Genomic DNA, 144179 nt, shown 5'->3' with positions numbered 1-144179 from the left:
AAATTACATGAAAAAGGTTTCCCTCTTAGTTTGCATACATGTTGTATATGGTATCATGGGCTAATCTACAGAGAATTCACTAATAGAACAGGTTGCCCATAAAGTTTACATCTAGTTCTCGCTCTGACTGATCACCTCATACTATGAGAGTCAACTGCAGGGGGTCGCAAGAATGCATCATGCTGTGACACTGGGCTGTAGGGGGCAAATGGCCCGGGTCAATAAGAATGCAAAGTACAGTGTGGTAAACAGTATGTGTCGTTGTCTTAGTTTGCAAGTAAACAAATGAACATATATGATGTTCACTAGAATGCACCATGTTGTGTGGGAAAGAGACAACGTCTTACTTCACAAGTAAACAGAATCAATCTGTTACTAACCGTAGGGTGGATGTAAACTAAGTGTGAAGAGCAAATGGGTTGAAATTACAGAAAAGTCTACATTCTGAAGAGATACTTACCCACGAAGAATAGGCCTAGGCAAACGCAGCAGCTACAGCTTGCATATAGGTTGTAATAATGTTGAGGGACAAATGTTAGTTAAACTAATGAGTCAAGAGCCAGTGGGTCTGGTAGCTAAAGGATCCGCGTTCCATCCTCCTCTTGCAAACTATAGTCCTCAATCAGACAGAGCTGGCAGCACAGAGGGTGGTGCTACACAATAAAAAACAATTGTGTCATGTAATAGTTTGTATTTTACATCCTCGTAAGAACATAAACTGCAGATATTTAAGACGTTTATGGAGCTTTTGATTAATGCTTTTTGTTACTTTTTCAAAACACACAACCACCCTAGAAACTGAGTATAAAGTGTAAATGGATAATGCGGAAGGTCTGCTGCGTATAATTCAGGATGTGAAGAAGTGAAGCGTTTTCCATCTATTTTTAAGAGGGCAGGTTGGTATGTTGTAGAGAGATTTTGAATTAGTGTGGGAGCTCTTGGGATCCATCACATGACATACTCTGCTGGTTTTAAAAGCTTCTTGCAGGGATGTCAGGCCACAAGTTAATCTCTTGACGTGTATCGCTGCTGTCGGACAGAAGCCACATATCTGTAGAAAGGACCTTTTACAGGAAGGAAGCAAGGAATGCTTTTCCTACAGGTTTCATGGACCCAGAGGTCATGAAACTCACTCAACACATAACTGACTTTGTAAAACTTCAGCTTGAGTAAGAGGGTTTCCCTTTGTGACTGATATAGAGTTTGCTTTTTAGCTTGTTACTTGCTGTTCTGGATCAGGACATGTACACTCTCGGTATCTTACACAGACTCACCCTTCAAGGGAGAAACAGCAGGCATTTCGAGATCATTGATACACCAAGTTGTTGTACTTTCTGCATACACAATGTAAACTTTGTCATGTTAGGAGAAGCACTTCAACTTTGTTAGATTTAGACTTTCATCCAAGACACTACTAGTTTTCAGTAGCTGTATGTTTATGGGGTTTTTTTCATCCACTTATTCATGATGAACATAGGTTCCCTTGTGTGATGTGGCTGGCTTTCTATTTGTTAGAGACTAGAACTGGTGATACGGGTCTGAGCCCTCCAGGCAGTGAAGAAAAGGGACAGCCTGACCATATCTATGAGACTGATAAGATGAACATGCTTCTGTACAGTTCATATTTAGAAAAACACAATCAATGTCACGATGAACCTGGGAGGGGGACACATCTTATTGTGCTATTGCACATGGATGAAACATGTCTTCCTAGACTCTAATGCAGTTTCAAAGAATTGCATCTGTGATGTCCACAGCTGTTCTTATACAGTAGTCTATATCCCCACAGTGGACTGCAACTGAGATACTTACCAAAGTACTTACCAAAGACATGTACTTACATGCTGAGCTACAGCAACAAGTCTTGTTTACTTACATCCACACCTTAACAGGTGCAGCCAACTAGATTAATAACATGCTGAAGCCACTGCACCACTCTTCAACTGCGACTGCAAATCCAGAGAAGCTAAATAATCTAAAAATGCAGTCAGAGATAATTCATCTTCAGCTTAGACTACTCTTATCTCGCTGGTTTTTACATTTATCATAGAGGAAATAGTCCTTTTCTCGAATAGGTGTTGTTGACGTTACTTGCAGGGCTTGCTGGTGAGCTAAACTATCAGTCACAATTCCCCAATAATAACTTGGTTAAGACCTTAATACTACATCCTCAATCAGAATATTACATCCTACCAGAGTTTTCTTGTATCTTGTGATACCGCTTTACAACTCATGCTCTGGGCAACAGGTTTGCAAGTCCACTTGTTTTTAAAGAACAGCCTTGCTTGTTACGCCCAAGCACCACAGGTGGTACAAAGGTTAACTGGATTTTTGAGTTTGTTTTCAATAATTTGGGTTGTTTGTTTCTGTTACTTTACCTGGCAACAGTGGCTCAAGTGGAGTTCAGTGCTGAATGATAAAGCTGCAGTACTCTGTAATCTGCTCATTACTCCCCTTTGGCATATCTGTCTTGAGATTGGGCATTATCTATGGCACAATATGAAAGAAATATGTGATGTGAGCATACATATTACTTCTTAAAACTCTATTGCATGGTCGAAGTATGTAATGAATTAAAATTACGGGCTGGAACCATGGAAACTGACAAGCATATCGCCCATTGCTTTAAGCCTGATAAAAAGGTTATTTCACTTCTTTCTGTTTAGCCTCAGATGACAGTGTGGGTTTATTAATCAAGAAAGTTTCCCAAGTATGATTAGGTTACTCAAACCACACATTTTCCTATTGTGGTAACAGAGGCTATCTAGTGCATAAATTCTAAAAATATATATATGTTACTTAAATCTGATGAAACAGTGATTGAAAGCAGTGTTAAAATTAAAATAAAAGGCTCTTTCAAGATGCATGCTGTAGTTAGCTTTTATGATTTGTGTACAATGTCTGAAGTATCTACAGTATCTCAACACTTGGGTTAGCTTTGGTTAGTAGCTAAAGCAGAAAGTTCTCCAAATGGCTAAAAACGGTTGCTGCCTGGATTTGCAGCTGTTTTGCCTTGTTCTCTGTCCTGTTGAAGTTATTTGAAACTTTAATATGTAAATTCACAATCAGATCTATAAGTCTTTCCATGAGATACATTTTCTTTTTTAGCTGATGTCAAACCACACCATGAAAATATGATCTATTACTCAGGGATAATAGTTACATTTCTCTGCACAGAAATTAAATATATCACTGTAATTAAAATGTGCACCTCAAAGATCTTAATGTTTCTGATATAAATGGATTAATTCAAATGAAACAGTGAAATTCTTTGAGAAACACAACATCAAGTATAATCATAAATGTCTCAAGTCTTTCAACATAAAATGTTGTAACATCATTGAAAAGCTAAAGTAGCAAAAATATAATTTTGGTCATTTTCTACAGAGATCAAAATAGGGGATCAGTACTGTTCAAATAAAAACAAAATCCGAGCCACTTAAGTTTCCTTTCTTAGTTTTAAGTGTTGCTGATTCTTCAACTCTGCAGCAGGAATAAAATGATTTAGCAATTATGTGATCCAGAATGTTTACGCTTTGAACCTAGAGAGACTGGAATAAGCTGCAAAATAAAACTCACAGAAAGACGTCGGCTCCTCTGAAGTCAAACTCTACTTTTAGTGTATTCTACCCACATTTTTTGATTACTAAAGTAGTGTTTGATGTTCTCAACAGCTCGGTGTGTGTTGTTTTGTGCTGTGGTTCCTTACATCAGAGATGGTTTACGGGACAGAAGTGTGAAAGATGGAGGAAGTCACTGATGAGGAAAAAACAAATGTTGGAAAGACACAAACCGAAGACAAATGAGAAGGACATGGAAGGAAGAGAAAGAAAAGTAAGCAATAAGAAAGAGAGAGAAATAATGGGGAACAATTTTGTTTTATGAGAGGAAGGACAATATTGAATAATGGCAAAGAAAGATACCATGCGTGTCCTATGGATGTAGCTGACTTTTGTTTCAGTTGCTGCTTCAGGAATTGCCACCCAACAAACTGTTGTAGCGGAGCATCATCAGGAAGAAAGTTCTTCAACAGATCGATTTAATGTTCCGGGTCCGGTGTTTGTTAGACATTTTAAATCAGGTAATCTTACTGACATTAAGACTGATTTAGTGAAAAATACCAGTACTCAAAAAGGGTAATCCATCACTGAAGCCAATGTCTCCACCGATTGTCATGTTGGCGGTCAAACACGACTAAAAAAAAATACATCATAAACGTTTAAAAAAAAAAAAAATTCTTGATTGTTTCTAGAATTTCAGTCTAACTTACTGAATACACCTGTAATTTCAGATTTTTTGCACAGAATCTATAAAATAAATGTAACAAATACTTGATGGCTGTCATTTACTTTGCTGTACACACTTGCTGTCTTTCCCAAAGATAAAAGCTGGATTTTCAACTCAAACTCACCTTTGACACATTTAAACTCTCTCAAACTAGTTGTTTGACATGTACTTGAACAGGTCTGAATAATTGTCGAAATAATCATAAAACTGTCTGACAGACAGCATTTGTGGCCGGCTGGAGTGTTGGAAGGTAACTTATTTCAATGAGAAGAGTGACGTTTGGCTCGTTGTGAAGTCGTACTGGTCTTTGCAATCTTGCAGGGACAATACACTGAACGTTTTTCTTTTCTGTAAAATGTTATTCATGTTGAAACACATTTTAGCTTGCAGGGACAATACACTGAACGTTACTTCAGATCTGAGGATCACGCTGCCCACATCGTTAAGAAAACTATAGCACAAGATAATTATTTTACTTGTTTCACATGGTGCTCACGGTAGAAGTTAATAATGTTATGCTTCTATTTCATTAATTTATTAATCTATTTGTACCAGTATTGTAAATTATGGTATCAACTTCTATGAAAGAAATATCAAAGGACAAAGATGATAGGGGTTAAATGAAAACCCAGACTGCCTGTTCAGCTTTATCTTAGCACAGAATCAAGAACAAAATCTAAACGATCAAACATTAATTTTCTGTTATATTGAGCAGAGCTATCAATAACACATTTTGTAAAAATGTAGAAACTGGTGGAGGCAGACCCGTGAATGTGAGGAAAAATACAGTTTTCCCTAACATTTCCTTAAGTGTGATTCAGCCAAACATGAGGAAATATTTTGAAACATTTCAACTTTACTACTTGAACCTCATCTGGATAAAGTGGGTAAAGTTACTAATTTCTTGGAAAAATATCAACCCTTTAAAAGAATTTTCTCGTGGGTGGTGAAGGATCCAAAGACTACTGATACAGGAATTAAACTCTTGAAAAAAAGGGCTGACAATTTTGTTGGGGTTGATGGATGGAGGGATAGAGTGGCTAAACCAGGCCGAGACAGGAAGTAAATGGAGAAAGTCAAAAGAGACGATGAAAGAAGATAAGAGACCATAAGCAAGTGGTTAAGAAAGAGTAAATGAAGGGAAATGGCGATCCAATTCAAGTAAAAAAAAAAAAAAAAAAAAAAGATGGAGTAAGGAGTGAGAGAAGGAACAGAAGAGTAGGAGGTGTAAAAGAGACTGAGAGGCAAAAGTAACACGCTGAAAATATTGAGTGATATGAACAGAAGAAATTCATGAGAGAATAAAATGAAAAAAAGCAAGATATGGCTTGAGAGCCTGAAAGTATTTACCTAAATGAGTAAGGTAAACAAAAATGAAGAGAGTGTAACTAGTCCACCGTGCTCCTACATGAATACGCACTGAAGGATGTTGCCAAATTAAACACTGACAGCTCTGCCTTAGCACCACTACCCAATCTGCAGCTGATCTCTACTGCACAACCTAAAAGAACGGAAAAAAACCCAAAACAGTGACTTCAAAAGTCGTCAGACAGAACGCTGGGCATCAACTTGACAGGTGTTGGGTTGTTTTGACTCTTTGTCAGTAATTCTCGAGAGAAATACAGAAATGTAAGAATAAAACTGCTTTTGAGAAGTGATGGAGAGTCGGAAATTTGAACGTTTGCCTCTGTGAAAAGGTTCTTTCTGGTGGAATTCCACGAGGAAAACTCACAAAATATGTTTCACTTAGGGTGAAAAGTAAGATTTAGGCTGCACTAAATATTAACGTTCGGATAAAAGGAACAGATGTGAATCAAAAAAGATGGTTACATTGACAAAAGCTAGAGAAGCACCCAGGGAGAGCAGTGCCAACAAATGCCAATGTCCTCACACTGTTTGAGACAGTAAACTGGATCTGCAGCTAAATTCAATAAGTCTAGTCTAGTCTTTTCATGAATCACGGAGGAACGAAAAAGATAGCATCACCAAGAACTGCTTGTATCATATTCTAACATTAATGCTCATAAAGAAACTTGATGCATGTCAGCTGAATCTGCTTGATAAAGACCAGTCAGACAAGTTGGGGGTTAAGTCTGGTGAAAAATCTTGTAATGTGTGACCCCTTCTGCAGATCAGTCGCGTAATGTGAATCCACGAGAACCTCATAAATCCCGATCACAAGACAAGCATACTGTGTGGTGTGAACAATGCGACACGCCTACAAATCCTGCAGTATGAACTACGCAAACGGTGATATGCCACATTTAAGGGTTTCAATTTGCTCAACATTCTTAAAGAATCCAATAAAATTCCACATTAATACTGGTTTAAAACGTAATGTTTGATGCCAAAGCACTAACTGGCATTGCGAAAATTACAGGTGTATTCAGTAGGTTAGACTGAAATTCTAGAAACAATCAAGAATTTTTTTTTTTTTTAAACGTTTATGATGTATTTTTTTTTTAGTCGTGTTTGACCGCCAGCATGACAATCGGTGGAGACATTGGCTTCAGTGATGGATTACCCTTTTTGAGTACTGGTATTTTTCACTAAATCAGTCTTAATGTCAGTAAGATTACCTGATTTAAAATGTCTAACAAACACCGGACCCGGAACATTAAATCGATCTGTTGAAGAACTTTCTTCCTGATGATGCTCCGCTACAACAGTTTGTTGGGTGGCAATTCCTGAAGCAGCAACTGAAACAAAAGTCAGCTACATCCATAGGACACGCATGGTATCTTTCTTTGCCATTATTCAATATTGTCCTTCCTCTCATAAAACAAAATTGTTCCCCATTATTTCTCTCTCTTTCTTATTGCTTACTTTTCTTTCTCTTCCTTCCATGTCCTTCTCATTTGTCTTCGGTTTGTGTCTTTCCAACATTTGTTTTTTCCTCATCAGTGACTTCCTCCATCTTTCACACTTCTGTCCCGTAAACCATCTCTGATGTAAGGAACCACAGCACAAAACAACACACACCGAGCTGTTGAGAACATCAAACACTACTTTAGTAATCAAAAAAATGTGGGTAGAATACACTAAAAGTAGAGTTTGACTTCAGAGGAGCCGACGTCTTTCTGTGAGTTTTATTTTGCAGCTTATTCCAGTCTCTCTAGGTTCAAAGCGTAAACATTCTGGATCACATAATTGCTAAATCATTTTATTCCTGCTGCAGAGTTGAAGAATCAGCAACACTTAAAACTAAGAAAGGAAACTTAAGTGGCTCGGATTTTGTTTTTATTTGAACAGTACTGATCCCCTATTTTGATCTCTGTAGAAAATGACCAAAATTATATTTTTGCTACTTTAGCTTTTCAATGATGTTACAACATTTTATGTTGAAAGACTTGAGACATTTATGATTATACTTGATGTTGTGTTTCTCAAAGAATTTCACTGTTTCATTTGAATTAATCCATTTATATCAGAAACATTAAGATCTTTGAGGTGCACATTTTAATTACAGTGATATATTTAATTTCTGTGCAGAGAAATGTAACTATTATCCCTGAGTAATAGATCATATTTTCATGGTGTGGTTTGACATCAGCTAAAAAAGAAAATGTATCTCGTGGAAAGACTTATAGATCTGATTGTGAATTTACATATTAAAGTTTCAAATAACTTCAACAGGACAGAGAACAAGGCAAAACAGCTGCAAATCCAGGCAGCAACCGTTTTTAGCCATTTGGAGAACTTTCTGCTTTAGCTACTAACCAAAGCTAACCCAAGTGTTGAGATACTGTAGATACTTCAGACATTGTACACAAATCATAAAAGCTAACTACAGCATGCATCTTGAAAGAGCCTTTTATTTTAATTTTAACACTGCTTTCAATCACTGTTTCATCAGATTTAAGTAACATATATATATTTTTAGAATTTATGCACTAGATAGCCTCTGTTACCACAATAGGAAAATGTGTGGTTTGAGTAACCTAATCATACTTGGGAAACTTTCTTGATTAATAAACCCACACTGTCATCTGAGGCTAAACAGAAATAAGTGAAATAACCTTTTTATCAGGCTTAAAGCAATGGGCGATATGCTTGTCAGTTTCCATGGTTCCAGCCCGTAATTTTAATTCATTACATACTTCGACCATGCAATAGAGTTTTAAGAAGTAATATGTATGCTCACATCACATATTTCTTTCATATTGTGCCATAGATAATGCCCAATCTCAAGACAGATATGCCAAAGGGGAGTAATGAGCAGATTACAGAGTACTGCAGCTTTATCATTCAGCACTGAACTCCACTTGAGCCACTGTTGCCAGGTAAAGTAACAGAAACAAACAACCCAAATTATTGAAAACAAACTCAAAAATCCAGTTAACCTTTGTACCACCTGTGGTGCTTGGGCGTAACAAGCAAGGCTGTTCTTTAAAAACAAGTGGACTTGCAAACCTGTTGCCCAGAGCATGAGTTGTAAAGCGGTATCACAAGATACAAGAAAACTCTGGTAGGATGTAATATTCTGATTGAGGATGTAGTATTAAGGTCTTAACCAAGTTATTATTGGGGAATTGTGACTGATAGTTTAGCTCACCAGCAAGCCCTGCAAGTAACGTCAACAACACCTATTCGAGAAAAGGACTATTTCCTCTATGATAAATGTAAAAACCAGCGAGATAAGAGTAGTCTAAGCTGAAGATGAATTATCTCTGACTGCATTTTTAGATTATTTAGCTTCTCTGGATTTGCAGTCGCAGTTGAAGAGTGGTGCAGTGGCTTCAGCATGTTATTAATCTAGTTGGCTGCACCTGTTAAGGTGTGGATGTAAGTAAACAAGACTTGTTGTAAGTACTTTGGTAAGTATCTCAGTTGCAGTCCACTGTGGGGATATAGACTACTGTATAAGAACAGCTGTGGACATCACAGATGCAATTCTTTGAAACTGCATTAGAGTCTAGGAAGACATGTTTCATCCATGTGCAATAGCACAATAAGATGTGTCCCCCTCCCAGGTTCATCGTGACATTGATTGTGTTTTTCTAAATATGAACTGTACAGAAGCATGTTCATCTTATCAGTCTCATAGATATGGTCAGGCTGTCCCTTTTCTTCACTGCCTGGAGGGCTCAGACCCGTATCACCAGTTCTAGTCTCTAACAAATAGAAAGCCAGCCACATCACACAAGGGAACCTATGTTCATCATGAATAAGTGGATGAAAAAAACCCCATAAACATACAGCTACTGAAAACTAGTAGTGTCTTGAATGAAAGTCTAAATCTAACAAAGTTGAAGTGCTTCTCCTAACATGACAAAGTTTACATTGTGTATGCAGAAAGTACAACAACTTGGTGTATCAATGATCTCGAAATGCCTGCTGTTTCTCCCTTGAAGGGTGAGTCTGTGTAAGATACCGAGAGTGTACATGTCCTGATCCAGAACAGCAAGTAACAAGCTAAAAAGCAAACTCTATATCAGTCACAAAGGGAAACCCTCTTACTCAAGCTGAAGTTTTACAAAGTCAGTTATGTGTTGAGTGAGTTTCATGACCTCTGGGTCCATGAAACCTGTAGGAAAAGCATTCCTTGCTTCCTTCCTGTAAAAGGTCCTTTCTACAGATATGTGGCTTCTGTCCGACAGCAGCGATACACGCCAAGAGATTAACTTGTGGCCTGACATCCCTGCAAGAAGCTTGTAAAACCAGCAGAGTATGTCATGTGATGGATCCCAAGAGCTCCCACACTAATTCAAAATCTCTCTACAACATACCAACCTGCCCTCTTAAAAATAGATGGAAAACGCTTCACTTCTTCACATCCTGAATTATACGCAGCAGACCTTCCGCATTATCCATTTACACTTTATACTCAGTTTCTAGGGTGGTTGTGTGTTTTGAAAAAGTAACAAAAAGCATTAATCAAAAGCTCCATAAACGTCTTAAATATCTGCAGTTTATGTTCTTACGAGGATGTAAAATACAAACTATTACATGACACAATTGTTTTTTATTGTGTAGCACCACCCTCTGTGCTGCCAGCTCTGTCTGATTGAGGACTATAGTTTGCAAGAGGAGGATGGAACGCGGATCCTTTAGCTACCAGACCCACTGGCTCTTGACTCATTAGTTTAACTAACATTTGTCCCTCAACATTATTACAACCTATATGCAAGCTGTAGCTGCTGCGTTTGCCTAGGCCTATTCTTCGTGGGTAAGTATCTCTTCAGAATGTAGACTTTTCTGTAATTTCAACCCATTTGCTCTTCACACTTAGTTTACATCCACCCTACGGTTAGTAACAGATTGATTCTGTTTACTTGTGAAGTAAGACGTTGTCTCTTTCCCACACAACATGGTGCATTCTAGTGAACATCATATATGTTCATTTGTTTACTTGCAAACTAAGACAACGACACATACTGTTTACCACACTGTACTTTGCATTCTTATTGACCCGGGCCATTTGCCCCCTACAGCCCAGTGTCACAGCATGATGCATTCTTGCGACCCCCTGCAGTTGACTCTCATAGTATGAGGTGATCAGTCAGAGCGAGAACTAGATGTAAACTTTATGGGCAACCTGTTCTATTAGTGAATTCTCTGTAGATTAGCCCATGATACCATATACAACATGTATGCAAACTAAGAGGGAAACCTTTTTCATGTAATTTAAACCTACCTCTATTTGCTATAAACAACCCATCCTCCGTTCAGTGTCACAGTATGATGCAGCCAGAGACAACCAGATGTCTGTTAACACCCCCCCCCCCCCCACCCCCCACCCCACCCCACCCCTCCCAAATCCATGCAGTGCTAGCAACACCTGGTAAAAGGAGGACTTTCCGGCACCCTGAGCCTTGCTCGTACGAGACTTAAAATGTTATCTCATTCCCACACAGCATGGTGCATCCTAGTGAACATCATATATGTTCATTTGTTTACTTGCGAACTAAGACAACGACACATACTGTTTACCACACTGTACTTTGCATTCTTAATGAACCCATTTGTTCCTACTGTTCAGTGCCACAGCATGATGCATTCTTACGACCCCCTGCAGTTGGCTCTCATAGTATCAGTCAGAGCGAGAACTACATGTAAACTTTATGGGCAACCTGTTCTATTAGTGAATTCTCTGTAGATTAGCCCATGATACCATATACAACATGTATGCAAACTAAGAGGGAAACCTTTTTCATGTAATTTAAACCTACCTCTATTTGCTATAAACAACCCATCCTCCGTTCAGTGTCACAGTATGGTGCAGCCAGAGACAACCAGATGTCTGTTAACAGACCCCACCCCACACATCTAATTATTTTCCCATCTTTACCTTACAGGGACCGGTCTTTGACGCTGTTAAAATGCTGACCGCTTCTACAACTTAACCTTTTCTATTAACCCTAACCCTTTCTCTTATTTAAACATTCAACTAATATATTTCTCACAACCTCCTGACTTTAGCTGTAATCATTCTTAACCCTAGCCATAAACTCCCCCTTCCTTCCTTAGATCTCTTCAACAGATGGCTAATCTATGTCAAACAAAGGTCACACGTCAAAATAGCTTGATCGATCGATAAGAGGTCAAAAGTCATATCCCCAGATGTCAGCAAACGGATGTCAAACAAAGGTCACCTGTCATATTAATTTGATTGATCGATAAGAGGTCAGAGGTCACCTGTCAAAATGAGTTTGATCGAAGGTGTCCTTTTATTTCTCTTATATTCATGTGGTGTTTATCCTAACTTCCAGTTTCCCTAAAGGAAGCGTACATACCAAGTTGTACAATCAGGTTGGTTAAAGGGGTTTGATATGTAAGACCAAATCAAACATAGAAACTGTTGTGTTATTTTCTGTCACTATTATTTCTACAGAGACTCTACAGACAGCTGATCTCACTGAAGAGACCACACACACAGGCCTTCAGCAGTCCATTGAGGGTCTTTACCTCAGTGTGAAGCAGCGGAAGCAAACCCTTTACCGTCAGAATGGTGTGACTATATTATATAACGGGGATGAAATCTAATCGCTGTATTTAAGAATTCTGTTAACACTTCACCAAGAAATACAGTATGTACGTAAACTAGTTGCTGATCAGCTAAGTAAAGGAAGTAAATTATTATTATTGTTAAATCCTGTTCTATAATTGACCGACTGTGTACAGTGCACTTTTGTTGTTGTTGAACAGTTCTGTCACAAACCTTCTTTTCATGTCTTTCTAGACAGCAGCAAACTTCACCATCGCCTTCGAAGGAAGCTGCCCTTTTTCTGGAGATCCAGAAATACAACTTTCTTGTGCAAGCCTCTGCCACAAATATTGATGCAGCCATGGTGGAGCATTCCCTGACTGGAGAGAGCACTGTGTCCCCCATATGGCCATGGGAGGTTCATGGCAGCGCTATGTCAGTTTTAAATGCTTCATACCAATTTAACAACATTGAATAATACTATTTGTAATGCTGCTATACAAGACTGTCCAATGTATGCATGTAACTGTTTTTTATTTTTAGCAAACATCACAATCAAGAAGCAGCTGCATGACCAAGTGATGCTGACAGTGCGACTGCAAGAGGAACGAAACATTTTGGTGTTGGAGATGGCACAACACTGCACATGGTTGCAGAACCTTGCAGTGGTTCTCAAGAACAAAGTGGCTGAGGAGGGTAAGTAGAAAAACTGCCTTGTGCATAACAAGATGGCAATGATAGGTACTTACTGGAGAGATACTCGGTTCAATTAAATTTTAATTATATAGTGCCAAATGGTAACAGACGTTATCTCAGGACACTTTTCATACAGAGCAGGTCAGACACTGGCTGCCTCATTTGTCCTTGCAGTAAAACCTCTCACTGTCATAGTAACCTCTCGCTGTAGATTTGAATGGGGCCTTTCTGCTACTATCCTATGATGTCGTATGTCTGTAATGTAATCTCTTGTGTATTTTCAAATGTAGACACAGGAAGTGAAGGACTTTGCTGTCTCTTACAAAGGAGACTTTCAGAGGTGTTGGACAGGTTTCAAGAGGTCCTCCAACAGTACAAGATTGCTTTAGGTCCTGAAGCCTCTGTCCTTCCACATGTTGAAGAGGAAGAACAAAGTGACCTGAGCAGTCCAGACACCAGTGAAGATGAAGAGGACAACACAATGTAGGTAATGTATTTATGTTTGTTTATTTTCGGTCATTCACAAACCCAGACCTGTTACTGTTAGTATTGAGGGATTTTTTTTTTTTTTACCTCTTCTTTTTATGTATATAGTAATGCTTTACACACCTTGATTTTAAAACAGTTCAACTTCTGATGTAAAATTCCTGCTTTTTTGTTTTTCTGTATTTCCACAGATTCTGGACATAGAGAATTGTGGCTAAGGAAATGCACTTCGAGTGGTTAGATGACTACTCGCTTTTACGTTTCACACATTCATAAACGGCATTGGCTGCAATGCAAGGTGTCTGAAACAGCTGTTAACCGATCGCCATACAAACCTGCCTTCTTTTACATCAGGGAGAGGATGTTTTTTTTAATACTTGATTACATGGTTTTTTTGTCAGTGCTTTTGAAGTTAGCCTAGCCTCAAAGTCCAGTGTTATGAATAAATGCAGCCTCTTGGCTTATTTGACAAATATGTGTTTGGTGTATCTTTACTTGTGTATTCATGAAAGATAAATAAAATATTGCCAAAGATGAGTATTTTGTTCTCATATTATTCCTTCACTGAATGTATATGATCTTTTGTTTGTTAGTTAATAGGAATAGGTTTCTATCGTTGCTATGGCGGTTACTATGGACTCTGCTTACAAATAAAACCTGTCTTTATTTTATTTGTTTATATATTAGATGTCCGTGAAAACATTATCCTGTAAATATAATCATTCCGGCTCTCTCCATTCGCCTCGGCGCTCTGATTCGATGCAGAAGATGTCAGTGGGCAGGGATCTTTCAGGGTGTGCTGTTGTTCATCCAAAACAAACTTATTTCTCTGTTGCCTGCGTGTATTTCCTTTGTAGCGTGTTTCAGCAGCGAAGCCGGAACAAAAGCATTTTAACTTTGAATGATGTCTATGTGATGCCGTATGGCTGAGTTATAAGGCCTCCAAAAGGAGGCAGTTTTAGGCTCGTTCAGCCGGTCGGACCATCGCTGCGGGAGGAGTAGCGAGCCGAAATTTAGGGCGGAAACAGAAAAATAACAACAAGTATGCAAAAGAGTAATATGTGTGTATTAATGCCTTTCGCATTGGCACCCCTAATTAAAACAAACAAACAAAAAAAGTAGCCTATGGTGATTAACGTGACGTTTACGGAAGCTACAGCGATAGTAGCGTCCTTAGTAACCACCATAGCAACGTTCGAAATAAAAATAAACTTTACAGGTTAATAACTAACACACTAAAGCTTGCATACATTCCCTGAAGGAAGATTGTAAATTTTCGCTTTCAACAATGTATTATAATGTGTTGGTTAAGGAGCCGATCCCAGCGGTCATCGGGCGAAAGGTGGGGTACACCCTGGACAGGTCGCCAGTCCATCACAGGGCCACACAGAGACAAACAACCACACACAAACTCACACTCACTCCTAAGAACAATTTTAGAGACACCAATTAACCTAACATGCATGTTGTGGGAGGAAGAGTACCCGGAGAGAACCCACGCACACACGGGGAAACTTAAAAACGTGTTGTTGAGGAACTTCTGAAAAGGAGGTAACTCTATGTATCAACCTGAATGTAGGGTTTCTCACCTTATCTCTACAAGAGAGAGGTTGAGACATGACCTCAAATGCAGAATAAATAAGAAATATGCAGAAACAAAAATGGAGTTCAAATCATACATTTTATTTTTCATTGTTATTTTGGAGAGAATCCTTTGGCTGCCAGGAATGGGGCCACTGCTCGCCACTGAAAACAGAAGGAACGGTTTCTGTTACTGAGTCTTTCCAATAGATTTAAAGGTAATATGCATCAAGCAAAACAACATTTTATGAATGTGTCTTTTATAACTGTTAAGAATAAATGTTAATTATGTTTTTATTTTCCATCTATAACGGACCACCACCATTTTGAATAATGCATATATTTCAGAGTTGTTTTAACTGTAGCACAGGTGAAAGAAATGACACAAGTGGTAGGATAGCCTCTGAAGTTGTATCTGTTGACAGTTGCAACGCATCTGTATTTCATGTGGTTGTTCTCCCTTGTGGGACTACAGGTAATGAAGCAGAAAAACAGTTGAATATATACACCATACTGGACATGGCTCCCAGTCAACCAACATTTCTTCTTTGCCCTGTGAATAGAATAAGAAAAACAAAGACATTGATTTTATTCTTAGGATGAGTATATTTTTTAAAGTTATAGTCACTGGGTTTCATTGATATAATAGGTCATTTTTTATATTTACAGTATCGGATCATGACATTTTAAGTACAAACTGCTTTTTAATCTGTAATTCATAAAGACCTTACACATAAAGTATCTAGCTGACAAATATGGTACATATTGCAAATACACAAGGAAGTTTAGAAATCCTATGGTCTATATGCATTTCTTACATGCCTAACAAACCTTTGTCACTCTTTCTTTTATTATGCTCCTGATGGGGAAAGCCTGTAGGTGAGTGTGGTAGGAGCAATCTGTAAACACCAAAAACACATTTCACATATTTTTAGATTAGGATCCAAATAAATACAGCTATGAAGAAGTAAGCAGTGACCAAACTTGCAAGGATGGAAAGTGATGATAACATTTATCACTGATGAATAGTTAGACCAAGTCGAACTTGTACCATGGAGCTGCTCTCAGTTCCAATGTGGTACTCTTGCTGGAATGGCCATAAAACTGCTGAGCCACAGCTGACAAGAGGAGGGTAACACATCTAAGCCAACACCCCATTCTCTTGCCCAACTGGCAATAGTTCGATTTGTTTTATGCATGTAAAGGCATAAAATGATCTGTCTGTGACCCAGGTTAAAAACAGGAATAACTTCACTTACTCTTTCGTGGCTTTTTCGTCTGAGACAGATGCCTTGGTGTCTCTGTAGGATGTAAAATTACAGACTGGTGATATAGTATGTCCACTCAAAAAACAGAACGAGAAAAAATAGCAATGGCAACAGATGGAGTTATCAGGATACCAATACAATTAATTAAAAATATATTTTCAATTACCATACACGTTTACATACCTGACTTTTTCTTTTTGCAGCTCAGAGCTATGCCCCTGAATGACCCTCTAGAGACAGCTGTGGGTTTGGCGAAGAAAAAATAATCATATACCACATCATGATTTATCTTATTATTTTAAATAATGTAAGATCATAATGTCACGCAAATGCTGCAGTACATGTAGTAAGACTGAACTGATGTTGATCCAATAAATCCGGGTGATTTTTCTAGTTTATGTGCTGTACTGTATGTAAAAATCCCAATTTCTTGATAGCATGTGGTCATCAAAATCTATTGCAATCCAATAGACTAATACATACTGTGATGGTAAATTTTATGTCTCAGGACTGACAGACTCTCCAATCCACATTAACCATTTGTATCACCCAGACACGCTAATTGTTTTAAACTATTTACCTCTTAATTAACACTCAGACAAGATAATTGTTTTAATCTCCTGTTTCTTAATTATCATCAAGACTGCATCCTGCCCCCCACTGGAGATGTTGTTACACATCTAAAGAACGAGAAAATGGCACTCTGAAATCAAAATCAATTTTGGCAGACCTCCATCTCTGGGAGTAAAACCTGTAACCAGGCCACTTCCCTCCACTGGCCTATGTGAGGATATATGCTACAATATTGCAAAAACTTTTTCTCTCCCTCTCTCTCTCTGCAGACTTCCAACCTGGGTGGTGAGAAACGACTTCAGAAAGGAGCACTGGAATTCCAAACGGTGACGAGATCCATTCTGACAACGCATACCATTGTGAAGATAGCCGAGAGGGCAACGTGGGTGCACGCCAGCCACTGCAGGAAGATCCCCTAGCAAACTGAGGAGCCCAGCTGCCAACCTGATCGACGCGAGGACGGACGGACGACACGAGGACGGACGGTGACGGACGACACGAGGACGAGCAGAGGCCAAAGACGACGGACGGTGCAAGGACGCACAGACGCCAAAGAGGACGACCCGTGGAATTGGCCCTGTGGATTCAACAAACACCAACTAGACGTGTTCCACCAAACTCCACCATGCATCACCTGATTCTGATGCTGTCATGTTTGGCACAGCTGATGGAGGCTTACAGCTACAAACCTGCCAGGACTGTCACTTTGACAGAAGGTCAAAGTGCAACATTCACCTGCCTCGTTTACCCTGAAATTTGGCGATCAGGACGGGTTCAGGCATATTATGCCAAGTATGACAAATACCTATGCAGAGACCCCTGCGGCCCACACGATTGGCACTTGATCGTTTCCACCACTGACAAAACCATTGCTCCAAACAGAAATCCCCGCTTCACAATAACAAAACTTCCAAATTCCAACGGAGCCCAGATCACCATCCCTGATGTCAAACCCACTGATGCAGGCACGTATTGGTGTGGAATTGAATATCCAAGCTCGGATATGTACAGACAACTCACAGTCATAGTCAATGGGCCACCAGACCCACATGACGCCCTACTTAACATGCTGTCAGATGTTAACACAGTCATGTTGACCTCTGGAATTGAAGACAACCACTCCGACTAATATGAGAACATTACCAACATTATCAAACACATGAAAGATGCCATTCAACTCCCTCCTGTAATAGATGACTCATGGTTCCCTTGGCTGAAATCTTTGGGCCAAGGATGGCCAGCATGGTTTTTAACAATAATCCCATATGTAATGATTTTCCTTTTGCTCTGCACCTTAATTCCATGTATATTGAAATGCCTGTCTAACGTGCTCATGAAAGAGATGCCTCATTCCTCCACATATGTTCAGGTGAACGCCAATAATGCTGATCAAAATTCAACCTCTCCTTAGTATTTTCTCTGCTCTAATCAACTACCACGATGATACATTTTAACATTTTGTAAAATTTTATTTCATTTTGTTTTTTTGGATTGTTTTTGTTTGCTTTGTTTTGTCTCTTGCATTTAGTTTTCATCCATTTTATTTTTCTTAAGTTTGTTTTCTGTTAGTGATTAATTAATAATCAAAAGGGAGAATTGTGATGGTAAATTTTATGTCTCAGGACTGACAGACTCTCCAATCCACATTAACCATTTGTATCACCCAGACACGCTAATTGTTTTAAACTATTTACCTCTTAATTAACACTCAGACAAGATAATTGTTTTAACCTCCTGTTTCTTAATTATCATCAAGACTGCATCCTGCCCCCCCTCTGGAGATGTTGTTACACATCTAAAGAACAAAGCCCCCACCCCAGGTATAAATGCTCTGTATTTCTTTTGTTTGTATCTTTTCATACCATTGCCGCTGAATGGTGTGGACTGATCTTTTTCCTTGCAACTTAGAATAAAAACTTAGCCGGCCGGCAGAAAAAGTAAGTTTCTCTATTTCATTGCTCATCAGAGGTATTAGGAAGGAAGCGATTGAAAACTTCCATAACAATACAGTGCCTTCAACTAAAGTGTTCATAGACTTGGACACTGCCATCCATTGACTCCACAAGGATATACACACACCATGATGTTTAACACCTTCTGTCACTGAAGTTTTGTGGCATTTGTCTTTCTGTTTATTCATGCTCTGTCAGCTCCTCTGTCATTGTGCCTCAAATGGAGTTTGCTTCACAGGTTAAAAAAAATATATATATACACATACAGTAGTGTATAATGCTAATAAAGTCTAATAATGCTTAGTGTAAGGAATCTACATACAACTATGGGAAAAAAAAACATTGGAAGCTGAGCAACGTAACCCATGGGTCAAACATGGTCCTGATTACCTTTCCTTTTTGTGGTGCTATGCTGCTCCAAACGGCTGTAGCTCAGGAGGAAGAGCAGTCACCCACCAATTGGAAGATCGGTGGTTCGACTCTGGCTTCCCCGGGCTACATGTCGAAGTGTCCTTGGGCAAGACACTGAACCCCACGTTGCCCCCCCCCCCCAGTGTATCATTGGGGGTATGAATGTGTGTATGAATGATTAGAAAAGCACGTAGTTATGAATCTTAAGACGTGCTGTATGAATGTGTGTGAGTGGGGTGAATGCGGCATGTAGTGAAGCGCTTTGAGTGGTCAGCTAGACTAGAAAAGCGCTATACAAGTCCATTTACCATTTACCACCTGCCCCTCAGTAGTACTCTCCTCCTGCTCCACCTGGCCCTCAGTGGTACTATCCTCTTGCTCCACCTGGCCCTCAGTGGTACTATCCTCTTGCCCCACCTGCCCCTTGATGGTGCTCTCCTTCAGCTCCTCTATGGTCTTCGCCCTTTCCCCATTGCTTCTGTCCTCCGATTGGTCACACGGTGTGAGGTGCAGTGTAATATGATTTTCACTGGCATCCTGGGTCCAACCTGTTAAACAGAGTGTTGTGTTTTTCTTACTTAAAACAATGAGACTGACCATGGGTTACCTGAAGTGTTCATCTCTGACAATAGTCCAATTCTTCCTGAACAGATTTGTGGTTACTTTAGATTACAGAAGAACTACTGCCATAGTAATTATCATTGTTTCTACATTTAAAGGTGCATGACTGTGACAATTAGAATATATCGTTTTGAGAGTGAAAGCATACTCATAATATCTATTCAAAGAATGACACCAAGCCTAATGTTTGTTTACAGATTGGGCCAAACTGTTTAGTTCACACTGTGTGTACTAAAAACTTACACTTACACTTAAATTCATCACTGTGACTTACCAAACTCCTCTTGAGGATTTAGTTGTGCTGAGGGTTCAGTACATGGAACCACACTGGCTGACAGGAAGCACCCAGCTGGGCATGTGAATGTAAAACAGTGCATAGAAGAACAAGAAGAGGTTAGATTATCATTGCATTCATATTTCTTTCAACCTAAATATTGATTAATTTATTGATAAATCTTATCCATAAAAACAGATATAATATGTTAAGTACTTGCTAATGTAATGTGACTGTAATGCCACTGCACAATTTTATTCTAATTTCAATATGTATTCTTATAGATGGGAATATTTCAAACTCTCAACAATAAGTTCCGATTTGATCTAGTCTATTTAATTAATACAATTCAAAATGAATACAAATCCCTATATCAACCTGAGGCTGAGGCACGGCGTCGCCCTCCACGCCTCCCCCTGGGCTTGCCTCGTCATGCACAGTCCCTTTTAGAGGTCTGTGGAGGGCCTGTTTCAGAGCGTGCTCGTTTTCGCTCCTCAGATGCTCTTTGTGTGTTGAAATGAAAAATTGTGTAAGACTGATGTTAAAGATACTGAAACCAACAGAGAGGTGACACATGAAAGGAAACCCAAACATAGTGTGTCACTTCGAAATTGAATAGGTTCAATGCAAAATGGCTTTGACTGTAACATTCTATAAAAAGATATTCCCTCATTTTGTGTTTTAATGATCGTGATGGACAGGGTGTTTATATGGGGTGATTGTGAAGGTCATAGTATATTATTCACATCATTCACGATCAAACCATTCAATGAGCCCTCGTGCCCCACTTTGTCACCCATCTGTTCAACTACACAATGAATGAGAAATATAAAATACTTACCTGGGCTTCAGCTAAAGTGTGGTCAAAATCAATTTCCACAGCCATAAGTCTCCCCTCTTTGTAGTGGGGATTATTTGGGTCAGAGGTATGTCTGTAGGCCATTGCAACACAGACAGATACCGACAGAGAGACAGACGAGTAATACAAATGTACAAACAGACAGACTGATTCTGGAAAGAAGACAGAGACAGACAAGGCGAGATAGACAAACAGGTTGAGAGATAGACAGAGGTAAAGATAAAGAGATGGTTGAAAATATACACAGAGAAACAGGTAGAGATTGGCTCTTAAAAGTGCCGTTGGTTTCGTAGTGTGGGTGTAGTATAAATTGTGTGTTGTCGTGTATCGTGTGTTGAATGTAGCTGCAGAGAGAACAGAGAAAGTTAATGTAGTTACAAAATAAATAAATACATATAATTCAAAATAAATACATTTTTTCTCTTACCAGGACCACTGCTGAGTGGAGAAAAAAAAAGATGTTATCAAATATGTAACGCTGATTCTAGTTACTGCTCTTTTGTAATCTGATAATGTAATTCTGATTAACCTAGACGCAATCATTTACTACACAGTCGTGTCTATATTAATAGTGAAAGGTTTGAAATGTTTATCCGAATGAAGGAATTTAAATTTTCCGTTGCGTCTTCAGTAATTACAGTAAAACACAGGAAGTTCAGGGTTGTCCACTTCCTGTAACACTGTTAAAAGCGCGTAATAGCGTTGAGGGTTTCCTCACTGAGATTTAAATGGCCTGCACAGCAGGCTGGACAGGCCAAATCAATATTGTCATTACAGGTACATTCATGCAGGCTGGGAGCAGAGTACCGTATTTTCACGGCCAATACGGCGCACCGTACTAAAAGGCGCAGTCTCAGTTATGTGTGCCGTTACTGTGTTTTTAACACACATAAGGCGCACCTAATTATAGGGCGCGAGTTTTATATACAATCCACACAAGCATACAAGTTTTTGTATTTAAAAATAGATCGGGAGCAAAACTGAGTTTGTTTGTGCTTTATTTAAAACACACGGTTGAACAAGCAAGTGTGCGTCATAACTCAAACCCATCGAAGTCTTCATCTTCTGTTTCTGCATTGAACAGCTGTGCTAAATCTCCATCAAACATGCCAGGTTCACTGTTTTCACTGTAAAAGCCGTGTGGCTCCTCGGAAATGATGCCGGCTTTTGCGAAAGCTCGAACAACAGTGCTAGCAGACACGTTGGCCCAAGCATCTACAATCCACTCACAAGCTGTGGCGTAACTTGCCCGGCGTTGCCTTCCAACCTTAGTGAAACTATGGTCTCCATCAGTCATCCATTGCTCCCACGCCGCTCGCAGTCTGACTTTGAACGGCCGATTCACACCGATGTCCAGCGGTTGGAGTTCCTTTGTCAGGCCTCCCGGAATGATAGCAAGCTCAGAGTTCGTTTGCTTAACTTGTGTTTTCACATCGGCTGTGAGATGGGCACGCATAGAGTCACAGATCAACAGCGATGGCGATGCGTGGAAAAAACCACTTGGTCTTCTTACATACACCTCCCGCAGCCACTCTTTCATCATTTCTTCATCCATCCAGCCCTTTTCATTTGCCTTAATGATAACTCCAGCTGGAAACTTCTCTTTAGGCAAAGTCTTTCTCTTAAAAATCACCATAGGCGGCAGTTTCTGTCCATTAGCAAGGCAGCCTAGCACAACAGTAAAAGAAGACTTCTCGTACCCCGTTGTGCGTATCGCTATCGTGCTGGTCCCCGTCTTCTCCACAGTGTGACTCACCGGGATGTTGAAAGTGAGCGGCACCTCATCCATATTAGTGATGTGGCTGGGCTGGATGTGAGAGAGAGAGACGAGTAATACAAATATACAAACAGACAGACTGATTCTGGAAAGAAGACAGAGACAGACAAGGCTAGATAGACAAACAGGTTGAGAGATAGACAGAGGTAAAGAGAAAGAGATGGTATAAAATATACACAGAGAAATAGGTCGAGATTGGCTCTTAAAAGTGCTGTTGGTTTCGTATTTCGTAGAGTATGTGAACGGAGCTGAGCAGGAAAAAATCCGCTCCTCTTCGCTCGGCTCAGTTCCGTTCTCCGCTCACCGAAAATAAAAACTATTTGCTCCGGTGAAATCGCTCCACGGTCGCTCAAATTTTAAAGAAAGAGCAATTCATCCAGGGACATGCAATCACATTCCAGACTTTAAAAAGGTTGATGCTTTTTATCGATGCTACCTTTCACCTGATGGAAATGAAGCATTGCGCTAGCTTATGTTGAACGCTAGCTAGCCAGCAAGCCTAATTTCACCAGAAAAAAAACTGTCATATTTATGTTGCTGACAAAGTCCAAACTACTAGTCTTTGAATCATTGGCCAAATGTATAAACTATGCGTGTCATGGAAAAAAACGGCATCATTAATGACATTTCAGTCACACAGGCAGCAGAACATTATGAGCACACAACCTACCTGGGTAGTAGTCTGATCGCAATGGGTTTCCCCGCGGGAAACTGCTGAAACCGCGCGCAAAGTAAAATAATCAGGAGTATATTTGTATTTTATTTTGACCCGAAAGAACCTTGAAAATGCTCTTTACAGCTTCTCCTAAATATAAAAACTTTAATTTCTACCTGTGCTGGCTTTAAAAGCTGCAAATAAAATGTACAAATTATAATCACCATAGCAACCGCCGCTGAGACTTTATGGGAACTGTAGTGTAAATTGACGAAACAAACCAATGAAATTACGATTTTTCTTGGAAAAGAAGCAAAAATATTTCTTAGCAATGGCCACTACACGTCTCTACAGTACTGTTAATAATCAGGAGTATATTTGTATTTTATTTTGACCCGAAAGAACTGTGAAAACGCTCTTATTTTCTGTCATATGTGCCGCCGACGCATGAAAACATTGCGCTTCCAGGACCTATTAATTATCTAATAATTACAGAAAGACAAGATTGAATTTTAAACGCCAATCAAGATTAAAATTAAAAACACGATAATGCAATCATCCGAACCACCACCACACAGCTGTAAAATATGTGGTGCCAACACGAAAGATGCTTGCTATTGAAATGCATTCATTTTCAAGTCGTGCTGAGTAGCACGAAAACCTATAGTTAAATCGTGGCAGGGAGCACGAATTTGAAAGTTTAATTTCGTGACAGTTTCACGAACAGCCCATTCTCACGGCTGTTCGTGAAACTCACGAAATTAAACTTTCAAATTCTGGGTTGCCCAACTGCATGGGAGCCTATCAGCTTATGCTAAACCATCCCAAACACAATGACAGCCAATCAATGTCCACTTCAGGGTGTGACTGACCATTGATTTAAAAAAAAGGCAACTGGCATTCAGAAAGAGTAGAGATTAAAAATTAGATTAACACGATTAAAAAATATAACGAATTAAAAATGACTAATTAATTAATCTCCATTAACGCGATAATTTGACAACCCTAATTTTAGACCCAATACCAACCAGACTGTTTTTCCCTGAATTGACACTTCCATATTGGATTTGATCAATTTGTCTTTGTTGACAGGATATGTACCTCAGAGTTTTAAGGTCACTGTAATTAAACCTTTACTTAAAAAAACCTACTCTTGATTCAGAAGTGTTGGCTAATTATTGATTTATATCCAATCTCCCTTTTTTGTTCTTTGTTCAAGTTCTTGAAAAAATAGTTGCAGCTCAACTTTGTGATCATTTACATAGAAATAATCGGTTTGAAGAGTTTCAGTCAGGATTCAGAGTGCATCATAGCACAGAAACAGCACTGGTGAAAGTTACCAATGATCTCCTCTTACACTCTGATAGTGGACTTGTGCCTGTGCTTGTCCTGTTGGATCTCTATGTACTGCATTTGATACAGTCGATCAGAGAATTTTGTTACAGAGACTTGAACATGTTATTGGGATTAAAAGGAACTGCATTAGGCTGGTTTAAGTCATATTTATCTGATAGATTCCAATTTGTTCTTGTAAATGAAGAATCTTCCTGACACACTAGAGTAAGTCATGGAGTTCCTCAGGGTTCTGTGCTTGGGACCATCCTTTTCACTTTATACATGCTTCCATTAGGTAACATTATTAAACAACATGGCATAAATTTCCATTGCTATGCTAATGATACTCAGCTGTACTCATCTATGAAACCAGATGAAACCAATAGGTTGGTCAGACTACAAGCCTGTCTTAAAGACATAAAGACCTGGATAACTCAGAACTGTCTGCTTCTAAATTCAGACAAAACTGACGTCATTATCTTTGGACCTGAGCGCTTCAGGGAGAAATTGTCTAGTTATATAGTTACTCTAGATGGTATTTCCTTGGCTCCTAGTTCTACAGTGAGGAACCGTGGAGTTATTTTTGACCAGAATTTATCATTTCACGCACATATAAAACTGGTTTCTAGGACTGCCTTCCTTCACCTTCATAATATTGCCAAAATCAGGAACATCCTGCCTCGGGGTGATGCAGAGAAACTAGTCCATGCATTTGTTACTTACTATTATTGGGCTGTCCCACATATTCTCTAAAAAAACCTCCAGCTGATCCAAAATGAGTTCTGATGAGAACTAACAGGAGAGATCATGTTTCTCCAGTTTTAGCTTCTCTTCATTGGCTCCCTGTTAAATTCAGAATAGAATTTAAGATTCTTCTCCTCACATATGAAGCTCTTAATGACCGAGCTCCATCATATCTTAAAGATGTCATTGTAAGGTATTTTCCTAACAGAGCACTTCGCTCCCAAACTGCAGGTTTACTTGTTGTTCCCAGAGTTTCTAAAAGCAGAATGGGAGGCAGGGCCTTCAGTTATCAAGCCCCTCTCTTGTGGAATAAGCTGCCAGTAAATGTCAGGGAAGCAGACACCCTTTCCACTTCTAAGACTAGGCTTAAAACTTTCCTTATGATAAATCTTATAGTTAGGGATGGCTCAGGTGATCCTGAAACATCTCATAGTTAAGCTGCTATAGGCTTAGACTGCTGGGGGACCTCATCTGTCACACCTTTCCTCACTTTGCTCTCTTTCCCCCCCCCCCGTTTAACTTCTCAAATGATATTATGTACATGTGACATTATTGTGGTCATTAACTTGTGTTTCCCTATTCCAACAGGTATCCTTTGAATGGTGGTATGGTATTTTTCCCCCTCTTTTCTGTCTTCTCAAACCCCAGCTGGTGGAGGCGGATGGCCACCCTTCCTGGTTCTGGTTCTGCCAGAGGTTTCTTCCTGTTAAAAGGGAGTCGTTCCTTTCCACAGTCGCCACAGGCATGCTCATGACGGGAGATTGGACTGAAGAGAAGTTTCGTTGCAATCTATTGGTTTACTTAGCTAAGATATTGTTTTTGAAGTGGCTCTATATGAATGAATTGGATTATTTTGAAATTAATTAATTGGATTTTATATGATTATGATTACAATGAATTGAATTCCAATTGGCTTGAATTGGACTATATTATTGAAGTGCCTTGAGATGACATTTGTTGTAATTTGGGGCTATATAAATAAATTAATTGAATTGAGAAAGTCAGATTTGACCTGAGGAAGTGGAGACTACTTCACCTATCCTTAGCAGGGAAAGTGAATTGTATCAAGATGAATGTGCTCCCCAAGTTTCTTTACCTGTTCCAATGTATCCCACTTTATCTTCCTAAATTTATCTATTGGTAGGACTTTCATATATATATATGGGATGGGAAGAAGCCTAGAAAACAGTTAGAACTGTTACAAAGGCCTAAAAACCAAGGTGGTTTAGCTCTTATGAACTTTTGTCATTATTATTGAGCCTCAAATGTCCAAAAAAAAATCCTGTACCGGCTCCATACTCCTGACGCAAACTGGTGCCTTTTTGAAGCGGCATCTTGCATCTCCACCTCTCTTAGAGCCCTGGTTACCTCCAGCCTTCCCCTGTCTTTCTCACAACACACTAATAATCCTATAGTCATAAACACCCTTAAAATATGGGTTCAAATTAGACGGAACTTTGGGTTTAAAAACCTTCTCCATCTAAGTCCCATTCAGAATAATCACCTTTTCCCCCCCAAGCCAGGTTAGACTCTGAACTTACTCTCTGGAAGAGATGAGGCATTCATAATTTTAAGGATATGTACATGGACTCTAATCATCAATAAATCATCAAAGCTTGCAAAGCACAAATTTAACCTTCCTTGGTCTAGCCTATTTCGATATTTCCAAGTCCGCCACTCCCTTCAACATCACGATCCCAACTTTCCATACATAACACCATTATCTGGTTTAGATGGTCTGTTGAAATCCCCATTTAATTCTAAAGGACTTATCTCGAGAATTAGTGCTTGTATAACCTCTTTTAAAAACACAACACTGGCAAAGATCAGAGCAGACTGAATGGATGAGCTGGGGGAAGACTTTGGAGATGAGATGTGGGAGAGCATCCTTCTTAGAGTAAATGACAGCACTTCATGTGCTAAACTAAGCATTATACAGTTCAAGAACCTACATTGTATCTACTACTCCAAAGCGAGCCTCTCTAAAATTTTTCCAAACACGGATGCAGGCTGCAACAGATGTCGAAACACTCCTGCTCACTTAACACATGTGTTTTGGTCATATCCAGCTCTGGCAAACTATTGGTCTTCTATCTTCAAAAATTTCCATGAACACACTCCTAAACCTTGTGGAAAGCTTGCCCAGGAGAGTTGAAGCTGTTATAGCTGCAGAGGGTGGGACAACTTCAAATTAAACCCTATGGATTAAGAATGGGATGTCACTTCAAAGTAAACACCAGAAACTTGTGCTAAAAAAAAATGGACCAGTGAATAATTCCCTACAATCCCTATATAGACCAGTGAGTAGTGCTGATCAACATGTCATTGGGGTCATCAGGTGGGAACAAATCATTAGTGTTTCTTCTAGTTGGGCCCACAACACCTCCCGGAGGCTAGACAGTGATCACTGAATCACACCCCTAACACAACAACAACCACCATTTTTTTCCCACAAGCAGCATTATTATCAGCTCCCCAACCTCACCAACTGCACACCAGTCATAGCAGGATGGGGATACAAACCCTGGTTCGGGTAGGGGGTAGATATACAACAGGTAAAGATAAGTAGGAATGGGATTCAAACCTTGGTTCGGGTAGGGGGTAATGAAAGTATAGAGGGTGTCAGAGGTGGAGTACAAGACACACAAGCAGAACTCACCTAAACAGTCCTACAGTCACTAAACATGCCACCAAAAACAAGGACATACAGACCAACTCACCTGAAATGGCCACCTGGTTTCAAAAGGCTCATATGGCTTCTTCTTCTTCTTCATTGACTTTTAATGGCAACTGGCATCCTTGGTGTTGCATATGCCGCCATCTACTGGACTAAATTAATTTTTTTCTATTTCTTCTTTTCTATATTCTTTTAATTATTCCAGTAGTTACCAGGAATCTTATTGTTATTCTCCTCCCTTCTTTAGACTTAGCAGATTCTACTATATTTTTCAAAATACATTCTGTTATTCCTGCCCTCTGCAGCCCTATCTTCATTATTTCCCTCTCCCTTCCATATCTGGGACATGCTATCATCACATGTTCCACTGTCTCCCTCTCCCCACAGCTACACTGCCCAGTTGGATGTTTCCCCATTATCTTAAGTGTATTATTCAGTTTACAATATCCTATTCTTATCCTGCTAATAATGACTTGTTCTGTTCTGTCCACAACACCCTGCCTCTCCTGCTACACTTTGTAATTTATATAAATGTCTTCCTTTTTCCTGATTCTTCCAATATTGATTCCAGTGATTGTTTATTTCTTTCCATACGAAACCTTTCCCTTCTGTTTTTGATAATGTTACTTTCATTTCCACCACCTCTTTCTTTACTGCATCCTTAGCAGCTTTGTCTGCTTTTTCATTTCCTTTTATTCCTACATGAGCTGGTACCCACATGAACACTATTTCCCTCCCCTGTTGCATTAACCTGGATGTTTTTAACTGTATTTCATATAGATGTGTTTTTGCTGTTCCATTTTTAATACTTAAGAGTGATGAAAATGAATCGCTACATATAACTATTCTCCTATCCCTCACATCTTCCATCCATTCTATTGCTAGCAATGTTGCACATAATTCCACTGCATATATACTTAAATGATCTGATGTTCTTCTTGAAATTGTTCTATTATACATGGGAACCACCATTGCTGCTGCTGTTACTCCTGTTGCCTGTTCTTTGGACCCATCTGTATATATATATATATATATATATATATATATATATATATATATATATATATATATATATATATATATATATATATATATATATATATATATATATACACATATTCTCCATATTTTTCCTCCACATAGTTATAAAATTCCTGCACTAGATCTGCTGTTTTATTTCTTTCCTTGATGTTCCACATGTTTAAGTCTACATTTGTTTCTTGTAACATCTATTTTGGTATCGTTGTCCAAAGAACTGTTGGGCTGAATTCCATAAGGGCGGCTGTAGCTCAGGAGGAAGAGCAGTTTCCCACCAATCAGAAGGTCGGCGGTTCGACTCAAGCTTCCCCGGGCTACATGTCGAAGTGTCCTTGGGCAAGACACTTGACGTGCTATATGAGTGTGAGTGGGTGAATGTGGCATGTAGTGTTAGAAGCGCTTTGAGTGGTCAGTTTGACTAGAAAAGTGCTATACAAGTCCAATTACCGTATGTTGTATTATTAGTTGTTCAAGCACATCTCCAGAACTCTCTTTGCTGGATGTTCATCTTTGTGTCCTTTTAAATGTACCCAGTAGTTATAGTTATAGTTACCAGCTATTAGCTGTTTTCTTCTGAGCCATAGTGGCATTTCTCCTGCTTCAACCTGTAGTGAATATATTGGTGCTGTTTTTATTGCTCCGAGACAAGTTCTTAATGCTCTGGTTTGGATTATATCTAATTGCGAGAGTACTGATTTTGCTGCCGATCCATATCCCACACTGCCGTAATCTATTCTAGACCTTATTAATGCTATGTATATATATTTTCATGATGTAAAATCAGCACCCCACTCTAACCCAGCCACACACCTCATAATATTCAATACTCTCTTACTTCTCTCTACAATTCCCTTCACATGCTCCTTCCATGTTAATCTAGAATCCATTATCATTCCTAAGAATCGAAAGCTGTTTACTCTCTCTAAGTTCTTTCTATACAAGTTTAAAAGGCTCATATGGGCCACACCCTTGACTTAAATATATCCTTGAATTCTTCCTTGCTTCTTCCAAGAGTCTGTTTACCCTAAGTGCTCCCCCTGCTGGGCCCCCAGCTACTATTGCTTCTTCTAATCCAAATCCACTTACTGGACCTTACTGCCTCATCTGACATTTCCTTCACTATTTTCCTCACACTCTGTCCACTTACACCCAACTCCCTCAACAATGAGACAACAGACTTTTCAACAAATCCTCTATATCCTACTTCCACTGGACAGATCCTAACTTTCCATCCTCGCTGCTCTGCTTCTTCCCCTAACTCTACATACCTAAGCTTTTTTCTTTCATATGCTTCTACTACTAAGTCGTCCCAAGGAACAGTCAGCTCTATGAAATAGACTCTCATTCTACTCGTAGATCACAAGACTATATCAGGCCTTAGATTTCTAGAGGCTATTTCCTGGGGAACAACAAGCTTCCCTCCTAAATCTACCTGCATCTCCCAATCACAAGCATCCTCTAAGCTGTCTTGCCTCCTTATTGTCTAATTAACTTTCTCCCCCTCTTGAACAAACTGAATTGCCACTCTCTTCACCTTAGACCTTCCTAAATTTACCTGCCTTCGTTTATCTTCAATACATGCAGCTAAGCTTCTTAATACTTGGTTATGTTGCTACGTATACTGGCCTACTGACAGACTAACCTTACAGCCTGACAAAATATGCCTCAGAGATGCAGTACCTGAACATAACGAACATAGTGGGTATCCATTAACCCAGAGTTTTAGGTTCTGGGGAGTTGGCAATACATCATATGTTGCCCCTATCAAAAATCTAATACTCCTTTCCTCCATACTCAACAGCTCTTTTCAACTAAGCTTTTTCTTCTCTACAACTTCACAATTCAACCACTGTCCCTGCTTAGCCTGAGCCACTGCCTTTGTACCCCTTAACATTTCCTCCTGTCTACGAACCTGTTCAACAACTAGCTTTCTCTTCTCTTTGGGACCTGCTTTACTCCACACCGGTTTGCCTGGGCCAAGCCCCAAGCCTACCGGGCTTATTTGAACATTAACCACAATCTCTGTATGTCTAAGAGCCTCCTAGGCTGTCCTTCTTGGATTCCATTTCCTCCCCTTGGTTGGGTTTGGAACCACCTTACTAACTACCACATCTTTACTCCCAGCTAACAGGAGCTCTGTCCTAACTTTAGTACATTTAAACTCCTCTACTAGACTAGATACTGGGAGCTGGAGTATGCCTTTCCCATACAGTGCCACAGTACTTAAGCATCTAGGACATTAAGCACTTAGCACTTAAGTTCATATGTGTGTAAAGGCAGATGAGCGAATACTTTTGGCAATATAGTTTATATATAAGTGCAGGCTCATAGAATCCTCAGGGCTAGCCAACCTTGTATTTATATTTTAAGCAACACGGACACAAATGGCTTGATAACTGGCTCAGAAATCAGATACGTTCACATCCCTACATTTATCTGCTAACCATTAGAGCCATTTAAAATCACACTGTGAGAAGTAAAGGAAAATGTTTTTAGTAGCCAATATAGCCTTCTATATTTGATCGAGTTTAACAATGCATTTGAAAACAGACATTTTTGCAAGTTAATATAAAACAACTTACAACTTTGCCTTCACAAGTCAAATTCATTATACGATTTTTTTTATAGCAGGAATTCTGCTTCTCCCAAGATAGACAAATCATTTATGTGTCTAAATTATCATAAACTACTGAGTTCAAATCAGTTTTCATTCATCATACTTCAAATAAAATTTTATTTTTAAGTTGTTGCCAGGATACAAAAACAACTCCCCAATCCAGTTTTTGTTCTATTTAACTTTTATTTTATTCTATTTTTTTTATCAATAACTATATTTTTTTCTGCAGAAATATAATATCCCTTCAGGAATGAATAAAGTAATATTAAACTGAAAGTTTTCTAATGTCAGGCAGCATTAGAAGGGACTACACTTTTAAGTTGAACATATTAAATACCTGGTGGTGCTTGTGATGACATTTAATAGACACCAAGGAGGTCTAAATAGATTCCAGGTGGCAATTTGAATGGTTGATGAAGTTTGCAAATTATTACCCAGTTGGCTTTCCATACACCAGGAAAGAAACACTTGAACTAAGAGCCAGGTGTAATAGGTGGAGAGACTGGAGTACCAGCGAGTGCCACCATGACAAGAACACAGAGAGTTATCAGCCCTTATCACAATTTTATTTGCCATTTTATCTTTACAGACTTAGCAGAACTGATGGGTAGAGATGTGGGTAGGGCAACATTAGCATATTCACAAATCCTCATTTACTGAGCGTGGAGGAAAGTGCAGTCATGCCCCATGCCATGTTCAAGACATGAGGGTTTTTTTTGTCCAAGGCAAAACTTTCAAATTATAAAATTATATGGAATACATATGCTTTTGAGGGTACTTTTACTTTTTTTAATAACTGCCAGACTGGGACTTCAAAAGACATGGCATGTGTTTGGTAAATTAAATTATCGTTTTGGTTGATTCGAAAAAGGATGGAAACACCTGTGTTTACATCAAGTCTGACATAGCACACTTTCACCCCAACTCCTTCTGATGTTTGTGGGTCACTCACAAGACAACAAACATGGCAACAAACATGGAAGCGAGTTAGTAGTTGTCACCAAAGTCCATACTTTTGATGGAAACACATGATTTAAATTTCTTTTAATGCAAATTTCCAAATGATGCGAATCACTTTTTGATGGAAACATGACTAGTGATACTATAAATGATGTGTTTTTAAACAAAAAACAATTTTGATATAGTTATTAACTATTGTGATCATTATATATGGTTGGTAATAGATCCTAAACAAATGTTGTTGTATTGCCCAAAGTAGCGTTCAGGCTCCTGCAGATTCTGTCAAGAAACATTGGAACAAAATAATATGAAACAGTAACTTGCTTGAGAAAAGATGTAATTTCTTAAATGTTTCTGAACACCTTATTCATTGATAGACCTGGTCAGGTTTGTTTTGACCATTTGTTCCTTTTTTTGCCCCCTCAGACATGCCAAGTAGATCTGAGGTCTTGGCACATTACTCCCACAGTCTCTCTTGACCTGACAGGCAGCATTCTTTGAAAAAAACGTCTGAGTGCTATTTTGCCGTCTCATTTGGCTCAGATCAGTCTGCACAGAATGTGTGACTTTGGTCTGAAGATCAGCCTAAGATTAAGGAACACAAAAGTGTTAGTTAACCAAAAACAGACATTGCATATTACAAACCTATATATATATACACACATATAAATACATACACCTTCCAACCTATCCTTCCACACTTTTTTGTTTACTACATAACTCCATGTGTGTTAATTCATAGTTTTGATGCCTTTAGTGAGAATCTACAATATAAATAGAGAAAAACCATTAAATAAGAAGGTGTGTCCAACACATTTGACTGGTAGTGTACATACACACGTATATATATATACATACATACATACATAGTGACACTTTACATGACAAAAACAAAGTCAAATTGGAATTAATTTGGCTCACTTGTTTCAGAGCTTTTCTTCGAAGCTCCCACTCATTCCACTCATATGTCTTGTTGATGTTTGTCTCCATAGGATGGGTGACAGTTTGAGTGCCATTGTCACACTTGGTGACAGGCTCCTCCCATGTTTTTCCCTTTTGATTTATCTACAAAACCACATGGAAAAAAAATCTATTTTCTACTGTTATATCATCAGTAAAGTACAATGAAGTTTCTGAAAGGTTGTTGGTGCATTTACTATAATCTGGCTGTTTGAATTAGTTTTATTTTTGATATCACCATCACATTCTGTGAAGGTATCACAGATGTTTTACATCCTACAAACTGCTAGTTACATCAAATTTATTCTGAATTTCTTAGCAAGTTGCACCTGGGAATCTTTAGAAAATACAGAGCATGGAATGATGTTGACCAAAGGATGATGCTAACCTCAGAAGATGGACTGACACAGGAAAATTGTTGATTTTGTTGAAGAAGCTGAATGAGTTCAGGAAAGTATTTAGTTTTTTCTTCCACTTCAGCAACAAAGTAATCTGGACAGGATAAAAATTTCAATGCAGCTTCTTTGGAGCTAAAAGCGTAGAGCTTGTCCTTGTGTTTCAGGACTCCAATATCTGGATTACCTACAAAAGACAAATTATGTCAAATGTTCAAAACATGACAAAACATTATTTTTGATAAACACATGGCTTGCCCATTGCAGGTGAGCAATAATTCCATTTCACCCAGGCATAAAGATGCCTTGTGGTATCTGGCAACAAGATATTGGCACAATATCCTTTCAGTCCTGCAAGTTATAAGTAGAAACATTATTGGTCAGATTTACTAAAGCACATTCTCCAATACCCCATTACTGACTCATTGTTTGTTTCTTCTCGCATTCTCGGCAAGTTCAGGTGATTTTTGTAACGATTGGTGTGTATAAACATCGTATACACATCGGTTGTCTTTTGGTAAGACGCTATTTCATTCCAATTCTTGTGGTCACAGTTCAATTTGAAATTCTTATATAATAATTTAAAAAATAATGAAAATTCCTCTTAACTCTACAAATTCTTATTGACACAAGATGAACATAGGCACGTTCTGTCAATGTGCCCCGTTGTCGGCCCCATAGCGCAGGAAATCAATAAGGGATGTAGCCTAATCTTGTGGATGGCAAACTAAAATGGATAAAGATACTCATATGCCATATGGGTAAAAACCATCACTTATATGACACAAGAATAACATTCATCACTAAACAAGAATTAAATATCTATTAGCTATTTATGATATTGCATTGGTTTTCCATGTGAGTACTACCTGGAAGCAGAAGGCCATCTCTTTTCACAAGCATGTAACTACAGAATCCATTGTACTGTAATGGCAACTCATTAAAGCTAGCTGCTGTTTCAGGCATGAGCCATTCCTGTGTGTTCCACAGAGTTTGATCAATCTGCTCATCTGAAAGCAGAGTGAAGAACAGCAACACAATTTTGCTCAGTACTCTCAAATAAACAATCTCTCACTGCAGTTTTGTTAGGCTTGTTAAAAAACTGAAACTTTACATACAATACTGTAGTGTATTTCTGGGTGACATCAGCCATACCTGAGGACTCTGACATTCTCTGTTCATCTGTCTTTACTTTTGTTGTCTCCAACAGGCTGTGCAGATATGCCTCAGAAAAAAACTTTTCCTGAGAGGCAAGGAAAGGCTGAAGATTGAGTTTGACATTACCAAGGATATTAAGCAGTTCAGCCTCATCCTGGAGTCCAGACCACAATTTTGACAGGACCTTAAATAGAGGCTGAAAGAAAATTGAGGGGTGAAAGGGAGGGGGAAAAAAAATTAAAATAAAATTTGTAATTACCTTATTTCGAGTAAAATTAGTCTTCAATGTTGATCTGATAAGTGTGTTTACTACAGAATTTCAATGAAGCATGTGTTATGTTACCCTACATTAAAGATTCAAGAGGAGTCCCTTATCAGTGAAAATCAAGACTTACCAACTCTTAGTTCTAGTATCTACAGTACAACCCTGTTAAAGTATTATTCAAAATTTCCTATTTCTTCCGGCTGGGGCCTTTCTGTGAGGGGTTTATAAGTTGTCCCCATGTATGTGTGGTTCTCTATGGGTACTCCGGTTTTTCCTCCCACCAACTGTCAGGTGACTTGGTTAGTCTAAATTGTCCTTAGGAATGATTGCGAGTGTTCATAGTTGTGTGTCTCGTTTGTCTCTGTGTGGCCCTGTGATGGACTGGTGACCCGTCCAGAGTGTACACCGCCTCTTGCCCAATGACTGCTGGGATAGGCTACAGCCCCCCGACGACCCTAAATTAGATAAGCAGGTATATATAAACAATGGATGGCTAGAAAACAAAATAACATAGGAGGGACAATCATTTATAAAGTAGAGGTGTAGTGAGGGGAGTGGTAGATGTCTGCAAAGATCACCATCAATGGGTTAGGGTGTTGTTTTTGTAACTTGCCAACAACTTAAATGATGATGTCAAACACATTGTTGACGGGCAAGAAACGTGAAATCAATGGACAGACATGGACAGAAACTCACAGCCAGCAGTTCAACAACTGAGGTGCAGAAATGCTCCTCTACATTGACATGTCCAAGATTACACCATCTGTTGTTAACAAGATGTAATCCCTCCTCCTTCACTGTTACCTCTGTCTGCAGTCTGTCTGACCATATGGTCTTGAAGATTAATGCAGGAGCGTTCGAGTTCTGCAGTCAAATCTTGGTGAAAAAATATTATTGTCTTTTTGAAACTCCTGCTCCATCTTCATCAAGGCCATCCATTTTATCTTCAATTCAATTCAATTCAACTCAATCATACTTTAATAAATCCCCAAAGGGAAATTATATTGCTTCAGTGTTCATTTTTATTACATATACGCTATTGTTATAGGTAGATAACAAAATATATTACATATAAATTAGCTGACAAATATTTAGAAAGTTGAAGTGTAGCAAAAAGAGGTGTGGCAGAAATCTTCAGAGGTTGCCATCAACTTAGCACACAGTGTCAGCATCAGCAGGTAACACAGGTTAACTCCCAGTGTGTCATAACAGATGGGAAAAAAATGCCAATTACCAGTAGAAGTCCTTCCACCAGCACAACATAAAAAACCAACAAAGAAAAATTCCCCAAGAATCATGCAAAAGTCTGATAATCAACAAGTTGCAAAAATGAGACAGTATGTCCAGAGCTACTGGAGCTAGCTGCCTGCCTCTAGGGTGGCACGGTTTTCAAATTTTCCATAAAACTATTCCTTTAAAAGCAACAAGACATGACAAGTTGAAATATTGAGTCCATGATCAACACACTTACATAGACTGTTGTAGTTGGTGCAGCTGTCTGTGGCTTTATAGTTTCTTTAAGCATCTTCAACTGAGATGAGAGCTCAGTTTGTAGGATTTCAACATGCTTGACACATAAACATGCATCAGTCTGGAGGATAAGAAAAAAACATATTTAGCCTTTGTTCAACATTTTATTAAATAACATAATACATTAATTAGCCTGCCTTCTTTCATTTGATAGGCTGTAAATAGATAGATTGGGGTGCAAGGTTTGTGGAAGGCAACATATTTTCTGACTGTAGCTTTAACCACAAAAAAAGCAAGTCATTAATTTTAAACTAAACGTGGCTGTGAAATCTTCTCCAAACAGAAAATAATCACGAGAAGCAGAGTGAATGTTGTGAGGAAAGAAAACTTTTTATTTGGAATTAAATTTAATTTAGATATCCAATTCTGATGAAAATAATAATAATAAATCATTATAATAATAACAAACATTCTTTATCAATAAAATTGTTTATATCAGAGAGAAGATTAATGGAATCATTCCCACTATTATCACTGATGTATCATCAAGTAGAGCAGCTTTAGAAGTATCTTTAGAACCTGATTTGTATTTAGACTGCTTCTGCCCAATTAATCTCTCTGAGCTAACAACAGCAATAGTCTCTTCTAAACCATCAACTTGTATGTTAGACCCAATCCCAACCAGACTGTTCAAGGAGGTTTTCCCCTTAATTGACACTTCCATATTGGATTTGATCAATCGGTCTTTGTTGACAGGATATGTACCTCAGAGTTTTAAGGTTGCTGTAATTAAACCTTTACTTAAAAAACCTACTCTTGATTCAGAAGTGTTGGCTAATTATCAACCTATATCCAATCTACCTTTTTTGTCTAAAGTTCTTGAAAAAATAGTTGCAGCTCAACTTTGTGATCATTTACATAGAAATAATCTGTTTGAAGAGTTTCAGTCAGGATTCAGAGTGCATCATAGCACAGAAACAGCACTGGTGAAAGTTACCAATGATCTCCTCTTAGCCTCTGATAGCGGACTTGTTTCTGTGCCTGTCCTGTTGGATCTCAGTGCTGCATTTGATACGATCGATCACAACATTCTGTTACAGAGACTTGAACATGTTATTGGGATTAAAGGAACTGCATTAGGCTGGTTTAAGTCATATCTATCTGATAGATTCCAGTTTGTTCTTGTAAATGAAGAATCTTCCTCACACATTGGAGTAAGTCATGGAGTTCCTCAGGGTTCTGTGCTTGGACCAAGTCTTTTTACTTTGTACATGCTTCCATTAGGTAACATTATTAGACAGCATGGCATAAATTTCCATTGCAATGCTGATGATACTCAGCTGTACTTATCTATGAAACCAGATGAAACCAATAGGTTGGTCAGACCACAAGCCTGTCTTAAAGACATAAAGACCTGGATGACTCAGAACTGTCTGCTTTTAAATTCAGACAAAACTGAAGTTGTTCTCTTTGGACCTGAGCGCTTTAGGGAGAAATTGTCTAGTTATATAGTTACTCTAGATGGTAATTCCTTGGCTTCTAGTTCTATAGTGAGGAACCTTGGAGTTATTTTTGACCAGAATGTATCATTTGATGCACATATAAAACAGGTTTCTAGGACTGCCTTCTTTCACATTCGTAACATTGCTAAAATCAGGAGCATCCTGTCTCAGGGTGATGCAGAGAAACTAGTTCATGCATTTGTTACTTCAAGATTGGACTACTGTAATTCCTTATTATTGGGCTGTCGCACATATTCTCTGAAAAGCCTCCAGCTGATCCAAAATGCTGCAGCCAGAGTTCTGATGAGAACTAACAGGAGAGATCATGTTTCTCCAGTTTCAGCTTCTCTTCATTGGCTCCCTGGTAAATTCAGAATAAAATTTAAGATTTTTCTCCTCACATATGAAGCTCTTAATGACCGAGCTCCATCATATCTTAAAGATCTCATTGTAAGATATTTTCCTAACAGAGCACTTCGCTCCCAAACTGCAGGTTTACTTGTTGTTCCCAGCGTTTCTAAAAGTAGAATGGGAGGTAGAGCCTTCAGTTATCAGGCCCCTCTCTTGTGGAATAAGCTGCCAGTAACTGTCCGGGAAGCAGACACCCTTTCCACTTTTAAGATTAGGCTTAAAACTTTCCTTTTGATAAATTTATAGTTAGGGATGGCTTAAGTAATCCTGAAGCATCCAATAGTTAAGCTGCTATAGGCTTAGACTGCTGGGGGACCTCATCTGTCACACCTTTCCTCACTTTGCTCTCTTTTACCCCCCCCCCCCCCCCCCCCGTTTAATTTCTCAAATTATATTATGTACATGTGACATTATTGTGGTCATAAACTTGTGTTTCCCTGTTCCAACAGGTATCCTCTATATGGATGAATTGGATTATAATTACAGTGAATTGAATTCCAATTGGCTTGAATTGAACTATATTATTTAAGTGCCTTGAGATGACAATTGTTGTAATTTGGCGCTATATAAATTAAAATTGAATTGAATTGAATTCAAGAATTTGGCCTCACTCAAATTTGCAAAGTTAAGCCTCTGGTGTTTCGTTAGATGGCAACTTGTTTTTTGAGCAGCACACTATGAAATAAGTCCAGTTTTGCTTGTGTCATCCTAGAAATATTTCAGAAATATGCATTAATTTATGTTTCTTCATGGCTTGATTTCTGCAATAAACTTTGGTCTTTTCTTAGTCAAATCTATTGATGACATGTGCAAAACTCAGTTGCAACATTTATGGTCATAATCAAGAGGAAAAAGCACATTGTTCCTAATCTAGATACTTCATGCTGACTCAAAGTGTGTTTAAAAATTTACTTTACAATCTTCTCTAACCACATTGGCCAGTGAGTAACTTATGGTCTTTAGCTTAAATCAGAAATACTATCATTGAAGGGCCTATTAGGATTTTATATATCTACACTATCTGGTTATTAAACAATGCTGGGTTACTCTCTGTAATACCTATGTCTTTGTTAAGGCTTTTGACTTGCTTTTGAAAAGCATCCATCCAGCCATCCATTGTCTTCCGCTTATACAAGCTTAGGTCGCGGAGGCAACAGGTTTAAGAGAGAAACTCAGACATTCCTCTCCCCAGTGACACTCTCCAGCTCCTGCTGGGGTATCTTGAAGCATTCCCTGGCCAGAAGGGATATATAATCTCTCCAGCAAGCCCTGAGTCTGCCCCAGTAGGACGTGCACAGAAAACCTCCAAAGGGAGGCGACCAGATGTCATTCTATCCAAAACCACGTCAGCTGGCTCTTTTTGATATGGAGGAACAATGGCTCTACTCTGAAATCCCTTCGGATGGCCGAGCTCCTCACTCTATCTCTAAGGCTAAGCCCAGTCATTCTCCAAAGGAAACCCATTTAATCTGCTTATATCCACAATCTTGTTCTTGGGGTCACTACCCAGATCTCGTGACCATAGGTTGTTCCAACAAAGCTGTAGAATCGGTTTGAATATCGCCATGATCCTGAGAGCTGTGTTGTCAGGTCGGGTAGGGGTCTCCCATGTCAAGTTGGTCTCAGGGGAGGGGTCAGACCAAGAGCAATTCAAAGACCGTAACAGAGCAGTACCAGACAACAAGAGCCCGGTTTCCCCTGTCTGGACAAGGCACCACTCTGCAGCCAGGCCGGGAGCGGGGGGTGGGGGGTATGATATCGAGGTCAGGTGCAGTGTGAACTGGGCAGTAGGCAAAAACTAGAATTCTGAGCTGGTCTGTGAGGTGAAGCGGTACCAACTAGGTATATTTGGGCTTACCTCCACACACAACGTTGGCTCTGAAACCAAACTCCTGGAAAGGGTATGGACTCAAGCCCCTGTCTGAGCACCTCTGTGTTCTCCCCGGTGAACGAGAAGGTCGCCTCACTGCGGCTACAAGTCGCAGGAGGGAATGTTCTGACTGTTGTTTGTTTGTATGCGCCAAACATGCGCCAAACCCTTGCAGGGTTACTGAGGGGATCATGGCAATTTGACCATTCAGTAGACATTGAAGACTTGGACAAGGCTTACAACCGTGTTCCCTTTGGGATTATGTGGGGGGTGCTGAGGGAGTATGGCTATCCGGTCCCTGTATAACCAAAGCAAGAGCCGTGTCCACATTCTGGGCATTAGGTCGAATTTGTTTATAATATTTTGGAATCCCCAAGGGCTGCCCCACCGATCCTGTGATTTTTCAAGGACAGGATCTCAAAGTATAGTCATGGAGAGGAGGTCATTTGGGTTGGAAACCTCAGGGCTGAGGAGGTGTTGAGGTGTGGATGTATGGGACGTGAAAGTGTGTGTGGTGATGATTGGGCCTGGGTCTGGGACTTGCTGTCGCCTGGCCTGCCTGTGCTTCTCCCGATGGGGGGGCGGCGTTGCCTCTCCCCGCTGCTCGCGACTTCACCCACCTGTGGGCACGTCTTGACTCCCAGGGCACTTGGCCAGGGGCGCTGGGGCAGGCGCTGACCCACTGTTTGGCTGTCTGGGGCGCTTGGCCCTCCCGGGTATTGGGTGGGGCCTCTGCCGGGGGGTTTGGGGGCGCTCGAGCTCTTGGGGCCCGGGTCCGGTGCACGGCCCATGTCTGGGCGGCTGGGGCCTGGCGGGGTCTGTGGGCTGTTGCCCCTGGCTCCCGGGAAGCCTCTGCCCTATGCTTATGGGGGCTCTGTCCGGGGGCTTCCTATGCAGTCTTCTGGGTGGATGCGTGGTTGCCCCTGCGGTGGGCTTCCTGGGTTCTGTGCTCCGTGGGGGCTGCTGGTGGCCTGGGTCTTGTGGCCCTCTCTGCCTGCTTCTGATTGCTTGGGGGGGGCTGTGGATTGTGGCCCTGTACACTTATACACTCATAACTAAGCACGGATATCATGTAGGTCCTGTGCCATGGGTGTTGCATGTTCTCACACACAACACACATTCATTAGTCCAGTAGCATGCACACTAAGCAGTTGATGTATTATCATGTCGTCTCAGGTCATCTATATCCACAGTTGTGTTGTATGCGATTGCTGCTACTTGTGCTTGTTTTTGTTTGTTGGTGTGTTTGTTTTTTCTCTGCTTTCAGGTGCTCCTGGTGGCGCTAAGGCTGGATTCGCAACAGAGACCATGGATTGTTGTCTGTTTTGTTTTTTACAGGTGTAGCAGCTGGTTGTCTGGTTTTTGTTTCTATTTTTGTTCTGTTTCCTCTTCTTTCCTCTTCTTCTTTCCTTGTCCCCCGGTCCGGTTCAGTTCTATTACATGTTATATATTGTAAACAGAAATAAATAAATGGGCATCAAGGGGAGCTTTACATTTATAAAGCTTCCCTTGGCAAAGCAAATCTGTTTGGCATAAAAGGTATTCAGACTACAATTCTGCTGCCATAATGCTGAACAGGACAATGGGGGAAAAAAAGAAAAGAAAAAAAAAAAAAAAAAAAAAAAAGGAAACCTCAGGGTTGTATCTGTGCTTTTTGCGAATCATGTGGTTCTATTGGCTTCTTGTGTGTGAAGCAGCCAGGATGAGCATCAGCTCTTCCAAAACCAAGGCAATGTCTCTCAGTTGGAAAAAGGTGGAATTTTCTCTCCTAGTTGGGGATGAGTCCCTGCCTCAGGCGGAGGAGTTTAAGTATCTGGGTATCTTGCTCACAAGTGATGGCAGGTTGGACAGAGATTGACAGACGGATTGGGGCTTAGTCAGCTGAAAAGAGGGCGCTGCTCCAGTCCGTCATGATAAAGAGGAAGCTGGACCGGAAGGCAATGCTTTGAGTTTTGAAAAGCAATTTTTTTTTATTATTATTATCATTATCATCACAGTTATATTGGTTTGCAACAGTGCAAGAAAAAATTACAGTTTATTGTGGGGATGCACCGATCCGATATTTGGATTGGATATCGGTGCTGATATTGACAAAATATATGGATCGGTTATCGGAAAGTACAGCCGATCCATTTTTCAATTTTAATTCTTTTTTTTTTGTTAACGCTTCTCAACAAGTACATAAAAAAAAAATCACAGAGGAATCACACAGGTTATGTGAGAGACTGCTCTAACTACTGCGGGTCCCCACCCCCCTTAAAAAAAGGGAAAATCTAGCATGCTTGTTGTCTGTTTTTCTGCACACTGTCGGATGCTGTTTACATTTTAGGCTTTTCAATCAAATAAGTTAACGTAGCTTCCACAGATGTTTATTTTCATATATGAGACCTACATTCATCTTCCAAAATGAAGCTATCCAGCCCGCGTTTAATCTCTAAAAAGCTGCAGGTGAATTAATCAGCTTGTGTTCTTCTACCTATCTGGCCACAATATGCCATTGAGCTCAGTCCAGCCCAAGCAGGTCCTGCCCTTCCCAGCCCCTAAACTGTCCTGTCCAGCTCAGCCACGCACAGCCCAGCCCTTCAGTGAGTGTTTCTGTTTTTTATTGTTATTCTGTTGTGTTTAAATTAAATTGTTCAATTCATTACTTATTCCTATTTATTCTGTTTCAGTGTTCTGTTTTATTTATCTAAATTTATTTCATATTATTTTCAGCTGGTTCACCGTTTCACATATTTTATTTAAAAAAAAAAACAATGGTTCATTCCTTATATTTATATCTATTATTTTGTTTAATTTTAGGATAAGTTTAGTTATATTTAAGTCAAACCTGAAGCCTGAAGTTTGTAAATCCAACAACGGTATCAGATCGGTATCGGGTAATGACCGATATGCAAAATCCAGATATCGGAATCGGTATTGGAATCAAAATAGCTGGATCGCTGCATCCCTAGTTTATTGTCATAATTACTAGCTACTGCTAACTCACCAGTAAGATTTTGAGGAAAACTTCATGCTGTCTGACGTTGTAGAGAGCCTCTTTGAACAAGGTGATGCACTCATAAGGTCCTGGCTGATTGTCAGAGTCCATTAGATTCTCCAGCACAGCTGTGTATTTCCATGCCAAACTCTGTGTAACACTCATTTCGTTTTTGATGCTTTTACTGGTGACTGGAAGCACTTCTGTAAGTAATGAAGGCACTGCCAAGAGAATGTGAAATGGAGTAAAAAGTATTTATCATAAGTGAAGAAGGAGAATAAAGGATGATAGTGTTTACTTTACACTTGGTGTAGCATAAACATAACTAACTGACTGAACTGTCAAATTATAAAGACCCATAATCTGAACTCAAAAGAATCCTTAATGTCTGAATACTAATGCTTAAATACATCTTGTTCCTGAACTCCAGTCCTAAAAAGTTAGCCCAGCCCTGCAAGTTTCAGCAATAATTCCTTAGGCTTGCTAGGTATGGAACTGTGATTTTGAGAAAATGCACAGCTAGTAATTTTACGAAAACATAGTTGCTCCATTTTTTTCTGTTGACCAAACCATCAAGTAACTGTTAAATTGTATATGTTAAAATTACTAGAAACAGGTGACATGAAAACAATCCTTCCTCCCACAGACAAGTAATTGCTGACTAATTTGTAGAAATCTATGGAGCTTTCAAGCAAGTCTTTCAAAATATTTTCAAATATTGTAGACACCACATGTGACACTTTTTAAATATATTTTTTTTTAAAGAAAAGCAACTGATTAGTTTAATCTTTTTTTCCAGGTAATTTAAGAAACTTTTAACTGAATGTTTTCAAGCTGGCTGATCAATGTACACCTGCTCACTTAGCAGTAGTAAACAACCTTTCCTCAACTACTATTTCAACATAAAATAGAGAAAAGCTTTACTTAATTCTTTTTTTGCTTTATTGAAGAGTCGGATCCCCGTGACAATCATAGTGAGCTCACTAAGCTGCAGTTCCTTATCTTTCTTTACCAGTACCATGAAGGCTCCAAGTTCAGTCTGGGGGAAGATGCTCTGGAGAGCAGCTGGGACAAGAGAAGGTTCAGATAGTTTACCATTATCATAATGACAACATGTAATTGCGTATCATTGTTATTACTATGCTACAACGCATCTCTTCCATAATCATATTGACTAAGCTGCCAATATAATAACCTGCACTTTCCTTAAAATACCAGATATTTAAACCAAGTTAAATTTTGCTCAGATTTAGATACTGATCTTTATGAATGGGTCTCAAGATCAGTTGCTAATGTTAGCTCCTATGTGTTCCAGTTCATTTCAAATGTAATTTAGTTTACAAATTGACTTATTTCCTTTAGAAGAATCTTAAAGATATGGTAGAAATCTTGCCTGAAACACTGGAATATAATTTCTGATTTCTTAAATGGATGATGCAGAATTCTGGCAATTCAATCACTTGCACTTTGGCCATAACCATACGGACTCAAAATATTGAAAGTGAAAGTGAAACCTGTAGCTTCCTGCACAGTGTTGACATCAGAAGGTGAACCCATAGAAGATCGCAGCAGAATATAGGTGACAATTTTATGGTATAGAACGTCTAAGTCACTCCTGATTTTCAGTCTATTGTCTGTAATCTCTCGGCTCAACGGGCTCAGCTTGGCCTCAAGCATACGATGGATTTCCTCGACATACTCACCTGCAAAAACATTGACAAAATGGTCATGAGAGTTGAATAATAAGAGAAATGTTCTTCTATAAAATAAACTTAGAACTATGCAGTACTAGATTTGTTTTTGGGGGGGGGGGGGGGGGGGGTTTGCATTTTGTTTATGTCCATGCAGAGATTTAACTGACACAGCAATGTGATTGACTCAGTCCTACCAGCGGTGTCACACTGTTCTACAGGTATACATATATCAGATGTATATACATAGGTGTGGATCAGTGTTTCTCAATCCTGGTCCTCATGCAAAATATGTAGGGCGGTGTGCCTTGAGGACCAGGATTGAGAAACACTGGTGTAGATACAAATATAGTTTATTGTCTAAACAACACTAGATTTAAAATCAGTTCAACTTTTTCAATGCATGTTTGGAAATCCATGTTTGGTGGAAGACAAGAATTTTTTCTAAATAAATTAACACAATTTTATACAAAATCTTGTACAGAAACCAGTGCTCCAGTAAGCTTAATATGGCCACATGATGAGCATCAAGGCAGCTATTCAAAAAGACTTTTAGCCAGTACTACTCAGTCTCAAAGGGCTACAACAATAAGCGCATGCTCTGCACTAAAAATCTGGAGCAGACAAAACCCAGGAATGAATTAGTTTGATGTAAAAAAAACTAAAGTGTTCTCTAAATTACTTACGTCGAGAGGTATAATTCATCTCAAAATACTCTTGCATTTTGATTGTGTCTAGTGATGGGCTGGACTTCTCCATTAGTTTACTAAGACAGAGCTGTAAGACAGGTGGCAGAGAAAGACAAGAAACAGACCTGATATCACTGAACTCTGAGCTTTATCAGCCATAATGAACAGTCTACATTCTCTAATAACACCTGTTTTGGTGTTACTGCATCTTATCCTGTTTCAAAATGCTGCATAAGAAATAAGAAAGTTGAAAACAAGATGTCAGATGTTGAAAATGACCTCATTTAAGTTTTTATGCTTATTTTGAAATCATTGCCAGAAACTGTTTTTGGAAAAAGTTCGGGCAAAGACATATTTTCCACCATTACTGCATCGTCTCTACTTTTGGTGACACTTTTTCTGGAAATTTAAGAAAACAATTCTAGTTTTGAAGTAAAAATGTTGGAATGTCATGGAACATTTATGCGGGTGCACCCGCATAAACCGAGGGACTTTGAGCCGGACTGCCACAGGATTGATGACCTTCTCGATAGCGAAGGGCCCAACAAACTTGGGAGCCAGCTTGTTGGATTCCACACGCAGAGGAAGGTCACGGGTGGAGAGCCAAACCTTCTGGCCCACCTGATATTGTGGAGCTTGAGAGCGATGACGGTTGGCTGCTGAGGAGTATCGGTCTGCCGCCTTCAGGAGGGAGGCCCTAGCATGGCTCCAGGTCCGACGACAGCGACGGATGAAGGCTTGAACTGAAGGGCAAGAGGCCTCCCCTTCCAGGGCTGGGAAGAGAGGAGGCTGGTAACCGTAGACACACTGGAAAGGAGACAAACCGGTGGCAGAGCTGGTAAGGGTGTTGTGGGCATATTCCACCCACAACAGATGCTGGGACCAAGAGGATGGGTTCTGTGACACCATACACCGGAGGGCCGTCTCCATTTCTTGGTTCTTTCTCTCAGTCTGGCCATTAGATTGCGGGTGGTACCTGGATGACAAACTGGCCATGGCTCCCAAGAGGCTGCAGAACTCCCGCCAGAACACTGGTGAAAACTGGGGCCCTCTGTCCGAGACCACATCAACAGGAATCCCATGAAGGCGAAAGACGTGGTTGAGGAGCAGCTGGGCTGTCTCTTTAGCTGACGGGAGCTTAGGCAAGGACACAAAGTGTGCCATCTTACAGAAGCGGTCCACAATGGTAAGAATAGCCGTCTTCTCATTCGATGGTGGCAGGCCTGTCACAAAGTCCACTGAAATGTGGGACCAGGGGCGATGTGGCACTGGGAGAGGCTGCAGGCCGGATGGTGCTTGACGCGATGTTTTGTTCTGATTGCAGGCTTTGAAATACTCCCGGGTGTCCTCCTGTAACGTGGCCCACCAGAAACGTTGTAGAAGGACCTCCCGGGTTCTCTGGATCCCAGGTTGGCAGGTCAACTTAGAACCATGGGCCCACTGGAGTACATCCGACCTCAGAGCTGCAGGCACGAATAAACAACCAGTAGGGCAGGCACTTGGACCAGGCTGACCCTCTGTGGCAGCTCTCACTTTCTCCTCAATTTCCCAAGTCAGGGATGCCACAACACACGGGGACAGAGGATGGTGTCAGGAGCACTGGTGCCATCATCCTTCCTCTGGAACTGACGTGACAGAGCGTCCGGTTTGACGTTGCGGGAGCCGGGTCTGTAGGAGAGGGTGAAATTGAACCTAGTGAAGAAGAGGGCCCATCGTGCCTGTCGAGAATTGAGTCTCTTTGTGGTTCGAATGTACTCCAGGTTCTTGTGGTCCGTCCAAACCAGCTGGTTCCCTCCAGCCAGTGCCGCCACTCCTCCAGGGCCAGTTTAACAGCGAGGAGTTCCCGGTTACCAATGTCATAATTTCAATCGGCTGGGGAAAGACGCCGAGAGAAAAATAGCACATGGGTGGATCTTCTGGTCACTGGCTGCTCGCTGGGACAACACAGCCCCTACACCCATGTCAGATGCATCCATCTCTATGATGAACTGCCGTTCGGCGTCAGGAACTTGGAGGATGGGTGCAGAACTGAAGCGGTCCCTCAGGGTCTGAAAGGCTGTATCTGCAGAATGGGACCATCGGAAGGAAGTCTTGGAGGATGTCAGGGCTGTGAGAGGGGCAGCGATGGAGCTATAGATCCGGATGAAGCGCCTGTAAAAATTGGCAAAGCCCAGGAACTGCTGCAGCTTCTTACGGGTTTCAGGGACTGGCCAGCACCTAACTGCGTCCACTTTGGCAGGATCCATCTCCAGGTGACCCTAAGTCACAATGTAACCCAGGAAGGACACAGTCTGTGAGGGAAACTCACACTTTTCGGCCTTCACGAAAAGGGAGTTCTCCAGCAAGCGTTGGAGGACCGTCTGGACATGGTGGATATGTTCTTCGCGGGACTTGGAAAAAATGAGGATGTCGTCCAAATAGACGAAAACATATTTGCCGATCATGTCTCTGAGGAGGTCGTTGACCAAGGCCTGGAAAACTGCCGGGGCATTGGTGAGGCCGAATGGCATCACCAAATATTCATAATGTCCGGTGGGCATGTTAAAAGCAGTCTTCAATTCATCCCCCTCTCGGATGCGGACAAGGTGGTAGGCGTTACGGAGGTCGAACTTGGTGAAGATTATGGCTCCTTGAAGTAACTCAAAGGCTGAGGAAATGAGGGGAAGAGGGTACCGGTTCTTTATAGTAATGTCATTAAGTCCCCTGTAATCAATGCAGGGGCGCAGGGTCTTGTCCTTCTTCTCTACAAAGAAAAATCCTGCCCCAGCAGGAGACGACGAGGGTCGGACAATACCGGCAGCCAGGGAGTCATTGATGTAAGACTCCATGAACTCCCGTTCAGGAACAGACAGGGAGTACAAACGCCCCTTGGGAGGTGAAGTGCCAGGCATCAGGTCAATGGAACAGTCATAAGGCCGATGAGGGGGCCATGAAGTCGCCTTAGTCTTACTGAACACCTCCCGGAAGTCATGGTAGTCGGCAGGAACTCTGGACAAGTCAGGGCAGGAACTAGAGTGCGTTGTCTGCTGGGGTACAGAGGCCTCTTTAAGGCAGACCTGGTGGCAGGAGTTCTTCCAACCGAGGATGCCCCCTGTGGCCCAGTCGATGTGGGGGCTGTGTCGACGTAGCCAAGGGTAGCCTAAGATCAGTGGAATGTTGGAAGATGACAAGAGGTGAAACTGGATGGTCTCATGGTGGTTACCGGAAAATAGCATGTGGACAGGAGAAGTCTGGTGAGTGACAGTCTCCAGAAGATGGCCATCAAGGGCTTTGGCAGGAATTGGGGTGTCAAGTGGAATCTTCTTAAGTCAGAGTTGTATGGCTAAGCTCTCGGCTATAATGTTGGCATCTGCACCAGAGTCTATAAAAGTGGGCAGGGTGTGTGCACCACCAGGAAGGAGGAGCTTGACTTGGAACAGAGGACGTAAGCTTGAGGAGGAAGACTTTGCTGCCATGTGACTCACGAGGACTTCCTCACTCACTGGTGAAGCCCTGTCTTTTAATGGGCAGCGGGAGATAAAATGTCCAGTTTGTCCACAGTACATACACAGATTCCCCTTATGGCGGCGCTCTCGCTCTTCGGATGCAAGCTTGGTGCGGCCCACCTGCATGGGCTCAGACTCTACACCATTATCCATAACGGGTAAAGAGGAACCGGAAGCAGATGAGTAACCTGGCCAGCGGGCTGGGTCGAGACGACCAGGAGTGTTCTGTCTCCTCTCCCTTCTCCGGGCCTGTATGCGGAGGTCCAGCCGAACAGTAAGTTCAATGAGACTGTCCAGTGTGGAAGGTAGAGGATAGGAAACCAGTTCATCCTTGATGTAGTCTGCCAAATTATGCAGAAAAGCATCACGCAGAGCCGCAGTGTTCCAGTCGCTTCGACGGGTCCTGGTCCGGAAGTCGATGGAGAAGTCAGCCACTGACTGGTTCCCTTGGCGCAGGGAGAGCAGATCACGGGCGGCATCAGGTCCGGAAGCACCCAACCCGAACACCTTGCGTAGTTCTTCAGAGAAGGCCTGGAATGATGCACAGACAGAAGTCCGCCTCTCCCACTCTGCTGTTCCCCAGAGGAGAGCTCTGCCGGTCAGGTTGCGAACTACGTATGCCACCCTGGCCTCCTCAGTGGCGAACGTGTATGGCTGCAGGCCGAAGAGTAAGGAGCAGGAGGTCAGGAATGAACCGCAGAGTTCAGGGTTTCCATCATATCGCTCAGGGGTTCCCACTCTGGGCTCGGAGATCATTCTGGGCTGTGGCAGAGCTGGAGCAGGAGTTTCCGGTGTGGGGACTGGAACTGCAGAAGGGCGAGTGGACATCAGCTGTTGCAAGTGGGCGGAGAGGGCTGCAAAGGTATTGGTGTTGGCCTCTGCAGCTTGTCTGGCGTATGCATCAGCCTCCTCCATTCTCTGCTGTTGCTCCATGAGCGCAGTCTCAATCCTCTCAAACCGATCCTGTGGTGAGGGTGGTCCTGCTGGGTCCATGTCTGGCCAGATTGTACTGTAACGGGTGGTGTATGGACCCAATTGTAGTACAAAGGAGTCAGAAGACAGTGGTAAAAAGTTCAAGGCTTTACTGAGACTATGGCAGACAGACAAACGGTTTAGAAACCGGCAAACAGGAATCAAGAGAGGAGAGGCAAAGTTCTTGGTCAGGGACAGAAGGCTGGGTTGAATTACCAGGAGGAAGACGAAGCACGGAATCAGGGACAGGCGAGGTCGGTACCGGTAAAGCTGGCATGAGAAAGCTGGAAAGACATGCATGGCAAAGAACAATCTGGCAAAGGATAGAGTGTGGAGCTGGTGACTATATGCTGGGCTGATTGCATGTGATGAGAGGCAGCTGTGTGCACAGGTGAGTGGAGTGAACTGATGAGGTGTGTGTGGCTGACAGGCTGAGTGGGGCAGAAGCAGGATCAATGGAAAATTACTGATGGTTGGATGACTAAACTGTGACAATGTTCCAAGTATTTTCACAGGTCTGGAATAGTAGTAGCCCATGTAGTCTTTACAATCGAGTCATTCTGTTTTAATATGTGTACAGCCTGCATATATTACAGCAGGCTTCCCTATAAAATATGCAATATTCCAAAAAATCTGTATATACCATTCAACATTAACAGGGCCTGCACAGAAGAGCAAGTTATATGTGCAATGTGCCATAATACACCTCCACCTATCTGAAATGAGCTCTGGATCAAAGAAGGCAGCACTGATTTAGGTCATGTTTGTTTTCATATGTTTTATGGTTGAATTTTGCATTTGACAAAGTTGTGATGATCTAAAATCAGTTCAACTCTATTTTACTTATAAAGTGCCAAATGTCATCTCAAGGCACTTCAAAGGTACAGTTCAGTTCAAGGGAATTATAATCCTATTCATTGTAGTCCAATTATGATGAGACGGTAAAAACAAACAAAACAACAGATAAAAAAAAAAAACTTTGCTGACCTGCAAATCTTCAAATCAGTCCGTTTCTGCTTCATTTTTCCCTCAGGGATGAATATTATGGCCAATCAGTAATTGTTTTGGTCTTGTCCGATGTGTACAGACTTTTTTCTTTAATTTTTAAACCACTTTTTCACAGAGCTACAACTCACTAAAAGAGTTTGTCCCTCCACAATTAGGAGTTTGTCAGCCTTTCTCAGATTCTTTATTTATACTTTATAGATATATATATTTCACCATGCCTTTTATTTAATGTATGGACAACTTTTTTGCTATTGTCCCATCTTTTTTTGTTTTAAAAATACAACTAATTCAAAACATATTTTTTTACCAACAGAGATTAAAGTATTTCTCTGTCAGATTTTTTCCCCATTTAGTTTGTACTTGGCAGTTATAAGGAGTACATATTAAGTACTTAAGAACTTCCATCCATTTTCTATACCCGCTTAATCCAACTCAGGGTCACGGGGGGGCTGGAACCTTTTCCAGCTGCCATTGGGTGAGAGGTGGTACACCCTGGACGGGTCGCCAGTCCATCACAGGGCCACACAGACACAAACAACCATGCACGCACACACTCACTCCTCGTGACAGTTTAGAGACACCAGTTAACCTAACATGCATGTTTTTGGATGGTGGGAGGAAGCTGGAGTACCCGCAGTGAACCCACGCATACACGGGGAGAACATGCGAACTCCACACAGAAAGGCCTCAGCCAGGATTTGAACCATGAACCCTCTTGCTCTGATCCACGGTGTCAACCACGCCCTACTTAACTTGTATATGGAAAGTAAAACATTGTTAATAAAACAAATTCCTCATATTTCTATATTCTAAAAAAATGTTGAAATCTATATACACAACTACAATAATTGAGAATATCATTTCATAGACTGTAACGTTAAAATGCACAGCTATTAAAACTACATTAAAGTAACTAACCTCTTCAAGTTTATGGACATCTTGTTTGGTTAGAGTGCGATCAACATTAAAGCCATTTCTTGGATCCAACACCACAGCTTTCACCTAAGGAGGGGAAAAAATTATTCAATCTTAGATAAAGCGCTGCTTTCAAAATCTAGAAAGGAGTCTAGTGTTCGAGACGAACTGAATAGCCAGAAGAAATATATATTTTACACATTTGTTTAATTGAAATAGAACTTGTTAAGAATCAGTAAGAAAGACGTACAGTGACCATTTGTGGACTAAACTTATATGATTAAACTACTGTATAGCTGCCCATTAACTAGCTCGCGTAAACTTGGCGATCACCTGGTTACTTGGGTTTACCGACCATAAAAGCTGCCAGAGTGTCCGACGCAGCATGTCCCTTCTCAGCACACGCCTGCACTATTTCCCGAATGATGTTTTTAATCACGCTTTCTGCGTGAATCCGAGACATACTGACAAGAGAGTGCAGTGCTCGATAATAATGCCGAAAAGGTATCCTGTTGATACGCGGTTGCCACGGTAACGACTGACCCCCAACAAGAATGCGTTACATCACGTCTCTTCTGGAGTGCGCAGTCGTTAAACACTGAGGGTTACGGTTAGGCTGTTACATCCTGGATTCTTTTTTTTATAAGTGATTAGATTCTACAAATAATAAACGAAATGTTTCCAGAATAGCCATGGAACAAACCCAAAGATAAGTGGTCAATTAGAATCAGAAATACGATCATTCATAAGTAAACTTGTTGGCGATCGCACATTTAACATATTCACAATATTTAGTAATATCTGCGTGATTTTAAGAGAACATTTGAGGGGTTTTTTTGCAGCAGCTTGCCATAATCTTTTTTTCTCGACTGAAAATAATTTAGTCGATAAAGTTTTATTCATAGGCTACATCAAAACGTGACTCAAGACGCTTTACAGTCGCTTTGAAGTTCACATTCCAATTCAGTTATTGGACTTGTTGAAATTACTCAGAGTTCCATACCTCTTTGTATAACCGAGGTTACTCATGAAATTTGAGAGTTCTGGCACTTAATTAAAACCCAACAAATCAACTTTATATTTTCTGCCAATATCATTATTTCCATGCATTCCTGTTTAAAATTGGGCACTCAATTCTCAGTAGTCAGCTTTTTCCTTTAAAGCCACCTGTGCTCATCTTACTACACGTTTGCTGTAGTGATTTAGTTCTGAGACTTAAATGTTCGCCAGTGAGAACAGTTTGAGCCACAGTCTGCTATGTGCAACATGAGACACTACATACACAGCACAGCTAGCTTCTGCAACTGAAAATACTTGAGCATAGGTTCACATTACATTGAAAAAAAAAATTACTCTTAAACCTTAGGTCAAAAAGAGAATGATCAAAATATTTATTTGAAAAAACAAACAACTATGGCATGATTTTGATAAATAATTTCATCCATACACAACCCAAATGACAAATTAGCCAGTGACAAAAAAGCAGATTAAGCAGTTCACAACATAAAAGGTTCACACTGCAGTTCAAACCGTACAGTCAAATTTCCATAAAAGAGCTAAGCTTTACATCACATGACAAACCTGTGCTTTCAGAGAGGCAGTTCAACACTTACAATAGAATACATGTAAAGGATGCAATTTTTTTTTTTTTTTTTTTTTTTATAAAAAACAGACAAACATATCATGCCATTTAAAGGGGAAAATGGAGGGGAACAATCGATACAAAGGCTCGACGGGGCTTTTCAGGGTTAGAGGGAGTGCAGCAATTCGGCACTACTGGAACACCACTCACAAAACGCTGAAGAGCACACGAGTGTGGAAAACAGTTTCTCACATCAAAAGTTTGAAAGAAAAACAATAAATTCAGTGACAAGTCACAGCACACACACACAATATTAAATCTCCAGTTTACATGCAGCAGTAGTGTTTTACATAATCGATTATTCAACACTACAAGACCAAAACCTGCACTCCAGCAACCGGCTGAATACAAACCTCAAAGAGCCAAAGCAGCCGGGTGGAGAATTAGCACCAACACTTTTCTGTTCTTCAGTTCAGCAAACAGCCCCTGACTGGGATGTCTGGTTTTGATTTTGGAAATCCATTTGGGAATTTGACAATGAAGAGAGATTTGATCAACACTTTATATCCATAAAAAGAAAAGAAAAAAAATTGTTCATGTGGCAAAAACTTATTTTGCATTAAAAAAAAAAAAAAAAAAAAAAACACTTTTTAAGGAAGATATCTGAACAAACACCTAGATCCTTTAATATTTATAACTTCAATTCAAGTTCCTTGACCACAAACAATAAAAATATTTAAGTTTAAGTTTTGGGGTAGATTAATTTCCAAAAATTAAATTTAAGAGATTCTATAACCATAACAATAAAAAGAATCTTATGATGAACACAATTACCTCACAGCCATCTTCGCATAAATCTCTGGCCGGCAGGAGACCTGCAGGCATCAGGTAGGAGCCAACAAGATCCACTGATTACCAGAGATAAACAGACTCCACAGAAAAACAATATAGATAAATATTTAGGAGGGTTCGTAATGGCTCAGAACAATCCAAGGCACTGAAAGGGCTGTGCATTTTGCATTGGTAATAACATGCAGGACGCCGTCGTCCAGCTCAGAAACACTTGCTGAAGACACTCTGTGGTCCATGCTCTTCATATTCATGCCGACTAATCCATGCAGAGCTGATGGTGGGTAAGTTGACCAGCACTGCACACCAGGAAGTCTCTGTCTTTGGGGCTTGTGACACAAACCTTCACCCCCATGTTTGCAGGCACCAGTCTTTCGATTTCAGCCTGGAGCCGCTCAGGCAGTAGTGTGTTCCCACCTTTAGTCAGATAACAAAAACACTCTGTAAAAGGCAGAAAATCAACCAAAGCAGGACAAGAGATTAAAACATTGAGCTTTTTCATATTTCAGTATTGCTGTGCAACACCAGCACAAACCAGATGTTACATGACAGCACAATGTTTTCCAGGAAGCAACGCCGCAGGTCAATGTCTGAGCTGAGGATTGACTTGAAGATGCTCTTGTGCATCCCATAATGGTCACGTCCAATCAGCTGTGGTTTAAACAGAATCTCAGGAGCCCTGGATGAACGGTGAAAATGGTACATTCATCTCAGTGTGCCATTATACACGTAAAGATGCAGTTCGACCATCTCATATGTTGCATCAGCTTGACAAATCGCAAACAGGCATCTAATATCAGTCGTCAGGACGACAGTCAGGCAGACCATAAATATCAAACCTAAGCCTCACTGTGGCTGACCAAGCTCTCTGTAGTGTAAACATTTGTGGTTGATTAATAATCAGCTTACAAGATTTTATTATGAATAAACAGATGTTAAAACATAATACAGAACATCTGGCCCATTTAAAAGTTTCCAGCCATGCCAGAATTTCTGCTGGGCACTAAGGAAAAGCAGTAGTTTGAGCCTAGACCAACCCTCGCCAGACTTACAGGCTCACGTTGATTAGTTCCACATGTCGTTTTTGCTGGCAGACTTAGAATGTCATTTAGAAATTAATGTGTCATGTTATGTATTAAAATGTAAATGTTCATTGGAAAGATGAACATTTAGTGTTTTTACACGGTGTCTGTTTGCTGTGTAAAGTGGTGGAGCAGCATTTAGAGGACTGAGACAGAGCAGGACATGCTGTTACCTGAACCTTTCTGTGAGAAGTGTAACAATCTGTCCATGTGGCATGCTGTAATGAATCTCTCTGCAGCACGACCCCCCCTGCCTCAGATTAGCTTCATAGTTGGGAGCAATGCAGCAGCACCTCTCCTTCATCTCCCTCACTATCTCTTCCTCTGCTGTGGTGCGCATGAACACACCCTGTTCCTGTAAGAGCTGGAAGCACAGTTGGAGAAAATTATCAACTTTGACAAAGCAACCCAACACTGATATTTTGGGTTTTGTATAACTGAGACACTTACAGAGATCCAAACATTTCAGGAACAACAATATTAATCTGCACCAACAAGCACAAACAGGGGATCTTTGCCCCCATTTTACAGCTGTGCTCCAGGATTCCATGCAAGCTGCCCATTGATGTTATTCATAGCTTGCTGCTTATAAACTGTAAATCTCAACATAAGTCATGCATACCTTTTGAAGGTACTTTGTAACATCTGCACCTGCTAGAGGGAAGCGTTGCACTGCATGAGTTAGGCAGTATCCCTCAAACACAGGCACACTGTGGCTCACACCATCCCCAGAGTCAAACACCACACCTGAAAGAAAAATCCCATTAAGACAAAAAGGCAGTGCATTTCAGGTTTGATTGTCATTAAATGATAAAGAAACTTTTCTTTTTAGAATTCAAGCATACTCGAAAGTGCTAACAAATCTTTCCACATGTCAATCCAAAACTGTAGGTTAAAATTGATAAAGACAAATGTTCACAGTACCAATGGTTCTCCCTGCTGCGTACAGCGCCAGCACTGCCTGCATGGCCGCATAGGTGAAAGGAACATTGAAACACTCAAACATGATCTCCACCATGCGCTGCCGGTTCTTCAGGGGGTTCATGGCTGCCTCAGTCAGTAAAACAAGGTGGTTCTCAGGATCAACAAGCAGCTGCTGGAACGTGTGATGCCAGATCTGAAAGCAGTGTCATGAACACGACCATCACTAAGCCAACAGACAACCATGCACGCTCCCACCAACTCATACTGTGAGAACTGGGACCCCTCCTGCTGTGAGGCAACAGTGCGAACCATCACGCCTCCACGCAGGCCAGGCTCGCGCTCATGTCCTTTGTTATCCATCTACAAGTCACGCATGCCTTTCTGCTTGCTTGTCAGGAGCGTCACTTTCTTTTACTTTGGCAAATGCCTCAAGTATATTTTAACTAACAAATTAGATTTAGAACATATCAAAATGTAATGTCTCCCACTCAAGTTACCCATAGTAAAAAAAAAAAGAATTAACCATGCCCCCTTTCTACTAATGGATAATGATATTGTAAATCCAATAAAACTACAACGATGACATAATGCAACTTTGTTGTGGGCCTTCGCAGGTAGAATGCTGGAATTGTGATTTACTATTCTGCTCTCACCACACCCTTCAGGAACAGCTGGTTAATAGTTGCATTATTTCATATAACCAGGAACATCAAAAATATTTCCAAGGTGTTCCGTAATCCCGTCACACATTTTGGAGGATTCATGTGATTCTACCTAGTTATCACTGAGCATTGTAATAATCTGAAACCAAATCTTTACCGCCGATACGCTGAAACTAATCTATTAATTCTGATTGTATAAAGCAGAATTGTAACCCATTCCTCTCATCATCTAGTTCTAGTTGCAAATAACAATGAAAAGGCTCTGAACAAACTGCAAGCTTTACCATTTACCTTTTCCATTTCATCCCAGTTACAAATGATCCCATTCCTTATGGGATGCTTTAGAGCCAGAACCCCTCTTATATGTTGAGCATCATGACCAATATAGGTTTTCTTTACCAGGTTACCATGAATCACTTCCTGCACAGACAAAAACAAAGGAAGTGCTCATACTTGGATGAATAAGCATCATTTACACATTTAATAAACATTTCAAGTGCAGTAATATAGCTGTTGTCTGAAGTGTTGTTAAATGCATTTCCACAAGTCGGAGGAGTTCAGACATGACATCTGTATCAGAGTCTAACACGGTAGGAAAACGTGCATCCAATTAGAAAGAAATCAGTAAATTGCCTGCTGTGGGGAAGATTGCATGTATGGTTGATGCAAGGTGCTATGCAACCAAGACAGAAACTTTGATTTCTTAAAAAAAAATAAATCTAAAACTTTTTCAAGGACAAATGTTTCATCCAAAACAACAGGATCTGTATTTCCATAAACAGGACCAAAGCACAGATATAAGTAAAGATTTATAATATAACATCCAAGCTTTGTTTGTCCATTTCACAAAATAATATGAAACCGTTGTGCTATTATAAGTTGAGACTTTTGTTGGCTCGCAGCTGAGCTACAGCGCAGTGACGCAGAAAACAAATTGTGGCATTGGTTCTTCTATTTGTGGTCCAGAACACAGCTGCTCTGCACACACAGGAGCCCTAAAATGTTCTAAAGATGCTCCAGAGCGGTGGCTTGTGTGAATGCAAATGTTTGCTCTGAACTTCTTTTCCATCCCTGCACCCAAGTAAAATATGTGGAACAGTGGATCAGATAATGAGCATTGAGGCAGCTGTGCTATTGAGCATGTGTGTGTGTGTGTGTGTGTGTGTGCTGGGATTATGTCCTTTCTGCTAACATGCATTCTGCTTTTTGGCTCACTCTCCACTCTTGTGGACACATGCATGCAGCACTCAAACAGAACAAGGAGCCTCATATTCTATTCTCAACATCTTGGAAAGAACAGGCAGCTTGAGAACTGCAGAAAAAGACTTGATCAAATCGTCCACGCAATCTCCTCAACAGCATTCATGTGGAAAAACAGCCAAAGTGACGATTCTGTTTCACTGCTTGTTCAGTCATTCCAGACCATGTTATTTCTCCCCTGCTGGTTGAGCAGGACAGGTTCCTGACTTTGAAAGTTTAATGATAATCATTACATGGTCAATCTCTGTTAAAGATAGAAACATATAATTAAGGAAAGCAGAAATAGAAATAAGGCAGAATGAGCTAAACGCGAATGTTCTGCACTGAAAGCCTCCATATAACTAACCGGGCTCTCAAAGTATTCCATCCCAACCAAGACTGTTTTGGAGGGGGCATGTTTAATCAGGTAAATACATTTAGAACATCATACAACTACATTAGTGTTATGAACCATTAAATATCTGTATCATTTTAAATCTTAATGAAACAAAAGAAACGCTTATTCATGAAAATCCCTACCTCATATTTTGGGATTCCAATTATGGTCGGGAATATAATGTTTGGGTGCTCTTGATCTGCAAATCCTGCTTTCATAAGACCAGATCCCGTATCTAGTACTATGCGGGTCTTGAAATCTGCAACCTGCAATCACAGCAAGTGAGAAAACTATTTCATTGAATTTGAAACTATGCTTAGGATAAGTTTTATTAATCTGGTTCACTCCATTTTAAGGATAACTAGTGTCATTTCTCAGAGTCGTGTTTGCAGTTCAAGCCTATGTTACACAATGACCACCTTCAGTTTACCAGGAGCTAAACTTCACCTGGAGCAGTTTCTGTCGTTCCCAATCACTTCCACCTTGTTATAATACCACTGACAGCTGACTGGAATATTTAGAAGCGAGGAAATTTGATGACTGAACTTGTTGCACAGGTGGCATCCTGTCACAGTACCACGCTGGAATTCACTGAGCTGCTGAGATCGACTCATTCTTTCACTAATGTTTGTAGAAGCAGTCTGCATGCTGAGGTGCTTGAATTCATACACCTGTGGTCATGGAAGTGACTGGAACGCCTGAATTTAATTATGTGGATGGGTGAGTGAATACTTTTGGCAATATAGTGTATATAGCATCTTAGTTTAGTCTTTAAAGTGATGGTCAGGTTTGATCTATTAAGATCTGTTAATCCATTTCCAAGCTGCTACCGTAACATCAGTATGGATTCCCTTTCAACACTTCATGAAAATCATGATACCATGAAAAGATTAGATCCTTTCACCCTTTAAAATTTGGGTCTCAAGCCAAATCATAACATAACCAATCAAGCTCTTAAAAGATGAAAAGGACTAAAAAGTTGAAGAAATGTACCTCTCCAATATTGCCATAAAGCTGGGTCCGCATCCCTTGTGACCCACTGTGGGATATTCTCATAGCCTCATAACTCAGAACCCTATCACGCAAATCCTCTCCACCTGGGTCAAACTCCAGAGGCTGATCAGGACGCATCTGGGGTAGCAACTGTAGAAGTTTCTCTGTTGGCTGCACATCCACCTGCAGCGAACATGTAGGTGCTACTGATGCGTCGTCTTCATCTTTACTGGTAATTTCAGACAAGTTTTTGAATGATGCCTTGCTTTTTTTGGGGAGCACATGGTTATTGTTGTTGTTATTACTGTGCTTTACATTTAGATCGGAAACAATGCAGTCACTGTGGTCTGGATTAATATTCTCTGGTGCAGCACCAAGTGCCTTTTCTAGTGAATCAAGCTGCACATAAGGATCTTGAGCAACAAAGGATGGACCTTGATCCCACACTTCAGTGGAATGAGAAATGTCTAGTTGAGCAGGACTACTGTTCATAGGATGTGAAGACTTGCTTGCTTTAAGTACAGGCAGACAGGGGGGTTTCACACCTGGATCAGACGCGCCACCTGGCCTCAATTCAGAGGTTAATGACGAGACTTCAATGTATGCATTAGCTTCATCTCCACATCCATTCAGTTCTTTCACATGGATACATTGTTTGGATTGGATAACCATCTCAGATAGTTCCTTCACATCAGATATATCGTTTTTGGTTTCATTAGCATCATTACTCCGTAAAAATGGAAGGTGTTCTTTGGCAAATTCAGAACTTGACGATGTTTCTAAGTTTTCAGTCTGGCAAACTGTATCCTGAGCCTGAGAATTGTTCTGGACCAACAATGTGAGGTGTCCACTCTTTGATCTTTTGCAACTGTCTGGTAAAGGCTTGTTACAGGATGATGAGTCCTCCCAATTCCCCATTATAGAGCTTGCTGTTACCCCTCTACTTTCATGCCCGTTCTTTTTAAGATAACAGTCTCTGTCCAAACTCTTCTCATGCTTCTCCACCTCCCTTTCTTCCTTTTTGAATAGCAAGCAGTAAGCCTCCTTCTCCTCCTTTACAGCCGATAGCTGCTGCTTATACAAAGGTGTGCTCCCTGAGGGCTCATTGCCATGGCTTTCTTTGCAGTGCCAGAGCTTGTGGATCTTCAGGTTTTCGTCGGTAATCAGCTGATCCAGGATGTGGCCATTCCTTAGCTCAGTCAGCAGATCTGGACTGTTGTGAAGTGAGCCTTCATCTGCCCCCATCGCAGTCTCAGTGCAGGGCTCGTCTGCACAGGCTGTATTCTCGCCTGCAGAATCAGCTGATCCAGGTTCACAGAGGCAGTCTGATTTTCCAGGAGACGGGCATTCCTCAAGGCCAAGAACACCATCATCAGCCAACTCACTAGAGGACATCTTCAAAAAATAAAAATAAAATAAAAAGAATATACACACACCATATATACATTTCAATTCAAACAAACAATCTGTGTTGCATGTCTGCACAATTTATCATATTTTGATTAAGAGTGGTAATTCTAGCAATAAAAGCAGACAAAATGCTCACAACATTTTGTCTATTAGTAGTTCAGAGGTTATTTTCAATTCTGGAATGTATATATAAAAATAAAAAAACTGATTTTTTTTCCCCTTAAAAAAAAAAAATCAGCACTATAATAGAAGAAAGAATTAACTAATTTTTTTAGTAAATGTGCCCATTAAAAACAAGGAACAAGCTAAATAAATGTCTTACAGCTTTGCAGAGTACAACTGAACTCAATCTGTAAATCATATGTATGGAAGAAAAAAAAGTATGAAAATGTGCCGGCACAGACTCCAGCATCTGACAACAGAAGAAAGCATAGCCCCTCAGTGCCTGCTTGGGAAGTTCTGGATACCCATGCTTCATAGATACTGAAACATGTTCAGAATATTTAAGTCTTTGGGACAAAGTGTTTTCCTGTTTTGGATTGCTTTGAAGTGACAGCAGATGTTGCTAATGATGGAAAAGCATCAGGCTTTCCACCTTCATTAACACTGTATTTGACTTTGGCCAAAATCTCCAGTCACATCAGTCTGAAGAATTAGCCAGTTGCACAAGTTTAGAGCCTCATCCTCTTAGACTATGTGCATTACAATATGATTAAAAGTTATGGAATTTTTTTTTGCCAAAGATAGAGATCAACCAACATAGGATACATTTTTTAAAAAGGCTAATCTTCAGTTTCAGTTAAGCAACTGTTGATTCCTAATTTGATGCGTGTTCAACATACAACAGCAAGATGGTCCTCACTGCCCCACAGTGGCCAGATATCCCTCCTGTCCTCTGACCTCAGCAAGTCATCCAGCACAGCTTCTTGAGCCAAAACATTTTCCTCCTCCTGCAAAGCAAAAGATTTCACTGGTGATCAGATCTACTGGCAGATCAAGACATGTTTAACTCAAATTCTATTTTACATTTCAACTTAGAAGCCAACAGTGGATTACTTACTGCAAGGATTTCATCAGCCCTGCTGAGGATTTTCTCCACCTCCCAAAGACCCTCCTGCTCCTTCACATCCCAGTCCTTTAGTGAGACAGCCATTAGACTGGAGACAGAAAAGTGATTTAAAAACAAAACAAAAAAAACTCTTAGACGTTTTTTTATGACGCATATATTGGAGTACTTGCTTTGGCAAGTACTCCAATATATGCGTCATAAAAATTCTACAACCCCATGTTAGAAATTCCCATATACCCACAGAATGACTGTTAAACACCCCCCCCCAAACAGAATTACCAACTGAGCCATCAATATTTCCAAAGCCATTAGTTTTTAAAATAAAAGGGAAAACTGAAATTTTCCCCAGATCTAAGATGTAGGAGCTCTTTAACAGTAGTACTTTAATAACCTTTGCTTTAAATTATTAACCATCCGTTGCCAAGGCATTACCCATCAACCCGAACTGCCTGAATAAGGGGAAACTGGACTTTGTTTCTTGGTACTCGAAGACATTTTACCTCTCATCCAAAAGGCTTCTTTAAGAGGTTGTTCAAGGCGTTGTCACCTGTGAGTTTAAGTGGACCGTTTATATTTCAAGAATAAAAAACACTTTAGGATGGTGATGTCAGACATCTACCAAACACTTGGATGTTGTGTCCAAAGCCTATTTGATCAGACTCATAAACAACTTACAGGTATGACCTAAATGGTTCACATAAAGGTCAGATGAGAGTGATACATGTCAACTCAAAGTTCTTTTAATAATTTATATAGGATATGTACCTACAAGCTCTATCTATGGCTGCCACTGCTAGTTGTGGGGATGCAATAAGTGAAAATAATCCTGAATCAAATATTGTTAGTCTTCACAACCTTCCAAAATATTAAGCCATCACATCAATCCTCTATCAACCACCCCCGTCTAAACCCTTCAACTTATAACATTCGAATTGTAAACCCGGTGATCAGAATTAAAGTTTGGAGTGCGCTTTATCCTCCCATCAGAATGACAATAATAAACTTAATCTGACACTGTTTGGAGGAAAATTAAATTAGCAGATTATACCCATTAATGTTACTGAAAACTTTTCAGTCTAGCAGACATTTAACCCTTGTCCATATGTGGACACATGATCAACATCATATTGCAGTTACGCAGATTTCAAATGTGAAAGCAAAACAGCCCTGCAACAGGTGTTAAAATGGGGACTCCCACAATAATGACCTTCCCTAAAAAGTAAACATAGGCGACACATAGCACTTACTACAGACTCACTTCGTTTGAGCTACCCAATTCAGCACAGCAATCCATTTGGCTCTCTGCACTTCACTTTTTACTTCACTTTCAGAATCTGTCGATACAGTTGACTGAACGACAGCTTTTCCCCCCCATTTTAGATTTGTAACCTGAGTAAGGTTAGCACTGTCGCCTCACAGCGGAGGGTTCCCGGTTCTGGCTGGGGCCTTTCTGTGTGGAGTTTGCATGTTCTCCACGTGTATGCATGGGTTCTCTCCGGGTACTCCGGCTTCCTCCCACCGTCCAAAAACATGCATGTTAGGTTAATTTGTGTCTCTGAAATTGTCCTTAGGAGTGAGTGTCAGCAAGTGTGTGGTTGTTTGTCTCGTTTGTCTCTGTGTGGCCCTGTGATGAACTGGCGACGTGTCCAGGGTGAACCCTGCATCTCACCCGACAACCGCTGGGATAGGCTCCAGCCTGCCCCCACTGCGACCCGACTGACGGATTAAGCGGAATAGAAAATGGATGGATGGATGTTTTGCGTAAGTCAAACAGTAAGCTGTCATCATTCAGCCAACCACAGGGGCATAATCAAGTATGGTCAGACTACTGTGTGCATATGCACTATAAGCCTAAATCTCATTGCCAGTTGGTTAGAGGTGAAAAAGCCTTTTGGATTAGAGGTTAAATTGAAGTACTAAGACAAAGTCTAGTTGACTTTTTTGTCAATCATGACCTGGATGACTTCACCAACATTACCCAACAACAGAATCTGGCTTCTCGTCATGGAGGTCATACGAATCCCAGAGAAGAGTAGGAATCCCCTCAGTGGTACAGATGGGCATGCCGTCCATTCCATCTGTAATTGTGCTGGAGAGAATGTTGCAAATGGGGCTTAGTTCAGGCTCGCCGAAACCACTTTGAGAATTTAGTGTCCAGTCCATACTCTGTGGCCATCTGGGCTCTATGCTGCTTAATAGGTCTGTCTGTGTGGGCTGATCTTGACACCTATTGGACTGACTGACTTGGGGTTCTGAGGCATTAAGGAAGACAAGGTCTCTCTTTTCGGGCAATGAGTTCTGTGTAATGGTGACCGTATACAAGTCTTCCAAATGATCTACAGGCAAGCTCAGCCAGGGATTAGAGGGTACCGCAGCCAAGCGCTTCACTGTGATCTCAAGGTTGAGGGAATCCACTTCTACTCTAGGCATGATCTGGATGCTCGCCCTGGAAGAGCTTCCTACAGACTCCAAGTCACAATCCTTTTTGTGATCCTTACAATCCGATATACAGGAAATATCATGGATTTGAAGGTGCCTCAGGTTATGCCTCATAGAGTTCTTGTTCCTAATTATTCTAGATGGACCCTCCGCGCCATCTCTCTCTCCAGATGCCTCCAGCTGGGTGCTCTGAGTTCCACTGAAACCAGAGTCAAATGAGCTCAAGCAAGATGGTTTACACTCAGCATGGAAATTTCCAGAAATTGCAGGTAAGTGAGGTGTTGCAAGAAGATGAGCTGCTTCTCGTCTACAGTCACATTTGGTGTGGTTCAGCTCTGAATGGCTGTGGGTAACATCTTTATCCGCTTCAATGACAGCATTTTGAGAGGACCGATTTAGATTATTGTTCTGTAAATATTCATTCTGCCACTGCAAAGACAATTGAAGCTGTTCGGCAGACACTGGCCCAGAGGACATTAGGACCTTCCTCAGGGCTATACACCTGATAAATGAAAAATAATTACATTGAAAAACATCTTTGGAAAAATGATAAGGCAAAAAAACCAAACTTATCAATAATGTCAACACTTGGTGCAAACATTAACTCGGCTCCCACTTAAAAAAAATAATAAAATGATCATATGGCTTTTTTTTCCCTGGTAACATCAGAACACAAACACATTCTAGCACAGTCTGTCATGTTTGTTGCACTCTTATGATTACATCCTTTGAAAAAAAAAAAAAAAAAGTCTGAATGTCCTACCTCTGAGAAATCTGCTTGCCCATCTCCTGAAGCTCATCATCTGGGATGGCTCTGGACAGATGAGCAAGATGAAGCAGCTCCTCCATGTCTGGAGGTGGATGTTTCTGCAGGAAAGTGGAAAGCCTCCATCTCCATGCAGGGGTCATCCCCCAGTTGTTCCTTTGCAGAGTGTCTCTTTGAGCACATGACAGGAGCTCTTGTAGGAAGTTCTCACAGAGGACTACTCTGTACCAGCTGTGTGCCTAAATATGGAAAGAGAAGTTTAACATGTAAACAACCTATATTCTAAATGGCATATATTCAGAAATGGGTACTGTAGCAAACTCAAGTGTGGAATTTAATACAAACTTAAGATTTTAAATGACTGCAACATTCTTTTGTGGGGATGGTCAGTGTGGAAATACCAGATGGGAGATTCTACATCAAAGAAGAGAAATTTACAACCACCTTTGCCCACAAAAGCATTTTGGGGGAGTTTTCTCAGCCCCTCTTTCCACAGACCTGTGCCATAAATTTAGATAAATGCATTAATAGCTTAGTGCTAACTAAGCTGAACAAACAAAGGACCCTCTCAGGAGAGTATTGGGGCAAACCAGAACAGGACCCTCCGACCATATATGATTCAAAGTAAACAATGGTGACAGTTTGCCCTGACTCTGATTCAAGCCAGAGACAGCCGCTGCATGGAGCTCTCAAAAGGATCTCACCCAGAATCACTTTTTAACTGAATCTTGAAACTGTATTAAATGTGCTTTGTATCTTTGTACAAGTTCTTTCATGTTCTCAGTGATATCACAAGCTGCATTTTAATACCTTTTTCATGATCGTACGTGGAACGATACGGAAGATATTATTATTTTGGAAAATTACTAATCAGCTTATGGAGCCACATTGCCCCCGAGTGGTCCGTAGAACTGAATAGTTCAATCCAAAACTAAGTCAACAACTTGCATATGACATTTATATGAAATAATGCAACTATTAACCAATTCTTCACCTGTTTCTTATTGTATTCTGTGTTTAACACAGGAAAATAGCATTGCTTGGTTCGTTATTCATACGTCATAACTTTACAGATATCCATCTGAATTTTGAGACTCATAACCATCATGTTATGTTATGTTGTTTTTGATGTCTTTATATCCTAAGTTTATGCTATATCTTTACCCTTTATATCTTAACAAGTTATGGTGTTTTTATCCTCTGAACAAATGTTTATGAGACGGAGGAATGCAGGAGTCGAAATCCTTTGACGCAAACCTCCTTGCAGGTCGCCTTAGAAAATACGCCCAGGCAGACGTCACAACAGTTTCAGGCATACCATTGGCTGAAAGTGTAGCATAGGCCTACGTTATGCCCCGCCTCCGCCGATCAAACTCCGGAACCCGCGAGGAAAAGTTAGTTATTGTCCGGTTATGGCATAAGAGTTATTGCCCAGTTCGCATAGGTTCTTAAATAGAACATGGATGGAATATTGAAAGAGTATATTGAAGGTCCAGATCAGTAAAGAAGATGAAGAGCAGAGAGCGCTAATTGATGGAATGAGAGTCTGGCGGAGAGTCTTTGGAAATGGCAGGAGAGAAAGATGAGATGGAAGAAGAAGGTCCGAACAAAGACATAAAGAGAAGAATGTATTAGAAAGATACATTTTGCGTTTTTGTTCATCCGTCATCCTGTCTCCTCTCTATAGCACGTTTTAAACTCTGCAGCTGCAGCCTCCTCATCTTTAAGTTCACCTCATCAGAGTTGGTCAGCAACCAAAACCGACTCGACCCTTGGACAGTTTTATCATTATTTGTGGTGAATTCAGACACCCCACCCGCTCGTCTTCAAGCTATCAGAAGAAAGGCTTCTTCTCCAGCGCAGGAAAGCGACCGGTCCAGTCCCTGAAAGTCAACCACAACGAAGGCCGCGAGACGCGGAACCGAGAGAGAGACCCAGTGGGACCCGCTGGCGATCACCTGTGGTTCGGACCTGACCTGACCGTAAGATCTGCCCTGTTCTTACATTTCAGACGGTATGCGGTGGGTGTCGAGAGAATTCGCTGTTAAAATGATAAACTAACCCAAGTTGATAGCCTTTAAATTCAAATAGTAACAAAGCTCGACTATTTGAATGATTCCGGTATCCATCCATCCCCTTAGTTCTTTTCAATTCACTAAGTGTTTCTTATATAATCATCCATGTTCAAAGCATTTCTCCTGTTGTCTTAAGGTTCATGTCTTTGGTCATATCATTGTAATAAATGGTTCATATATATACAAATAAAATCAACCGGCTTTTGTGTATGTGTTCTTTACGTATGTGTGAGTCCAACAAAACGAGAATTCACGAGTAGCGACAATATGAGACTGGAATTAATTAGTTATTAATTAATCATTGATTATTAATTTAACATACCAGAATCATAAGGATTCTGTCTTTTTCCTGGTGCCCTAAAACGAGGTTAAATAAGGCTGATTCAGATAGTGAGAACTTTCGGATAAATCCTTATATCTTATCACATCACGCTACGTGTGTCCGCTATAAATATATATTGTTGGTGCCTTGTGTGCCGGCGATATATAATTTGGCTACAGTACTAAATAGGCATAAAGCGATAAAAGTTCTGAAATATAATTTCAGCTTTGCGCTGCCTATTGCCTTTTTTAAAATTTTTTTATACTTCCAATGATTATCAAATTCCATTTGATATCACACCAACCAATTTTACTCTTTGTTGAATTTTAGCCTGTGAAATTTGACATTTCAAATTGTTAATTGGCTTGATCTGCAGACAACTGTTTTTAGACAGCGGTGACATCTGACAAGACAGTTCTACACCTACATGGCTGAGGGCAGTTTAGCTTACACTCAAATAACGCTTGCATCCACTTCCGTTTCATGAGCTCAAGAAGTACTTAAAACAACTATGTTAAGCCCTGTTCACAAATGCTCTGTTTTCCATTAATGTGACGGCAACTGAACGCGTTTGTAATGTAGGTTTCCCATCTGAACATCCCTTTGAGATGGTAGGAGTACAATTAAACCCTAACAAGTATAGCATTGTTCAACAAGTGTAAATGTGGAAAAATTCATTAAAGTATAATTCTTAACACAGAAATAAAGGAAAATAAATGTGGAATTTTCATCATCAAACTCTTTAAAACCATTTCCAGACATTTCCTTATTTTTCAGACATTGCTTTTTTCCATTTATTTTTCAGTAGCTTTTGCTTTAACGTTTCCTCTTTTGCTTTTACTATTTCAATTACATCTGCTTTTTCTTCATTGCTTTTGTTTTTCCTCAATAGCTTTTACTATTACCATTGCTTCTTTGCTTTTCTCATTACTTTAACCTTAGTTATTTTTTCATTTTTGCTTTTTTTCCCCCCTTCTTAAATTGTGATTTCTCCCCCCCGACATACGACATACTGTACCTACCAGGACCACCAGAGATCAATAAGGCATATCATGTATATCAGAGCTGCAGTGACCTTAGAGATGCTTGAGATAAGACAAACACCACAAAGAGCAGCAAGGAGCAGTTTTACAACATGGACGCTTCTGTCAGACATTATAGCAGGTAAGATGAGTAGGCACATGGCTCAGTACATGAGCCAGAGCTGAAGGGAAGTTGGAAGTGACACCAAACACAAGCTACTGATCGACAGAGCTGTCACTCAAGACCGTAAGATCAAATCTTCTCCTGGGCTGATTACAAGAAAGTCTGCGACTCAATATGACACACATGGATATCAGAATGCTTGGAACTCTACAGCGTTAACAGTATATCGAGATCCTTCATCACCAACTCAATAGGACTGTGAAAGACAACCTTGGAAGCTGATTCCAAGCCAACTGGACAAGTTACCATCGACTGAGGTATCTACCAAGGAGATGCTCTGTTCTTGTTGCTGATCTGCATAGGCGGGAAACACCTGAGCCACATCAGAGAGAGTGGCTATGAATACCAGTTAAGAAGTCGAGCAACCACCAGCCACCTTCTTTACAAGAACATCAAGCTGTATGCAAGAACTAAGTAAGACATTAACTCACTAATGTTAACTCACTGTTGATCTCTCAAAGATTAACAACAAGCACATTGGAATGTCATTGGAACTAGAAAAATGCGGCAAAATTACACCTAAGAGATGCATGGTGATTTTAACTGAAGGGGCTGAACTTCCAAAAGGCAATTTAGCAGAGATTTTGGACAGCTACAAATACTGGGGTCCCACAGGCAAATGGCAGCCATAAATAGGCTGCAAGGAAATCAGCCACATCCAACCTAACCTACAAAGAGGAGGGTAGCTCCTGAGGAATCAGATGAATAAGAAGAACAAAGTCCATAATGAACATAATTTATAATAACAGAAAAGTTTGCTTATTATCATTATATAAAAGTCACAGCCAGAGAGGCCATTTTATATATCAAAACATCACAAGGAGAAGTTGGGAGACATAGAGAGCTGTGTCTTAAGAAGGAATGTTGTCTCCCCACTGATCGTTATCTTTATAGCTCCCCAAATAAGGAGATGCCTCCAAACTCAGGAGATCTACCAGACCTGGGCATATAGAGGATTGTATGTATGTGTGTGTGTGTGTGTGTCACCTACTAAAAGAGCAAGGGAGGCAACCACTCGTTGGAGAACTCTTGTGAATCTGCAGAGAGAAGGTTCGTGTGTTGTTCTCCCCTTGCAAGTAAAATACTGAGGCCTCTGAGGGATTTCTTGGTTTCATACAGTTGTCTGCGAGTTAATTTTTCTAACAAAGACATGGAAGGTTTCAACCCAAGTCCAGCACAGATTGTACACAAAGCAGAAGAAGGGAGGCCAGGTGAGTATTAGAGCCAATATCCAGGATGAACAACAAATATTCAGGAATATATAAGAAAAACACAGGCAGGACCCTAAATGAAGGCTGTGTAAAGAGTTCTCCAAGCGCATCCAATAAGTTAAGCGCAAAATATTTGGGTGTAAGACGCAGATTGATGTGGTATACATGGAACCCCATAATCAAGTGCCGGAAATAATGTGCAGAAACATCTGTCCCAAGTATGGGATTAGTGTTGGCTAACCAACCAGAACAACAGTCACCTCCGTCCAGAAGAGCCCACAAGAAGGGAGCGTGTAATACTATTTTTATATAAAATTTAGATTTAATATGAAAATTAAATATTCCTATAAATAGATATACGACTATCAAAATGTGTCATATGACAGCATGAAACCAAACAAAATGAAAGATCACCAGAAGACAACACACAGGCAAATGAGAGGATGGACTCCCCTCTGTTCTTTCTCAGCCATTTAACAAAAAAAATAAATAAAACATATATATACAGCCACAGAGGCATCATTTGAGCGCTCTTTATCAATTACTGATTTTACAATTACTGGACCATATCCCAGCAGTCATGGGGTGAAAGGCAGGGTACACCCTGGACAGGTTGCCAGTCCATCACATCACAGGGCCATCATTGTCAAACCAGCTGCACAAAAAGCTTAGTAATGTCTCCTTTGAACGGATGAAAAGGACAACAGACAACTCTGTGCTCGTTGTTTATGTTCAATATATTGAAGATGTCCACCAGTCTAAGAACGCCAACAGACCCAGATCATTGTTAGAGCCGTGGACTTTTATTTCCCACCCAACAATCTATGGGGAAAACTGGGATTTAACAGCTAACTCAAGGAAAAAGTCCCGTGATCCATGAGTTTCCACAGCTTGATCCATTGCCAAGCATTAACCACTTAAAAAAAAAAAAAATTTACTAGATTCTATTGGTGTTGCAACAGTCTGGTGGTATTGTGTATGCGTGTTTTTACATACCAAGTTCACTCCGCACATGAGCATGTGTCAGAAAGAAATTAAAAGCCACTTTGCCAATGTTTATGCACGCCTATCAAATGAAGCGTGGACCCCTACATTTTCACTCTTGAGAACGTGGAATCCATAATCCAAGATGCCTCTCACTAGGTGGAATGATTTACTTACATAGATATTTCATACCCTTCCTAGATCAGGTAAAGTGGCAAAGACCACCTTGTGATTATCTTTACTGACTTAGAAGGTTGAGGTTGCGACAAAATACAAAAGCAATACAGAAATGCTAATCGCAAAAGCTACTGAAAAATAAAAGCAATAGCAAAAAAGGCAAAAAAAAAAAAAAAGACATTTCATACCAGTTATATTGTTTGAAATTTAATACATGTCCATATTTATTATTTCAATTCATTTAATTTATATTTCCTCAGTTAATTTTTTTGCGTTTCATATAACCACGACACACTGTGCTGACATGGAACATGACATGAGTTGCTGTAAATAAGCATTACAGCCTCACATGCGCTACCTCATGCACTACACAATCTCTGAACTGCAGCAGACTTTTTGCATTGCCTCTTTTCCTTCCATTAAAACAACTTGCCTTGTTGTAGTAGCGATGGTAACGTGAAACTGCTCTCAGGGTTTGGAGAACAAAATGCACAGCAGAATGCAGACTCTCCTTACGCCTCTCCAGATCAAGAGCCCAGTCCTCCCTGGTCTCAGCTTCCAAGGGCAGGATCTCTGCTAATGTGTGGAGCACATCTTCGCCACAACGGACAAGTACCTGAGAGGTGCAATTTTTAAGTTATTTAAAGATGTGGTAGAAGTGGACAATTGTACAGACAGCTAATGAAATCTTAGGGAATATGACAATCGGCATGATTACATGCACTAAAGTAGACCTGCATTTAATCCACATGGAAGAAAAATAACAGGCTATATGTTAAAAGTAAATCCTCAAAACATCTGCAAAATCTGTACCATGGCTGGCGTGTGAATAGATGCCTCAAAATCAGACACCAATGTCACTGCCTGTGCAGAATCCTTGGCAATCTCTATTCTGTAGAGCTGAAGCTTCACTTGAAGTGTTTCCATCTCCTCAGTGATCTGTAAAGAGATGTAGTTCATGGCAGTAAACAAATTTTGAATGCAAATGTGCTATACACAAATGTATGATTGTAGGGAGAGGTTCATCTTTTAAGAAGATGGCATGAGGAGTAACCTGGTTGAGATGTAGATGCTTTGGTAAATGAGTGAATCAGCAGAGGGATGCGACAAAGCAGAAGCTTTTTGCAGAGGACTATGCTGACATGTGTCCGGATTACTTATCAACTAATCTATGTCTAATAGAATCCAGGTGCAAGAAAAAAAAAAAAAAAACTAAATGTCGATCAGAGGCACAAATAAAGACCTGGATGATACTCTTCTACAGCTGGTTTAAACAGTGAAGGACAATAATCAGCTACAATCAAGGCTACAGTAGAGAGCAGCTGTTCCTGGCATTATTCTAGTAGTCATCACTGAAGTAACTGGAACCGCAGCGTTTTTCAGGGATGGTTGAGGCATCCTTTTTCCTGGAAGCAGTGTATAACATATTCTAATATGTTAATTAGTTAATTACCAAGACCGTTTACGCTCCTCTGCCATGTGATTTAGTTGTGTGGGAGCGAGCAGGGCCTTGTTTACATTATTTAGGGTTCTCTGTCAAGGTGATAACAGAGATGAATCTCAGACACAGAAGTGCTGGACAGAGACTGGGTTTTGGCCACGTACACACAGAGTGTCATCAGGAAATATAAGAAAGTCCCCATAAAATGCTGCAAAGGTGAGTCTGACTGCTCCTTTCTCCACAACATAATGGTGGCCCTGACGAACTCGACTTCTGGAACCTCGCTGAGTGAGTCCTCTGTGCCCCAGCAGCTGAGATCAGTTGTGAGAGCCGGCCAGCAGGTATGTATTCTTCTAACCATTTAAAACTGTGGCTGGTTGCTGTATGCTGTAGAGGTACAGTGTGACAGCTTGTAGGGTTCCTTCAAATTAAGAGCAAGGGACAAAGTGCTGGCTGAAATTATTCAGGAAAATAGTTGAGCATAGAGGTGAGGAGTGTCTGAATTTAGACAATAATTTAACAAACTGCATTAGTGCACAGAAGGGCGATAACCAATGGACCAAAGCACACTAATCGTCAATTATATGTGGAAATTATTTTCACCAGTCAAGGAGCAGACGGATACTGATAACCGATTTAACCAGAGAGCAAAAAAGCTTGAAGGTGGAATCAATAAAAACTCTGAAAATGCATGCCAGTTCTATAGGAAAGCGTTTTAGAACTCTTTGGAGTCATCTTAGACCTCGGTATAGAAAATATTTTAAGAAGAGAACTCAAACTGGATCATTACTTGGCCACAGGAGATATTACAAGAGGTCACAGGTTTCCCTGAATAAATCACAAGGTTTATAAAAAGATTTTTTTTTAAATTTGTTTTCTAGGACAATATCTCCCATATAACTATTTAAAATGATGAATAACTGAGTAATAACGGACTGCTGACTTGGTGTGTGTGTGTGTAAAAACCGGCTTGATTGCGTTAACGCGCTTCCGAAAAACTTTATTCTCTGAATCAAAGGGTGTGGAGCAATTTCTTCTCACTGATTTGTATGGAAGTTGTCAAGCAACACTTTGGTGCTTTATCACTGTCCATATTTACTAGTGTAGAAAGCATTATTCTTTATCACAGTGTTCAGGTTAGATTGAGTCGTGTTAACTTTGATAGCTCCATTTAATAAAATTATCTGAAATCATATGGTAATCAACTCTCAGAATTTGTGAGCTTTAACACCATCCAAACAGGAACGACAAACAACTACAGCTTGCTGATAAACCACCAGATTGGTGTGAAAGCACCATCAGACCCACCTGCAATGCCCTGTTGCGTTGCTGGATCACCTGGAGCTGCAAATGGGCTTTAAAAAAAGTCTGCTGCCACATCAACTCCATTTTTTCCATCGCTGCAGTTATTCTATAAAATACAAAAGCATCCTTCAATACCAGACATGATCAAGTCATATACAATTTCTAATCATGCTCCATCAATGAGACTGGTTTCCTTTACTCTGCCTCCTGTCCATCACTGAAATCACTTAAATGCAAACATGTGTGCCATCATTTCCTTGTACTTTGGTAGATCCACTATGTTAGTGTTTCAACGTTCTTTCATGCTATTTTGTTCACACCGGCATTGTCAAAGCAATCTGAAGTCCTTGGTGCAAATTTGAGTTAGAACTTTCTAAGACCTTGTTTAAACTGAGATAAACCCATGTTGGTGCTGTACATTAGCGTTTGAAAATCAGGACCATTGCATGGGGATAAGCCTTATTGGAGGACTAAGACTGAGGGATTTGAGAACGGCACAGTTGTAACTGAGCACTCCGAAAGCTGCCTAAAATACCTGCTGTGTTTCTGGAGCATGTCGAAGGCGGTATGGGTGAAGAGGGAAGTGCCAGCCATGGCTTGATAGCATAGCTCCCTGTCAGGGTAACACAGCTTCTCCACCACATTCTCGCAGTGTTTCAGCAGCTCATCCAGACCTAATTCTCTGCACAACACAGCGCACACAGTACAGACAACTCAGTTTGTGAGTGAAAGAGTACCAAAGAACCTTTTTCTGTTTGAGAAACATTAATTGTTATTAATGGAGAATAGGGAAGACTTTCATATAGAAAAGGGCACTGACAGAGGAAAACATTTATTAGCAGTAATTTCAGGAATAAAATTAATCTTCTGAATACTATACTCCTGCTCTGCCTGACGGTGGTTTATTATTATGTTTGTTTTTTTTAAAGTTTCAGTCCAACACAGTCCAGACCTCAATCCCACCAAGAATCTTTGAGGTGTGCTGGAACAAACTTTATGCAGGGAAAAAAAAAAAAGACAGAAAAATCAAGTAATAGTTAAAGGTAGTCAAACAAAATATCAAAATTGTGTGGCACTTTCTTTTTGGACAGGCAGTCTATTATTCATATGAATTCAAAGTTAAGATTTTTAAACTAAAAAAAAGGAAGAAAAAATTTGCTTAATTTCTTTACTTTTCAAATAGTTAGGTGCAGTCACACCATCTTTTGAACTTAAATTGGTCTGAGAGGAAAACGAGTGGTTGACCTAACCTCCTGAGCTTCAGGAACTTTTGTTCATTTGTGCTGCAGAAGTGTTGGAGTTCACAGACACTGGACGGCAGTGGCAGCCTGGACGAGGCCTGCAGCATGGAGATGCATGGGGGAAGATGCTCCACCACAGACAGGAACTCCTGGACAAATGCATTAATCTCCTACAGGAACAGGTAAAAAGCACCATCATTACAATGCACACATTTTATTTTTCTGACTTCGCCATCAATGTGGTTTCTGATCAATGTATTATACAATAGGATCTCCTCAAATGAAGATTACGGCCAGCTAATTGTAAGCCTCTCAAGCCACAGCCTGAATGTAGGTCTAGTTGGAATTGTGCATTTTTCATAAATAGGTCTCCTATAGAGGGAACTGCCATTTCAAATAAATACTGTCATGGCCCAGCTGGACATGACAGAAAGTATAGCCTGATGAAAAAGGGCTTCTTTCATTTGCTAATGAGGTCAGCTGATTATGCAAGGCATCTGTACAAGCTTCACCAAAGTAGCAAACAATAGATTCAGGCCGCTTGAGCACATCTCATGAATTAAAAAAAATCCAAACATTTCCTGAGCGAGTGAGCAGAGCTCATCACAACAGTCATGTTTACCAAAAATGAACTTGCTTCATTCTATTCTGTAATGTACATTAGGACTTAATCATTTGGTGTGCTGCAGATGCAAACAGAATTACAGGTAAAGTGTGTACCCTATGCCTGCTGAGAATAGCAGCACAAATGTACTTTTCTGATTGTAAGACAGCCGCCAAGGTTTAACTTTAAATAAGAGAAGCAAAGTTATGCATTTCACAAGTCCAAATTGTTCATAAAAGCAGGAATACCAGTGAACATTAATTGTTCATTTCAAAATGGCATCTGGAAGACTGGAACATGATACACAGTAGTACTCATACCTTCATGAAAAAACAGGGCTAACAGACAAAAACAAGCCACAGTTTTGTTTTTTGAGAAATACACTTTGTTTTGAAACTGGAAAGAAGCAGTTAGACAATAGTCTTTAAAGAAAAAGAAAAAAACTAGTAAAGTTCAGTGTTTGTAAAGTAAGAATTTCTTCATCCCAAAACTTGGCAACATAAAGAATCAATTTTACAGTTTTAGATATTAAAAGAAAGTGATCTGGTGCCAGGGGCGAGCCAGAGTGAGTTCCAGTTTTCACACTAGAGTTTCAGTGTGGAATGAACTCTGTGAGCCATATAACGATGATGTTAGTGTCTGACAGACTATAATAACTTCTGTGTGGAAAGTATCATTCCCACAACAGTAAGGTGCTTTCCACATAACAAAACCCAAGCAAAAAGGGATGTTTGTGGATTTGAGGAGGACCAGAAATTAGCCAAACATGGTCTTCATCTACAGAGAAGAGGTGTCGGTAGTAAAGAAATACAGATACCTGAAAGTTTACCTGGACTGCAGAATAGACTGTAAATGCTGAGGATATCTACAAGAAGGGGCGTTATTCTGGTTCAGTCTCTCCAGCTGCCTCATTCTTTGAATGCTGGAGAAAAGACTAGCTGGAGGAATGGAAAGTTTATCTCCTTGGCTCTCCTAAGACTTTCATCTGTCTGATCCCCCTTCTTCCCATAGCCTGTGATCTTGTTCACTCCTGACCACACATCGGAACGCCTTGATGGTCTGATCCCTGGCTGATGAAACTTGCTACCTGGACATCCAATATCACTTCACTGGTAAGAAAGAACCCGAACTTGTGCAAGGGGCTGAGAGATACTGGACAAATATAGCCAGGCTCTCCTCGATACATGGCACATGTTCTGGAAACACTCTCCCGGAAAGGAGTTGAACTGTTCCACTCTCGAGTTGCCCTGAATGAGGGGTGGCGAGCAGTGGTTGACTTACTTATAGCACCCCGTCTGTGTACTCAAATGTTGAAGTTTGTTGAGTAAAGTGGTGGGTGCTTGTCACAATGTGAGGGAAGTTTGTAGAAGCTATGGAAAATTACTTTCAGTTGGCCTCAAAAACATTTTGGCAAACTGAAATGCCTCAGGCAGAGGAGAATACTTTGATCATCTCAACCCAACTGTGAATATGGCTTCCACAGTGGAAGCACAGGGGACTGGACGATAACCAGGGCTGAAGTTCCTGAAGTAGTTAAACGATTCAACAAGGTAAGGCCCCTGGGATGGATGAGATTAGCCTGAAGTAATGTGCTTCTCATGTGAGTAATAAAAACCATCATTACACATAAAGGGAGACATGGTTGACATGGGTGCTGTGTTTGTGATATGGCATCAACTGAGGTGATGACATGACGAACAGAAATGACAGTGGTGCATGGTATAGATACCATGAAGTGAAAAGGAATTGGGGGGGGATAAATATGGCAAGGTTATAAATGTTCTTTGGTCTTTATTTACACACTTATTCTTCTTTTCTTTGACCCATTTTTTCTTGTAGAGTATGAATCCAAGATATTTCATCTTTTTTTTTCCCCTCATCAACTTCATTTACTTTGTGAACATGCCTTCAGTTGAAGAGTTCAAGGCCTCCAACACAATCCAAAAAAAAAAAAATGATGGGATAGTAAAGTTTTTTTCTCTCTGTAGTGTTCACGTTCCTTGTCAAACACTGACAATATATTTTGGCATAGAAGACACCAAACAATGAAGTGCTTCAGGTGTAAGTTTGTCCCATTGCAACAACCCCATACTGTTGCACACCTCAAGATGTGTTGGTGGGAACATTTTACCATTTAAAAAAAAAAATATTTCCATACATTTTCTATTGATGACATGTGTGGGCTCCAGACAACCCAGTTCCAAACCCATTATCCCAGTCTTCCTTAACAATCATATGCTATATCCCTAGTAAAGCCAGCTACTGATTTGATCAATGATAAGTTGGCACTGATAACCAAGCCCCCAGTAGAGACAAATAAGAATGCAACTACCCATCCAACTTGATGGCATTAGCACCCATAATAAAAATGTGATCACGTGTTATGTAGCATCAACCCAACCATATTTGAGATATGACATCTCCAATCTAGACAGTGACTTTTTAAATCCAACTAGCTTCTTGGACTTTCAAGACAAAACCAGACTCTCGTTCCCCATTTTGACAGCAATGGGCAGGTTGTTTGGAGCCATTTTTCACCAATTTCATTGGCATAGTCAAGATCAAAAACTTGGATGTAAACAAATTCAAGTAAAATAAACAAATCTATTACCTTAATGAAGCCAACCCAGCTCTGATGACAGTACCTATAGTATCCACCAAGTGACAGTGGTAGCTGACTTTGGTCAATGTAGTTGAAGAGTTCTGGGATTTCATTCAGAAGAATTTTCTGCAAAAGTAAGATTAGCATTACTCGCTAAGTCAAAACTAAATATATCCTTCTGCACAGCATATTTTGCCTAACTTACCTTGAAAGAAGCTGTGTGTGACCTTGATGGATCCAGGAGTCTCAGGAATTGCTTCAAGACATCCTTCTTTTTGGGCTTAATTATGTACACACTGTGTAATGTCCGCTTGTACAGCTGGAAAATAGAAGTGGCCAGAAAATTTGCACTAATTAATACCTTTTAATATTAACACTGAACCAAATTATTAGAGTTTCTCGTGCTTCAGAATTAAAATGTTGGAATGGAATTGGCTTAAACCAAGTTGGGGGATTCAGTAAGAAATATCAAAAACTTAAAAAATAGAAATAGAGGACAAGGCATCCCATCTTTTAATGACTTGTATGTTGGAAGTTCAGGCATTCCCCACCAACAAATGGGGGCACCATTCCTGAGTCTGGTTCTGCCAGAGGTTTCTTCCTGTTAAAAGAGAGTTTTTTTTCTTTTCTTTCCACAGTATCCTCGTGCATGCTCAGGATGGGAGATTGGATCGAACTGAAGTAGCAAACTGCAAAAACTAAATGCCTTGTTTAACTGGTAGTAAAGTATTGTAAAAGAGAAATCAATCCCTTAGGATAACCATTTAAAAACAAACAAAAAAAAAAAACTATAGGGTTCTCCCCGTTTCCAGTTTCAGAAACAGTTTCCTCTACATAGGTCAGGGATGTCAAACTCCAGTCTTCGAGGGCCGCTGTCCTGCAGGTTTTAGATGTTTCCCTGCTTCAACGCACCAGATTCAGATTAAATGGATCTCTTCAAAAGATTGTCAAATTCTGCACAAACCAGCAAATGAGGCATTGATCTGAATCAGGTGTGTTGAAGCAGGGAAGCATCTAAAACCTGCAGGACAGTGGGCCTTGAGGACTGGAGTTTGACATTCCTGACATAGATTATGCACATTTAGGTGGCCCTTTCATTCCCGAGCAATGGAAAGAGACCATTAACTGACTCTACTGGGCCAGAGTCAGAGTTAGTCCATTCCTTATCTGGAACATAACTTACGCCAGACCAGGTTGATTTCTAGCATAGAAAGAAGCAAACAGTTAAAATTCAGTTTGGCTAAACTGGATTTTAAATAATTAGATTTTATTTGGATATGATTAATTGGAGTACAACTGACTTGAATCAGACTGCATCTTTTAGGTGCCTTAGGACGACGCGTTGGATTTTGGAGCAAAATAAATAATTTAATTCGATCAATCGTCAAACACACAGCACATTTCTGGCTCATGAAAGAGAAGAGTGAGCCTTTCCCTTTTTAGTGAGCATTTGTCACCAAGATCTGGTGAATGAGATGGAAACCTACTCCCAGGCTAAATGGGATTTATATTATGGCATGTTGTACATATTGAGGTAAAAATGTTGAATCATTTTTTGGGACACTGTAGGTCTTAAAGTGTTACCAAAGCTAATTTTGCAGCTGTTTGAAATAAATTCAAATTTTCTGAAGCCTCTGCACAGTCAGACCCAATTCTGCCACAACAGAGGGAGGTTCTTGACTTCTGCACTCAATGAGCTCTTTGAACATGTACCCTTTGAGTTTAGCTTCAAGTTTAGCTAAACAGATCCAGGATCAGGCCAGAAACTACATAACACAAACTGCAGTGCACTTTCTGCACATTTTCAGAGTAAGTTTCAGAGTAAATACTGGGAACACGTTGCAAGTCAGAATCCACACAGTTCACACTGCCATGACAATACCTCAAGCAGAAGCAGAGTCTCAGCGATAAACCTGGTCTTATGGAGTGAGGCATGCCTCAGATCAGCTACAGCCGACACCAAAATCTGGTTTTCCTCATTCTGACTGTGAAGAGAGAACATGGAAAGCAGCAGTCCATCGTGTGCTACCTTTAAGACACACACACACACACACACACACACACACACACACACTCACACGTACTTGTGCAGGAATTTAAAGTAGTTTATAAAGTCCACAATTTCTGGTTTGTTGAGTTCTGAGAGTTTGGCTTGACCATCCACTGGGAAGATTATCAAAGGGCAGCCATGTTGATCAAAAACACCTGTACAGAAGATATAACCTGTGGTCTCAAATTCATGGGATTTTTAAAAAAGGAAACAGACATTTATACCAAACAAGGGACATTTTGAGTTAATCAATATTATGTCAGTATTTGCCAGAGAAATGAAAAAGGAATAATGCTGTGGAGTGATATCAGAATCACTTAAATACAAACGCTGATAAAACCAGCAAAATCTAAATTTGCATTGGTCAAACTCGCCAATGCATACTACGCCACAATATATAAATCCAGGTGTAGAAGGTAAACGGGGGAGGATTAATAGCTACCAGGGAACAACACGGCTCCGGAGCTGAGCACATCATCTGTGGGCAATGGCGGAGGACGACACTCCTGCACCGGCTCCTGGGCGACTGAAAAGTTTGACAGGGAGTCATTATTCTTCCAACAAGCAAGAATTTACACAAATTGCCTTTATGTGACCACTGGAGTAACCTGCCCAACAAATTCCTCGGCGACTTTAAAAAAGTTGCCCAATGGCAACTAAGTAGTTAACCGGAGTCCACCATGACATTTTTTTCTAGTTCGTGACCACAGACCACGACAGCATCCCCTATAGAAAAAGACATTACTGTCGTGCACTGTTGCATTTTTATCCCCTACCTTTTGCTTTGTGGCTCATCTTTAATATCCTCACCCACCGTTCATATGTGCAAGTCTTCTTCTGTACTGTCACAACACGCTTCTCATCCCCCGGGTTTTCAGGATTATTACTGTGGGGACACAGAACGTGACCAGGTGGACCGCCTCTGCTAACTGCCGCTTCCTCGCGCCACCATTTGTTCCAAACAACCCAAATTAGGGCCTGGCTCTTATATGTCTTTATAAAATCAAGAAGGGCGGAGAAAACACTGAGGAGGAGGAGCTTATAAAATAAACCACGACCAGGGATCTGACCGAATAGTGAAAAAAATCTTCCTTTCGTCTTGTCATAAACTGTTCTCCTTGACATCGCTAGAAAACATTACGGGGTTGGGAAGAGAGAGATTTAGGAAAAGACGACGGCGGCAGCACTGACTACAGATGTTGGATAAACATTCTACATAAAATCCTGGAAAGTTCTTAACGCTCTCATGCACTTTTTCACATTGTTACACATAGATTGTTTCACATAGTCGAGTTCATATAAGATGTATACAAACTATATTATCAGGGGTTGTTATGAGAAAAGGGGGACAAATTCACAAACGTGAAAAATAGTTTTGTCACAAACTGCTAACTCTCAGCCTCCTGTTCTTATATTTATCCACATGAAGCATAGTTAGAACTACTGGATAAAAATAATCAAGCTTAGTCATGAAAGTAGGGAATTTTGGGACGGCAGTATATCCTTTCTTTCATAAAGGATGGTCCAGTGTATCCTCTGCTTAAAGAGATCTTAGAGGAAGCATTTGAGCTTCTTTCCTTTATATTGCCAAAATTAGGAACATCCTGTCTCAGAGTGATGCAGAAAAACTGGTCCATTCAATTCAGTTTTATTTATATAGCGTCAAATTACAACAACAGTCATCTCAAAGCACTTAAATGATATAGTCCAATTCAAGACAATTGGAGTTCAATTCATTGTAATCATAATCCAATGATTACATAATCATAATCCAATGTCCATGCATTTATTACTTCAAGACTAGACAACTGTAGTCTATTAGACTACAACTACTACTAGAATCATTTTTATCATTAGGCTGTCCCACAAATTCTCTGAAAAGCCTCCAGCTGATCCAAAATGCTGCAGCCAGAATTCAGATGAGATCTTTTCTTTTCTTTATTAGGATCCCCATTAGCACACGTGGCAGCACCGGCTATTCTTCCTGGGTCTGATATACACACAACATACACATAAAAATTCACACTTACACTTAAGAAACATACATTTATACATGACACAACAAGAACAAGAATCTATCAGGAGAGATCATATTTCTCCAGTTTTAGCTTCTCTTCACTGGCTCCTTGTTAAATTCAGAATAGAATTTGAAATTCTTCTCCTCACATATAAAGCTCTTAATGACCGTCATCATATCTTAAAGATCTCATTGTAAGATATTTTCCTAACAGAGCACTTTGCTCCCAAACTGCAGGTTTACTTGTTGTTCCCAGAGTTTCTAAAAGTAGAATGGGAGGTAGAGCCTTCAGTTATTAGTCCCCTCTCTTGTGGAATAAGCTGCCAGTAAATGTCCGGGAAGCAGACACCCTTTCCACTTTTAAGATTAAGCTTAAAACTTTCCTTTTTGATAAAGCTTATAGTTAGGGATGGCTCAGGTGATCCTGAAACATCCCATAGTTAAGCTGCTATAGGCTTAGACTGCTGGGGGACCTCATCTGTCACACCTTTCCTCACTTTGCTCTCTTTTTCCCCCTGTTTAATTTCTCAAATGATATTATGTACATGTGACATTATTGTGGTTATTAACTTGTGTTTCCCTGTTCCAACAGGTATCCTTTGAATGGCGTTATGGTGTTTTTCCCCCCTCTTTTCCCTCTTTTCTGTCTTCTCAAACCCCAGCTGGTGGAGGCGGATGGCCACCCTTCCTGAGTCTGGTTCTGCCAGAGGTTTCTTCCTGTTAAAAGGGAGTCGTTCCTTTCCACAGTCGCCACAGGCACGCTCAGGACGGGAGATTGGACTGAAGACAAGTTTCGGTGCAATCTGTTGGTTTCCTTAGGTCGGGTATTGTTTTTTGAATTGGCTCTATATGAATGAATTGGATTATGATTACAATGGATTTAATTCCAATTGGCTTGAATTGGACTATATTATTTAAGTGCCTTGAGATGACAATTGTTGTAATCTGGCGCTATATAAATAAAATTGAATTGAATTGAATTGAATTGAATTGAATTGAATTGAATTGAATTGAATTGAATTGAATTGAATTGAATTGAATTGAATTGAATTGAATTGAATTGAATTGATAAAAAGAGCAAATTAGAGATGGGCTTAAAGTTACACTGGACAGAGGTCAAGGTTCTCCGTTTTTTTAAATGAAGGCTGCACAACAGTATGTTTAAAGGCATAAATCTAGTCTTCTGGCAGTCGCATCTGCCAATATATGCCATGCTTGTAGCGGTTGTTATTATTCGACAACTGTGTTCTTCAAGGTAGTGGAGATTCCAGCTCGTTTTAATATTTTGATGTTCAGTCGGTTTAGTAATACCGACTGAACAAGTGCCATCAGAAGAAAAAAGAAAAAAGAAAAACCTGGAAAAGCATGCGCACGGATTCTTAAACTGTGCTCACAGTTTTGCTATCCGTGCGCACGGATATTTACAGATTTTCTTTCCCTGATGGCACTTGCCGGACTCCGTAGTCGAGTGTTGATGCGTTGCAGTTCCATTCTATACTTTGACAGCGTGATGTTAACAGAGAAATAATTTAATTTTGTTTATAGTTAATGTAAAATTATGTTTCAACATTAAATACTAAGAGGCGAGGTTCCGAAGAGAAATGTATGGTTTGCAGAAAGCTTTAAAAAAATCGCGAACTGTATTGACGTAAAGCTAATTACATCAGGCCGTTGTGCTAGCTGTGCGCGCATCAGATATATTCACTAACGTGAGATAGAATCGCTGTTATCCTGATATTAATTTAATGCAGTCATGATGCATGAAAGGTGTTATTAGTAACTAAGGCTAAACCTGCGTGTGGTGAGTGTTTAGAAATGAGCATTCCGCTCGGGAGGAATGGGTTAATCGGGCTAACTATCGGGGTTTCCGCCGGCTTGGGTTTGATTGCACTGATAGTTTACAGGGAGATCAGTAAAAGAAGGTCTCAGACGCTTGTGTCGGAGACCCCAACTGCATCACGGCTGTTTGACGGGGTGCATGATGATGAAGAAGAGCTGCTGCGGGAACCGCTGGCTGCACAGGGTGAGTTAGCTTTGTTTAGCTCGACACTGGCACGGCACCTGTTAAACAGATGTGTGCGGGCACGCTTGAATGAGAAAACGTTATGTTATATGAAACGTATTTTTCAGTCCTCTTAAGAAAGCTAATCATGCGTGGTTTGGCATTTTTCTCAGTATACAGTCCATTAAAGTCAATGGCAGCTGATGGTTATTGCTGAATTAGAGATGTGGTTAGGTTAAATGTCATGGGCAGCTAAGATGAATAATCCTTTTCACAGTTTATTGGTCTCGTTTTTAAATGTATATGTGAGTGAGATTCTCCGCTTTATCGCGTAGAAATCGACGTTTACATGAAGCCTGACTATGCAGCCAATTAAGCAGAAAAGTTCTCTACTTAATGATTCATATTTGGGGAACTTAATATTTTGTTAAGAAGCTCAGACATCTGGAGGGCAACTTGAAATATTTTATTTAGTTTTTTCTCCATTATGCTAACTTATATGTGTTAACTTGATTCTCTCCTGTGACAAAATATGGTTAAAGCTTAAAAATGGTGGGTCCTCCAATCCCTGAATTGCACACCTTGGAGGCATCGAGGCCTCTGGTCTCTGTGTCCCCCTCTCACATTATTAATGGGAACAAGAGAAGGAAACTTGAGTGAGAGAACCAAAGAGACACATCAGTAAAAAGAAAATCACACATGTAATCCTGCTGCTATTTCTTTCTTTTTATGTCCTTGTCCAATATCAAGGTGTTCTTGGCGTCTGGAACTGAAAGAAGACAAGTGCAGGACTGAATGTGCAATAAATATGTTCATAATTATATTAGATCACTTTGTGATGTAGCTATAGGAGCTGGAAGTCATCGGAGAGAAAAACGTGGCTGTCTTTCTTTGCAGCTGCAACTTGAACCTGTCTTTGCAGGGCTAAAAAGACAGCAAACAGAGTCAAAGCAAATGTCAAAGTTCTTTCTGTCTCCTCCAGAGATGGAAGATCAGCAGGAGGCTTTAGCAGCAGTGGAGGCAGTGGTGCAGGGACTGTCCACGGAGCAGCAGCAGGAGCTCAGGAATCAGCTGGACCAAGTGCTGAGCTGTGTGGCCTCGCTGCGCTCAGAGGTGGCTGAGCTGAGGGGGGGCCTGCAGGACATCGCCCTGCAGATCATTCAGGATGTCAAGTGAGTGTGACTCAGGCAAGCTGCATAAAAGCAGCCCTTCTTATTTCCTTAAGTCATTTTCACACTGCAAGACTTCCAGTGTTGTCCAGTTGTCATATTGTCTAAACTATACACGTTTATCTCGTGTTCTGAAAGTTTTCAAGTCTATTATTGTTGTTACATGCTGGAGATCAAAAGGCATGGATGTTCTGGCTAGTGTTTACCCATATTCTGTTGAATTTCCTGAGCTGACTGCACGTTTGCTGTATGTTTGTATCCCTTTTCTCCCTGTCATGTTTCCTGACCCCATCTCTTCTGCTCCCTTTGGCTGCAACTCGCTGATTCTTTGAAAATTCTTAAGACAACTAAGCTTGTCATATATATATATATATATATATATATATATATATTTCAAACCTTTCAAATCTTATCTTTGATAAATTCACATATAGCAATTGATAACTGCTGATTGAACCGCATGTTGCCTCAGATCTGAGCAATTTGTCTGTGTCTTTCAATGTTTGTCAGGGACTTTTAGAGAGCAATGGGAACATCTTTTTAAACTGCACAGAAATGTACCTTCTTGAGTAGGGTTAGTACAAATAGAATGTCTGATACACAGTACAGAAGTTCTGCCACTGTTTAATGTACTCAGCATGGAAATGTTTGTCCTCCTTCATATTCAGAAAAGGAGTGAAGGAGAGCCAGTGGGTACGCCACCGGCGTCAGCTTGTCCATAGAGAGCGCACAAGCTCCACCAGTTCCAGCTCTATCTACTTCACTGCCAGCCAAGGCAGGGTCAGTTCACACGAGGAGACCAGTGAAGGAGGGTATGGCATGAACTCAGAACACTTACTCATTTTGTGTCACTTTATTATATGATACTGTGCTGCTGTAAAGTTTTGTGCACAATGTATGGCTGGTGCTGGGCAACTGACCTTCATACTTATGGACATAAATATTATACTACATTAGACTATATTGTAATTGTGGTGTCTACATGAGGTGCAAATTGAATATTTAATTCACGTTCTTATTTTCACATTAAAGAAGTTTTTCTGCTTGACGAGTCACTGTAACACCATTCGTTCTACTTTCAAAGCTGGGTCACAGCCATCATACATGATCATTTTTCAACACTGGATGGTGCATTTCTGCCTTAAGAAATTAGTGTGGGCAGTCGCAGGTGTGTTGGCTGTGACAGGGTGGGGACAGACTTTTTTTGACTCTAGTGGTGTTTCATCTGAGAGAAAGAGAGAGACAAAGAACCTGAGCCTGTTTGAGTTCACAGGGTGTACACAGGGTGTCTGCTCAACACGTGACCTTAACGGCACCCCCAGAACACAGTATTTGACCATGAGGCCAGTGTGAAGCTGCATGGCCATGACAGCTGAACTGTATATGTTGAAATTGGAAAAAAACGCAATCAAATTTGCAAACAAGTATGAAGTACATGTTTGAAATGTACCCAGTCTTTGAGTCATGACAGTGATGTTGAGAACTAAACAGTCTTTACAGTCGTAATTATAGCCCTTGAAATGTGTGTTATCTCAAATGTGTCTTTTGTCTTTCGACTGCAGTCCTTTTTTGCACTTACTGAAATCAAAAGCATGTTTTATTAAGTGGTTGTCATCTTCTGTGGTGGATAATGCGGCAAAAACTCTGGTAGGATATAGTGGTGCAGTTGAGATATACTGGATTATGTGTCTAAGACCAAATTTGGCCTTATTTGGGTTAAAGTCATGAGGAAAGCGTCTCATGCAGAGTGGGGTCATTGTCTTGTTTTGGTATTGGCTCAATATTGTGATGTTGGTATCCATGTGAATTTGGACTGAGATAAACATACAGGCTAGTGTTAGAAACAGCCATCCACGATTTCAAAGTTCTTAAAAGTTACCACAGTGACAGTCTTTTCAACTTTCATCTTTACATTTCAGAAATCATATAAAGTAAAAGCGATGTTCTCTGTGTGGCCCTATGATGGACTGGCATCCTGTCCAGGGTGTACCCTGCTTCTCACCCAGTGACAGCTGGGATAGGCTCCTGCCCTGTCCCGACACTGATTTGGATTAAGCGGCTACAGAAAATAGAGGGATAGATGTATAGTTAAAGTATTCGTGTTCGACTAAGTGCTCTGGTATCTGATTGCTGGATGATGCTTCCTTGTACTGACACAAATGTTGGCTCAGGTTGAACTGCATTAACGTATAAATCTATATTTAATCTAATATTGCAACGTTTTTTTTCCAAATTGGATTGCTGAAACTAACTTTTCACTTGTGGCCAGGGCTGAATTCCAAATCCAAGTCCATGGAAATTGAATTCATGTGAACTTTCGCTGCATTTCCGTCAGTGGATCTGTCCCCACATGTTTAAAGTTTGAGGTTTCTCCATAAATGTTGGGTGTGACACCCACGGGTTTTCATTTATTTAAAAATTAAAATAAAATGTATTTTTGCCACTGCAATTTCCTCTATTTTTGGAAAGTTGAAGTATAGTAGAGAGAGAGAAGTATGATTCAGAGATGGCCAAGAATGTTTTTTATTTTTATTTTTTACACAAATTTAGCTGATGATATTACCTGCACTGTTGGCAGATAACACAGCAGAACTTTCTTAGTTGACATCGTGGACAGAAACTTAAGCATCTGGAGCCATGTTGATATATTTCTCAGCATCTTCTTTGAGAGCTCCTAACTTAGCTTAAAAACTTCTACCAAGGAGTCTTGGCTTCAGAGTGATTTAAGACCAATCTCAGAGCAACTCTGATGAAGGAAGGGACAAAACTCTGATCTTACTGAGGAAGTGGTGCTGACTCAGTTGCTGAGTATGACAACACTTTAAAGACTGTGATTGGTTGTCTGAAAATATAATAAAAAGCAGATAAACATAAATGAGAATCTGCTTCACTGGTCAGGTATGTGTGCACAAAGAAGACATTTTATACTGGTTCGCTTAGCTCTCAGTACCAGAATAAAATATAGACTATACATGTGTACAAATAGTAAATAAGAAACTAAGTACATAAAGAATAAATAAGTAAATGAAGAATAAACTAAGCAGTGGTGCAATAGAGAGGACAGTTGTGAGATGGAGAGTGGAACAAAGACACTACATGATATGCTGACAGAGAAAATGATAAAGATGGTTAAAGGAAGAGCTACTTTTTCACTGATAAACAGAATCTACCAGACTAGTTTTATTAATTGATTTTTAAAAGATCAGACTTAATCAGAAAACTTAATCTTTGGCATCATTCCTGAGTGACCCACCATGGAACTATACCTTTATGTTCCATACAAGTCTGTTGCTTCAGGGGTCCACAAATCTCATCTAAGGTCTACAGTCAAAAAATGAGCAGTTAATGATCTTGTGGTGTAATCTCGAGTAGGATACAAACTCATGACTATGTTCTATTACTGCATTGTGCAGAATCATTCACCTCCATCTACATCCATCTTGGATCTGGGAATTTTTACACAAATTTTAGAAAAATAAATAAAGCAAACTTGGATTTACTTACCGTGTGCAGCTCATTTGGGGTTGTGTTTTGTATTCCCAAACTCTTGTGAGCCACATCTAGGGTTGTCTGTGCTGAGTACTCTCTTGCCTCCCGTTAAAAAGATTAGCCTCCAGCCCTTTTTTTTGTTTGTTTCTTTTTTTCACTCCCTTGAAATATTGAATGAAACACATAATCTTGATTGTATGCCTCAGATACTCGACAGCCTATGCTGAGTCAGACTGCACCGATCGTGATACAGACCGAGAGGACGGTGAGCGAGAGCCTGAGCAAGAAACTGAGGAAGACGAGGACACAAGCTGCGCTTCAGTTCTCACCCTCCGTCAGGAAGACTCCCAAGAGGAGGAAGAGGAGAAGAATGAGGGAAGGCTGCAGCTGGTGGCTGAAGTTCCTTGTGGAGAGCTTGCTCTTCTCTTGGCTCAAAGCGACATCCTTCATACTGGAGATTCCAGTTTAAAAACAGAGGGTTTTCGACTGCTAATGGATAACAGAGCAGAGGTTAGTGATGCAACTCTTATTTTTGCTGGTCACCTGGGGCCTTGTGTACAAAGTAATTGTGGCGTAAAGAGTGGCGTACACACTTTTTCACATCAACGATCAGATGTATCAGATGCGAAATGACTGTGAAAATGTGCGGTGCCTCACGCCAACTTCAGGGCTGTCGTACGCACTTTTCTACAGCTGTTGATTCTTTGGCGACACAGAGGTGATGTTGGGAAACTGTTATAATAAATAAATGTGAACACAATTTGTCCTCAGACTGAGTGATGTTCACATTTGAGACACATAAACAATTAACACTGATGAACAATTAACACACCCATGTGTCTGCAATTACACGAGAGGATATAAAAGCATGCGCAACCATTAAAAACAATCGCTGCTTTAGCGGTATTGGAAGACATTGTAAATGGTGCAATTCGAACCCAATTTGAACTCAAACCCCACAGCATCAAAGGCCTCGCTCACACTCTCCCACCCACTCCTCTTACGTTTGCTGCTTATATCGTAGGACAGCATGTCAAAGAGCACATTTTTGCGGGCCTCCACTTCAAAAAGTAGCTCCTCCATCTCACTTTCCATTAAGTTATTCTTTTTCCCGTCTTACTCATTCTTTTTTCTTTATTTTCTGACCGTGCAGCGAGAGGAATCTCAGGTGCAGGGCTCATTTAAATATGATTTGCATATTTAAGTAGGGGTGTGGATTGGGGTACTCTGACATGTGACATCAGTTCCACGTTGATTGGGATGTGCAAACAAAATGTGCTTGGATTCATGCGTGTGCACACATTGATACATTGATACATATATTTTTGTACGTTGGAGGGCATTTGGGTTTGAGCGTACACCATGTTTCAGTAGGAAATCCACGCAAGTCTTTGTACATGAGGCCCCTGGACCCATATATCAATAGTATTTGAATATTTGTCTGTTATTTTTTTAGATATGTGAATATGTGCACCTGATATCCTTCTAAGTCGCAGCAGCAGCAGCAAACGTCACACCTTGGATTACCATAAATGGCTTATACTCCTCCTTATACAACCTCATCCGTGCTCACTTTTTAATTTCCTGTTGTATTTGGGACAGTCCTGCTGGTCAGTTGATACAAAGCTAGCTGAGATTGATCAGTAGTGAACGATAATATCTGAAGTAGTAATAGTTGCACTAGTTTGGAGCACGAAAAATGAAAATGAGGAAAAATTCCGCTTTCTACATTTATGTTTTCTGAGAAAAAGAGAAGAATGAACAAAGTTATTGATAAATTGCACGCTCAACTGGATCTCTTGACAATTGTACTGGAAGAATCTAAAGACAAATGAATACAAATTTAGTTTGCACTTTCTGACATGTAAGATGGAATGAATGACTGAGAAAGTCTGCATCGCGCTCCAAAGAGAAAACCGAACTAAAGACTGGAGAACTAAACATCAGTGTTTGGCATTGGCGAAGATGTGGAATAGAACATCCTACAGAATTAATGGAATAAGTATTTAAAGATATGAGTCTTCCTCACCAACTCCATTCTGAAATCCTGCAACCAGATGTGATCTGAGGCTGATGTTTGTTCAGGTGCATTAAGGCAAAAATGTAATTTTACAAATAGCAAATGTGTTACTTTCATTTAGATTGAAAGAGCATTCTGTACATGTAGCTTATCAAAAGCTATTAATAAAGCAACCCATATCTGTACCAGTGGGTTGTACTGATCATAATCTTGTTACAAATGTGAAACCAAAGTTTCTCATCCCCGTCCAAGATGAATAAATAGAAGAACTTTTCAGCATTTTAACCGGTATAAATATGGGGAGGATAAAGGTGTTGTTTCAGAAAAAAACCTGGAAGATGCACTAACAGCTTTTAACAGAAATTTAAGGAGTATAGTCGATCATCACCGCTCGGGTTCAGATTCGGGAACCCGGACCAGCAGGTGCTTGCTAACCAGCCTCTCCCCCATGCCCAGCTCCAGGGTGAGGCCCCAGTCTCTCTTGCTCAGGCAAGGTTACAGGTTTATTATTCTAAGGATATTTGATTGCACTTTATCAGAACAGGACTCCCTCCAGGTTGAGGGTCACTCTCTGCGAGAGTGGAAGAGTTTTTAAATCTTGGGGATTTGCTCATGAGTAAGAGTAGAAAGAAGCGGGAGACAGATGGGCAGACTGGGGCACTGTAAGCGGTGATGTGGACGTTGTTCTGGTCTGTTGTGGTTAAGAGATGGCCGAGTGAGCGGGCAGCGTTGTTGCTTTACCAGTCAAGCTGTGGTTCAGTATCAGCTGTGGGTCCTGATGTGGTCTCTCCAGGACTAGTTGGACAGAAGACTTGTCTTCGCTGCAGTATACATTACTGTTAAATATCTGTTGTTGTTTTAGATCGATAACAAAATAAATTGGACAAATATTTGGAAAGTTGAAGGAGTGGAGGTATGGCAGAAATCTTCAGAGATCGCCATGAACGCATAGGGGTGTTATTTTAGTATCTTGGAAACAACTTCACTGATGATGGTGTCACAAACAGCATTGGAGGGTAACACGTGTTAATCTTCACAGGAACACACTCAGTTTTGGACTGTTTCCACGTACACCAACATCATTTTCAGTAGTTGTGTAACCCCACTCATCTAAGGAACAGCATCAGTTTACTCGCTTGTTATCACCAGGAATGGGCCGGCAAAGTAACCTGATCAGAGCACCATGAACCTTTGTTTGAACTATCCTGTAAACTCTGACCCTGTGGTCCTCCTTCTGGGTCTGCAGTACGGAGACAGCACGGATTTTCTATGGCGACTTGCTCGAGCCTACAGAGATATGTACGAGACAGCTATGGACAAGCAAGAAAAAGTTAGCTATGCTCTAAAAGGTAAGGGACACTAGCTCACAAACGCATGCTTTTTGTGGGATGAGTAGTACAGAGAACACGGTAAAATGATTTTCATGATGCTTGGAATCCTTTTGGAATAATTCCATGCAGTTCTAGTTAACTCCATTGTGTGTCTACAATATGCCAGAACATGCTGGAAATATCTGAGCTGTCTTGTTTTGTCTGACCGACAGTCCAGACATGCAGTTTACAGCCACAAACATGAAATCCTTCAATGAGACACGATGACAAATCATTTTAATTTAAACTTGTGAATGATAGATGGCAACATTTGTCTATATCAAATAAGTAATTATTGGAATATCAAGAAAAAATGTGACAATTTGGAAATGCAAACATGAACGCATTGGGGTGTTATTTTAGTATCTTGGAAACAACTTCACTGATGATGGTGTCACAAACAGCATTTGACTAGAAATACATTAACTACTTCTGTTAGAGGAAGATGCCCTTAAAAATACAATAAGAGATCTTTTTTTTAACATATTAATGTCAATATATGACAAGTTCCAGGTCATTGGATTAAGATAGTGTTCTTTTTTTTAAAGTGGAAAAATACTTGCTTTGGGTTGTTTCTGAGTCCACAAGAACAAACTGAGCAGCAAATTAAGTCATGATGGACAAAGAACTGCTTTGTGATGGAACTGCAAACCCAGAATCCCTCACCATATGCAGAGTGTACAGCTGATGTGTAAGTGCTACCATGAGTCCTGCTTGACGACTCATGTATTAATCTGTGAGCTGATGTTGTAGGTTTAGAGGAGGCAGAAATGGCCCTGAAGAAAAATGGTCTGAGTGCTGAATGTCATAAATGGTAAGACGGTGAACACAACACTTGAGATTTTAATTCTGCATACAGAGTTTGACCCAGTCAGTGGTCATTTGGTGCTTTTTGTGTCTTCAGGTTTGCTGTTCTGACTGGACTGAGTTCAGAGCATCAGAGCATGCATTCTAAACTCAAGAGTACTCACCTATTGAAGGTAATGCAGGCATGATACTGTTTGGCTGATTTATGTATTTTTTTAATCTATGAACCATATTTCCAGAAAAGTTTCTGTGATGCAACAGAACCTGCAATCTGAAATGTTATAATTGATTTTACTCTTTATTTAAGACTAAACTAACAAAGGAAATTATTCTCAGTGTCCTTACTGACCAACCTTATTATATATAGAAAATTTGAACTATTGTAGAATTTAATGCAAGTGACACAATGAATAACAGTTTATAGAAAGGCGAAGAAAGACAGAAAAGTTAATAGGGTTAGGAGCTGGAGCTGGAGCCTATCCCAGCTGTCATTTGGGCGAGAGGCAGGGTGCAACCTGGACAGCACCCTGGACCAGTCCATCACAGGGCCACACAGGGCCAACCATCCACGCTCACACGCACTCATTGATCAAATTTTAAAAAGTTGTAGAAAGATTTTTAGATCTTTCAACATTTAAACAACATTTGTAAAGGCTAAGGCTGGAAACATGGCACTGTTGGACTTGTGTGACCTTTGAGACCTTAGGCAACACTGCATGAATACCAGCCATGCCACTGTTATCAGAATGGCCTCATGGCTTTGGACTACCTTGAAAAACCACTGCCACTCAACTCAGCCTGCTGCTGCATCCAGAAATGCCACCTGAAACTGGAGTGTGCAAGAAGTGAGCCATAAATCAACTCTCAAAAATGCAGCTAAGTTGTCTGAGCATTAGCTTATCTCAAATGGACAGAACAACACTGGACATGTGTTCTATGGACAAGACTTCACTGTGCATGAGTTAGCATGAGTGGTATCCTAGTCACAGAGGGCCAGATGCATAAATCTCTGTTTATTGATTCGTGAAACTGTGTGTATGCACAAAGGCAGAAATAATTTATTTTTGGTGGTCAAAGTTCTGGAATCGCAAACGGAACAAAACAGCTGAATTAAAGATATATAAAAAATTAAATTTAGAGCAAAGGACCCTGTGGTGGTTTAAAAAAAAAAAAAAAAAAGGAAAAAGAAAGTAACAATTGAGTTACAATCAAAAAGCAAAACTGCGTTCAAATTGACTCAAACTGCTTATCAGGGTTATGGGCTGGAGCTGCAAAGCTTTAACTTACCTGCAGCAGATGAAAACACCGGTGATGATGAGGATCAGATGTACTGATGGATTAGAGTTGCTTGGTTGATAGATGAATATAAACAGCTCATGAAAGCCCATAGGAAGTTATTAGCCAGTGTGGAGCCAGGAAATCATACGTCTAAATAATTTTTCTTTTTAGAGCCCCATTCACTTTTTTAGAGCCATGCATCACAATCATTACTCATGGCAGTGATGCACGGCTGCCGTTATATGTCGCACCCACAGTCAAATAGGTAATGTTATGATAAATTAAAGATAAGAAACAAGATCAGAAAAGTTAACCAAATACCTGTTAAGCTTGGTGAATGTGCATTTTGTAGTGCCTGTACACAGACATCTTTACATAGTCTGAAGAATACATGAGGTGTGCACAGTCTCACCACACTTTATTTCTCTGAAAACACTAGTTTGAATGGAGAAAAAACGCTTAGTGTTCGCATCTGTGTGTTCTTGACTGGCCTGCCTGACCTGTCTGCTGAAGGAATGATGAATCAGACTACAGCAAACATGGGCTGTTGACTAAGTAAAATCTTGCATTCATCAAGGACCCCCATTCCTCCAGCAAAACGGTTAAAAAAATAAAAAAGAGCATCCTCAGTTACTAAACCAAGAATAACACAATGATGAGCATGTCTCTCTAAACTTCTAGGTTAGTTTATAATTACAGTAGCGTTGATCAGTGAGGACATTGACAATAATTTTTTTGTACTTGGCTGTTGGAACAACTGAACATGTTACAGATTTTTAGAACAGTATTTTAGAACATTTCCCAACTTTTCTGGCATTGGGTTTTGTACCTTAAAGATGGGTTTATTTTTTTCTCTTTTTTTTTTTTTGGTGAAAACATCCAGGAACATTTAGACCGAGCATTCGTCCTCAGAGATAATGACCCGATGTGTTTCTACCTGCTTGGCAGATGGTGCTATGAGGTGAAGCAAGGAGCTGAGTTCTGTTGTAGACTGCTGTTATCACATGCAGAGAGCAGCATCATCTTCTTTCTTCTGTTTCTGTGAGACTGCAGGTAGCCACTTTGGACTGGTTGGAAAAGAAGGCAGCTGCGGCACTCTATCAGAGCCCCCCCACCTCTACCTTGCATGATGCCCTAAAAAACTTCCTCAAGGTATGAGTCCCTTGTAGACATTGACAAACTACTCCTACTTCTCTCCCAATGCAATTTACATACCTTGTTGATAATAGAGCCTCGAGACTTATTCATCACTGTTGTATTAGATTTAATTTTAATATCATGTTTAACTCAGGCAGGAGATACACACAGGCTTAATGATTGAAGCCTTAATGATGACCTTCTCCCATGTAAACTTTCCTTCTGGCAGCTTGTTTAACCACTAATCCTGACTCTGAGCCCCCTGTGAGAATTTGCCTTCATTTGTGGAAAAAAATAAACTAACTCCTTCCTAACTCTTGACGCCGTCCATAGATTTACCGTAAATTCCGGACTATAAGCCGTTACGTTTTCCCGAGGCTTTGAGCACCGTGGCTTATAATACGGGGCGGCTAATGTGTTTTTTAAATTTTTTTTTATTTTCATGTCGCCAAAAACATTTTGTCTCGTAACATTAGACCAATAAAATTAAGGAATAGTTCACAGTGGTCCAATGAAATTGTATGATAAATCAAACACACTTACACTGCTAAATTATTGTAAATTGGTCATTTGTACTCACCCTGAACATGGGAAAACAAATGAAGAAATGCACATAATGCAGCTTTTAAATTAAAGGCGATCAATCTGAGATGAGATTGTGAGAGTGACAGCAAAGAGACTGAAGTGAGTGAAGTTCTGAGGCTGTTCAATTTGGACACTGAAGGAGATGACTTTGATGGTTTTAGTGTACAGGAGGAAGATGAAGAAGGCGATTAATGACATTTCCTGGTACGCTACTGTCTTTTTAATTTTTTTAATTTTTTTTACCAGCCGTGTTAAAGGCACTGTTAGAGAAAAAAAAAAAAGCTTTTACGTCACACGTGTGCGTTACCGATAGGTATTTAAGTTAAAACCATCGGTGTTACAGGCACTGTTCGGAGAGAAAAAAAAAGCTTTCACGCCACATATGTGTATGTTACAGATAGGTATTTAAGTTAAAACCATCTGTGTTACAGGCACTGTTCGGGGGAAAAAAAGCATTTGCAGTATGGGTTTATGTTACCTCACGCATTTAATTAAAAGTTTAAAAATCCTCACATGTAACATCTTTCTGTGTAAATATCTCATATTACAATGTGGACACCCGCGGCTTATAATCCGGTGTGGCCTATACAAGTACAAAATGGATTTTAAAATTAGACGGTCCGGCTTATATTCAGGTACGCTCTATTGTCCGGAATGTACGGTATTTATTCAGTTTTATTCAGTTGCAGATCAACATTATTTCATATGGAGAAGCAATGCAGCAGAGTATGTAATATACCCAGGACATCAGTCTGTGGACTGGTTAGAATTTTAAGTTGAGGTTTACCAGAAGTAGCCTTCATCACTGTTTTTTATGTGCATTTTGAAGTTGCACATTACAAAAGGTTGATGAAAGTTGCAAAGAAGGTGAGTTGGTTTTTGCCTTTTCTGGAAAAGGATCGGTGTGCGTGAGAGTACATGTTCTAACATACATTCCTGAAGACCATCTCCATTCTTCTGTTCTGCAACCGGTTTATTTTGTCCCTTTGCAAATGTTGTTTTCAGTTGGCGACCAATGTTTTAATGTTTTAATGCAGCCATGTGCAACCTTGGCTATGCTGCCTTGTTTTGACAACACAGCACATCTTTTTCACTCTGAATTGCTGGAAGAGTGATCTGAATTTTTCATTAAAGCTACACATTTGCTTAGTGATTGGATGGAAACGCAGCCAATGTCAGTGATCAGTTCTTTTATACCTTCAATTTCAGTGTTTGTGAGATTACGTAACATTGCAACAAAGGTCCATGGTTATACTGAAAGGATAGTTGCAGTGATACGTTTAATTATCCACATCATAGCAAGTAGCAATTTGATGTATGTGTGGAGGAGACATAAGGGTTTAGTGACATACTTGGACATAAAACAAACTAGGGCAGGATAGTCTCTTATCTATGCTTTGACAAAAAAAAGCAGGTGTTTTTTCCTACATCAACCTTTAGAGCGTCTTTGTACTCGGTGAGCTTTTGTGCTTGATATGTGAATGATGTATATTTTTATACATGCATTTTAATCAGTGTGTTCTGTATTGTGTAAATTTGCAGGCAGAGGAGCTTAGTCCAGGTTTCTCAAGGACTGGTAGACTGTACATTGCCAAGGTAACGCATCAGATTTGTGTAATTCAGGTATTCATTTGGGCAGTTAACTGTATACTTGTGATTAATTACTTAGTTTTTTATCTGTGAGATGTAACTCTTTTCATGATTGTGTCTCTCTCACGCTCTGAAAATAATTTATTTAGAAGAACTTGTGCTAGCATAATTAAGGCCTAACTTTCAGCTTCATTACAGGAAAGTGTTAAGCCTAATCAAAGTAACGCTAGAGAATCTGACAAGTTTCTTGCTCTTTGACTCCCCCTGCAATTGTGGGATGTAACAGCACTGTCATAAAAACAAATCTTCACGTGAGCCCTGCCACTGCACAGCCATATACATTAATATTTGATATTGGTGAAGATAGTTTTAAGATTAACAAACGTCTCTAGTGTTGTTTTAAAGGTAGAGAGGATTTCTGCTTCCCAAAATCATACTGGCACGAGAGAGGGGCCTGCTAACTGAAGGCACTGCCTTCTACTTTTAGAACCACAAGTTAACAGCAGTGCTGTGTTGGGGAAAATAATCTAACTATGAAATCTTTGATATATGATGGAGCTTTGGATTTAAATTCTATTCTAGATTTAACAGGAAGCCAATGAAGAGAACCCAAAATTGGAGAAATATAAGTCATTACTACTAAGAGTTTAAGGATAATGTTGCGACAGAGCGAGGACTCTTGGTAAGCCTGGCTAGCCAGAAACCTGGGGTTGTTCTGGTTCTCTCGCATCAATGTGAGACCAGGCTGGAGGGGCTCAGAGTGAAAAACTACTCAGCCCACCAACCCCCTTCCTTCATTGCCAGGGGTTGTTGTTGGGAAAGGCAACAACTCGTCCTCACCATGACAACAGCTGAGCTAGCCGCAGGGGAGGAAGAAAGTTTTCTAAGAGAAACTGACTGTCTCTGACAGAACCAAGCATCTGTCATTTTGAGTCAGACCCTGACCCTGAGGTCCTTGAGAGGTTCAACAGTATGCCGGTGAAGGGTTACTTTAAGTAGCTTACACAAGTTTGTGTTTATGCACATTACCTGTCATAAAAACCTTGGCATCTGGTGAGCAGTTTAATGCAGTAAATACAAACATAGTTGAGCTGATCCTCCAGGAATACCAAAAGCACTGGCAAGGATCTGTATACAGATCTATCTCTATTGATCCGAGAGATAGTTTTGGAGTGTAGTCCTGTAAGTTAGCAACAAATGCTGGTAAAATTTTCCTTAGCGTTGAACTGGCCCAAGTTTTAAAACAGTTAAGTGAAGTGGTTGCTGTACATACAGTTTTTTGCTAACTCTTGCTGGAGCATAACCCTCAAATATAGTTTATTCACTGGGCTATTAAATTCTTTGAGGCTGATGGTAGATGTAAGGTGCATGCTCCTCAGTACAGCTGACAAGAGAACATTTCCAAGCAAAGCTGGCTTCATTGGTCTAGCAAGTTGGATGCAGGTGGGCAGGACTCAAAGATTGAGGCCTAGCAAAGGAGGCTGGGTGAACTTGAGAAATAATGTAGGTTTACACTGAAAAGCTGAATGGTTTGTTAGGTGAGATATTTTGAAACCTAGGAGGCAGAGATCTGGACCAGATCAGACTGATATGGAGGGGAGAGGTGGTGGATGGCCCTGAATGTGTATAGAAGGATTTTGAAGTTGATCCAGGGAAGCTCCTGCAGAACGTGGGGATGTGGTGGATGGAGGGGGTTCTGGTGATAATGTGAGTGACAGAGTTCTGGACAAGTTGAAGCTTAAGGATTTTTGAGTATTAATGTTACGTAGCTGGTAGACTGCAGACTGAGTGACTTTATTCATGTGAGATTAGAAAGATGGTGTACTGTTGAGGATGACACCCAGACGCTTAACCTGGGGGAGAGTTGTCAGTAGTGATGGAAAGACAATCGGATTTGGATAGTGTTGATTTAGATCCTATAAGAAGAAAGTTGTTTCTTTGTTGGGTGTCATCCGCACAACAGTGAAAGTAAATATTATATGTAAGGAAGAAATTACCAAGGGGAAAGAGGTAAATGATGAAAAGAGGGGGCACACTGGTGGTAATGGAGGAGGGCTGAGAAGTGAAAGATTTGAGCTGGATGAACTGAGTGAGGCCAGAAAGATCAGAGTCAAACCAGTCTACTGGGGTATGTGTGAAACCAACTGAGATGAATCTATTAAGGAGAATAGGGTGAGAAATGGTGTCGAAGGCCGCACTCAGATCAACGAGGATGGCGAGTAAACTGTCAGCTGCCATGAAGAGGTCATTGGTGATTTTTGTAGGTGCTGTTTCAGTGTTATGGAGGGGGTGGAAACCAGACTGGAACCGTTCGTACAAATTATTATTGATTAAACGAGTGGATTTGTGTTGCAACTATTTTTTCAAGTATTTTGGAAAGGAAACGTAGATTGGAAATAGGATGGAGATTATGAAACTTGTGTGGATCTAAACCAGTTTTTTAAACCCAGTTCAGAATTGGGGTAACAGCAGCGGGTTTGAAGGAGGCAGGAACAATTCCAGAGATAAGGGGGGACATAGAGGGTAGGCAGACTTTAACCCAAACTGTGGGGAGGGGGCATAACTGACAAGTAGAAGACTTAGAGATGAGATCTGAAATATCAGAGTCACTGGACAGCTGAAAGACCGGAAAACAGTGTGACGGCATAGAGGTTTCATAAGAGGAACTCTAGAGCCAGGTCTTGGGGAATTTTGTGAATTTTCTCAATGAAAGATGACATTAAAGATTCAATTCAATTCAATTCAATTTTATTTATATAGCGCCAGATTACAACAATTGTCATCTCAAGGCACTTAAGTAATATAGTCCAATTCAAGCCAATTGGAATTCAATTCATTGTAATCATAATCCAATTAATTCATATAGAGCTAATTCAAAAAATTAATATCCTAGCTAAGGAAACCAACAGATTGCACCGAAATGTGTCTTCAGTCCAATCTCCCGTCCTGAGCGTGCCTGTGGCAACTGTGGAAAGGAACGACTCCCTTTTAACAGGAAGAAACCTCTGGCAGAACAAGACTCAGGAAGGGTGGCCATCCGCCTCGACCAGCTGGGGTTTGAGAAGACAGAAAAGAGGGAAAAGAGGGGGGAAAAACACCATAACGCCATTCAAAGGATATCTGTTGGAACAGGGAAACATAGGTTAATAACCACAATAATGTCACATGTACATAAAATCAATTTTGAAATTAAACAGGGGGAAAAAGAGAGCAAAGTGAGGAAAGGTGTGACAGATGAGGTCCCCCAGCAGTCTAAGCCTATAGCAGCTTAACTATGGGATGTTTCAGGATTACCTGAGCCATCCCTGACTGTAAGCTTTATCGAAAAGAAAAGTTTTAAGCCTAATCTTAAAAGTGGAAAGGGTGTCTGCTTCCCGGACATTTACTGGCAGCTTATTCCACAAGAGAGGGGCCTGATAACTGAAGGCTCTACCTCCCATTCTACTTTTAGAAACTCTGGGAACAACAAGTAAACCTGCAGTTTGGGAGCGAAGTGCTCTGTTAGGAAAATATCTTACAATTAAATCTTTAAGATATGATGGAGCTCGGTCATTAAGAACTTTATATGTCAGAAGAAGAATCTTAAATTCTATTCTGAATTTAACAGGGAGCCAATGAAGAGAAGCTAAAACTGGAGAAACATGATCTCTCCTGTTAGTTCTCATCAGAACTCTGGCTGCAGCATTTTGGATCAGCTGGAGGCTTTTCAGAGAATATGTGGGACAGCCCAATAATAAGGAATTACAGTAGTCCAATCTTGAAGTAACAAATGCATGAACTAGTTTCTCTGCATCACCCTGAGACAGGATGTTCCTGATTTTAGCAATATTACGAAGGTGAAAGAAGGCAGTCCTAGAAACCAGTTTTATATGTGCGTCAAATGATAAATTCTGGTCAAAAATAACTCCAAGGTTCCTCACTGTAGAACTAGAAGCCAAGGAAATACCATCTAGAGTAACTATATAACTAGACAATTTCTCCCTGAAGCGCTCAGGTCCAAAGAGAACAACTTCAGTTTTGTCTGAATTTAAAAGCAGACAGTTCTGAGTCATCCAGGTCTTTATGTCTTTAAGACAGGCTTGTAGCCTGACCAACCTGTAGGTTTCATCTGGTTTCATAGATAAGTACAGCTGAGTATCATCAGCATAACAATGGAAATTTATGCCATGCTGTCTGATAATGTTACCTAATGGAAGCATGTATAAAGTAAAAAGAATCGGTCCAAGCACAGAACCCTGAGGAACTCCATGACTTACTCCAACGTGTGAGGAAGATTCCTCATTTACAAGAACAAACTGGAATCTATCAGATAAATATGACTTAAACCAGCCTAATGCAGTTCCTTTAATCCCAATAACATGTTCAAGTCTCTGTAACAGAATGCTGTGATCGATCGTATCAAATGCAGCACTGAGATCCAACAGGACAAGCACAGAAACAAGTCCGCTATCAGAGGCTAACAGGAGATCATTGGTAACTTTCACCAGTGCTGTTTCTGTGCTATGATGCACTCTGAATCCTGACTGAAACTCTTCAAACAGATTATTTCTATGTAAATGATCACAAAGTTGAACTGCAACTATTTTTTCAAGAACTTTGGACAAAAAAGGGAGATTGGATATAGGTCGATAATTAGCCAACACTTCTGAATCAAGAGTAGGTTTTTTAAGTAAAGGTTTAATTACAGCAACCTTAAAAGTCTGAGGTACATATCCTGTCAACAAAGACAACAAAGATCAAACATATTGATCAAATCCAATATGGAAGTGTCAATTAAGGGGAAAACCTCCTTGAACAGTCTGGTTGGGATTGGGTCTAACATACAAGTTGATGGTTTAGAAGAGACTATTGCTGTTGTTAGCTCAGAAAGATCAACTGGACAGAAGCTGTCTAAATACAATTCAGGTTCGAAAGATACTTCTAAAGCTGCTCTACTTGATGATACATCAGTGATAATAATGGGAAGGATTCCATTAATCTTCTCTCTGATAGAAACAATTTTATTGATGAAGAATCTCATGAAATCATCACTGCTGAGAGTTAAAGGAATACATGGCTCAACAGAGCTCGGACTCTTTGTCAGCCTGGCAACAGTGCTGAAAAGAAACCTGGGATTATTCTTATTCTCTTCTATCAATAATGAATAATACGCAGTTCTAGCTTTACGAAGTGCTTTCTTATACGTTATTAAACTATCTTTCCAGACTAATTGAGACTCTTCTAAATTAGAGGAACGCCACTGTCTCTCCAGCTTTCTTGCAGTCTGCTTTAACGCACGCAGCTGTGAATTATACCAAGGAGCCAACCTCTTCTGACTGATTACCTTCCTTTTCAGAGGGGCAACATTGTCCAGTGTTGTACGCATTGAAGCTGTAGTGCTGTCAACAAGAGAGTCAAGTTCTACTGGAGTAAAATTTAGGTAGCCATCCTGTGTCATATCAGCACATGGCATGAGTATAGGTAGAGTGTCCAGGGGCCTGAGAAAAGAATTGAGCAATGAGAACACTGACTTCGTGTTACCTTCATTTGAACAGATTATACCTGAGAAGTAGATGGATTTGGTTTGAGCAATACGCTCTTTGTAATATAAAATTAGATTATTATCCTTTTTATGAGAGGAGTTTTCTTTTAGAGATGTTAAAATTGTCGACCCTTCAATTTCAGAGGTTTTACCTCAGATGGAAACCAGGGTGCAGACAGAAAAGGATACAAATTTGGTTTTTAAAGGAGCAATTGAATCTAATATGTTATTGAGACTGTTGTTATAATGACAAACCAGATCACCCAGGCTGTATAGAATGTTGAGGTTAAAGACACTTGAATAAGCAGAGGAAAAGGTGTCTAGGTTCATTTTCTTAATATTACAGAAAGAAGGTCAGCAGCTCTACATTGGTTAATGGAGCTTGGCTAACTGCTGCAAAAAAAAAACTACAAAAAGATAATAATAGCTAAACACCGGAAACACAGAGCCGGCAAGCATGCAAAGCCAGGACTCTAGATATAATGATGAATATATATAAATATATAACCAAAGTTCAGTGAGCCCAGAACAATTCCACAGAGCACAAGTTATTGTGATTATTGGCATATTGATGTAAAACCCACTTTGTTCTCAGCTGGGACACACCCAAAGACCACCTGAAACCCTCAGGATAAACCACACTCAAGATTTTGTACTTGAACTTGTACATTTGTAAGTCTTTGAGTGTCAGAGAGGAAACTCCTCACAGAAACACGGACAATGAGTGGCCATAACAAGTGCAAGTTGTTCCACAAGAACACCGTGGAACTATTTTTCTCTGTATGGGATTGATGTTGAAAAAGCCAAAATAACAATAAATCAGCCCTTTGTCAGTAATTTGATGATTGGAGGGAGAGGTGTGGACAGCTCACCACTTTAAAAAAAAAGGCAGTTTCTTTCTGTCCAAAGAATAATGAGCACTCCTATGAAACACTCGATATCTTTACAAATAGAACTGATGATAAAGATGCCAAAACCAGTGTGTTCTGTAACACTTACTGCCACCCATTTCTTTAAAAAAAAAAAAAAAAAAAAAAAAAAAGAAGCTACATTTAAAGTTCTAGAGTGAATAAGCGAATGTTTGTAGGGTTAAAGCAATAGTTGGAGAATACAGAGGATGCAGACTTTTCTAGTTGTCTTCCTTCGTTGTCACATCATCAGTGTGTTGCAAAGTAATATTCTTGCTGTTGGGTTGCAGTGTCACAAAGAACTGGGAAACATCTCAGAGGCGTCAAACTGGACCAACCTAGCGCTGAAGATGCCCAAAAATTCGGAGACACTAACTGATGTAAGAGCACTTGTCAGACTCCTCTCTTAACCTTTGCCCTCCACAGCTACATGATATTGACCGTGAGTGTTTGCAAATGTTTCTGTTTGTAGATTTGAGTTCAGCTACAGATAACAACTAGAGGAATGTTAGGAATCTATCTGATGTGGCTTGCTAAAAGCTTGTCATAACTTACTTACTTCAAGGCAAAATGTAAGTGAGATTACCTGATATGTGGGTGTACAAAAGCTCATTTCAATTTTTTTTTGTTGTTTTCTGTCCCAATTTTTAAGGATGAAGAGACATGTGCCCTGGAGACTCAGCTTCGGGTCTTAACAGACAGAAAAATATGAACAATTCTTTTCTCCTGACATATAGCATATCTACGCTAAGTCATTTAAATGAAAAGTCTTTCCCTTCATAAGTAGATGTCTTTGATAAGGTTTGTGCAAACTCAAACAATTTCTCTGGTAACCTGTTTGTATCTGTTTATTTATTTATTTATTTTTATTGGTAATCAGAGATTTTTAGTTAACAACCAGTTATTTGATCTTTGTATTAATTTAACAGCGATGTATGATCACGTTATTCAAAACTAGATATTTTTTCTCACGACCAATTTCAGAGAGAAAATTTCAAACCTTGGACAAATAAAAACAGAGGTATGAGTAGTTGAGTGATTTGTTTCTTCTGTTTTTCCCTGAGGGGGGGCTTATTCCCACACCACACATGTACTCAGCCTCTTGTCCATCACTGAAACGCCCAACAACTGAAGATTCATCTCAGTATATCTGGAGGTGACAGAACTCTGAGTTGTACAAAGTGAAGAGAAACTGAGAGTACAGTCCCTTGTGTTGTTGGGGGTGATCACCAATGCAAGATGCATAGATACTTACTCAACCCTTAGGTTTAGCAAATGTCAGTCTGTTTGTGAAATAGTTGTTTATCCAGGTCGTTGTGGAGGCATCCACCTGTATATTCTCGAGCTTATAATTGGCATTGCAGGCATGGTAGAAATCAAAGAACGCGATCCTCACCGTGCTGGCTGCATTGTCCAGATGGGTGGGCTTGCTGAAGCAAATAGATGACGGCATGTTCAACAGTAACCCCAGGATGATAAGCAAATTGTATTGGGTCCTAAAATGTGTCCACTTGGCTACTGAAGTGAGAGTGTGACAGTCTCTCCAGGACTTTCATGATTCATCACTGATGAAAAAGGCTCAACTTCTGATGGAGCTTGCTTTCTAGCCTGCTCTTCTTAGCTCTTTATAAACAGTCCTCAATAACCCCGTCTCTCTCCATTAATGCTTTCTTTTTCATAATCTGCAGCATTTTCAGGTCACTGGTGATCCAGGGTTTATTATTGGGAAAGCACCTCTCTGTCCTTGTTGAAATAATACCCTTCACACATACGTTGATGTAATGTGTCACACAGTTAGTCGTGGCTTTGACATCATTTTCATGTGGCTCACAGAGTGCATTGCAGTCTGTGGAATCAAAGCACCCCCCATCTTCAGCTTCCTAAGTTCATTATTTTCAAAATGTGTTTGGTCACAGGTTGCTGCTGCGCTGAACAGTGAATGGGTATCGTTGGAGATGACGAGAACCAGGTTGTTGTCTGTATTTTGCTAATGGAGGAAGGGCAGAAGAGTTCTATGGACCTTTTACATTTGCATTGAATAAATCCAACTTGTTATTTTCTCTGGTGGAGCAGTTTTCAAACCGTTGAAAGAGAGGAGACTTGAAAGCTGTGGGGCTGTTGTTTGTAGCCCGGCAACAACACTCCTCCACAGTGTGGGCAACAACGGCAGGTAATTTATAGAGCAGAATAAGACAGGTAGATAATATAAATGTAGAATCACAGCTAATAGTTCAATGTCCTGAGTACATATCTTCTCCTTCAGTCTCCAGGATGAATCTGTTGTTAACAAGCAATGGAAAACCTCAGCCTTAGCTTTTGTCTGTGCTCCTAATGTCTCTGTTGTGACAGACGCACTGTAATCTTGTATATAAATAGAATAGAAAGCCTTTATTGTCATCTCTGTTTGGTGCCTGAAATCTGCCTGAAATGGTGGCAGATTTCAGGCAGGTGGGGATGATGGATTGTGACAGGGAACAGTTGAAGCTGATCGGCACATGCTTTGACTACTTTCCCAGGTACACCGTCTGGGCCTGCAGCCTTCCTGGGTTTCCAGTCCTCTGCACACGTCTCACTTCATGTTCCTGAAGTGTCAGTGTGCTGCTGCAGGAGGGTGGTGTGATTGTGTCTGGTCTTGAAGTTTTGATGTTTAAAAATGTCCCAAACAGTGTTTGAAAAACAGTCCCGTAACTGAGGGAGAGAATCCTTAGGCCACGCTGTGATGGTCTTTATCTGTGGCTTTGTTTGTCTCCAGAGGGGGGTGTACGAGGGGGTGAGGTGCAGACAGAGATGGTCTGATCCAGCAAGATGGGGGAAGGGGGTGGCTCTGTATGCATGTCTGATGTTGCAGTGAACATGATCCAGAATTGTATCCCCTCTGGTGGCACACTTCATGTATTGGACGTACTGGAGTCTTTAAGCACGCTTGGTTGAAGTCACCGGCAACGATAAAAACACCCTCCGGGTGGGCGAGCTGTAGTCTAAGGGCTGTGCTAACGTTCGCATCTGGAGGGACGTAAGCAGCCATCACAAAAGGGTCTGCACGAGACTACCAGAAACTCTAAATCAGGGCAACATCCTACGTTTACAGCATCAGTTGTTGTGTACGTTAACACAGAGCCCCCCCACCTCTGCTCCTTGCAGCCATGTCTCAGTGAAATGCACAATATTACATTGTCAATATTCTTTCTGTTCTCCTGAGCGCTACAAGCTCATCCATTTAATTTCATACCAAACCGACATTCTCCCTCAGTATTCAGGGAAGATCTGGCCTAAACTTCCTCCACCTGTTACTCCATCTTACTCCTGCCCTACATCCATGGCATTCCTCTTCAAATTGTTGTGGATTTGGTGTCTTTCTTTGGGCTTTAACCTTTATTGGAAAGCTCAATCAGCTTTTCATGTTTGGAAACTCTTCTGTTGGCATGTTCACTAATAACACCTGTTGAAAAGTGTCAAAAGTTGACTCAGCTTACTGCGCTGAAAAATCTCTCAAAAATCCTTGTTTTGCAGAAAAAAATGGCAGAGTAGAAATCACAATACAAAAAATGCTACTTGAACTTGATGCTACTTGAGCTGCATTCCAGATCAAGAATGAATAATTGATAATAATAGTAGTAATAATTATTGTTAAAAATATTGAATTTATTAATTTAGGCCAACTTCTGAACTGAGAGAAACAAAGTATTTAGGTGGCCTGAATGTTAGCTGGTTGAATTCTCTAGAGGTTTTCAAAGTGTCGGGGGCACCAAACAGTTTTAAGGGCTACATGAGGTCAGGTCAGGTCATGTCAGGTCATTTCTATCGAGGCCAAGGAAAAGCCATTAAAAGGCCAAAAGGTTTGGTTTCTCTCTTTAAAAATATCTGATCATACCCAGAGTCACACAATATATGTTTGGAATCACTAACTGCTACTTTGCAAATAAACTTTTCTCTCAATGGATAAAATGTACTGGATTTGTATCTTACTCCACTTATCCTGTGATACTGCAGTGCCGTATTTGATATTTAATGTCACTTTAGTCAGTAGACATCAGATAAATTAAGACAGTTCCTTTAATCTGATCCCACAATGAAACGTTTCTTTCCAAACAGTCATAGTTTTAACGGTTGTAAAACTAAGGGAGAAAAAAAGCAGTTTTGTAGGCTTTCATTTTTTTTTGTTTTTCATTTTTATTGTTGAAACTACATTTTTAGAAAAACCCATTAGCTGAAAAAATAAAAATAACCCACACACATTTAAGATAGTTTTTAGATGAAACTAAAGAAGCACAATGCAGTTCAACAAAAAAAAGCATATTTCTTCATTCATTCCCATTTTTTATTTTTTTTTGTAACGATCTCATACCTACACAATAAATATAATAGATTTTGCAAATATGTGATGTAATTATGTTGCAAATGTTCAGATCCAATACTGAACATACTATCTTTGTGGCAGGAGGCAACTAACTCTTATTTGAGTACAACGGGCTTAAATAAAGACATCCCATCAACACACCCAACCCTGCAATCCAAGACACAAGTGAGCAGGTTTTAGAGTATCATTGACTACCACCACCTCCATCTCCTCTCCCAGCTCAGTCCTTGGCGTCGCCCACACCATCGGCGTTAATGGCAAACATGGCTTCAGCCTCTGGCAGGCATGGTGAGTCGTAAATTTTACAGATCCTGGTCTCTCCTCGTCCCTTCCTCAGGTACAGACTGTAAAAATGTTCCATATGTTAATTATAGTGTCACTTTTGGATCTATGTATATTACACTGAATAAGAACACACCGTGTGGTAGAAGCATGAGCCAGAATGTTGCCACCAATTGGTTTCTTGGGATCTGCAGAAAACATGGCTGCCCCATCCACCTGTGCCACGACTTGGTTGGTTATCACCACAGCAACGCCAAACTATTGTGACACAAGTCAAACAAAATATTTTTGTTACAAACACCTGTTTGTCCTACAGACTGCCTCAGGGGAAAGTCAAGACTTTAATATGTTCATATACCAGTACAATCCATACGCCCTGAAAATCCTGATTTACAAATAAAACAAAATAAAAAGTAGTTTTTTTTCCCTGTTTGAAAAATGACAGCTTCCCTGATGTTGACAGGCTGCTTAGATAATCACAATTAAGGTAACAGAAGAAGACCTAGATTTATTAGTCTATTCTAGCATATTCAAAGGGAATTAAATATCCAACCAACCAGGAGGTGGTTGGTCTGAAGCTCCACGACTTCACTCGTATCTCTGAAGACGTGTGGGGGTTTTATAAATTGATCAGAAGCTATTATGAGAACAAAAGCACCCATAAAAGCTCAACTAAAGGGGCTATTCTGTTTGAACTATTTCTAACATTTAGTAAAGTAAATATATTCCATAATGGAATAGGAACAGTGGCTTAATTAGCAGGGCTGGGCACATTAACGCGTTATTTTTGCGTTAACTAATTAATTAATTCTTGCCGACAATTATTTGTCTCCCATTAACGCCGTTTTTATTATTTTTATTGTAAACGTCTGTTGCTCACTGGCTTTTATTTTGAAAAAGCGAGCCTAGTATGTTACTTACTGCTGCGGCGCTCACAGGAAACAGTCAGAAAAGAAAAAAATGGCAGATGAAGCGGACTAAGCAAACACGGAGAAAGACACGGAACTTTAACATGACCATTTTCACTTCAAAGTTCTTCCAGACGGAGCAGTCGACAGAGCCAAAGTTATTTGTAAGTACTGCAACGTTGAATTGTCTCATCACCGGAGAGCTTCCATAATATGACTGTACAGTTCCAATAAAAGTGCATTATATGCTACTTTTGAATTCATTATTGGATTTTGTGTACAACTATGTGATTAATCACAGAAAATCATGCGTTTAAAGAATTGAATATTTGCCCAGTTTGCGTTGCTTTGGCGGGCTGCGTGGTGCTGTGGTGGTTAGCGATGTCACCTCACAGCAATAAGATTTCATTCAGGCTGGGGCCTTTCTGTGTGGAGTTTGCATGTTCCCCCTGTGCATGTGTAGGTTCTGTCTGGGTACTTTGTCTTCTTCGAGTCATCCAAAAACATGCAGGTTAGGTTATTGGAGATCTAAATTGACCCTGAAGTGAATGTGTTAGGGTGTTTGTCTCATAAGTGGCTCTGTGTTGAACTGGCACCCAACCACGCTGGACCCTACCTCCCACCTGAATCCAGAATTGGATTAAGCAGCTATAGATGTATGGATGGTATTGCTTACACTTTTAGACTACTGTTCATGTCTGTGAATCACAAGCAATATTATGTATATAAATCGCTGACACAGGTAAGAGATGATAATATGCAAAAAAGACACAGATGATATGTTACATGTGCTTATGATTCTGTAATCGGATTGGTCCAAATTTTCACTCTAAATAGGAGTTTAAAGAATAACAATAATTTTATCTTAAAGGGTAACTATGGGAGCTTAGCTGCTTACCTCATCTGCCAGCCTGAGCAGCATGCGGAGGAAACGTCCCAGGTGGCCCTGCCTGGCTGACAGCTCTCCTCTGCCTGAGTAATCCGTTCTGTACAGAGCTGTGGCACTGTCCACTATCAGCAGAGCATACCTGATACATACAATGTTTGTGTTAGAATATACACCTGGATCAGACAATTATCAAAAATATTCTTACTGAAATCTGCAGTCATTGAAAACATTAAATAGCATACCAAACCCCACAGATTCAACAGAAATCTAGAGGCTTTCCTCCTCCACTTTATGATGGAACAATTTAGAATGAGCTCCTATAACAACTGAATCATTGATTACATGTTAAAAAAATTTTTAGCCCTCAGCCACATCAAGCTGGCCTGGAAAAACTGAATTTTGCCCATGTTAAAGCTGGGGTGGGCAAAAATCTGGAAAAGACACAAAGAAATGCTACAATATCAGTGCAGTCAAGCCAACTATCAGGGAGGTGCAAGTATCACCAGAGGGAGCTTCAGAGCTTCAGAGATCCAAGACTCTTTCAGAAGCACTGACTGGAATATATTTGATGACAGTAACACTGTTACTGTGCCCCTGTGTCAGCCTGTGACTAACTTGCCTGGTCTTCTCTCCCTTTAGAAATTGGCTGGATGCACAAAACTGAGTATAAATAAAGTCAGAGGGGGCCGTGTGTGCTTTATCTTTCAGTTTGCAATCTTTCTAAGAGCAAAGCAAGCGCAGCTTGGAGAGGAAAGAGCTTCAAATAAAACAGACATATGGCATTCTTCAATGTCTTGCTCCAGATTACCTTGACGGTGGTTTGTGGGCAGCTTTAATGTCGTGTTCCTCAACAGGAGCAGCAGGAGTTTCACTATTCTCTTTATTATTGTCAATAATAGATTGACCTTGAACTTGTATGTCGTTCTGTTCAGTATCATCAAGCACAGCAGCTGAGCAACTTTGAGCATCAGCAAAAAAAATCATGGACATTTTAGCTTGATACCATATGTCATGCTTCTGTGCTTCATCAACGGGCAATAAAGCCAACAAAACTTTGTGTACCTAGTGTGTTTCTTCAGACAAAACCTTTAAAATTCACTCCTAACCTCATTCACACACACTTTATCCCCCATCAGTGCAGCAATAGCTTGTTTTATGTTAGACCGTTTATTTTAGTCTCTTTTCCACTTTAAACAGCAGCGCTGAACCACATACCCCAAATGATGCGTTGGCTGGAATTTGATGCTCTGACGTCCAGATATATTGCCTACCACGAACAGAATGTGGATTTGTTTTTATTTTTTTACTTTGACGACCTGCCCATATATGTTTGAGTCTGTATATTTCACATTTTCTCAGAATATGCCAAAGTCTTTCACGATTTCAGCGGATTCAAATTCATTATTCTTGCCAGACGTTTGCATGGTGAATTTTGATGTTTCACCATGAAAGTACTTTCACCTCACACATACATGATCCAATCTTTACAAATGTCACCACCATAGTCCCGTACGTGTTGCATGCTTCACACTTCTATGTCAGTTCAACTCAAGCCATTTCAACCTTAACCAGAACGGAACATGTCTCCTTCTACATATTGTAATTATTCTACTGGCTTCTTGTGAAATGACAATCATTTGCAATGAAAGAGGAAATGGATGTTATGCAGTAGTGCATTTTCTGACACCTGAAAACGTCTGCACCTCAGTCCTGACAGAAGGTCACATCACTACCAAATGTCTGCTGAGAGGAAAATATTTCTTCAAACAACATCCCTGATGAGTCTGGGCCTGAACAGCGGTGGTGCTGAGGTGCGACAGCCGTTTATGGCAGGTTGCAGCTTTAATTTTCATTATTTTTTTACAAGTTACTCTACTGTGTTCCAGAATGTTGTTGTCAAACCTTTTTAAATAGCTGACCACATCTTCACTGCTAGGGAAGGGACAACACCCACCCATGCAATGGATTTCACAAAACAGACAAAAGAGCAACCACAGTTGGCTGTAGGTAGAACTGTAGGTATCATTATGACTTACCTGGACTCAGCCATCATGGCAGAGGCTTGATACAGCAGTTGAGTTTGATGGTCTGTGTTGAAGGCTCTGGCGTAGGCCACATTGTCGAGAACATCACTGCCTACCAGCCCATATCTAATGTCACAATAACAAAGAAATTCTATTTTAAAAAATCTCAGGATTAAAAGGTGTTGCGATAAGAGTTAACTATTTAATAAATAAATATAGAGAAGCAAGAATGTCACACATATTGCATGATGGTCCTGTCCTGCAGACAACCAAAAACAAACACAGATTAACAGCTCAAGGAGAGATATGAAGTGAAAGAGAGGGAGAGACTGATGGAGCAGGTGAAGGTCACTCTGTAAAGACAAAAAAGCTAAACTGCGTCAGGAAACTGTGCTGATCCGTGTGACACATCCCATAATCTGTCATATGAAAGGTCTCAACAAGCAACCACACGTAACCTTTCCAGAAGGGTTTTCTAAAATGGGAGTTGACACATCCAAGCAGTTCAAAAATGTTAAAATCCCTTAAAGCCCATCATCAGTTCACCGACAGCTGGGTGCAAGACCTGCAGATTTTCTGACTAAATGACCAGAAGACGTTGTTCTCGCAAAGTTACGTTATCGTCATTTATAGATGCTAATGTTTCCTTGTAATTCGTGTTAGCTCATCATAACATTTTTGTAGAAACAACACTGAATTCCACTTAGTTGCTGTCCAAAGTCTTTTTAACATCCGTTAGTTTCTCTTTTCATTCAGTGTGCTCTACAGCAGATACTTGTTTTTGCTGTTTCAGCACTGTTGTGGACTGCTGCCTGGGCTAGCGCTTTGAAGTAAATATGAATGCTATTCTGCTTGATCTAGTATGATCTATATTCACCTTCTATCTAAAGGTGTAACTTCATTGGGAGATAGAGCTGCATACTTGTCTTGATGTCCGGCCGGGTAGATCTGATTATGCTGCAGATGAAGTAGGGCTCACTGTCTATTTATAGGTAAAATGTAGAATGCTGCTGAAAGCCACAGTCCATGCCATGGAAGCCTATTTGTTTTCAACTCTTCTGTTTAAATAATAATTCAACTGGAAACAGTGTGTGTTAATATTGTGGCATATTATTCCACAATGCATAACACATCTTACATGGTGTGATGTTTCCTTCCCAGAGCCTATAGTTTTAAAATAAATATGGAATAAGAAAAACATCGGTGTAAATAAATATTAATACATTTAAGTAAATTGCCATGCATTGATTGAACCTGAAGGGGGGGGAAATGCACCAATTCACCTCTCAGCCACAGCAAGGAGTCGCTCTGGTCTGAAAGTTCCCTCTGTGTCGATGTACATTGCTTTACCTTCTCCACCTCCCTGTTCAATGGGCAGCTGTGGACAGATGAAAACATGTAGATTCTATCACCCAAGCAGATTTTCTAACTTCAGTTTACCAGTGGACCTTTTTACATCACAACCTACCCCACCATTGCTTTCTCAGCAGACCCTACCTGACAGGTGACAGCGAGTGTGTGGCACAGTTGGGTCTTTCCCGTTCTAAACTCTCCAAACATCTCTGTTATGGAGCCTGTCTCAATCCCACCTGCATGGAAACAGGAAGTCAACTAACACAGTTTCATACTGCTGATGGTCAGAGGAACATCAGGTTTTCTCTTTTATAACATCTGGATGATAAATTAGCAACATGAAAACCACCCTGCAAGAGTTTGTCCAGCTCCTTGGAGCCTGTAGAGATCTGGATAATCTCTGCTCTCCTTTGATGGAATTCAGTTGCTGTGGTGAAGCCCATAGGCACCAGTTTGGCAGCCTCTGCCTGAAAAGAAGGGAAGATAAAATTTGCAGTAGAATCAAAACGTTTAGTACACAATGACAGAGAAACCTACAGCCATAGTAAGCACAGCAATTGGTTACATTGAATGCCGAACAAAACTGATGCATATCTTTTTCCTTTACAATGGAAGATTTAAAACCTAACAAAAGGCTTAAGCGAAGAAAAAAAATCTCTAGTGCTGCTTCACATATATCATCTTTCACCAGGTTGTTAATAAAAGGTATATTACAAAACATAAATAAAATGTTAAAAAGATGTAGAAAATATTTGTTCAAGGCAGGTCAAATTTGCCCATAGGAAAGAACAAAATCCTGGATCACAGGAGTCAAGTCTACACAAAAAGGGATGTGTAACATGTCACAAATGTGCAAATTCATAGGATAGCATTTTTAAACTTTAGAAAGCATGTCAGATGTAATATGTGAAAAATATCAAAGAAATTTGACTTAAACATTTTGTGACATCAAAGACCATCAGCATGAGTAACTAAAATAAGTATATATAAAATCTGACTGTGATAGATAATTCTACAAAAAATATTGATTTTATTAGATAATCCAGCAGTGGCATAACAAGTCAACACTGGGCCCCAAAGCAATATAGTCAAGCTGGACCCTGGTCATCACAGTGCATCACGACAGACTGCCTGGCCCAAAACCTGACATCACCTGCATTTAACCAAGCACATTTTTAAAAGCCTGCTATGAATGAAATGAATCATTTCAATGTAAGCAGTTATCTCCTGGAAGTTTTCAGTCCTTTGAATATATGGCTATACAGCTGAAGGCCTCACCCAGAGTCCTGTTTCTGAATATTTACAGGCCCCCGAAATACTGTGCAGACTTTTCTGATGACCTCAGTGAACTGCTGTCTATGATCTGTGTTGATTTTGACTGTATAATTATTGTTGGTGATTTTAACATCCATATGGACAATCCTCAGGACAGAGGGACTAAAGACCTGAGTAACACTCTGGACAACTTTGGGCTGACTCAGCATATAACAGAGCCCACGCACAATAGGGGGCACACTCTAGACTTAGTGATCTCCAAGGGTCTAAGCATTTCAAAGATTACTGTGTCTGATGTGGGCCTGTCTGACCATTCCTGTGTTTTCTTTGAGAGTACGATTTCAGTGCACACAAATGTCTCAACAGCAGTGATCTCAAAACGGTGTATAACTGAAAACAGTAGTAAGATCTTTAACCAGGTTTTCTCTTTAACACCTGCCCTGTCCGGGGGTTCAGTCAGCGAGCTTGTCAGTAGCTTCAATACTAAAATGTTAAATGTTATGGATACTATTGCTCCCATTAAGGTGAAGGTTATCTCTGGAAGGAAGAAGTCTCCATGGCGAAATTCCACACTGGTGAAAAATGGGAAAAGAGAGTGTCGGAAAGCTGAGCGCAGATGGAGAAAAACAAATCTCCAGGTTCATTATGACATCTATAAAGAGAAACTTCACTCTTATAATTTACAACTGAAGAATGCAAGGAAATCCTACTTCTCTGACATCATCACCAAAAACAGTCATAATGCTCGGGCCTTATTTGCTACAGTTGACAGGCTAGCAAACCCTCCTGTGTCAGTGGCAACTGAACTCCATTCCACCATGGCCTGCAATGACTTTGCCAAATTCTTCATAGACAAAGTCCAAAATATTAGACAAGCAGTTGGTACATCAGCAGCAGGTTCAGCATATGTACCGTGTCCACCGAAAACCGGTTTAAACACCATGACACTATTTCAACCCATTAACAGTAAAGACCTGGAGGACATCTTACGTCACCTGAAGTCCTCCTCTTGCTGTTTAGACATCCTACCAACAGGTTTTTTCAAAGGGGTCTCAAAGACTTTGGAGTCAGACCTGTTACTGATTGTGAACTTGTCCTTAACGTCAGGTGTGTTTCCAGAGCCACTAAAAACAGCTGTAATTAAACCTCTGCTGAAAAAGGACAATCTTGACAAGACGCAAATGAACAACTACAGGCCCATCTGAAATCTCCCATTTATAAGTAAGATCATTGAAAAAGCGGTTTTTCAACAGCTTAATTACTTTTTAACACAAAATAACTGCTATGATACCTTCCAGTCAGGCTTTAGACAGCACCACAGCTGTGTGCTGTACTGTGTAATGCAGCGTGTACTGTACTGTGTACTGCAGTGTGTGCTGCAGTGTGTACTGCAGTTTGTGCTGTAGTGTGTACTGCAGTGTGTACTACAGTGTGTGTTATAGTGTGTACTGTACTGTGTAATCCAGCGTGTACTGTACTGTGTAATGCAGCGTATAATGCACTGTGTAATGCAGAGTGTACTGCAGTGTGCTGCAGTGTGTACTACAGTGTGTACTACAGTGTGTACTACAGTATGTGCTATAGTGTGCAGTAGTGTGTAATGCAGTGTGTACTACAGTGTGTACTGCAGTGTGTGTTATAGTGTGTGCTGTAGTGTGCAGTGTGTGCTGCAGTGTGTACTACAGTGTGTACTGCAGTATGTGTTATAGTGTGTGCAGTAGTGTGTAATGTAGTGTGTACTACAGTGTGTATTGCAGCGTATGTTATAGTGTGTGCTGTAGTGTGCAGTGTGTGCTGCAGTGTGTACTGCAGTATGTGCTGTAGTGTGCAGTAGTGTGTAGTGCAGTGTGTGCTGCAGTATGTACTGCAGTGTGTAATGCAGAGTGTGCTGCAGTGTGTAATGCAGAGTGTGCTGCAGTGTGTAATGCAGTGTGTAATGTAGCTTGTACTGAAGTGAGTAATTTTGCTGTAAAAGGGTTAAAATTTTTGTCGGCATCAAGTAAATAAAGAAATAACTGTTCAATGCATTATAAAAGCCTGAAACAATATGGTTACCGTGATCAGAGGTTATCTAAACTTTTATTGAAACAGAGTTTAAGAGGATAAAACAATAATGTTTGGTAGCGAAAGTAAGAGCATTTCCACATGCACACTATGATAAGAATTCAAGGTCTTTGGATTGAACACCTGTGTATCCTGAAGTATACCACTATCTGTGAAGGTTGTGGCAGTCTCAGGGTGCCAGCCAAAGATAAAAATATCATTCTGTTAAATGATACAAACAACGATACAGTGCCATCTGTTCTCTTTGCCCCAAAGTCAGTGTTCTTTTAATCTTTTATTCTGAGTCTTTGAGATCAAATGTTCATTCCAATTCTGTTCATTGCTTTTAAGAGAGGAGTGAGAAGTGATACTTTGGAGCTTGTTGACTTTGCTGTGGTGCTTAGTCTCTAGTTGGTGTGTCAATAGAGGTAATGGCTCCTGACAGTGAATGAACAGGAAGGTTTTCTGAGGCCAACAGTGAGATTGAAAGATGCTTTGGTGTGTGTATCAAATTAAGCAGAATTTACGCAGAGTTTATGTGCTAGCCATGAACACTGAGCTCTTCCAGCTATGAGCCAAAAGCGCCCCAGTGAGTAAACGTCGTACTGCTTTTAAACTGTTTGCAGTTGGCAAATGGCACTGTACATTACCACCATGCTGGAAGCGCATCACTGTCACCTGCCATTTAAAACATATAGTTCCATATCAACACAGTAGTAGCAGAAAGTACTCAATTTCTTTAATGAGAATTAAAAAGTTGAAACACACCAACAATCTTGATGCTGCGAATCTGCTGAAGTGCGGCAGATGCAGACAGTTGTTTTTCACATGCCTCTGCTAATGACCACAAATACAGACTTTTGTAAAATCCATGGCGGTTGAGATTTGAAAAGTGAACACATTCAAGTTTCACAGCCGTTACTTGAAAGCAGCAACATGTAACTGCCCAAATGAATTGAAAATCATCATCATAACAGGTCATTTGTTTTTTTGTCTACGAAATGTTGCCTACACACTGAAACTGCGGCATATTGTTGCGGATATGAAGTAAATATGATAAATAAATATTTTATTATTATGTATTTTACTGAGAAAAGATTCCTTATGATTACCTTGTGCATGATAAATAGGTACCATGCTGAAATAATAGATGCCTCACGGCTGTCATGGCTTGAGACGCGTCTCTCGCAGATGTTGTGGATGCTTGCATCTGTTATATGCACAGTTGAGTCAAGCTGTGGTTACAACTCAACTTGGTAGTTTAACTGGACTACTGTCTTTGTCCCAGTATACACGAGGGGAATTGTTGCGCTGTGGTGCTGTAGGCTTTCTGTCAAAACTTTCATCTTTGTCTGTGAGAGATCATCATGGATATTTTACCAGATTTTGCCATAGTTATAAAAACCTACTTATTTTTGGCACAATTGGCCATCATTTAAATATAACACGACAGGAAGGAGATAACCTGCAGCGGAGGGACCGAGCTGGGACTCTTAACCCTAGTTGACTGTGTTGAGGAGCTTTAGCCTCTGTATGAGGAGGACCTGTTCAACCCTGCGCCCCAATGGGCTGATTTTCAAACACAATTTCTGGTAAATGGACTGTACTTGTATTGGGCTTTTCTAGTCTAGCTGATCACTCACATTACTTTCACACTACATGCTACATTCACCCATTCATTCACACACACACGTACAGCACGCTACACAGTGCTTTGTTCAAAGCATTCACACATGCATCAGTAGGCAACGTGAGGTTCAGTGACAAGGACACTTGTGACGTGACCTGGAGGAGCTGAGAGTCGAACCACTGCCCTTCTGATTGGTAGGTGACTGCTCTTCCTCCTGAGTTACAGCCGTCCCACAAAAGTAATAAAAATATGTATATAGGAGTGTTCAACGTGTTCCCAAAGGAAGAGAAAGCTAGATTTTTAAACCATCCCCTCCAAAGCCACGCCTCTACAACGTGTGAACACTCACCATCCCAGTCAGCTGGAAGAGCAGTGAGTTAGCCTTGGGCTAACATCAGAAATTGTGGCAAATACAGTCACTCACTAAAACACAACATAGTTGAGCTAGCTGTATAGTCTTAAAAATGAGAAATTTCTCACAAAGCAAACCAAAGCATTATCTGTCCAGCAGAAAAACAGCAGCCATGGTGTCAGTGCTTATGCCCTATGATTGTCAAACTGCAGTCAAGTCAGCTCATGCTAGTTTTTTTTGTGCTTGTATATATTAGGCATCATCTTATCTATGTTTAGGGACAGTTTTCAAAATAAAAGCAAACTTCCTCTTTGGATGATATTTCATATCTTACCTTTAAGTTTCTAAAGTAGGTGGGCAAACAGACACAGACAAAAAGGTATTAATTTATCCACTTCACCCGCTATCCAAAATACGATTTGCTTTACCTTGCACTTTATTACAAGTGCTATCAGGCATTAAATAAGCGCCCCAAGCTGTTGGAAAAGTGTAACGCCACGAGGCAACCCTAACACTAGGGGGCGCTTTTCAAACGCCTGGGACTAAGCAAATGCATATAAATATTTTACACCAATCAGGAAAAAGCAAGGGCAGACCTAACTAATCAGGTAATGATTTTGGCTTTACAGTTCATCTGCAGCCCAAACCAACATCTAAAATGTTTTGGTCACAAGATCCAAGGTGTGAAAGGTTGTGAAATATCCAGGGTAGAAGAGACGGTACTACATCGTACGTCTGGTCTGCACTGTCCCACACCTCCATAAAGTGTTGCACAAGCGTGTCAAGCAAGACAGCCCGACGACATTACAAAGCACAAGCAGTGTGTGAAAAACCACGTACACTCTTACTGCTTCCATAGGAATTAAGAGGGTAAGTAGCAACCAGGTGCAACTGATTACCTGGTCATCAGCAAATAGAGGTTTTAGCTGTTAGCTGGTCTAAAATATGTCTGTGTGTATTAAAACAATGCCAAAGGAGAAAGACCTCAGCAATGACCCTACAGGAGCAGCGCTTGGTGCCCATCAATCTGGAAAACGTTTTGAGGAGATTTGAAACAATCTGCAGTTCAACATTCTATAGTGGGAAAGATTATTGCTAATGAACTTCCGGGCAAGACGCAGAGAGTGGATGTCCAAGCAAGTTTACCCGAGATTAGACCATGTAACGCTAAGAGAAAGTTATTTAAAAGAAACATCTCAGTGACGTTGGTTGTCAGGAGAAAGCCTCTTCTCTGTAAAAAACATACTTTAGGTTTGCAAAGTTGCATCTTTCTTAACATACCACAAGACTGATGGAACAATGTTTGGGCGGACCGTAGTAATATGTGGGGCCATAGTGCAAGGTAGAGCCATGTGTGGGACTATTCTAACCCCCCTCCTACTGAATTTTTGACCATTACCTGCAGCCTTGTTCTGGTTCAGTCTCTCTAGCCGCCTCTTCCCCCGACTACTGGAGACAAGTAGGTTGGAGGGGGAGACACGGGTTTCAGTAAGGCTGTATTAAGATCAACGTGGTGGAGGATGACATCATGGAGTGTGACAGGGCGGATGTAGGCACAGGTAGGGTGTGAGGTACTGTTTGTGTTGCTGGGGGCAGGGGAGGAACATGCTGCATGTCGACCTACGCTGAAACCACTGAAATACATATTAAGTCATTGGCTCTGTCCAGGCTTCCATCAGATCTTCTTTCACTTTGAAGCCTTGATCTTTTTAATCCCTGACCACCTATCACTCACGCTTTTTCCAACTGTTTTTGAACAGTTCTCAATAACTCCTCGTCTCCCTCACACAAGACTTTTGTTTCATGTTCAGCAGCTTTTTCAGGTCACTGGTGATCCCAGCGTTTGTCACTGGGGAAGCATCTCTCTGTCCTTTGTGGGAATAATACCATCCACACAGAAGCTGATGTAATTTGTCACACACTCAGTGGTGGCATTGATATCATCTGTCATGTGGTTCACAGAGTGCATTTCAGTCTGTATATTCAAAGCATCTCTGCAGCTCATCCTAAGCCTCCTGAGAAATGTTTTTTTGAAGTTTGTACTTTCAAAGTTGCTGCTTAACAATGGGTTGGAGGTTAGAAGAACAATATTGTGGTCAGAGTTTCTTAGTGGAGGCAGAGCACTGGAACTGCATGCATCTTTTACATTAGCATAGAAAACTTTTTATTTTCTCTGGTGAAATACAGCAGTTGACAAACTGTTGAAAGGCTGTAAGTGCAGCTGAGAAGTAGACTTGATTAAAATCTCCAGAATTCCATGAAGTTGTTGGGATGTTGCGTTTGTAGCCTGGCAACAACTGAGTCGATGACGTCACAGACTGCGTCGGCAGGGACTGCAGTTAATGTATAAACCGCTACCAGAACAACACTGCTGCATTCCTTTGGTCGGCAGTATAGACATAAACTCACAACTAGCAGTCCAATGTACCTGCTACAGATCCTCTCCTTCAAAGTGAAATGGTAAGGATCACACCATCTGTTGTTAACAAGCACTGCAATACCTCCACCTCTGCCTTTGCCACTGCTCCTGATGTCTCCGTCGGCTCATTTTGTCTTAAAGCTGGACAGAGATTGGACTGCATTCTCAAGATTCATTTTGTGTCCTACTGAGCTACTGAAGCTCATCCATTTTGTTTGCAAGCAATCTAATATTTGCTATCAATATCGAAGGAAGACCTGGTCTGTATGTGTCCTTCCATCTGTTTTTTCTCTAGCTCCTGCCTGACATCCAAGGCGTTTTCTCTTCAAATGGTTGTGAATTCGGTGTCTTATTTTGGGCTTGAGCTGGGAACTGGAAACTCCGTTAGCTGCTCCCGTTGATATATGACTCTTTTGTTGGCTTGCCAACTCTTCATAACAGATATTGAAAAGCATAAAAAATATGAGGATAATCCACTAAAGCAGCACAGCTTCCAAAGCAGCACAGAAAAATATCTCAAAAATCAGTAAATTGAGGAAAATAGCTCAGTATAATCACAAAAAAACTACAAATGCACACAAATCCAGCAGAGCTACTGCAACTTGGCCAGCTTGGTGTGGCCCATTGTTGAACATATAATGAAAACAAATAGCTGAGGCCCATACAGTTAGCAATGAAAATGTATTGTTGAGTTGTGCAAACCATCATCTCATGTTTTATTGTTGAGAATTAAGAGAACATCATTGGGGTTTTGTTTGAAAATTAATTTTCAGTGAAGTTAACCGTTATGAGAGTTTTATGACTGTATGCCCTACATCTGAATGCCCAGATGTATCTAGGACTATGAGAGGAAAAAATACACCTGCATATTAAGAAGTAAAATCGAACAAACTCGAGCCATGCTGGCCACAAGTCTTTAATTATAGAAACTGCAAAAACAGAGAAATGTATGCTTAATTTCTCCATGTTTAACAAAAGAACAATCTAGTAAAAACACATAAAAGACTTTGAAACTACGCATGTAATGAGAGTTTCTTACTAAAATTTTGTCGGCCTTGGCCTCACTGATGCCCTTAATATTGAGCAGTTCCTTCTTGGGTGCATAGGCCACTGCTTCAATGGTGTGGAATCCTGCATCCTCCAGCTTCCTGATGTCACTGGCACCAATTCCACATTGCTGCATGAAAAAGACATCCCTGCATTAATTCACTTGGAGAAAACTAACAATACACATGGATATACCACTATTTACCTATGTGGGAACTTTAACATTTACATCGACTAAGTGCTTTTATCTAAAACAACTTACAAGTGCAGAAAAGTATTCAAGTTTCAGTGTAATAAGAAACCTGAAGCTGTTTTCACACAGGAAGGCGTTCAGGGGTATGCCAACAATTTGGTCCTTACTTTCTCTGCAGTTGTTCACACAAGACCAACGCACCAGGAGGCTTTTTGCTGGACATGTGCTCTCCAGACTGTTAATGCAAGGGTAAGAGAGCTGTGTGATGAATGTCTACAGCACACAAGAGGTATGTGATCATGTGATCCGAAAACTACTGTGGAAATGTCTTTTTTCTCCACAACGTGAGAGTAGCAGTTAAGGCTCTTTATTATGTTGATATGAGTTCCGCATGTATCTGTATGTAAACAACATAGCAGGGAGTGAGTGGAAAGCAGCACACAGGCACAGCAAATGCTTCGAAATATTTGCCAACATGTTCATACATTGTCTCACCGGCTAATATTCTGGAGATTTTATAAAGGGGGAGCTGCTAATTTTCTTGTGGATATTTGCATGGATATTTGCATCCTCACAGTCTATACACTGAGTGCTATATACCACTTTCAATATCTTGAACTGAATAAGTACAAATAACACTGACATGCAATTTAAAGTCAGACCAAGTTAGGGTGTTATGTTTAGTTTATGACCATGTGCCTTGTCTATGTTCGGTATTTTGTCATGGTCCATGTTTCCAGCTTCCTCGAATAGCTGAGCACTCTAAAATGGACGTCACAATAGCTGTTGCATCATATGCTTTGATGTTGTTTTGGTCAAGAATGTACGTCTAGATTCTCATAACGTGGCACGCAATGTGCAAGTGGACTGTGCCCAGAGCAATGTGCAAGTGGACTGTGCCCAGAGCAATGTGGCAGTGACCTGTGCCCAGAGCAATGTGCAAGTGGACTGTGCCCAGAGCAATGTGCAAGTGGACTGTGCCCAGAGCAATGTGGCAGTGACCTGTGCCCAGAGCAATGTGGCAGTGACCTGTGCCCAGAGCAATGTGGCAGTGACCTGTGCCCAGAGCAATGTGGCAGTGACCTGTGCCCAGAGCAATGTGGCAGTGGACTGTGCCCAGAGCAATGTGGCAGTGACCTGTGCCCAGAGCAATGTGGCAGTGACCTGTGCCCAGAGCAATGTGGCAGTGACCTGTACCCAGAGCAATGTGGCAGTGACCTGTGCCCAGAGCAATGTGGCAGTGACTTGTGCCCAGAGCAATGTGGCAGTGACCTGTGCCCAGAGCAATGTGGCAGTGACTTGTGCCCAGAGCAATGTGGCAAACAATGTTTGCAGCTCAAACAATCTTTCATGTTTTCTTTCTCACTGTTTGTAAAGACTGATCAGCCACAACATCAAAACTACTGTCAGGTATATGTGAAGAAAATCTCGTTACATTACAATTCAAACTTCTACTGGGGCTCCCTGGGTCCATGTGACTATAAAGCTGTAATCATAGCTTGAATTCAACTGTGCATGTGACCATGCTGACATGAGAGCAGAAGACTGGTTTATATTACACAACGTGAAGAGGAAATTCATAATTGGTGTAATGACAATCATTTGTAAAAAGAAGCATGGAAAATAACAAAAAAACGTTCACATAATGGAATGCAAGACGCAATGCTGTAATGCTACAAATAGTTCATATTTGCTCCTAAAAACCAAGGATTCATTTACTTTCTTCTCTACGCAGAAGTTTAGTTAATTTAAGAATAAATACAAAAATCAGAAGAAAAAAAAGAATAACTTGTAAGTAGACAAACACAATAGAACAATCTGCACTTAGAATACATACCTCCAGTCTGCACAGTGGCTGTGGTCCATAACTTTCTTCCTCCTCTGCCTCTGCTTCCACTCTGACGTCACTTCTTGTTGCCATGGTCTGAATATGAAATGCTGGTAGGCAGAGAGATAGTGTGTGACTGTCAGATAAAAGTAATGCTTTCATTAGGATCATCAAGAACTCTGGTACGGTGGAGCCACGTTATATAGTACATACATGCTGTGACTTAATTTCTTCTTTCTAAAATTCGAATACTCTTTCAACAGAGAAGAAAGTCGATTTCTTTGCATGTGTTACCTCATCCCGTCCTACCGACACTAATTTATCCATTACTAAAGAGTAAAAAGAACTGAAAGTAGAATATCGATGTCGGGTATTGAGATTTAAAGCGCACAAACGTCGTTAATGACAATTTCAACACACTGCAAAAGTATACAACTTGAACAGTTGTAATAATGGATGAACACGGATTTCACACGAGGTAAATTTAAAATACGTTGGCGTGACTGAAGAAGCCTTGCTGTTAGTTTCACAACTACGTCTCTTTTTTTTACAACTTATACCACTTGTTAGCTTAGCATTAGTAGTGTTTTTCCATCAGTTTATAGCATCTCTGCAAGCCAGATGACAACACTGCTCAATTGAAGAGACCAGTTCAGTTCAAGCGGATACTCGCGCCGCCTCCATTTATTGTAATCTCGCGCTAAAAAGAACTATTATGTCTGAAATTCATGCAGTTTTCACCTGCTTTTCACAGTCTCGCTCCACTCAAGCTCAGCTGTACAACAACCAAAGCTCCCGCGCGCAAAATACCAAGTGAACGGAATGACGCCATACGTATACGTCCCCTATGACCAAGAGGAAATCAGCCACCAACCTTTCCAAATAAAAGACTACGAAATTTAATTTCGGAAAATCTTAGAAAGTCTGTTACTAACTACATTTTCCTTTAACATTTACTCAAATTATGTTTCGAATACTGTGAAAATATGTCCCTTTCACATCATTATTGGTTATATATCATAAACTCAAACTCAGCAATGTGAACTTTATTCCCGGGTTGGATGGCCTGATCTGGCAACCCGCAGGTATACACACAGGTATTGACTGATTTCTAAAGGCCATTTGGGTCTGCTCCCTCCCTACCTGTGTATGTATCTTCAACAAAAGTCTGATGGTCCTTATGATCTGCACTCTCAGGACTTGTACACATTGATTGTCCCTCGTGTTTGTACAGAGTGGGAAGCTCCTTCAGACTGTAACAGTCTTCAAAACGCCTTATTTCTTTGAACAATTTCACATTTATATTGAAAGGCCTGGAGATGCAATCACTGCTCTATCACTGCTTTTAATTCATTTTAATATGAACCTTTTTTTAAAATTATTTATTGTAACTGTCTTTAACTGTGGTTGTCTCTTGTTTGTGGATCGTGTTGCTGCTTTTTCTTGGTCAGGATTTCCTTGAAAAAGAGATCTGTGATCTTAGTAGGATCTTCCTTGTTAATCATAAGCGATTTTTTTTTTTTAATTGTGTCTCATATAAAGGTGTCATACACCAAAAATGATAGTGAGGTGCTGATCACTTGGAACAAATCATTAGAAAAAAACATACAATGTGTCACTCTAGCACTATACACAGGACAGAGTTTTTCTGTGTGTCATTACTGAACACTAAATATTGAAATTGGCATTAGCTCACTGACCTTTAGTAACATGACCATTAATTACGTTTGATATATTGGATTAGAGAAAAAGGCAGAGGGTCTATTTTGTTTAGGCACCGTACTGAGAAAAGACCCGGTCTTGTGTGAAATTCAGTTCCCTTGAAACCTTCTGTTACCCCCTATATCTCTGACAGAGAGTAACCAATCATGTCATATTTTGGGCCATTTATTTTAGTCATAATGCTCAACTATTCCTGTGAATTTGAAGTCAATATGTCACAAGGACAGAGTGTTTGATGAGAGGAATACACAAGTTACTTCAATACTACATCTGCTAGCGCGGATGATTTTAAGACACAAAGCACATTAACTGACATTAATGATTAAAAGCCATGGTAGCTACTAGAAATCCTTCATTTATCCAGTAATGTGTTATATATTACATTAGAAACGTGGTTTACAAGAATAACATTGAAAACATCCAGGAAGTTTTATTTTTCATGTCCAGCAGACCGAGCTTTCAGCATTTTATATTAGCAATAAGAATAAGTAAAACGGGATGCACGGTGGTGTGTTGCCTCACAGCCAGAGGGTTCCAGGTTCAACTCCCGGCTGGGGCCTTTCTGTGTGGAGTTTGCAGGTTCTCCCCGTGTATGCGTGGGTTCTCTCTGGGTGCTCCAGCTTCCTCCCACTGTCCAAAAACATGCATGTTAGGTTAATTGTCTCTGAAATTGTCCTTAGGAGAGACTGTCAGCAAGTGTGTGGTTGTTTGTCTCATTTGTCTCTATGTGGCCCTGTGATGAACTGGCAACCTGTCCAGGGTGTACCCCGCCTCTTGCCTGATGACCGCTGGTTTAGGCTCCAGCCCCCCTGCGACCCGGAATTAGATGGATGGAATAAGTAAAACACGATGTGTTGGAATACAGCGTTTGGGTTAAAGTGAACAGATAAGAGCTGTGATTATCCGAATTATCTTTAATATGATACATACGACACAATTTAGCTAACAAAGCTAAATTATGTGCAATTGTTAAAGACAGTAGAGGACGATCTCTCTTGTTGGAAGTCCTTACCTATATCACTTATGGGGAGAGTTATAACCATTAAAATGATGATACTACCAAAAGTTAACTATTTGTTCTCAATGATCCCCATAAAATCATATTTGCACATATTTGACATATTAGACAAAAATTCTTTATTATCATATTATGATATTATGATTTTATTATAAATAAAACCAACCTTGTTCATTATTGCTACCAGCCCTCCTGTAGAGACATGCCGTGCTCCATGGCTCGATACTGAAGCATATTTAAACAAGCTCTTTGGCAGTATAAGTTCTACATTTCATAGTAAATGGCACCTTTATTCTTCCAGATCTGTCCTTGTAAGTGTACATTTGGTTTTGCATCCATGGTCCAATTTAATGGACTAGTATATGCATCCAGTTTCTCAGAATACTCTATTCCTGGATCCACCTCCTCCCAATCTGAGGCTTCTTCACATGCAGTCACAAACACACCTAAACGCCTCCAGTGGTCATCTGTGGGTTTGGAGAGTGACATATGGGGTGCATTCCATGATCTTAAAAACTTTCTCATGCTGTGGGAGAGTAAGCAGCTGACTGCACAACAACCCTCTTTATTCCAGTATAAGTGTTTTAACTTTACCATGTTTTAACTTTCTCATTTGTTTAAAAAATTAAATATGTCCTCCCCTTGAGTATATTTGTAATACACAGTACAGTGTATTTCATATGGTGACCTGAGGGTGAGCTTTCCTGAGACGTGTTCTTTTGCCTTCTTAAGGAGAGGAAGCGTGATAGCACTGGGGCCTGTAGACACAAGATCCAAACTATACCAGTATGAAGGTGGTCTCATGCTGAATCATTGTTTGAGCGGACTTCATTCGAACTACAGTTAACCCTTTTTCTTCTGGAACTATTCTTAGCTTCAATAAATGGAGTAAATCCCTTCCCAGTAAGTTACAGGGACACAGAGTGGACAAGACAACTTGACAATCAGCACTTACTCCACTCCGTGTATCTGTTACTGTCAAGAGTTTTGATAAACGCTCAGGATGGCTCTTACCATTTGCTGATTTGACCCAAATAATTTCTCTGGATTCCTCAACTCCCGGTATGTCATCAGGATGGATTACAGTTCGTTTTGCACCTGTGTCGCATAGAAAAGTTACCTCCGTCCCGGAAACATTCAATCTAATCTCAGGTTTGATGTCATACTATAAGATAAGTTCAATTCCCTCTAAGTTTAACACTTTTTCTGGCTTTTCTGCTTCTATCCTGGTTACAGCTCCTGTTTTTTTCTTATCTAGTCATAACTGACTCCCAAAATCTTCCTCTATCTTACTCTTGCTCCTGCAGTCACCCAATGCCCCCTCCTTCCACACAGCCGACATGTATCTCCTCCTGCTCTGTCTCTCCTTCTCTTTCACTGCTCCTGTTGTGATCTGTGTTTTTGCTTTCCCTCATCACCTAAATAGTTGCTTCTCTCCCTTCCAACAAAAAGTTTAGTCCTTTCTTCCTTTTCTTTTTGTTGTTAGAGTGCTCCTCTGCTTTCCCTCTTTATTCCATTGCTGTGCAAACACATTAAGATGACTGTTTATTGTCATGTTACAAGTCACACAAAATTACTCTCTGCATTTGACCCATCTAGTTTGGCACCTGTTGAACACACATGCACAACCTTTCTGTTTAATTTAATTAATATTCATCTGCAGGCTTAGAAACTGCTTATAGTATTAATATATTACTCCATATATTACGCTGATTTATTGCTTTAAATATGCTTTAAATCTTTAAATTTCTCTTTAAGAAAACTATTGTTTGATATCTGACTCACATAGCATATTTCATTGCTGTGTTGGTTTTTAAAAAATATATATTTTATATATAAAATATATATAAATATAATATATATATATATATATATGTATATATATACTAATACTCTTTTGGTTCCCATTCTGTGAGATAAATGCTTTAATCTCTGATGAATATGATGTCAGTTCCTAAACTCATAAATTCATAAATTTTAGGGAAGTTAGTCAATCAGAAGTAATGAAGCATTACTTAACCATAGCATTACTTAACATTAATATGTTAAATTCTCTATTTCCGGCTTATGTTTCTGATACACTTATGATTTTTTTTCAGAAGAGCTAATCTCAAATTTCGAAAATGTTTCAGTTTGGCTTGAAAATCATCTGCACCTGAAAGGTCTGACTGTGCTTCAGGTGGAAAGTATTTCATTTTTAATGCCTTGAACTTTGTCATTAAAGAATATTCCAACTTCATTACCCTTATATGTAGAAATGAGTTCTAAATGCAACCTGGAGGGTTTGTTAATCTGTTTACTGTAGCAAGCAAGACATGAGAGTTGTTACTGCAGTTTTTTTTTTTTATGATTTCAGAAAAATAACTCTCTCTTCATCTATGCAAAGTCACACGCTGAGTTAGACCAAACATTTCAAGGAAAGCAGTGAGTTCTTTAGCTTGCTTATTATGGGCTACATCCATGCGCACCTTCAAGTCCCCTGTTATGACTAAACAGTCAACAGCAGTGCACACAATTTAAAGAAATTCAGTAAAATCATCAATAAAATCATTCTGCGGTGAGACAAAGTATTTAAGATAATTTTATCTCCATTTTTAAATGACACATGCTCGAATTAAGGACAAAAATAAATGTTTTATCTTGTGAGTGGGTATATTGGCCCTGAATATGGCACAAAGACCCTCCCCACTCTCGTCTTGTCTTGTTGTTTCATCTCTCAGTTAAACACATAAAATCAAGACTATGAGAGGAAAGTATCAAAAGCATTGTTAGACAGGAAAAAGTCAGAAAGCTGTTGGTATACAACTTTTCCTAGGACTTTGCCTAAGAATGGCAGGTTTGATATGGAAATGATAAAAATCTCAGCTTGTAAAACATCTTTTGCTCAGACAGTTTTTCCTGTGAAATGAGTAAAGATTTGAAATGATCTGTTTGTTTGTCTGAGATCTTCTGAACTTTAACTCTTTAAGAGAGCTGCTAAATCTTAATACACAAACTTGTACAAATGTCTAGCTCTAATCCTTGTTGTTCTTTTTTTTGTTGTGCTTTTTTAAACTAGATTTACTTTGTACATTACTTTTGTATTCCCCTTCTCTAGGATTGGGCAATTTTACCATGTTCAATTCTCCCTCAAACCCAAATTTATTTTCTCATCTCTCTAAGTATTCAATATTATCGGGTTTTTTCTGAAACATGATTTTAGCACTCCCACTTAACTCCTGGTTAGCTTTAAAACAGATATTTCCCATACTGTCCTCTTGCAGCTAATCAATTTTCGGTGGAGTTATTGTGAGTACTATTGAATGAAACACTACTTCTGTCGCTATGTCACGAGCAACAACCAGATTCCAATGTTCACTTCAACTCAATTAGTCAGTAACACATTTTTCTGTCGTCACCAGCAGCAACATCACACACCAGCAGCTGTTTCACTCTTATACATACATAGCAAATAAAACAACACTGCAGCAAAGAAGGAAAAACAACAATCAACAACCAGCGCCTTTAACAAACAAACAAATTAATTTCACAAACAAACGATTCAACAATCAGGCCATTTAACAAACAAACGATCAGACGTATAACACTAACAAAAACTAACATGGATTTAAAACTTGCGATCTTTCATCGCAAACTCTCTTAAGAAAGATTCTGTTTGTAACACGCGGCGCGGAGTTATTTATTCCTGTAGTCTTCTCACACAGACTATGGACTAACCTTTTCTGACTGCATTTTTGTTGTCCTTGGTTAATCCCACCACTACACATGTTTACCAGTTAAAAGGCTAACCTTTTCTGACCGTTTCATTTGTGGGTTATCCAATACAACATACAGTTACCAGTTAAAAGGCTTTTTTCCTTTGCTTCACCTTTTCTGACTGCTATTATGTTTTCATGGGTTAATCCTATACACAGTTACCAGTTAAAAAGCTGACCTTTTCTGACTGTTTCTTTTATGGGTTAATCCAGCACAATTTACACACAGTTACCAGTTAAAAAGATGACCTTTTCTGACTGTTTCTTTTATGGGTTAATCCAGCACAATTTACACACAGTTACCAGTTAAAAAGATGACCTTTTCTGACCGCTAATTAGGTTTTTATGGGTTAATCCTATACACAGTTACCAGTTAAAAGGATGACCTTTTCTGACTGCTTCTTTTATGGGTTAATCCAACACAACCTACACATGGTTACGAGTTAAAAGGCTTACTTTTTCTGACTGCTTCATTTGTGAGTGATCCAACATAACTTTTACACAGTTACCAGTTAAAAGGCTTCTTTACTAGGTTGCATTCGAAATAGTATATTCTTAGGAAAATAGCAACGACTCAATCTATTTAAAGGCCTCCAGTTTTCCATCAATTGCTAGTTAATTAATCAAAAATTTCCCTAATAATCACACTATTTCCAACCAACAATAGTAATACAAAGGGTTCCTTACCATAAATCCACTGGTAAGTTAAACAACGAAGAATCCAGCGAGTCTGTCCACTGATTCAAAAATAGATCCTGTCACCTTTCCTCCAGCCAGTGGCAGCCGGCCTCTATCAGAAACTGTGCTGAGAGGACTTCAGTTAGGAATCCTGGACTCCCCCGTGCACGGTTTCAGCTCCGATTCTGGAAGGTGGAAAGGACTTAGAATCCGGCTCGAAGGACCATTATGTTAGAAAAATTCTCTTAAAATTAGCCTCAGAGTCGCTGGATACGATAAACACAAAACATTTATTTCTTGCAAGAAAGAGACAAGTCTGCACAAATCCACACAACCTGTCGGGAAGATCGCTCAGAGTTGTCTCCCGACAAAATGGTGCTCCAGCTATTTATGTTGTTTATGCTTGCTGATCACACAATGTTATGAGAAAAGGCCCTTTTCTCACCATTCATTATTATGGGAAGGAACATTCAATGTTATGGGAAAAGGTGCTTCTCTCCCCATTCCTTGTTATGGGAAGGAACGTAAAAGGTGCTTCTCACCAGTTAATATTATGGGAAAGACTAGTACCAGAGTCAAAACACTTTTGCTTGAATCATAGAAGAGGAAAGATGGAGGGACTCTTCTAAGCTGGTTTCAAGCATAAACTTCTTTATATTACCTTCTATGAGAAAGAACCACACTTGTTCTTCTGTAATCCGAAATTCGCTTTATTTTAAGGAGATAGTCAAGATTTCAGATATTGCCATAAAATGAATTGCTTCACTCAAACCAAGTTAAAACTGCTTTGTCCTTCTTATTTATCCACGTCTACGCTGGTTTCAAGTATAAACTTCTTTATATTACCTTTTATGAGAAAGAACCACACTTGTTCTTCTGGAATCCGAAATTCGCTTTATTTTAAGGAAATAGTCAAGATTTCAGATATTGCTGTAAAATTAATTCCTTCACTTAAACCAAGTTAAAACTGCTTTGTCCTTCTTTTTTATCCATGTCTAAGCTGGTTTCAAGTATAAACTTCTTTTTATAACCTTGTATGAGAAAGAACCACACTTATGTTTTGAGCAATACACTCCTTATGAGGAGTTATGCACGATTCAGGATTTTGCTGTAAAATGAATTCCTTCACTTTTTTTTCCCTTGTTCTGTTCAGCATTATGGCAGCAGAATTGTCAATACCTTTTATGCCAAAGAGATTTCCTTTACCAAGGGAAGTTTTACAAATGTAAAGCTCCCCTTGATGCCCATTTATTTATTTCTGTTTACAATATATAACATGTGGTAGAACTGAACCGGAACGGGGGACAAGGAAAGAAGAAGAGGAAAGAAGAGGAAACAGAACAGAAATAGAAACAAAAACCAGACAACCAGCTGCTACACCTGTAAAAAAACAAAACAGACAATAACCCATGGTCTCTTTTGCGAATCCAGCCTTAGCGCCATCAGGAGCACCTGAAAGCAGACAAGCAGAGAAAAAAACAAACAAACACACAAACAAACAAAAACAAGCAAAAGTAGTGGCAATCGCATACAACTCAACTGTGGATATAGATGACCTGAGGCGACATGGTAATACATCAACTGCTACTGGACTAATGAAAGTGTGTTGTGTGTGTGTGTGAGAACAGGCAACACCCATGGCACAGGACCTACATGATAACCGTGCTTAGTTATGAGAGTATAAGTGTACACGGCCACAATCCACAGCCCCCCCAAGCAATCAGAAGCAGGCAGAGAGGGCCACAAGACCCAGGCCACCAGCAGCCCCCACGGAGCACAGAACCCAGGATGCCCACCGCAGGGACAACCACGCATACACCCAGTAGACAGCAGAGGAAGCCCCCGGACAGAGCCCCCATAAGCATAAGGCAGAGGCCCCCCGGGAGCCAGGGGCAACAGCCCACCGACCCCACCAGGCCCCAGCCGCCCAGACATGGGCCGTGCACCGGACCCGGGCCCCAGGAGCCCGAGCGCCCCAATACCCCCCGTTAGAGGCCCCACCCAATACCCGGGAGAGCCAAGCGCCCCAGACAGCCACACAGTGGGTCAGCGCCTGACCTAGCGCACCTGGCCAAGTGCCCTGGGAGTCAAGACGTGCCCACAGGTGGGTGAAGTCGAGAGCAGTGGGGAGAGGCAACGCCGCCCCCCCATTGGGAGAAGCACAGGCAGGCCAGGCGACAGCAAGTCCCAGACACAGGCCCAATCATCACCACACACACTTTCACGTCCCATACATCCACACATCCACACATCCACACGTCCTCCCTCCCTTGACTCCGCTGGGGTGTAGCGCAGCGGGCACACCAGGGGGCAGACCCTGAACCAGTAGAATAATTAATTCCTCCTGGCCACTCCTGCCCGAGCTGCAACCAGGAAGCAGGGGTGTGACCAACCTTGTAGAACTGGGAGCGTGGCCCTCTGGGCAGTATACATACCCAAAGAGCCCCGCCCACCAGATGCCAATCGGTGCAACCACCCCGCAAGACCTAATGTGTGTGTGTGTTTGATAAGTAGTGATGTCTAAGGTGTAATTAAAACAGGGGCGGGGAACTGCAGAGTGCCGCCAAGGGGACCACCTACGTGACCCCATCCACTACACCCCACAGAACACACACGCCCCCAAAACCCTTCATGTGTGAGTGTGTGCTGTGTACAGGAGCCAAAAGGGAGAGGGGTATGGGGATATATACCGGGGCAGCTACTATCCCCCGGAGAGGGCAGCCAGGGACTGGCTGCAATAGGCACCCCCGCTACCTGGGACCCAACACAGGCCAGGCTCGGGGCCTGCAGCGACCATATTCCGGGAGCTACTGTACTCCCAGAAGGTACCCACCCCGCCCCACCCCACTCAACCCAACCCCACCCCACCCCGGAGGACCTCTACAAACAACCAAACAAACAACAACAAACAAACAACCCGGTCACACCAGACGCAGCAGCCCAGGCCTGAGACCCACCATCACCCAGCCCCCCCCAACAGGGGAAAAGCACCCCCCCCCCCCCACCGCAACACCCAACACCCTAAAGAAAACAACCACCTGCGGACACCCTGGAGGTCCCAGAGCAACAAGCCTGGCACCAGGACCTGCACCAACCCACCCATACTGTGGCATGTCCAGGGCAACCTAACCCCACGCCGCCAGAGCGGCCCGGCAACCCGGTACAGAGCCAGCAGCCACCACCCCAAGGCACCTAAGGGATCCCACCCCACACCGCAAGGCAGCCCCATCCGCAAGCCCCCAAAACTGACCTCCAAGCCCGACACACATATTAATATAGTGTTCAGCTGTACAGCTCTCTGGTTGCTGTGGCTGTTTTTAAATGTGCCATGAAAACAAACCTTGACTTGACTTGTTTTGACTCAGACTTACTGCAGCTGTCTTTAAATTTCTTTTAGAGTTTTCTTCTTCAAGAAACTCATTGGTGATATCTGACTCTCGTTGTGCCTTTTATTGCTGTGTTTTTGTTAATTTCCTAATAATCTAACTCACTTTAAACCTTTATATAAAGCACGTTGCTGCTCTGTTAAGATAACAGATCCATTGATTCATAGATCTGCTGCAGTTAAATAGTTAAATGGTTTAATGAGATCAATTATAAATACTGATGATAAATATTAACTCAGAATTGGTGAAAATAAGCAGAGGAGAAGTATTTAGATCAGCTAAATTTTAAGTCATGTTACTGTGATCTCTAACACAATAAAGGCTAACCTTTAATGCTTTAAGATGGTAAGAAACTGTCTGACACCTATCTGCCTGACCTTGCTGTTAAATCCCGATATTTTCTAATATGTCATATGGTCTGACTGTCCGGTCTCAGACCTGCTTCAGGTGGAAATCATAAAGTCTCAATTTGTAGAACATCTTTTGTTCAGGCAGTTTTTCAATTAAAGGATCAAAGATTTAAATTCTATGTTTGTTTGTCTGACTTTTTAAGAGAGCTGTTAAATCTTAATTCAACAACAAACTGGTTCTAATGTTTAGTTTTAAACAGTCTGTTCTTCCTGGATTTATTTTGGACATTGTATTGCTTCTTATCTCTTCACTGTAATACTTGCATTGAAAAGCGGTTTTCAGATTGTCCATTCAATGTGGTATTCCTCCCATTCAAATTTATTTAAAAATAAATTAATTATTGAATTGATGATAAATGCTCTAGTAAAAACTTCCATTATCATTGTAATTTCTTTGACTAAATAACTATATTCTGGTACTCTTTAAGTACAGGCCCATGATCAATCAGAATCTGTCCTCACTCTCAGGGCTGAATGGGGGAAGAAGGAAGCAGGGTTGGGATGAGATAATCTTAGGGCGAGAGCATTTATGACAAAGCTAAGGATATCTAACCTTTTCTTTTCCAATTGCACATGTCCACATGTACAGCCTAAGCTGTTTATGCTGAATCTGTATAAATGGTCAGTTTTTTATTTTGCTAAATGGCATGCTTCTGTTATTGAGTGTGATGTTAGGAAGATGTGTCTTATCTGCTAGTGTAGTAGGATCTGTCCCTGGTTGTGTCTGGCACGTGCTGTGGTAGAGGTGCAGAGGACTGCGTCTGAATAGAGTATTTAACTTCTCCAAAAAAAATACTGACAGTCTGCAAGAAATGTTACTGCTTTTTTTTCGTCTTTTTCTGCCCTTGCTCTCTGCAATAAACCTGCCTGCTTTAGTTTTGCTGTTGCTCGATTCCTACTGCCTGTTGGTTGTTTTGAAATCATAGAGAAATCACTCAGTTGCGGTGGCGCACTTTCAAACCCTCCAAACATTCCTTTCCCTTGCATTTCTCTCGTCCAATTTACAAATCTATCTGTCTCTCTTTTTTCGTCTTCTCTTGGAACTTTTTTCTGCCATCTCGTCAACGTGTCAAGTAATACCGAGCCCAATGAGCCGGGTTTACATGTTTTCCACTTATCAACAAAGGTTTGTGACATATTCAGGTATTTCACGTGTTAATCAGAATGGGTGAATGGTGCAATGCCCGAGTGTTGGACCCGACCAAGAAGCTTCTACACAGAATCTTTTACTCTGTGCGCTTGATCGCTGGGGGTTCTCCCAGTCTCTTCACTCATTTTAATTCACCAATCTCTGTAACACCCTAACTAAATTCCCCTTTATTTTCTAGTCCAATGCCCCCTTTTACAGAACTACTTGAGATCTGTGTCAGTGTAGGAATTCTCCAGCAGTCTCTATTGCTAGATACACTTCCACTAACACAGTAAAATATCAACCAAGTAGCAAACCACCCCACATTTTCATGAAAAATAACCAATTTAGCCCTGTGTCCTTATGCAGAGATAAACACTTAGTGTATCGCCTGTTCACAACAACTGCAGAACCACCGCCGCTTGTGGAAGAGAAAAAAAAAACAAAAAAAACCAAGACACACCGCCGATTGTGGATTTTACAGTCCAAGCACCAAATGCGTAGTAATAACAGACACACCGCCGATTGCGGATTTTACAGTCCAAGTGCCAATTGCACAGAGATTACTTACGCCGCCTATTGTGAAGTAATACAGACCCACCGCCGATTGCAGATAAAGGTCTAAGCGCCCTTGTGCACAGAAATTACTCACGTCGCCTGTTGTACAGTAATGCAGACCCACCGCCGATTGCGGATTTTACGGTCCAAGTGCCAATTGCACAGACATTACTCACGCCGCCAATTGCGGACTAACAGACCCCCGCCCATTGGCATCTACTTCCTATTCAGTTTAGAAGACAGGATGAATTTTATGTCTTTTATTTGGCCAAATTGTACTAAACTAGGACACATATGACTCTCCCTATGTGAGACTATGTGTTTATACTTTACATGTGACCACCTAGTAAACCTGTAGACACAAATTTTGTGCTTTTGATTTAGTCATCGGAGGACATCCTAATTCAGACAATTTAGTTTAGAATGACCAATGTGCAGAAATTTCACATATCCTGATACAAGAGGTTTTCTGCTCACCTTGTGTTTTAGGCGCCTTGAATTGTCTGAAGAAGGGTCCCCTCCAACCAGCTCCGGAAGTCCTCGATCGGACACGGTCTCAGAGTCAGCCAATCCGGGTCACGGCACCAATTGTTAGCCCGATTTTTTCATTGGAAGCCCAAGAATAAGCTGGAGAAATGGTGTATTAAAACAGTATTTATTAGTGGTCACAAGTAGAGTATATTGCAGCGCTGGACTCGGAGTGCCAGAGATCCCGCAGGAAATCCGTCAGGCCGAGCCCCGTTATCCGGGAACATGTCATATTTATATTCAGCTTTATCTCACAGAAGTTGTATTCACACTTGTCAGAGTATAATTGGCCAGTTTTGAGTGGCATGATCAGGCCAGCTTCTGTCCTTGTTGTGTTCTTTGGATATGATAAACAATGTGTGTGTATGTGTGACTGCAGTTTTAGGTGTCTAATGTACCAGACCTATCTGCCCTAATAGAGATGTTTTGTCTGACCCAGTTGTTTATGTCATTCTAAGGTCTTGGACCATTTAAGGTCATCTGTTGTGCAGTATGAGCAGAGTGGAAAAGTACCAGCTAGGAACATAGGTTATTTAGTAAAATACAGAATATGAATTTATAATGTCTAAGAACAAAGCCAATTATAACAGTGTTATGTATCGCAAAGAAAACTATTCTCATGAACTGGAAAGCGAAGAACAATCTGTGTATTAACCAGTTTAGAAATGTTCTTTTAGATTATATTAGCATGTAAACAATGTGTGCCTCCTCAAAACATCAATTGGCTGAATTTCATTCTCTCTGGTCCCCACTGATTAGGTTTATCACATAGTGGTGGTGGGTTGCTGTCCCGTCGCTCTGGGCGGTTGAGTGTGTGCTGGGGGGGGGGGCTGTGTGGCTTCGGGCGTCTGGTGGTCTCTCGGGTCGTGATGACGGGGTTGGTCATTGCTGGAGGGGACTGTGTGTCGGGCTTGGAGGGCAGTTTTGGGGGCTTGCGGATGGGGCTGTCTTGCGGTGTGGGGCAGTGTACCTTAGGGGCCTTGGGGTGGTGACTGCTGGCTCTGTACCGGGTGGCCGGGCTGCTCTGGCGTGGGTGGTGGTGCTGGGCCTTGGCCCTGGTGGCTGGGCGATGCCTTGCACCAGGGGGGGCTGGGTTGCCCTGGACATGCCACAGTATGGGTGGGTTGGTGCAGGTCCTGGTGCCAGGCTTGTTGCTCTGGGACCTCCAGGGTGTCCGCAGGTGATTGTTATCTTTAGGGTGTTGGGGCGTGCGGTGGGGGGGGTGCTTTTCCCCTGTTGGGGGGGGGCCTGGGTGATGGTGGGTCTCAGGCCCGGGCTGCTGCGTCTGGTGTGACCGGGTGGTTTGTTTGTTGTTGTTTGTTTGTTTGTTTGTAGAGGTCCTCCGGGGTGGGGTGGGGTTGGGTTGAGTGGGGTGGGGTGGGATGGGTACCTTCTGGGGGTAAAGTAGCTCCCGGAATATGGTCGCTGCAGGCCCCGAGCCTGGTGGACATAAGGCCCTCCTGCCCTGTGTTGGGTCCCAGGTAGCGGGGGTGCCTATTGCAGCCAGTCCCTGGCTGTCTTCTCCGGGGGAGAGTAGCTGCCCCCGTGTATATCCCCATACCCCACTCCCTTTTGGCTCCTGTACACAGCACACACTCACACATGAAGGGTTTTGGGGGCGTGTGTGTTCTGTGGGGTGTAGTGGATGGGGCCACGTAGGTGGTCCCCTTGGCGGCACTCTGCAGTTCCCCGCCCCTGTTTTGATTACACCTTAGACATCACTACTTATCAAACACACACACACACATTAGGTCGTGGCGGGTGGTTGCAGTGAATGGCATCTGGTGGGCGGGGCTCTTTGGGTATGTAGGCTGCCCAGAGGGCCGCGCTCCCAGTTCTACAAGGTTGGCTGCCCCTCAATTTTAATCGCTCACTATTAGAAAATATTGAAGAGCCAGAAGGGTGAGGGGAGGGGTCTTCTCACACTCCTGCTTCCTGGTTGCTGCTCGGGCAGGAGTGGCCAGGAGGAATTAATTATTCTGCTGGTTCAGGGTCTGTGGTGGCTGGGGGGCTGCTGGCCCCCTGGTGTGCCCGCTGCGCTACACCCCAGCGGAGTCAAGGGAGGGAGGACGTGTGGATGTATGGGATGTGAAAGTGTGTGTGGTGATGATTGGGCCTGGGTCTGAGACTTGCTGTCGCCTGGCCTGCCTGTGCTTCTCCCAATGGAGGGGCGGTGTTGCCTCTCCTCACTGCTCGCGACCTCACCCACCTGTGGGCACGTCTTGACTCCCAGGGCACTTGGCCAGGGGTGCTGGGGCATGCGCTGACCCACTGTGTGGCTGTCTGGGGCGCTTGGCCCTCCCGGGTATTGGGTGTGGACTCTAACGGTGGGTTTTGGGGCGCTCGGGCTCCTGGGGCCTCTCTGCACGGCCCATGTCTCCCAGGGGGCCTCTGCCCTATGCTTATGGGGGCTCTGTCCGGGGGCTTCCTCTGCTGTCTACTGGGTGTATGCGTGGTTTACCCTGTGGTGGGCATTATGGGTTCTGTGCTCCGTGGGGGCTGCTGGTGGCCTGGGTCTTGTGGCCCTCTCTGCCTGCTTCTGATTGCTTGGGGGGGCTGTGGATTGTGGCTGTGTACACTTATACACTCATAACTAAGCACGGTTATCATGTAGGTCCTGTGCCATGGGTGTCGCATGGTCTAACACACACACACAACACACATTCATTAGTCCAGTAGCAGTTGATGTATTACCATGTCGCCTCAGGTCATCTATATCCACAGTTGAGTTGTATGTGATTGCCACTACTTGTGCTTGTTTTTGTTTTTTAGTGTGTTTGTTTGTTTTTTTCTCTGCTTGTCTGCTTTCAGGTGCTCCTGGTAGCGCTAAGGCTGGATTCGCAACAGAGACCATGGGTTATTGTCTGTTTTGTTTTTTTACAGGTGTAGCAACTGGTTGTCTTGTTTTTGTTTCTATTTCTGTTCTGTTTCCTCTTCTTTCCTCTTCTTCTTTCCTTGTCCCCCGTTCCGGTTCAGTTCTATCACATGTTATATATTGTAAACAGAAATAAATAAATGGGCATCAAGGGGAGCTTTACATTTGTAAAACTTCCCTTGGCAAAGGAAATCTGTTTGGCATAAAAGGTATTCACAATTCTGCTGTCATAATGCTGAACAGAACAAGGGAATAAAAAGTGAAGGAATTCATTTTACAGCAAAATCCTGAATCGTGCATAACTCCTCATAAGGAGTGTATTGCTCAAACATAAGTGTGGTTCTTTCTCATACAAGGTTATAAATAGAAGTTTATACTTAAAACCAGCGTAGACATGGATAAATAAGAAGTACAAAGCAGTTTTAACTTGGTTTGAGTGAAGGAATTAATTTTACAGCAAAATCCTGAATCGTGCATAACTCCTCATAAGGAGTGTATTGCTCAAAACATAAGTGTGGTTCTTTCTCATACAAGGTTATAAAAAGAAGTTTATACTTGAAACCAGCTTAAACATTGACAAATATGAAGGACAAAGCAGTTTTAACTTGGTTTGAGTGAAGCAATTCATTTTATGGCAATATCTAAAATCTTGACTATCTCCTTAAAAGAAAACGAATTTCGGATTCCAGAAGAACAAGCGTGGTTCTTTCTCATAGAAGGTAATATAAAGAAGTTTATACTTGAAACCAGCTTAGAAGAGTCCCTCCATCTTTCCTCTTCTATGATTCAAGCAAAAGTGTTTTGACTCTGGTACTAGTCTTTCCCATAATATTAACTGGTGAGAAGCACCTTTTTTCCTTCCCATAACAAGGAATGGGGAGAGAAGCACCTTTTCCCATAACATTGAATGTTCCTTCCCATAATAATGAATGGTGAGAAAAGGGCCTTTTCTCATAACATCTCATAACATCAGCAAGCATAAACAACATAAATAGCTGGAGCACCATTTTGTCGGGAGACAACTCTGAGCGATCTTCCCGACAGGTTGTGTGGATTTGTGCTGACTTGTCTCTTTCTTGCAAGAAATGAATGTTTTGTGTTTATCGTATCCAGCGACTCTGAGCCTAATTTCAAGAGAATTTTTCTAACATAATGGTCCTTCGAGCCGGATTCTAAGTCCTTTCCACCTTCCAGAATCGGAGCTGAAACCGTGCACGGGGGAGTCCAGGATTCCTAACTGAAGTCCTCTCAGCACAGTTTCTGATAGAGGCCGGCTGCCACTGGCTGGAGGAAAGGTGACAGGATCTATTTTTGAATCAGTGGACAGACTCGCTGGATTCTTCGTTGTTTAACTTACCAGTGGATTTATGGTAAGGAACCCTTTGTATTACTATTGTTGGTTGGAAATAGTGTGATTATTAGGGAAATTTTTGATTAATTAACTAGCAATTGATGGAAAACTGGAGGCCTTTAAATAGATTGAGTCGTTGCTATTTTCCTAAGAATATACTATTTCGAATGCAACCTAGTAAAGAAGCCTTTTAACTGGTAACTGTGTAAAAGTTATGTTGGATCACTCACAAATGAAGCAGTCAGAAAAAGTAAGCCTTTTAACTCGTAACCGTGTGTAGGTTGTGTTGGATTAACCCATAAAAGAAGCAGTCAGAAAAGGTCATCCTTTTAACTGGTAACTGTGTATAGGATTAACCCATAAAAATCTAATTAGCGGTCAGAAAAGGTCATCTTTTTAACTGGTAACTGTGTGTAAATTGTGCTGGATTAACCCATAAAAGAAACAGTCAGAAAAGGTCAGCTTTTTAACTGGTAACTGTGTATAGGATTAACCCATGAAAACATAATAGCAGTCAGAAAAGGTGAAGCAAAGGAAAAAAGCCTTTTAACTGGTAACTGTATGTTGTATTGGATAACCCACAAATGAAACGGTCAGAAAAGGTTAGCCTTTTAACTGGTAAACATGTGTAGTGGTGGGATTAACCAAGGACAACAAAAATGCAGTCAGAAAAGGTTAGTCCATAGTCTGTGTGAGAAGACTACAGGAATAAATAACTCCGCGCCGCGTGTTAGAAACAGAATCTTTCTTAAGAGAGTTTGCGATGAAAGATCGCAAGTTTTAAATCCATGTTAGTTTTTGTTAGTGTTATACGTCTGATCGTTTGTTTGTTAAATGGCCTGATTGTTGAATCGTTTGTTTGTGAAATTAATTTTTTTGTTTGTTAAAGGGGCTGGTTGTTGAATTGTTTTTTGTTAAATTGTTTTTTTTCCTTCTTTGCTGCAGTGTTGTTTTATTTGCTATGTATGTATAAGAGTGAAACAGCTGCTGGTGTGTGATGTTGCTGCTGGTGACGACAGAAAAATGTGTTACTGACTAATTGAGTTGAAGTGAACATTGGAATCTGGTTGTTGCTCGTGACATAGCGACAGAAGTAGTGTTTCATTCAATAGTACTCACAATAACTCCACCAAAAAT

At 40.6% G+C, this 144179-nt stretch overlaps 5 protein-coding genes across 6 annotated transcripts; 1 reads left to right on the top strand and 4 right to left on the bottom strand.

Moving 5' to 3' along the window:
• Positions 1–32272: 32272 nt before the first annotated feature.
• cfap206 (cilia and flagella associated protein 206) lies at positions 32273–53018 on the bottom strand. Its single transcript, XM_072362729.1, has 12 exons — positions 52865–53018; positions 52513–52596; positions 46127–46217; positions 45264–45452; positions 44674–44814; positions 43759–43970; positions 36988–37107; positions 35249–35447; positions 34963–35103; positions 34087–34280; positions 33660–33803; positions 32273–33323 (listed from the first exon to the last, which is right to left on the bottom strand). The coding sequence occupies exons 1-12, from the start codon at positions 52970–52972 to the stop codon at positions 33102–33104; spliced, it is 1845 nt and encodes a 614-aa protein (XP_072218830.1). The 5' UTR covers positions 52973–53018; the 3' UTR covers positions 32273–33101.
• A 2126-nt stretch (positions 53019–55144) lies between these two features.
• LOC140266805 (uncharacterized) lies at positions 55145–66156 on the bottom strand. The gene is given in 13 exon segments (XM_072361899.1): positions 55145–55244; positions 55246–55357; positions 55486–55619; positions 56196–56386; positions 56645–56769; positions 56947–57139; positions 57900–58028; positions 59388–59510; positions 60238–61632; positions 62490–62597; positions 62708–62804; positions 64695–65657; positions 65919–66156. Coding segments are annotated over 13 exon segments (3816 nt in total). The 5' UTR covers positions 66065–66156.
• A 6077-nt stretch (positions 66157–72233) lies between these two features.
• LOC140266804 (uncharacterized) lies at positions 72234–81697 on the bottom strand. Its single transcript, XM_072361898.1, has 10 exons — positions 81582–81697; positions 81174–81294; positions 80972–81074; positions 79295–79408; positions 79099–79215; positions 75893–76053; positions 75178–75324; positions 74646–74748; positions 72710–72835; positions 72234–72512 (listed from the first exon to the last, which is right to left on the bottom strand). Exons 6-10 carry the CDS (start codon positions 75988–75990, stop codon positions 72234–72236), a joined length of 753 nt encoding a protein of 250 aa, XP_072217999.1. The 5' UTR covers positions 75991–76053; positions 79099–79215; positions 79295–79408; positions 80972–81074; positions 81174–81294; positions 81582–81697.
• Positions 81698–84589: 2892 nt separating this feature from the next.
• rmdn3 (regulator of microtubule dynamics 3) lies at positions 84590–106183 on the top strand. 2 transcript variants are annotated; one of them, XM_072362717.1, is made up of 12 exons: positions 84593–85179; positions 86141–86330; positions 86996–87139; positions 90023–90326; positions 93083–93185; positions 93960–94020; positions 94111–94186; positions 96175–96252; positions 96345–96443; positions 98556–98609; positions 105323–105412; positions 105685–106183. In XM_072362717.1, the coding sequence occupies exons 1-12, from the start codon at positions 84972–84974 to the stop codon at positions 105742–105744; spliced, it is 1467 nt and encodes a 488-aa protein (XP_072218818.1). In that variant the 5' UTR covers positions 84593–84971; the 3' UTR covers positions 105745–106183. The 2 variants fall into 2 exon arrangements, 1 of the variants encoding a protein (XP_072218818.1); XR_011907215.1 differs by lacking the exon at positions 105685–106183 and having other exon boundaries at positions 84590–85179; positions 96338–96443; positions 105323–105355.
• A 3065-nt stretch (positions 106184–109248) lies between these two features.
• On the bottom strand, positions 109249–126444 carry LOC140267444 (DNA repair protein RAD51 homolog A). Its single transcript, XM_072362714.1, has 10 exons — positions 126374–126444; positions 125642–125742; positions 123604–123741; positions 115195–115312; positions 114990–115081; positions 114776–114870; positions 113505–113618; positions 111478–111607; positions 109808–109929; positions 109249–109733 (listed from the first exon to the last, which is right to left on the bottom strand). Exons 2-10 carry the CDS (start codon positions 125723–125725, stop codon positions 109610–109612), a joined length of 1017 nt encoding a protein of 338 aa, XP_072218815.1. The 5' UTR covers positions 125726–125742; positions 126374–126444; the 3' UTR covers positions 109249–109609.
• Positions 126445–144179: the final 17735 nt, after the last annotated feature.

Source organism: Leuresthes tenuis, unplaced genomic scaffold, assembly GCF_036924035.1.
Source record: "Leuresthes tenuis unplaced genomic scaffold, fLeuTen1.0.hap1 SCAF_13, whole genome shotgun sequence".
Lineage (NCBI taxonomy): Eukaryota > Metazoa > Chordata > Actinopteri > Atheriniformes > Atherinopsidae > Leuresthes > Leuresthes tenuis.
This window is presented reverse-complemented; position numbering and strand designations above follow the sequence as displayed.

Coding starts and splice junctions, on each gene's coding strand:
- cfap206 (XM_072362729.1), bottom strand. CDS start 52,972: ATGTCTCGGATTCACGCAGAAAGCGTGATTAAAAACATCATTCGGGAA. Junction 43,971..44,673: donor TAAAGCAAAAAAAGAATTAA/GTAAAGCTTTTC, acceptor TTCTCTTGGCAG/TGCCTTCATTACTTACAGAA. Junction 35,104..35,248: donor GAGAATGTCAGAGTCCTCAG/GTATGGCTGATG, acceptor CTCTGCTTTCAG/ATGAGCAGATTGATCAAACT.
- LOC140266804 (XM_072361898.1), bottom strand. CDS start 75,990: ATGCTGCAGGCCTCGTCCAGGCTGCCACTGCCGTCCAGTGTCTGTGAA. Junction 72,836..74,645: donor AACGCAACAGGGCATTGCAG/GTGGGTCTGATG, acceptor ATCTCTTTACAG/ATCACTGAGGAGATGGAAAC. Junction 72,513..72,709: donor CTATTCACACGCCAGCCATG/GTACAGATTTTG, acceptor TGCACCTCTCAG/GTACTTGTCCGTTGTGGCGA.
- rmdn3 (XM_072362717.1), top strand. CDS start 84,972: ATGAGCATTCCGCTCGGGAGGAATGGGTTAATCGGGCTAACTATCGGG. Junction 94,021..94,110: donor AGTGCTGAATGTCATAAATG/GTAAGACGGTGA, acceptor TTGTGTCTTCAG/GTTTGCTGTTCTGACTGGAC. Junction 96,253..96,344: donor TTGGCAGATGGTGCTATGAG/GTGAAGCAAGGA, acceptor GTGAGACTGCAG/GTAGCCACTTTGGACTGGTT.
- LOC140267444 (XM_072362714.1), bottom strand. CDS start 125,725: ATGGCAACAAGAAGTGACGTCAGAGTGGAAGCAGAGGCAGAGGAGGAA. Junction 123,742..125,641: donor AGCCACTGTGCAGACTGGAG/GTATGTATTCTA, acceptor TTTTTCATGCAG/CAATGTGGAATTGGTGCCAG. Junction 109,734..109,807: donor GCTCATGCTTCTACCACACG/GTGTGTTCTTAT, acceptor ACATTTTTACAG/TCTGTACCTGAGGAAGGGAC.